General features: G+C 45.3%; 1 protein-coding gene and 1 non-coding gene across 2 annotated transcripts; one reads left to right on the forward strand and one right to left on the reverse strand.

The window, feature by feature from the left end:
- Positions 1-22,961: 22,961 nt before the first annotated feature.
- AMN (amnion associated transmembrane protein) lies at positions 22,962-101,573 on the reverse strand. The gene is made up of 12 exons (XM_056850684.1): positions 101,531-101,573; positions 96,313-96,431; positions 96,185-96,229; positions 47,265-47,352; positions 43,631-43,866; positions 42,933-43,070; positions 42,688-42,796; positions 36,440-36,522; positions 33,745-33,931; positions 30,431-30,605; positions 24,051-24,171; positions 22,962-23,072 (listed from the first exon to the last, which is right to left on the reverse strand). The coding sequence occupies exons 1-12, from the start codon at positions 101,571-101,573 to the stop codon at positions 22,962-22,964; spliced, it is 1,455 nt and encodes a 484-aa protein (XP_056706662.1).
- TRNAG-GCC (transfer RNA glycine (anticodon GCC)) lies at positions 70,165-70,236 on the forward strand. The gene has a single exon. It is a non-coding gene; the product is annotated as a tRNA-Gly (tRNA).
- Positions 101,574-139,238: the final 37,665 nt, after the last annotated feature.

A 139,238-nucleotide genomic window follows, 5' to 3' on the forward strand; every position in this document is an offset into this window, starting at 1 on the left:
GTATTTATTATTTGTTTAATTAATTTGTACCCCACCTTTCTCCCCAGTGGGGACCCAAAGCAGCTCACATTGTTCTCCTCTCCTCCATTTTACCCTTCACAACAACCCCTGTTATTTGCATCTCTCCTGAGGGAAAAATCCTGAGGTGGGGTACAAAGAAAAAGGACCTTGAGCATTCCCGTCACTCTTGAGTTATGTTTTAGGACAACCTAATCTCCCCAGAACAACTCCTGTGAGGTAAGTTATTTGCATCTCTCCTGAGGCTGAGGGAAAAGTCCTCCAAAGAAAAAGGATGCTGAGTCACTCCCATCACTCTTGAGTTATATTTTAGGACAACCTAATCTCCTCAGAGCAAGGCTACCCAGAATTCCCACTCCACACGTGCAATTTCCACACCACTCTCATTTCTCATAGCGGGGAGGGGCCATGGTTCAATGGTAGAGCATTTTTATTTTAATTTACGTTATTCATAGTCCACCTTGCTCGCTTGAGACCCAAGGCAGATTATGCACAGTGAGTTGATACAATCAACAGGATGGGGCATATAGTAAACAAGTCAACCGGATTTGGATCGTAGAAACCAGGAGCCAGCCAGCCAGCAATCTGAAGACAAAGCTGAAGCAATGCTAAGTATTAACATGATATGTCAAACAATGAAAAAATTATATAGTAGGCTCCTATTAACAGCAACAGGTGTGTGTAAGTCGCTTTCAACTGATGCCGACCCTATGAATCAATGTCCTCCAAAACGTCCTATCCTTAATAGCCTTGCTCAGGTCTTGCAAATTGAGGGCCGTGGCTTCCTTTGTAGAGTCAACCCATCTCTTGTTGGGTCTTCCTCTTTTCCTGCTGCCTTCCACTTTTCCTAGCATTATTGTCTTTTCCAATGACTCTTGTCTTCTCATAATGTGACCAAAGTACGATAGTTTAGTCATTACAGCAACAGATAGTCCAAGCTATATACAGTTGTATAGAGTACAGTCCCTAATCATTTGCCCAAGAATTTTATGAACCGTTTTGTTCAGTGCAACCCTATTACCTGAATAGAAAATCCCTCCTGAATAATTCAGTTTTGCATAGTCTGAGGACAGCCAGGACAGTGGGAGCCTTCCTGACCTTGTCCAGCAGGCCATTCCACAAAATGGGGGGGGGGGGCACAACAGAGAAGGCACGTGTATGGACAGCTGTTTCACCCATTTCACCCATTTGCAGGCTGGCAGCTGCAGAAGGCCCTGCTCAGATGAGCTAAGCTGTCATGGCAGAATATAGGGAGGGGGGGGGAGAGAGAGACGGTCCTGTACGTATGAAGGACCAAGGTCATTAGGTAAGTCTATATGCCCAATCTCCAGATCTTTGCAAGGCAGCTCACATGAGAAAAAAAAAAACAATTTTAAAAATTATACCAATGAGAATAAATAAAAACAAGATCAATAAACTCAATGCCAATAAAAATAATCAATAAAAGCGAGCCTGAGTATAAAAGTGCTTAGAACAGGTGAAAAAGGTAAAGGTAGACCTGTGCAGGCACCAGGTCATTACTGACCCATGGGGTGACGTCACATCCCAACGTTTCTTAGGCAGACTGTTTTGTGGGGTGGTTTGCCATTGCCTTCCCCAGTCGTCTACACTTTACCCCCAGCAAGCTGGGTACTCATTTTACCAACCTCAGAAGGATGGAAGGCTGAGTCAACTTTGAGCCGGCTACCTGAAACCGACTTCCGTCAGGATCGAACTCAGTTCGTGAGCAGAGCTTGGACTGCAGTACTGGAGCTTACCACTCTGCCCCACAGAGCCATCTGAAATTATGTTGATGAAGCAGTCTGCTGCCTTTGGAGTGTGTCTCCTTTGCGAGCAGAAAGGCCTGGGTTCAGTCCCTGCTATCTAAACATGAAAGGATCAGGTTAGACCTTGACTATTTCTAGTTGGTTTTATTTGGATGTAGGAGCCAAGTGTAAGTGGTAGGAAATCCCAGGATAGTCTGATCTCGGAAGCTAAGCAGGGTCAGCCCTGGTCAGTATTTGGATGGGAGGCCACCAAAGAATACTAGGGTCATGACACAGAGGCAGGCAATGGCAAACCACCTCAGCATGTCTCTTGCCTTGAAAACCCTACGGGGTTGCCATACGTCAGCTGTGACTTGACAGCAAGAAGAAAAAGAAAAAAAGGAGCCAGGCTAATTTTTCAGCCTTTGACATTTTTTATTTTAATGAGTACATTTTCCAGTTAATGCTCCCATGAGCCAGCGTGGTGTAGTGGTTAAGAGCAGTGGTTTGGAGTGGTGGACTCTGATCTGGTAAACTGGGTTTAATTCCCCACTCCTCCACATGAAGCCAACTGAGTGACCTTGGGCTAGTCACAGCTTTCTTAGAGTTCTCTCAGCCCCACATATCTCCCAAGGTCTCTGTTGTGAGGAGGGGAAGGGAAGGTGATTGTAAGCCGGTTTGATTCTTCCTTAAGTGGTAGAGAAAGTCGGCATATAAAAACCAACCTTCTTCTCCTCCTCCTCTTTTCATAGTTTCTTGTAATGTTATTCATGCTATGACAACACTGTAGTATATGAATAAATATAGGGGTGACCCAGGCTGGAGTTGTTACTCGCAGGTTAGGAGGCCCAGGTTCAAATCCCCCTTTTCCCCCATGGAAGCTCAAGGGGTGACCCTGGGCCCCACACACACTCTCAGCCAGACCTACCTCACATAGTGGTTAGGAAATACTAGGTGCCACAATGAAATTTCTAGGCGCCACATTGATCTGGCCCCTAAGATTCATTGAGTTCTGGATCAGGTGACGTGAAAGACCTTTACCTGAAACCCTGGAGAGCTGCTACCAGTCAGAGTAGACAATATTGACCTTGACAGACTAGTGGCTTCAGAGTAGTGGTATAAAGCAGCTGCATGTGTGTTCCTGGTCAGGAAGACTGGAGGAGGAAGCCATTAGGGGGCTGAGGACGGGGAGTTAAAAGATTCCTCCTGAGGTTTGTCTCCTTCGATCCAGGATTAAAGGCTGCCAGAAAAGGGACAGGTGTTGCTGAGCTTCCTCTCCATCTTAACGTGGCATGAAGCCAAGGGCCATTTTAGGAATCGAGAGCAGATCTGTATGGGGTCATCAGATCTGGTTGTGTCCCTGTTATAAAAGAGGCAGTCTGTATTGGGAATAACGAGCAGGTTAAAGAGTCTTCTCTTTATTATCCTCTGACCTTTTATCCCTTTATTATCCTCTGCCAAATGGCAGGTGGCTTTTAAGTATGGGGCACTGGCAGTGTTTTTACACCAAATGCATGTGGAGAAATTCCTTGCGGAGTTCGTATGGCTTGCTCTCACCGTCCACGAGGATGGACAGCGAGTGATTAAAATGTTTAATTCTTTTAAATTATTTTAGTTTTTAAAAAATGTTATTTTGGTGGAATTTTTAAATAATGTATTTTGGTGGAATTTCCACCTTATTCAGCATTGTTGCTATTTTTTGCTAATGCAATAAAGACTTGATGATGATGATTGTGATGATGATGATGATGATGATAACCAATGACAATCAGGGTTGTTGTTTTTTCTGTCATGGGAATTCCATACTTCCTTTCCAGCATGGTGTAGTGGTTAGGAGTGGTGGACTCCAATCTGGAGAGCCGAATTTGATTCCCCCCCTTCTCTACATGAGCGGCGGACTCTAATCCGATGAACCGGGTTGGTTCCCCACTCCTGCACATGAAGCCAGCTGGGTAAACTTCGGCTACTCAAAGTTCTCTCCAAACGCTCTCAGCCCCACCCACCTCACAACTGTCTATCATGGGGAGAGGAAGGGAAGGAGATTGTAAACCAGTTTGATTCTCCTTAAAAGGTAGAGGAAGTCAGCATATAAAAATCAACTCTCCTTCCTTCAATGGTATAGCTCCTAGCTAATTGGCTGTGAGCTAACCACACTAAACTGCTAAGGAGAATTAAAAAAAATATTTTATGTTATATATTTTATTTGATCATATGTATGTTCTTTAAATTCTTCTCGTCTCTTAAATTCAAATAAATCCAAAATAAATTTCACTACTGGAACTGTGATAGCTGGATCACAACCACCAAGCAGAAATGGTAGCTTATTAGCTACAGGCATATCTATATTAGGAATCCATGGATTATTCAGCTGTGTTCTTAATTGTTTGTATCATCTACAATAAAATAGGACATGCTCCATGGTTTCGATAGAACCAGTTCCACATCCGGATAGACTCTCGGAGTAAAGCTTTTTAGAATAGCGCTTATTCCGTACTTGCTAGTATCTGCTCTATAATCCTATGTAATGGCTTTCTGCTTGGAAATCCCCATTACTCTCCTGTTCGTTCATGCTCTGTAAAGGTTTCTAGAGCAGGTATTTGTTAACCACCCTAAATAGTTTTGGCAGTAATGGCCCACCAAGCTGTTAGATCTCAACTTCTGATCCATTAATTCAAAGACAGTCTCCAGCAGGGAAAATGCATACTGTCAGGAAAGGCAGAGAATGCCACTCTCCATGTTTAATTGAATCTTCACTCCAGAAGGCAATTGACTTCCATGAGAATATACTACCAGTGGAAGATAATAGCAGCCCTCCCACTTGCCCAGATAGTAGAGTGTATTAGGAAATGCCTCTTATGTAAAATCTGAGTGTTTTTGGTGTGGAGATATATTAGCCTGATTATATTAATATGGTTGGATTCTAGGCCAGGCAAGCTTGGCTCCCCCAAGATTAACTGCTTCCAGAAATAAATCTTGAAATAGCAAGAACTTTACAGATTTTCATGCACAGATTTCATTTACTTCATTTATATCCCTGCTTTTTCTCTGCAACAGAGATCCAAAGCAGCTTACATAGTTCGCCTCTCCTCCATTTTATCCTCACAGTCCTGTGAGGTAGGGGAGACTGAGAGTGTGTGATTGGCCCAAGGTCACTCAGCGAGCTTCTGCATCAGAGCGAGGATCCAGCATGTAGTGGTTAAGAGCAGTGGTTTGGAGCGGAGGAGTCTGATCTGAAACCTCCATGCAAACCTGACTTTACCATTCTCCCCAAAGAGACAAATAAAACAGTTGCTGAGTTTTTATTTCATTAAGCCTCTCTTGTGCCATATTCTAACTTATATATGAAGAAAGAGTTATCGGTGGAGCCCACATCCATCTTACGTGTGGGACAAGAAAAAACAACAAGGCAATTCATAAGCCTCTGGGGGGATAGTGGTGATTGGTAAAGAAAAAATAATAATTAAAACAAAAGGAGTTCCATCATGTTTTAAATTTTACATTTCTCCCTTCTTTGGTTGCTAACGATGGCATTGTTAAAGCTGTCGTGGATCTACACTGGTGATTTTAATCAGAAATTTAGTATCAGTGCAGTGTTAAACCTAACAAACCAATGCCCTTTCTGATCTAGGCTGCAACTAAATGGGGTAATTATTTGCTAGGACTTCCAATATCTGTGATAAGTCACCTAAGGAAGAAATTGCGGTTCTTGCTCAAAGTTCAGCTGTTACTTGTTCCCAAACAGGATTTTTTCAGCTGAACACTATTGCTAAGTAGAATAGGGAAGGACAGAGCTTAAACTTCCTGTTTCTTCACATATTCTTCACAGTCACCTTGCCTTCCTCTCTGTGCACTGCATTCTTGTAAATTCCTTCTGTGCTTGCATTATAGGTAAAGGGTAAAGGTAGTCCCCTGTGCAAGCACCGGGTCATTCCTGACCCATGGGGTGACGTCACATCCCTACGTTTACTAGGCAGACTTTGTTTATGGGGTGGTTTGCCATTGCCTTCCCCAGTCGTCTTCCCTTTACCCCCAGCAAGCTGGGTACTCATTTTACCGACCTATAACCCAAACAATAATTTGGAATAATTTGTTAAATGTGGTAAACAGCTGCAAGTCAGACCCATGCCCTCCTGGCTAATTTTTCAGGGCTGATTTAAAAAATATGCTGCATCAAAATTGTAAGAACTTAAGAAGATCCCTGCTGGATCACACCCTTGGTCCATCTAGTCCAGCATCCTGTCTCAGACAGTGGCCAACCAGTTACTATTTTGGTCCAACTACAGAGCATAGAGGCCAAGGCCTTTCCTCCTGGTCCTGGGATTCAGAAGCTGACTGCCTCTGAAAGTGGAAGCTCCCTTTAGTCACCATGGTTAGTAACCTCTCATAGACCTGTCCTCCATGAATTTGTCTAATTCCGTTTTAAAGCTGTGTATGCCTGTGGCCATCACTGCATCCTCTGGCAGCAAATTCCATATTTTCCAGAGAGTATTAAAATACATATACAAATCCATGGGGTGTGTGTGTGTGTGTGTGTGTGTGTGTGTGTGTGTGTGTGTGTGTGTGTGTGAAGTGCTGTCAAGTCGCTTCCGACTCATGGCGACCCTATGAATCAGTCCTCCAAAATGTCCTATATTTGATAGCCTTGCTCAGATCTTGCAAATTGAGGGCTGTGTCTTCCTTTATTAAGTCAATCCATCTCTTGTTGGGTCTTCCTCTTTTCCTGCTGCCCTCAACTTTTCCTAGCATGATTGTCTTTTCTAGTGACTCTTGCCTTCTCATAATGTGACCAAAATACGATAGCCTCAGTTTAGTCATTTTAGCCTCTAAGGTCAGTTCAGGCCTGATTTGATGTATAACCCAGGGATTTGTTTTTCTGGCAGTCCACGGCATCCGTAACACTCTCCTCCAACACCACATTTCAAAGGAATCTACTTTCTTCCTATCAACTTTCTTCAATGTCCAATATAGATATGAAGGAAAGAAAGACCATACAAAAACAAATAAAAGATGACAAATGACCCAGAGTGGAGCAGTCACAGGTCAAACATACTATGGTCAGCATGCCCCATTATCTTTTTATCCTTCATGATGGTGGCAGCAAATCTTGACATTTGGAAAGTGATGAATTTGTCTCTAACTTTCAGTAATATGACTAATTTCTTCTGATCTGACCTTCTTGGGAAGCGGGTTATTACAGTCCACAAAAATCTATTACATTCAACCTCATATCTTGGACATCGAAATGTAACGTTGGATAAATCCTCAGTAGACTTTTGATCACAGGAACAGACTCGTTTCCTATATGGGATCCCATAAAAACGGCCTTCCAAGACTGCGAGTGGTAAAATATCAAAGCGTGCCCTGGTGAAAGCCTTTCTGTACTTGCAGTTCTTCAAACTGGTAAGGTACGCTGAAAGAGTCAGGGGGGAGGAAGATAGCTGTCTATAAAGTATATCACTGGTTATCAGCTAAATGAGCCATCAGCTTACAGGGAAAGCCTTAAAGGTTCTGTGTGCGTGGGACTTTGATGAAGAGAAACACCCACACACAATCGTAGGTTCTAGAAAAGAGCAAGAGTCCAGTAGCACCTTAAAGACTAACAAAATTTCTGGCAGGGTATGAACTTTCGTGAGCCACAGCTCACTTCTTCAGATACAGCTAGAGCATACAGCTAGAATTCTAGCTGTATCTGAAGAAGTGAGCTGTGGCTCATAAAAGCTCATACCCTGACAGAAATGTTGTTAGTCTGAAGAAGAATTCTAGCTGTTATCTGAAAAAGCGAGCTTGTGGCTAACAAAAGCTCATACCCCACCAGAAAATGTTCTTAGTCTTTAAGGTGCTACTGGACTCTTGCTCTTTTCTAGTGCTACAGACAAACTAACACAGCTACCCATCGTGATCAGTCTTAGGGAAGAGTTCAGTTTCTACCAAAGGGTGAGTAGAGATGCAAATTATAAATTATATCTGATATAGCATTTCACTATAATTTAGGAAAGTTTTGGGGAGGGGGAGGGCCTTGGCCTCTATGCCCTGTTGTTGGCCCTCCAGGATTACTCAGCAGCCGTTTTCTCCAGGTGAAGTGATCTCTATCGGCTGGAGATCAGTTGTAATAGCAGGAGATCTCCAGCTAGTACCTGGAGGTTGGCAACCTTACCTATGCTAGGTTGGGCTTTTCTTTGGAAAACTGAAGGCTTGGTGTGACCAATGCCAGGCTATCCCAGCAAAGCATGTTGGTTTCCATTATCATTGTCCCTTTCATTAAAATGTGCAGAGGATAAGACCCTTTTCTTGGCAACTCCAATAGCATAAAGATGTTTGCTTAAAGAATTCTGAAATTTTTGTTTGTAAGAGAGAACATTTAACTCCTAACAAATAGTTTATTAACAGCCAGCCAACCGAGCTGGTATCAACTCTTAAATATTTAAGTATTCTCTTCTGGAGGTGTTTTTCCTTGAAGAAGCATCTTAACAGGTGTGAATCCTAAGTTGTCTTCTATGAACATAAAGGCACTTCAATTGCACGATTGGATTTCCACCAGTTCCTCTACTGCACCCCCCATGTAGTACCAACGCTGTTCCTAAGGGGGGTTAACTGACCCCCACTCCAGAGATACATTTTGGGGAGCACAGGAGACTGATGCAGGAAAAGACAGGAGGGAAAGATCTGTTTTGTTTCTGCTAGGTATAGGATCCTACCCAATCACATCTCAAACGATGTATGCCATCCCACATTTTTCGTGGGATAAAAAGGTGGGTACTTGATTTCCCAGTGAGCCCTGTGGCGCAGAGTGGTAAGCTGCAGTACTGCAGTCCAAGCTCTGCTCATGACCTGAGTTTGATCCCAACGGAAGTTGGTTTCAGGTAGCCGGCTCAAGGTTGACTCAGCCTTCCATCCTTCTGAGGTCAGTAAAATGAGTACCCAGCTTGCTGGGGGTAAAGGGAAGATGACTGGGGAAAGCACTGGCAAACCACCCCCAAAGTCTGCCTAGTAAATGTCGGGATGTGACATCACCCCATGGGTCAGGAATGACTCGGTGCTTGCACAGGGGACCTTTACCCTTACCCCTTTACTTGATTTCCCAGCCATCAACATTTGGGGAGGGGGGAGGCTGTTGCCCAAATTATACACTGTGCTGAAGTGTGAGGTTCAGGGAAAAACCTGAATGATCTGGAGGCAATCCAAATCAATTTCTCAGCACTCTCTTAAGTCTCTGCTAAGAACCACTGCTGCTTTTAGTCAGAGCTGAGGCTGGGTTCCTTTCCGCTGCCAAACAAAGAAGGTTACCCTCATGTACCGGATAAAGCTTCATCAAATGCCAGTAAAAAGCCTTCCAAAAGAACATATGCTTGAGTGTACTGTGTCTAATAAGTGGACTAGGTAAAGTGAAAAAGTGTTCTCATTTTTTTAATGAGATAGAGACAATGTTTACTGTATGGATGCTCATACTGATTTGCACACTGTTCCGAATTCCAACTTCTGTATAGGTGGCCTGTTTATTAAGAGTAATCATGTTCAACAAATGTATCTGCACAGTAGATGAGTCTACTCCTCCTGAAAAGCTTTTATGAGACCATGCTTTCAGCTTATACTCTAAAAATCCAGCCAAACCGCATACGTATATCTGTGGCAAATGGAAAACTGAAGAAGCCGGTTGGATCATACAGTTCCATTTGGTTAATGGTGGAGCTTTCTGCCGGCGGAACATGTCTCCTTTGTTGGCAGAAGGATCTGCTATTAAGGAAATGGAATCACAGGAGCCAGCTTGCAGCATATTATACTTTACATAATGCTACCTTTACCCAGATGGCCCTGAGTAGCCTGGTCTTGTCAGATCTCAGAAGCTAAGCAGGGTCGGCCCTGGTTAGTACTTGGATGGGAGACCACCAAGAATGACCAGGGTTGCTACGCAGAGGCAGGCAATGGCAAACCACCTCTGAATGTCTCTTGCTTTGAAAACCCTCCAGGATTGTTATGAATCAGCCGTGACTTGACAGTATTTTTCACCACCATCCGTTTTTGAAAGTTAACCTTGATAGTTGCTTTGAACGGAGCGATGCAAATACAATTTATCTTTTACTCCAGATAACTATTACTTATAGAGAATCTTTGTCCTTGGTAGCCTATAAAATTCATTGGCTGCTCATGCACAGGTTGTTTCTGTAACGATCAAACCCCACCCCAACTACTTTGGGGCTTTGTTTGCATTAAGCACGTCTTTCCTGACCCTCAGAAGCCAGAAGGTCGGACCAGAACCAACGGGTTGAACTTAAATCAAAAGAGTTTCTGTCTAGACATTAGGAAGAATTTTGTAACAGTTAGAGCGGTTCCTCAGTGGAATAGGCTTCCTTGGGAGGTGGTGAGCTCTCCTTCCCTGGAGGTTTTTAAGGAGAGGTTGGTGGCCATCTGTCAGCAATGCTGATTCTATCACCTTAGCAGATGATGAGAGGGAGGGGCATCTTCTGGGCATGTAGTGGGGGTCACTGGGGGTGGAGGTAGTTGTGAATTTCCTGCATGGTGCAGAGGGTTGGACTAGATGACCATGGGGACTAGATGACCATGAGGAACATGGGGAGAAAGTGAAATAACTTCTGAAGGTGGGGAAAGACATGCATAATGAAAATGAAGCCCTGAAGTAGTCGGGGGTGGGGAGGGGGTGATCGCCACAGAAACAACCTGTGCATAAAAGGCCATTGTTGACTTGCCCACACACTTGCTGTTGTTCCCTGGAACGGTGACCATTTCATACCATTTTTGCTGTGGACGAATCCCATGTGCAACTGAATCTGAACGTGGTCCCATTTGTGCTCACCCTGTCAGAATGCTGCTTGTCTGTTTCCAAATAAAGGTGTTTTCGGAGGATGACCTTGGTTCAAAAAATGACGGAGCGGAGTAAGGCGGGAGACATTTGTATGTGGATGTCTTGAAAGCATCCAGGTTATAACCTTCTCTCAAAAGACTGCTTGATTAAATCAGAGGCTCAGAGAATTAATTAGAACAGCATTGTCTGAAATTACACCATTGACATGCATCAAAGTATTGCAGCAATCCTTCTGGGGAAGGACAAGGTCAGGAACGGCAAGTGTTCGTGGAAGTTGTGAGCCCACTTAAACTACATGGATACGGCTGATCTACATATCTGAACTCCCACACGGAAGCATGAATGAGGCAGGCAGTACCCTTCTGTTTCTGCAGACGGTTCAGATGGTGTATCTGCCTTAGGGTTGCCAGGTTCCTCTTTGCCACCAGCAGGATATTTGGGGGGGGCAGAGCCTGAGGAGGGCGGGGTTTGGGGAGAGGAGGGGCTTCAATGCCATAGAGTCCCATTGCCAAAGCGGCCATTTTCTCCAGGTGAACTGATCTCTATCAGCTGGAGATCAGTGGTAATAGCAGGAGATCTCCAGCTATTACCTGGAGGTTGGCAACCCTTATCTGCCTAATGTGTTAAAAGGCACTGCTGATCGCTGTAGTGGGGCATAGTGGTTACAGAATCAGACCGAGACCTGGAACAATGGGTTCAAATCTCAACTCTGCCATGGAAGCTTGGTGGGTGGCCCTGGGGCCCCTCAGAATCTTCCAGCCTAACTCAAAAGGTTGTTGTTTGTTTTACGTATTTAAAACATTAACCATTTCAGACATTTCAACCATTAAAACAGTTCAAACACACATTTAAACTGTTTAAATTACAGATATATATTAGGGATGCCTGCTTTCAGGTGGGACCTGGGGATGGCCCTGGAATTACATCTCATCTCCAGTCTACAGAGATGAGTTCCCCTGGAGAAAATGGATGCTTTGAAGGGTGGACTCCATGGCATTGTGCCCCGCTGAGGTCCCTGTCCTTTCCCAGCTCCATCCCTCCGGGATATTTGGGGAGGGGACCCCTCCTCATTTTCTCCAGGTGAACTGATCTCCATTGGCTGGAGATCAGTTGTAATAGCAGGAGCTCTCCAGCTAGTACCTGCAGGTTGGCAACCCATGCAGAAGTAATCTTGGACACCTTGGTGCATGACTGTGATCTGGGTGGGGGAGACCAATTGCATCCCTTTGGGGAGAGGGTTACTCTCTACAGGATGTCACACTGCTATTTAGAGCCTTTTTCGAAGTCACAATGTGTCTTAAGACTAGAGAAAGAAAACAGACAGCTCGTTGGGGCATCCTGATTCCCCCCAGCTCGGCCCTCTCTCTCTTTGAATCGGTCCCAAGTCCTTGCAGTGACGTTTCTTCTTGGGTGATGGAACGTGTCTCCCCCCTACACCCAGAAGAGAACAGAATGTGCTTTGTTAGCAGGCTGACAGAACTGATCACCGCTTTAATTAAAATCTTTTCAGTAAGTGACCTTAAGCTCTCTCGCTGCCATGGCTAATGCATTTCGAATTAATCCTCGCTTGCTGAGGAAATCCTGACTCCCAAATACCAAGGCGCTAACCTGGCCCTGATTTATGCCGACTGAGAGTGTCTTCCCGTTGTCAGGCTTCGCATTTTGCTGTGTTTTCCCTGACGCCCTGTCTCCCTCGATCAAAACGTCTTCCTGGGACTCAGACTGGATTTTGCTCTCACACATCTGTATGAGGATTCCCCCCCCCCTCAGTGAAGCTAGCTGAGAAATGGTGTTCTTGCTGCTGAGCCAGGCAACTATCCCTATAATGACTGTTGGCCCGTGGTGAAGTTCTTCTTCAGTACACAATAAATATTTTTTGCAGTGACAACAGAAGCCACAAGGAAGAAGGCAGCTGATGTAGAAATAGGGTTGCCAACCTCCAGGTGGTAACAACCTCAGTAAATAAAACTTGTGCTGTGTTTTCTCATCAGTTCAGTAGAGGACAGTTTGTTTTTTGCAGTACATTGAAGTCTCTGGACTGTTAAAGACTGTTGCTTTGCGTGGATCGCTTGATGGACTGTCACTTATTGTATACTGATATGTTGTATGTATGGAATACTTTTGTCGTTGCATATAATAGTTATGTTGTTTTTTGTCTTAACAGTATTCTAATAGATTTCATGTACATTGAGCCTTCGTGTAGGGCTGTCAATTCGGTTCGGCCCGAACTGAAAATCAGCCGAATTTCCCTTGATTCGGCGGTTTTTAGTTCGGGAGGAACCGAACTCAAAACTGGCGGGCAACCGGGGGGGCCGAATTCAGCGAGTTTGGGAGTTCGCGAATAAATTCGGCCAATTCGGGGCCGTCAGTAAGCAGCATAACCTTCAGTAAGCAGCATTCTCCTCCCCCGGCCAATCGGTGGCCAAGCTGGGTCTTCCGGCCAGTCAGTCAGGATTGAGTACTGGAGGAATCAGCTGATGTGCGGACGGCCGGGGAAAGAGAGAGAGAGAGGGAAATCCTCATGTGTGTGTGAGGGGGTGCTTGTGCACATTCGCTCCTTTCCGTGGCTGCAGGGGGCGCATTTTTTGGGGTACAGACCCCAAACTTTCAGGGGATATTCAGACAGGTTTTCTTAAGAGACCACCCAAGTTTTGTAAACATTGGGTCAGGGGGTCCCGAGATATGGGCTCCCCCCCTTTTCTTTCCATGGCTGCAGAGGGCGCATTTTTGGGTGTGCCGACCCCAAACTTTCAGCGGAGCATCAGACAAGGCTTCTTAAGATACCCCCCAAGTTTTGTAAACATTGGGTCAGGGGGTTCCGAGATATGGGCTCCACCCCCTTTTTCCTCTCCCCCCTTTTCCATTTTCGTGGCTGCAGGGGGCGCTTTTTGGGGGGTTCAGCCCCCAAACTTTTATCATAGCTTCAGAGAATCCCTCTTAAGAGACCACCCAAGTTTTGTAAAGATGGGTTCAGTGGGGGCTGAAATATCGGCTCCCCCCCCCTTTTCTCTTTCCGTGGCTGCAGGGGACGCATTTTTGGGTGTGCCGACCCCAGACTTTCAGCGGAGCTTCAGTCAAGGCTTTTTAAGAGACCACCCAAGTTTTGTAAACATTGGGTCAGGGCCCCCCGAGATATGGGCTTTCCCCTTTTCCCTATTGGGATGAATGGATCACCCTCGAGAGATGCATACATATGGATCTTATATTGGATACAAATGGAATCATATTGGATTACCCAGCCTCCCAGCCCCTCCTGCTGGAACAGAAGACAGCCACAGTAAGACCCCTTTGGGGGCTTTAATCTATAATTTTTCTTTTCTGTGTGTGTGTGTGTGGGGGGAAAGCAGAGTCTGTGTGTGTGTGTGGGGGGAGGGAGCAGTTTCTGTGGGTGGGGGGGGGGAGCCAAAGGGGGCTTTTGCCGGTTCTGCCTGGGGTGTGTGTTCCCCCTCCAGTCTCTCTCTCCCTGGTTTGAGAGGGGGCTTCATTTTTATTCTTCAGGTTTTTCCTCATTCATAAGATCAGTTAGGTTATTTTGATGCTTGCTCAAAACTGGTTTTCAAATGGTGACTTAAAGAATGCATCTGCCTGGTCCCAAGTCCAATGCAAAAGGAGAAATTCCACCCCCTCCTGCTCATTATGCATAGCTAGCTGCCTCTGTCCCTTTCCATGGTTTGCAAACTCCCAGGTGTCAGGTGTTGCTTTGCACTGTTGCAAAGGTCTTGCATTGCGTGCTTGTGTTGCTTTGCAGTTGTATTGTTTTGCAAAATTCTTCACACCTGCCCGCCCTTTGCATGTTTGCAAAGGTGTTGCTTTTCAGTTGTGTTGCTTTGCAAAGTTCTTAGCACCTGCCCTGCCCTTGCTCTCATCAGCTGTTTGTCGGGGCCGGGAGCTTTGTGCGTGGGCGGCAAGCTCTGCTGAGAGATACACATTAAGGGTGGGGGGGACCCCTTTCAGGGCCCATATCTCAGCCCCCCCTGACCCAATCTTTACAAAACTCGGGGAGTCTTTCAATATACGTCCTTTGAAACTCTGCTGAAAGTTTGGGACCTCTAAGCCCAAAAATGCCGCCCCCAGAGCCGCGGAAAGGCGCGGTTGTGTTTTTAATGGCTTTATTCGGCCGAATTTTTTTTCCCGAACTTTGAATTCCCGCCGAATTGAACGGATCCGAAGTTGGGGAGTTCGGACTTCGGCACGTACCGAACCCACAAGGGCCAAATTCGGCCGAATCTGAACTGTACCGAATTTTTTTTTTTGACAGCCCTACCTTCGTGCTGTTCTTTCTATTTAGCAGCAACCTCCAGGTGGTGGCAAGAGATCTCCTGCTCTTACAACTAATCTCCAGCCGACAGAGATCAGTTCACCTGGAGAAAATGGCTGCTTTGGCAATTGGAGTCCATGGCATTGAAGTCCCTCCCCTCTCCAAACCCCACCCTCCTCAGGCTCCCCCCAAAAACCTCCCACCGGTGGCAAACACTATGCAGAATAAAAATGCGGAAGGGAAGAGAAGGGGGAAACACTGAAAGGGCTTTTGGGGACAGTAAGTGCAGTTACTAGAAAAGACCATCATGCTAGGAAAAGTTGAGGGCAGAAGGAAAAGAGGAAGACCCAACAAGAGATGGATTGACTCAACCAAGGAAGCCACGGCCCTCAATTTGCAAGACCTGAGCAAGCCTGTCAAAGATGGGACATTTTGCAGAGCTGGTTATAGAATCATGGAATCATAGAGTTGGAAGGGACCACCAGGGCCATCAAGTCCAACCCCCTGCACAATGCAGGAAATTCACACCTACCTCCCCCCTCCACACCCCTAGTGACCAGAAGATGGCCAAGATGCCCTCCCTCTCATCATCTGCCTAAAGTCACAGAATCAGCATTGCTGACAGATGGCCATCTAACCTCTTCTTAAAAACCTCCAGGGAAGGAGAGCTTAACACCTCCCGAGGAAGCCTGTTCCACTGAGGAACCGCTCTAACTGTTAGAAAATTCTTCCTAATGCCTAGACGGAAACTCTTTTGATTTAATTTCAACTCGTTGGTTTTGGTCCGACCTTCTTGAGCAACAGAAAACAACTCAGCACCCTCCTCTATATGACAGCCCTTCAAGTACTTGAACATGGTTATCATATCCCCTCTCAGTCTTCTCCTCTTCAGGCTAAACATACCGAGCTCCTTCAACCTTTCCTCATAGGACTTGGTCTCCAGACCCCTCACCATCTTTGTTGCCCTCCTCGGGACACGTTCCAGCTTGTCTACATCTTTCTTAAATTGTGGTGCCCAAAACTGAACACAGTACTCTAGTTGAGGTCTGACCAGAGCAGAGTAAAGTGATACCATCACTTCGCATGATCTGGACACTATACTTCTGTTGGATTCATAGGGTCGCCATGAGTCGGAAGCGACTTGACTTAACACACACACAAGTGCAGTCTGGGCTCTGATATGGATGGCTCAGGCTAGCCTGATCTTGTGAACTAAGCAGGGTCAGCCCTGGTTAGTACTTGGATGGGAGACCTCTAAGGAAGTTCAAGGTTGCTACACAGAAGCAGACAATGTCAAACCACCTTTGTTCGTCTCTTGCCTTGAAAACCCCGTGAGGGTCGGCTGCAGGCGGATCGTCTCTTGCCTTGACCTGGATGACCCAGGCTAGCCCAATCTCATCAGATCTCAGAAGCTCTGGTTAGTACTTGGATGGGAGACCACCAAGGAAGTCCAGAGTTGCTACACAGAGGAAGGCAATGGCAAAACTCCTCTGTTCGTCTCTTGCCTTGAAAACCCCATGAGGGTCGGCTGCAGGCGGATGGTACTTCACACACACATGCAATACAACCTGGTCAAATAGGGGTGCCAACTTAAAAAAAAAAGCTGTCTCTGTTCCTGTGCTTTTAGTTGTAACATGCTATCCAGAAATTAAGCAGGTGAAGCTTTTCCTGGCATGCAAATAAAATTGGAAGGGTGAGGGATGCACCTGCCACTTAATTTCAGGCTTGTATCAAAGGCGCAGGAGCAGGGCCAAGGATTTATCTGGCAACCCTCCAGTCGCATGGCATGAAAAAGCCCCACAGCTGATCCCATAAAACACTTTTTGAACATCACATAAAACAGTGGGTGGTGAAAGCTGTTGAAAAGAAAGCTTTAAAAAGCACAGACCAGTGTACCAGATCTCCCCATCCCACCTGGCTAGGGTTGCCAGCTCCGGGTTGGGAAATACCTGGAGATTTTTGGGGCAGAGCCTGAGGAGGGTGGGGTTTAGGGATGGGGGGGATTTCAATGTCATAGAGTCCAATTGCCAAAGCAGCCATTTTCTCCAGGTGAACTGATCTCTATCGGCTGGAGATCGGTTGCAATAGCAGGAGATCTCCAGCTACTACCTGGAGGCTGGCACCCCTACACATGGCCTTTTCAAAGGTTGCCCCCTTAGTCACAAAACTGCTCTTTCTTAGGGTTGCCAGCTTCCAGGTGCGGCGTGGAGATCTCTCACTTTTACAACTGATCTCCAGACTACAGAGATCAGTTCCTATGGAGAAAATGGCTGCTTTGGAAGGTGGATTCTATGGTACCACATCCCTCCTGAGCTCCCTCCCTTCTCCAAACCCCATCCCCCAGGCTTCCCGCCAAAAAAAATCTCCACGAGTTGGCTACCTGGGTGGTGGTGGTTCCCTCCAGTCATTGATTGGAACTGGATTGGGGTGTATATGGGGGAAATTGTTCTCCCTGTGATGGGTGGGGTTGCCAGCTGTGGGTTAGGAAATTCTGGGAGATTCACACATAGGCCAACCAGTTGCACTGAAGGGACCAACAAGCAAGGCATAGGGTTGCCAACCTCCAGGTTGTGGCTGGAGATCTCCTGCAATTACATCTGATCTCCAGGTGACAGGGATCAATTCACCTGGAGAAAATGGCCACTTTGGAAGGTGGAGTCTATGGCATTATACTCCACTGAAGTCCCTCCCCTCCCCAATCCCTGCCCTCCTCAGGCTCCACCCCCAAAATTTCCATGTATTTCCCAACCAGGAGCTGGCAACCCTAATTAGAGTTCAAGGCCTTCCCTGATGTTGCCTCTTGGTATGGGTGCTTGTGTGTTTGTGTGTTATATGCTGTCAAGTCACTTCCGACTCATGTCGACCCTATGAATCAATGTCCTACAAAATGTCCTATCCTTAACAGCCTTGCTCAGATCTTGCAAATTGAGGGCCGTGGCTTCCTTCATTGAGTCAATCCATCTCATGTTGGGTCTTCCTCTTTTTCTGCTGCCTTCAACTTTTCCTAGCCTTATTTTCCAGTGACTCTTGTCTTCTCATAACTTGGCACTGGTATTCAGAGGTTTGCAGCTTCTAAAAGGGGAGGTTCCCATTAATCACCATGACTAGTAGACTTTCATGGACCTCTCCTCCATGAATCTGTCCAATCCCCTTTTGTAGCTATCTATGCTTGTGACCATCGCTACCTCCACTAACAGTGAAGGTCCACAAAAGGACATACCTTTTGCCCATCTTGTACCTATAGGGTTGCCAACCTCCAGATACTAGCTGGAGATCTCCTGCTATTACAACTGATCTCCAGCCGATAGAGATCAGTTCACCTGGAGAAAATGGCCGCTTTGGCAATTGGATTCTATGGCATTGAAGATAGACATCAGTTTTCTTTCCTCACCACCTGGAGACTGGCAACCCTAACTGCTCAGCTGCTCTCGAGTTCTAGGCCCTCAGACGGAGGACACTGCCAAGATGATCTTTGTTGTTTTTCCCAACTTGCATTTATGCCAATAAATCAGCCTGTGCAGAAACTCATGGGGGAGGGAGGTACATCTGATTGAGGCAGGAAACACATTGGAAGACAAATTCAATTTTTGCCTGAACATCTCCAGTGAGCCATTATCCCAGAGACAGGTGTGTAATGCTTTTAAATGCTGTAGAGTAGCTGTCACACTTTGGCAGAGCTCATGATATATGTCAAAATGAGTTCCAAAGTCATGGGAAAATGAAGAGGGCTTCTAGCTGCTATCACAAACACAAACCAATGTGCCCAGCACTAAGGTGTACACATCAGTTGCATACAGAGAGAATTCAGTGGCTGGCCTTTTATACATTCGCCTTCTGCTGAAAGACCCAGTGAGAGAAAAGAGCTATTCGTGTTTTTGGGAGAGACAAGATGCTGTTATCAACCCAAATCCTGCTGACAATCAGTATGCTCTTTTTGTTTCCCTTTCCTGTTGCTGCCTTTATAAAAAAAGAACTCCAGTGGCATCTTAAACATTAAGGCCATTTATGCAGGGTTGATTCTGCTCCTCGCTCAGTGCTGATTTTTAAAATCCGACCTTTAAAATGACTATTCATGGTCCGATGCAAGATGAGAAAGTCAAACAAATTCCACTCCCTCCCCATTCGCCTGCTCCTTTGTTCCTTCGTTTGCATAGTCATTAGCAATAGTCCTTTGCATAGCTAAGCCGCAGCTGTGATTCTGCATGCTTCCTTCAGTGAATGCTTCAATGCCGGGGTGGAGCAAATACAAAAGGTCATGTTAAAGGGGCTCTTAAGCAGTGCGAAGCAGGTATGCCCTGGCAGTTGAAGAAGTCAAAAAAATATGCAGGGCGCTTCAGCCTGGAACGAGCTGCTAATTACCAACGGCCTAACAAACTTCGTCCTAGCATCAGCTTTCGTGAGTCAGAGCTCCCCTCATCAAATGCACTGGAGTGTACCACTGTAGTTCAGCATGACCCTGCCCATTACGGATGTTAATGAGTTCTGCTTATCACCGTTCACATTGCACATTCTTAGATTAGATGCTACTTGTCTCCTACTTTGGATGTCTTCTACACTTCAGAGTAGTCCTCATTCCATTCCGTATGGATTGAGTTCCCTTTGATTGGCTATTGTTTCAAACAGGCTTCTCTTTGGAACATCTCTTCCTACCTGCCCATTTAGTGCTGACTGACATGGTTGTACACCAGCATGCCTAGTGTTTAGAGTACCATCCTCTGATCTAGGAGACCCAGGTCCGAATCTCCACTCTGCCATGGAAGCTTGGTAGGTGACCTTGGGCTAGTCACTAGGGTTGCCACCCTCCAGTCACAACCTCCTTTACAATGCTTCTCTATGGAGAAGTTGGGGCGACCCCTTTGGGACCCCATAAAATTAGACCCCCTGACCCAATCTTCACCAAACTTTGGGGTTTGGCACTCTATGGCATTCTACCACTAAGGTCCCTTCTCTCCCCAAACCCCGCCCTCCCCAAGGCTCCACCCCTAATTCTCCAGGAATGTCCCAATCCAAAGTTGTCAGTAGGGTTGCCAGGTCCCTCTTTGCCACTGGCAGGAGGTTTTTGGGGTGGAGCCTGAGGAGGGTGGAGTTTGGGGAGGGGAGGGACTTCAATTCCATAGAGTCCAATTGCCAAAGCAGCCATTTTCTCCAGGTGAACTGATCTCTGTCAGCGGACGATCAGTTGTAATAGCAGGAGATCTCCAGGTAGTACCTGGAGGTGGGCAACCCTAGTTGGCGGCCCTACAACAATACCTACTTCTGGTTCTTCCCAGACTTCCCAGTCGAATGGCCTCTGCTCCAAACATTAATGCTTTATTAATGGGATATTCCTTTTGTATACTCTTAACCACAGCTGCAAGAGTGAAAATTGCTCGTCAAGATAGAGAGGTGTCCGTGTGTCTGTGGCACTTGAGCCCAGCGATCCACCAAGCTCCTTCCCCAGACAAACGACGGTTTGTTGTAACATATGAGCCATGCTCTTGTTACCTTTCCCTCTTCTTGTTGCTTGTTTTTTTTTTTTTTTTTTTGCACAGTACTAACACGTTTATTTGCTGGCATCAGGAAACCACTTGGGGAATCAATCCCAAAAGAAAGCTACAAAAGCAAATGTCAGACTCCAGTAATATGAAATGAGAAATCGGAGAGTTCCAGCCACTTTAAGTAAAAGATTGAGGGAGAGGAACAGTCACTGAGAAGTCTGCCTGGAGAATCCAGATAATCTCTATAAGAGGAGCCGGCGGAACAGCAAATGACTTTGAAATGTATCTGCGGATGTGCAAGGGCTATTTCTCAAGGCACACAAATCACTGCCTGTCTTCGTATACAGCCCTCGGCTCCTGAGCCAAGCATAACAAGGGGGGGAAAGTGAGTTTTTCAAAGCTTTCGGGGAGAAAAGGGCACCTGCAGCTTTGTGGACTGGATCTTTCGGGGTGCCTTGATGTAGGAGTGTATTTTGATGGCAAGGGACCACTTACTGGGCAATTCCCCAAGAATTTTGATGTGGCTACCAGCCGCTTTGCTGGAACATGCTATCAGATTCCATATGAATTCCAAGTGGCCAGATATGAAGGAGGAGGAGGAGTTGGTTTTGGAAGTTGGAAGAATCAAACCAGCTTATAATTACCTTCCCTTCCCCACAGCAGACACCCTGTGAGGTTGGTGGGGCCGAGAGAGTGTGACTAGCCCAAGGTTACCCAGCTGGCTTCATGTGTAGGAGTGGGGAAACAAATCCAGTTCACCAGATTAGCCTCTGCCGTTCATGTGGAGGAGGGGGGAATCAAACCCACTCCTCCACATGAACGGCGGAGGCTAATCCAAGCCACTGCTCTTATTCACTACGCCACACTGGTATATGGAAAATAAGGTTATAGCTTGGATCAATTAAATCAAGTGTACCAGGACCAAAACCCATAGAATTTCTGGTGAATTATAGCATGGCACATTTGGAGCCCTGTGGCGCAGAGTGGTAAGCTGCAATACAGCAGTCCAAGCTCTGCTCATGACCTGAGATCGATCCCAACGGAAGTTGGTTTCAGGTAGCCGGCTCAAGGTTGACTCAGCCTTCCATCCTTCCGAGGTCAGTGAAATGAGTACCCAGCTTGCTGGGAGTAAAGGGAAGATGACTGGGGAAGGCAATGGCAAACCACCCCGTAAACAAAGTCTGCCTAGTAAACGTCGGGATGTGACATCACCCAATGGATCAGGAATGACCTGGTGCTTGCACACGGGACCTTTACCTTTACATTTGGTGCAGTGATGTCACTTTCGGGTATTCTTTGTAAGTGACATCATGCCGTTGGAGTAATACTGAATTTTCAGGTGTTTTCCCCCCACCTGCCAGCCAAGTGGAGTTGGCAGAAAAGTGAGAGAACTGGTCTCTCTACATGACTCCCAGAAACAGCATTTTGGAGGCGTTTTGGCCAGTAGATGGAAGAAGAAAATTTATCTCCATGGACTGAAATCCTTCCCTCCATGTGGATCCAAGTGAATCCTAGAGCATCATGTTCAGCATAGTGATGTTGCTTCTGGGTATTTTCCGGAAGTGATGTTACGCCATTGGCGCAACATCATCTGTGCCTCCTCCTTCTCTTGTGTGGTGTAGTGGTTAAGAGCGGTGGTTTGGAGCGGTGGACTCTGATCTGGAGAACTGGGTTTGATTCCCCACTCCTCCACATGAAGCCATGTGTAACTCTGTAACTCTGCCTTTCTAAAAGTGCCAAATGCCTCCCTATGTCTCTCCCCTACCCCTTGTAACACTGTCAGCATTTCTTAGGATGCCAAATGCCTCCTTTGCCCATAGTCAGGGTGCCAAATGTCTGCTTCTGTTCACACTGCAATGAGAATTTTAATTGTCCTTATCTGAAATTTGCCTGCTATTGAGCAATTGGGCGAAGAGCATGGTCCCAGGAAATTTCATCCAAACTGGATGGACGACAAGTTACAGCCAGACATGGGTTTCTCCTTAAAACCAATGGAAAATAGAAACAAATCAAAGCAAAAACGGAGGAAATGTTTTGGGCCTCTATTCCACTGAACGTAAGCGCATCTTAAAATTTCAACTACTAAAATATAAGCTCCCCATTGAAATAAAAGGGATTAAAAGATCTTGGATCATAAAGACCTTTTTAAAAAAATTTAAAACATTTATATGCTACCTTTCCACCCAAATAGGGTCCCCAAGGTGACAAAATCAAGGCATCAAAATATTTAAAACATTAAAACAGTGCCCACTCTTATCTTTTGAGGGTCGAGAGTATTGGGAACAAACAGCTGTGCACCTGTGATGCAAAACAAATCTTTTATTGTGACAAGAATTCCTGCTGGATTGGGGTGAATTCCAGAAATGATAACAAAGGGACTTGCAACCTGTTTCATTCCTGAGCGCTGCACGAGAACTGATTTTAGTCTTCCCTTAATAAGATTACCAAATATTTTGAGAAAGGCAAATGGCAAACTGATATCAAGCACAATCCATTAGGGAGTTCTTCTGCTCAAGGCCACTTAAATGAATGGGATATTCTTACAGTCTTCCTGGTGGATGGGACCTCCCTATTGAGATAAAATTGCAAGTGAGGAGAGGCAGAGGAGCAATTTGCTGGTTTGTCTTCATTGGACGGCTTTGCTTTTAAGCTCTAAGTTCCGTTTCATCATATAAAGGATTGATGTAATAAACCTGGGTGTTTTTGCTCCCCATCTCCTTCAGCGTCTCCTCCCTGGAACACGCACTATCCAAAGCCTAGAAGAGAGAGACCAAAGAGTTTAATGCAAGGAGAGAGGCCTTAAATGTTTGAAGATACAACTGATCTTAACAGGCTCAGATGATTCCATGCTGTTGATGCACAGTATGTATGTCACATTCCATAAACCTGTTCTCCAAGCTGCTCATACAAAGTGAAGAAGAAGAAGAAGAAGAAGAAGAAGAAGAAGAAGAAGAAGAAGAAGAAGAAGTGTTGGTTTTTTATACGCCGACTTTCTCTACCACTTAAGGGAGACTCAAACCGGCTTACAATCACCTTCCCTCCCCCTCCCCACAACAGACACCCTGTGAGGTAGGTGAGGTTGAGAGAGTGTGACTAGTCCAAGGTCACCGAGCTGGCTTCATGTGGGGAAACAAACCCAGTTCACAAGATTAGCGTCTGCAGCTCTTGTGGAGGAGTGGGGAATCAAACCTGGTTCTCCAGATCAGACTGCACCGCTCCAAACTACTGCTGTTAACCACTACACCAAAACAGTGATATCCCATTTTTTCATTAAGGAAACCTGAAATCTGTACTCTAAATGTATTTTGCATATCCATGATATGCATGCAAATTAACTAATGCTCCATTAACTGTTGTCCAATTTTAGTTTTTCTCCAAAACTGTGTGTGTGTGTGTGTGTGTGTGTGTGAGTTTAGAATTCTCTAGCTGAGCCAGGACCATGTGATGTAAGAACGGGAAATATGTATTCATCATGTTAATTTGAATGTAGGGTTGCCTTGCCAACTCCAGCTTGGGAAATTCCTGGAGATTGGGTGGGGATGATTGGGAAGGATGGAGCTCAAAGGGGATGGGCTTCTAAAATGGCATTGGCGGCCAAGGTTTAGCTCTCAGCTGGTTTATATGGCAGTGCTCTTTCTCTCTCTCTCTCCCTCTCTCTGAGAGAAAACACACTATGTGGAAGCAAGCCACTGTTGAGTCCGGATGAAAAAAGATACAGAAAACAAAGCATTTACCGCAAGGCTAGATGGCGTGTCGAACATGGGATTATCAAAGCCTTTGTCCATGGCTTCTCCCAACGAATCCAGGTCATTCATCCGTTTCCACCGGGACAGCAAATGCACACAGGGGAAAGATCTAAGAGAAGAGACCCATTAAATTAGCCTAGTGATAGGAAATGTGCAAGAGCGCTTGCAATGCTGTTCCTGCAAGCGGGTTCATTCATTCCCCCAGTGGGTCTTGAATTAAAAAATAGGCTTGCCAGATCCAGGTTGGGAAACGCTTGGAGGGGCCGTGGCTCAGTGGTAGAGCATCTGCTTTGCATGCAGAAGGTTCAATCCCCGGCTTCTCCAGTTCAAGGGACTAGGCAAGCAGGTGATGTGAAAGACCTCTACCTGAGACCGCTGGTCTGAGTAGACCATACTGACTTCAATGGACCAAGGGTCTGATTCAGTATAAGGCAGCTTCATGTGTTCATGAGATCTGGGGATGGAGCCTGGGGAGGACAGGCACCTCAGTGGGGTACAATGCCACAGAGTCTGCCCTCCAAAGCATCCATTTTCTCCAGGGGAACTGGTCTCTGTAGTCTGGAGATGAGCTGTAATTCCAGGGGATCCCCAGGTCCCACCTGGTGGCTGGCATCCCTAATCGAAAGGTCTGTAAAAGGGTGTGGCTAACATAATGTACTGGGACTAAGAGCCTCTCTCCACATGGAGAAAGATGCAGGTGGGAAGATGGTGTGTATGCACACAACCTAGGAAATGCAGATCTGAATGAATCTGAGTACATCTGAATGCAGATCTTCTGCACTGCAATACTGTCAAAGGGACATGCATTTGCTTGGATTACCCAAATTATGGTTTGGTTGGTTTGGAAACTAGTCTGATGCACCCATCTTCCCCGCTCCATGAAGCTGCCTTCTGTTGAGTAAGACCAATGGGACAGACCATTGACCATTGGACTTGTCTACTCTGACTGGCAGCAGCTTTTCAGGGAGGTAAATCACCTGCTCCCTGATCCTTTGAGCAGGAGAAGCCGGGGACTGAACTGGGGACTTACTGCATGCAAAGCGGATGCCCTGTCACTGAGCCACAACCTCTTTCCCTTGCAAGCTTTTCTGCAACATGTGCAACACAAAAAAATGGCCAGAAAGTAGTGGTGGGATGATGGAAATATATGCCCCATGTTTTCCCCACCCCCATTTTAAGTCAGCATTAGCTTTAGCCACTATGGCTTCCCCCAAAGAATCTTGGGAAGTGTAGTTTGGTAACACCACTGAGAATCCCTATCGCAGAACTACAGTCCCCAAAGGAGCTTGTTGTTTTTAATGGACAGTATACCCTGTGTTTGCCCAAGGAATCTTGAAACCCACAGATTATGCCTCAGCCATGATCAGTTACCATGGGAAGAGCAATGGATGAAGCCTGAAATCTTGCTAGAGGGCTTGCTGGCTGCTTTCTCACTCTCTCTGCCACCACTTAGCCAGTAAACAAATCGATGAAGTAAGCTGAGTTCAGTGATCACCACCCCAGGATGGCTGATCAGGTAACCCTGCCCCAGGTACCAGGTTTGGTTCTGAGTTTTGGTGATCTCTCTGTAATCTGCTTTCATAAGAACATAAGAAAGGCCATGCTGGATCAGACCCAAGCCCATCAAGTCCAGCAGTCTGTTCCCACAGCGGCCAACCAGGTGCCTCTCGGGAGCCCACAAACAAGACGACTACAGCATCATTGTCCTGCCTGTAATGGGCATGCTCCTCTGATACTGGAGACAACAGGTATGCATCATAACTAGTATCCATTTTTACTGTGTGTGTGTGTGTATAAAGTGCCGTCAAGTCGCAGCCGACTTATGGCGACCCCTTTTGGGGTTTTCATGGCAAGAGACTAACAGAGATGGTTTGCCAGTGCCTTCCTCTGCACAGCAACCCTGGTATGCCTTGGTGGTCTCCCATCCAAATACTAACCAGGGCTCACCCTGCTTAGCTTCTGAGATCTGACAAGATTAGGCTAGCCTGGGCCATCCAGGTCAGGGCCCCATCCATTTTTACTAGTAGCCATGAATACCACTCTCCTCCAGGAACATGTCCGCTCCCCTAATAAAGCCTTCCAATTTGGCAGCCATCACCACATCCTTTGTCTCAAAGGCATGGCCAGTTTGCAAAGCCACCCATCCCCGCTGAGGAAGAACACTGTATTATCGGCCAATGGATTTTTGTCGTTTTATTTAGAAATTAAACAATGCTACTCTTTTATTGCTAGGAAACGCTAGTCATCCCGACACCGGCAAGGAATACAAGCCAAGCCCAAGAGTTTTGCTGCCTGGTGGAAAAAGACTAGCGCTTAATGAACGGGAACAGCCCGAGCACAGGGAGCACGGAGCGTCGGCTCGCCAGCTGGTGGAACACACCGAGAGAGCGTAGATTACCCTGGGGAGCGCGCAGGAGGAGTGTCGGGGGCTGCGCCTGGAAGCTCGCCAGAGGCACGCATAGCCACAAACAGGATTACGCCTACGCAAGATCTGCAGCATGTGTTGATGTGGTCCTCCGAGACTGCAGATCAGGGACCAGCGACAGGTCAGTATGGGGCTGATTCAGCAAGCTCCCACCATCTCGCCCCCTCACCCCTCCCACTGTCACAGAGAGGTGCTGAAAGATGCGAGGGAGCGCTTGCTTTCCACACCAAGGCAATCCCCCATTTTGCTCTCCTCACTGCTGCAAATGGAAAGGCATTCATGGAGGCAACAGAACGTCCGCACAAATTCTCTGCGTGCTTTCCCCTTGCGCCAAATACTTCCCTCTCCCCTTGCCTCTGGCAGGCTTTTTACCTTTCTGTGTATAAATACTGAAAATATAATTTATTAGAAGGGCTAAAGGTTAAAATTATTTAAAAGCATTAAAATAGCACAATGGCATTTCCTGAAGTTGATAACTGTAACCACATACCAAACGCGTTTCAGCCTATAGGGCCTTCATCAGTGGTTAATTAAAGCCCTTGTTAAGACTGCACACATTTACAGAAATAAATTAATAAATACATATACAAACAGTTCAAACCCAACCAGGTACGTGCATAGTTTGTAAAATCTATTCCCAATTACTCAAACATCTGGTCAGATAGGTTCTAGTTGTAATACTGGTTAGTATATGTCTCTCATATACTATGTGTGCAGGTATCAAGCTAGTAAAGCAGTGTATAAATTAATATAATAAATTATAATTTCAATATTTATACACACACACACACACACACACACACATATATATATTTCCTTTCCACCCAACCTTAGGTACCCAGCTTCTGTTTTTAGGTTGGGTTTTATTCCCCTCTTCTTTCTTCCAGGCTTTTTACCTTTTCCAAAAATATCAGTAGTAGGAATAGCACTATCGTGTCTTAACACTATGCTAGAGCATCTGCTTTGCATGCAGAAGGTCCCAGGTTCAAGCCCCGGCATCTCCACTTCAACGGACTAGGCAAGTAGGTGATGTGAAAGACCTCTACCTGAGACCTTGGAGAGCTGCTGCCAGTCTGAGTATACAATACTGACTGATGGACCAAGGGTCTGATTCAGTATAAGGCAGCTCCATGTGTGTTCATGCGTACTCCTTGCAATCTAGTTTTCAGGAAGCATCCCATTATCCATATATTATAAAGCTGATGCTCCAAGTCTTCAAGAGTAGTAACTTGCTTCTTTGGACAATGTAGGTGCGGATTCCCAGGATGCTGAAATCTGGGCCTAGGCTTGAAATCAAACAGCACCCTGCCTAAAAGGCTTCTGTGGATGTATGGACATAGTGAACCAACTGGTGGATCTCTGTGATTTGGTCCACTAGCCAGTGGCGGACATACATTTTTGGAAACCTTGAGCTTGGGCTGTTAAGGGGCCCCCTTCGCAACCAGCAACAATAGGGCAACATCCAACACGGTCTAAAGGACCTTGCTGCCCTTGCAAGGACCTCAAGAACCAAATGGCGGAGAACAGGGTGGTGGGGTGGAGCCCGGAAAATGGGCCATACAGTGAGCCCCTTCCCACCAGCAACGAGGTCTAGATAACCACTGTTATCTTTTTCAGTGGGGCTGTTGTATGGCAGATGTATTGGTTCATTCTCTAATAGAGAGGAAGAAGGTCATCAGAGGTGCTCGTTAGGATAGAGAGGTGAAAATCTGATTTTTGATGTTAAAACACACAAGCAAGATGAGTGCAGCCTGAATTGAGAATTCATATGTCTTGTTATGGTTCCAATTGGCTCTAGCCTAAGGGCTGAGCTACAGAACTATTAAGCCATGCGCCAACGAAGGATTCGAGGATCCAGCTGCCAAAATGAAGGCTATGAATAGATTCTGGAGAGCTCAGCAAACCCATACAGCTGGGGGTTCAAGCGCTGCAAGCCATATGAAATGGGTATTCGAGCATATTCTAAGGTCAATATTAAGTACTTCAACCCATTGGCTTATGATTCTATCACTAAAATAGCCTTATTTTAATAAAAAACACTTTAAAAACGCCATCGATTTTGTTGAAAAATCCACTCATTAAAAAAAAAGTTGCTTCAGGGCCCCTCCAGGATTAGGGGACCTGAAACTTAAGCTTCATTAGTTTCATAGTAGATCCGCCACTGTCACCAGCCAATGGTTGCCATCCATCATTACAGAACAAAGTCAGTGCTGTGTGTCCGAACTGGACGGCAGTCCTGAGTGTGTGCGTGTTAAGTGCCGTTGACTTGCTTCCAACTTATGATGACACAATAAATTAACAGCCCCCCCCCCCAAGACATCCTACCATTAACAGCCTTGTTCAGGTCTTGCAAACTGATTGCCGAGGCTTCCTTGATGGAGTCTATCCATCTCATGTCGAGTCTTCCTCTTTCCCTGATGCTTTAAACGTTTCTTAGCATTATTGTCTTTTCCAGTGACTCTGGTCTTTCTCATAATGTGACCAAAGTACAATAATCATTTTAGCTTCTAGGGAGCGTTCAGGCTTGATTTGATCTAGAACTCACTGATTTGTCTTTTTGGCAGTCCATGATATCTGTAAAACTCTCCTCCAACACCACATTTCAAAGGAATCAACCTTCTTCCTGTCAGCTTTCTTCATTGTCCAACTTTCACACCAATACATAGTAATGGGGAACACTGCGTTTTGAATTAACATGATCTTGGTTGCCAGTGACACATCCTTACACTGAAGAATCTTTTCTAGCTCCTTCATGGCTGACTATTGACTGAGTGACTATTAAGGAATCCAGTTTTAGCAGAAAAAGTCAGGGTGAGGGGAATTGTGGTTTTAGCCCTTCTGAATCTCAAGATGAGCTCTAGTACAGCCTTGGAGGCGTTTTGCTACATCAACGTTTACAAAAATGTGGACTACCATTTAGGCAGTTTTTCTCCAACCTCATAAGAAGTACTTACTGTAGATATACTGAACCCAAAGAGGAGAATCACAGGTTCAGTGAGTGCCAGACAACACTCAGCGTTGCTCGGGGTGTGTGAAGAATAAATAATAATTTGCGCTGTCATAACCGACTCACCGAGAGCGCAGGACCATGGGGTTTTCAAGGCAAGAGATGAGCAGAAGTGGTTTGCCGTTGCCTGCCTCAGAATAGCAACCCCGGACTTCCTTGGTGGCCCCCCATCCAAGTTCTAACTGTTGCCTGGTTAGCTTCCAAGCTCTGATGAGATCTGGCTAGGCTGGGCTGTTAGGCTGCTTTGTGTGAAGAACCCATGGAAAATTAGTCTGCTTTCACCTGGTGTGCTAGGTTTTTTTTTATGGGCAGGGAGTATTTTTGACATGGAGGGTGTCCTGACGTGGTTTTCCCATGTGCAGTCAGAAATGGTAGGAGAAGGACGAGGTCGAGGAGGAGGAGGAGGAAGGAGGAGGAGGAGTTGGTTTTTATATGCCGACTTTCTCTACCACTTAAGGAAGAATCAAGCCAGCTTACAATCACCTTCCCCTCCCCACAACAGACACCCTGGGAGGTAAGTGGGGCTGAGAGAGTGTGACTAGCCCAAGGTCACCCAGCTGGCTTCATGTGTAGGAGTGGGGAAACAAAAATCCAGTTCACCAGATTTGTGTTCGCCGCTCATGTGGAAGATTGGGGAATCAAACCTAGTTCTCCAGATCACAGTCTACCACTCCAAACCACTGCTCTTAACTGCTACACCATGCTGGCAGTACTGCATGACTTCCCTTAATTTATAGATCGTCTTGCCCTGACTTGGATAGCCCAATCTCGTCATATCTGAGAATCTAACCAGGGCCAACCATGGTTAGTATTTTGATGGGAGAACACCAATGAAGTCCAGGGTTGCCACGCAGAGGCAGGCTATGGCAAACCACCTCTGCTCAATCTCTTGCCTTGAAAACCCTATGGGTTTTGACCACAGGTATTCTCTCTTACCTTAATATCCCTTTCCTGTAGAGGAGCAGGACAGTTCCTGACAGCAGGAGGATAAGGAACAAGCCGATGACCATGCCAGCCGTAGAAGCACCAATATGGCGTTCCACTCCTTGAGCGCTCCAGTTATTGCCCGTGGCGGTTTGCAAGGAGCTTCTCAGGATGCCGAAGGACTCTCCTGCAAAGTGGTCGAAACATCACCGCTCCCATCAGCTACTCCGTTTGTTTGCCGGGAGTAAATAAACCTTCGATAGCACAGGGCTCTCTGTCACTCCTCTTCTCTCCTACTGCTTTGCTCTTCCCCAGGGTAATTGCTATTGCTAGAGAGTGGCAATTATCCCCGAGGGAAAGAGCAGCCGCTGACCTTCCCCAGCCCCGCTCCCCATTCATCGCTGCCACTTCAACACTCTTTCGATGAATGAGAAAGAACACGGATGGGACTGCCCTATATTTATGTGCTCATTCATTTGTCCCCTTTCTGTCTTGCCCTGTGCTTTAAAAAAAAAAAAAGTATCAAGGCAGCTAACGGCATTTTCTTAAAAAACAACCCACAAAAACCAATCGATACAATAACAACACTTACAAATCCATAATAGCAGCAAGTTCAAATGAATTCTCAGGCCTGGAATAACATTTGCCTTCCACTGAACGCTCATCGGAAAAATACTCTTGACTGAGGAGATCTGCCGAACCTCTCTAGCGCTGTGAGAGGGCTGGAAAATCCACCACCACCCCTTGGAAAAGCCACACAGCCCCTTGCGGAAGCAGCAGTGAGTAAATTCATATCAAGGGCAACACCCTCGAGCTGGTCTTGTGCCTCCCTACCAACCTCAGACATTGCTCACCTTTGGAAGAGGGGCCCAGCTTTTGACTTACGCCTCCAAGGAGCTTGTCAGGTTCTCAGCTGAACGCAAGATCCAGTCAGCCTCTTGACATGAGTTCAGGCCAAGTTCTGGCCACAAGTCAAGTCTTTGGTTCCCAGGGTTTGGAAGCTCCTGTGTATACTTTCGTTTGTGCCGATTCTCACAGCCCCACTCATGAGAACCACTTATCTCGCTGTTGCCTAGCAATGTTTATCTTATTCTCCTGTACTAGTGTTTTTAAGCAAATAACCTCTTAGGGGTCTCTATTGCTAACCTTGCCTGCCTGTGTGCAGTCAGTTCTTTTATTTGCCTTTTAGTTCCTAATGGAGTATTATTGCTTCAGATCTACCTGTCTGGATGAGTTTGCTTAAGGGACACTAGAGGCAGATGCCTGAGACTGACAGAGCTTCATAGTGGAGGAAGTTTTTCTCTGAGATGCCCTGGACCTAGGGTTGCCAATACGAGTGTGCACCATTTTTTTCGGTATTTTTCAGATTCGAGTTTAATACATCTGAAATTTTCCAGAAAATCCAAAAAAAAGCCAAATCCACCTACCAATATGGGCTTTCCCCAGCTTTTTTCGAATATCTGAAATTTTGGGGGTTTATTAAACCCTATAGGAAATCTTTGGGGGGCTCTGGGGGCAGTTTTTTTAAGGTAGAGCCACCAAATTTACCACGCAGCTTCAGGTGACTCTCCTTAGAGCCAGCGTGGTGAAGTGGTTAAGAGCGATGGTTTGGAGCGGTGGACTCTAATCTGGAGAACCGGGTTTGATTCCACACTCCTCCACATGAGCAGCAGAGGCTAATCTGGTAAACCGTGTTGGTTTCCCCACCCTTACACATGAAGCCAGCTGGGTGACCTTGGGCTAGTCACAGCTCTCTTAGAGCTCTTTCAGCCCCACCTACCTCACAGGGTGTCCGTTGTGGGGAGGGGAAGGGAAGGTGATTGTAAGCCAGTTTGATTCTTCCTTAAGTGGTAGAGAAAGTCGGCATATAAAAACCAACTCTTCTTCTTCTTAGAAGAACTGCCAAGTTTGGTAAAGATTTGGGTCAAGGGGTCCAATTTTATGCACCCCCAAAGAGGGTGCCCCATCCATTCTCCATTGTTTCCAATGTAGAAAAATGGGCCTCCATAAAAAGGGAGTTCTTGTAAGGAGAGTCACCAGTAGCTATGCTGCAAATTTGCTGCCTCTACCTCAACAACCCATCCCCACCCCAAGAGCCCGGCAAAGATTTCCCAATAGTTTCCTTATGCTTGGAAAATTTTCTCTCCATGATTCTCAGCTCTGACATAGCTCGATATTATGTCAACAGGGGCTGTTTTTTGGGGTAAAAGCACCAAATTTGCCACATGATGGCTGGTGACTCTCCTTACATGAACCCCCAAGTTGTTTTTTGGGGTAAAAGCACCAAATTTGCCACATGATGGCTGGTGACTCTCCTTACATGAACCCCCAAGTTTGGTGAAAGTCAGGTCAGGGGGTGCAATTTCATGGGCCCCCAAATGGAGAAAAAATGCATGTTCAAAATGCAATCATTAACTGTTCGTTCTCAGTACCCACATTGCCAGGAGCTTTCTCCAGCATCCTCTGAGTGCCTTTCAGTGAGGCTTGACCCAGCGAGACAAGAGCAGCCAAGTTAGTCCAAGCCGTGCTTAAATGAGAAGTCAGGAAGGGCAGAACTTAAAAGTGATGCTTAACGCACCCGTCAGTGGAACGACGTGCAAAACGGCACATTGTAACAACACTGAAATGCTTTCTGTACTGCTCCCAGCACGTCCTGATTTGCAGCGGCGCACCAAACCAAGTACATGGAAATGCTCCTGTACACACACGGCTGTTTTTCCTGTATCTCTTTCTCTCTGTGTCTGATCATGAAAGAGGCATGCATGCTCCAAGCATGCCAAGTTGTGCAAGGTCAGATGAATGAATACCTGCACATTTCATCAAGGCAGGCCAAGGCTTCCAAGGCCCTGGTTGGGGCAGGCAATCCTCGCACCCCCAGTTCCTGCTGTGCACCACCACTTTGAGCAGGGTGTGGGGAAATAATGCCAGCTGTAGCATCACAATACAAAACCAGAAGTGACATAGGGTAGCTCTAGCTATCGCCAGAAATTCTATGATAAAATAATAGAGTTTCCAGAAATTCCTAGAGCTATCAATTTCATTTTTTTTTTTTTTTTACCAGAAGCAACATTATGCTGCAGCCAAGGTAATCTAGTAGGTGAGGCCTAAGCATATCTGGGCCTGGTTACCGCCTGCATGGGAGAACTCCAGCAAACACTACCTCAACTAACTTGAGGAAGGATGAAGGGCTATAAATCTAATAAATAATAGGCAGGGCAAAAAAAAAAGCAAATAAAAAGTGCATCCCCATAGTTCTACAGATTTAGCATGAGTCCTATTGGTGAACTGACAAAGATCTGCAACAGCAGGAGAGTAGAAAGAGTTACCGTATTTTGCGATATCATTCATGATGCCCTCAGCCAGCTGTTCAGCATGACTGCCACTCTGGGATCCGGTCCTGTTATCCATTAGCACAATCTGGATGAGGGATGCAGAGCTACGTGCTAAGAGTCCCAGGAAAGTGTGAGGTCCGTGCACCTTTGATATAGCCATCTGAACACCTGCATTCCTGGGCTTTCAAAACATACAAACCACACATAGAATCATAGAGTTGGAAGGAACCTCCAGGGTCATCTAGTCCAACCCCCTGCATAATGCACAATTCACAACTACCTCCCCCACACACACACACCAGTGACCCCTACTCCATGCCCAGAAGATGCCCAAGATGCCCTCCCTCTCATCATCTCCCTAAGGTCATAGGATCAGCATTGATGACAGATGGCCATCTAGCCTCCCTTAAAAACCTCCATGGAAGGAGAGCTTAATAGCTCCCGAGGAAGTCCTCTAACTGTTAGAAAACTCTTCCTAATGTCTAGATGGAAACATAAATGTCACTCACTCTGGGAAGGCAGAGATTAGACTAGACCTGTCTTCTTTGACTGGGAGCAGGTCTCGAAGGCAGTAAATGGAAGCCTTCTAGGGTTGCCCGGTCCCTCTTTGCCACCGGTGGGAGGTTTTTGGGGCGGGGCTTGAAGAGGGCAGGGTATGGGGAGGGAAGGGACTTCAATGCCATAGAGTCCAATTGCCAAAGCGGCCATTTTCTCCAGGTGAACTGATCTCTATCATCTGGAGATCAGTTGTAATAGCAGGAGATCTCCAGCCACTACCTGGAGGTTGGCAACCCTAAAACCTTCTCCAGCTCCCAGAAGCATTTAACTACAGATGGCAGGAACTCATCCTGGATCTTTTGGCAAGAATGTTTTATCACTAGGCTATATTCAGTTCCCATTTATATACACTGAGGAATAATGTCTGCCAAAATAAGTTCTAAATATAATTTTTAAAGTGGTAATGGCCTTTTATGCATGGCTTTTCCCCTTGCGGTCACCCCCCTGCTTTAGGGCTTTGCTTTAAGTATGTGTGCCTTTCCGACCATCAGAGGTCGTCTCGCTCTCCCTGCGCGTTTCTGCGATTTCCCCCCATGTTTTCTGGATGCTGGCTAAACATGAATCCAGAAAACGCTGGTAGAGAGATAGCTAGATTTGAGTCGACTAGCACCTTAGATGTGTCACTGGCCACCAAGATTAGATTAATTCATGCCATCGCATTCCCTATTACTATGTATGGGTGTGAAAGCTGGACATTGAAGAAAGCTGATAGGAAGAAAATAGATTCCTTTGAAATGCAGTGTTGGAGGAGAGTGTTACGGATACCGTGGACTGCCAAAAAAAAAAAAAAAAAAAAACAAATCAGTGGGTTATAGATCAAATCAAGCCTGAACTGACCCTAGAAGCTAAAATGACTAAATTGGGGCTATCGTATTTTGGTCACATCATGAGATGACAAGAGTCACTGGAAAAGACAGTCATGCTGGGAAACGTTGAGGGCAGCAGGAAAAGAGAAAGACCCAACAAGAGACGGATTGACTCAATAAAGGAAGCCACAACCCTCAATTTGCAAGATCTGAGCAAGGCTGTCAAAGATAGGACGTTCGGAGGACTTTCATTCATAGGGTTGCTATGAGTCGGAAGCAACTTGACGGCATTTAACACACACACACAGCACCTTAGAGACCAACAAGATTTTTGGGGTATAAGCTTTCAAGATTCAAATATCCCTTTGTCAGATACTTTGACTCTTGAAAGCTTATACCCTGAAAATACCGTTGGTCTCTAAGGTGCTACTGGACGTGAATCCAGCTATTCTACTGCAGACCGACATGGCTACCCTCTGAAACTCTCTTCAGTGGGAGAGAAAAGGATACATTTGTAGTGGCCAAACCACATACCCACCAGTTTCTACTACTGTTGTGTGTAAAGTGCCTTCAAGTCGCTTCCGACCTATGGCAACCCGGTAGGGTTTTCAAGGCAAGAGATGAACAGAGGTGGTTTTGCCACTGCCTTTCTCTGCATAGTGACCCTGGGCTTCCTTGGTGGCCTCCCATCCAAGTACTAACCAGCGCCAACCCAGCTTAGCTTCCAAGATCCGACAAGATCAGGTTTTCCTGGGACATCACGGTCAGGGTTCCTCTTGTCAACAACAGGGTTCCTCTTGTCAACAACAAATTGTCGCTGTTTTTTTGTGTTGAATATATGCTATATGGTAATTTATGGACCTAATAGGTATCTAAAGCCATTTGCACATATTTTATCAAAGTAATTGTTGAACTGAAATACAATTAAGAAGTATATTAATAGTGAAATAATGGTTAAGCTCTAACTTAAAATGATTTTTTATTCATAATTTTTTTGGGGGGGGGGCCAAGAGAGTGGGGCCCTAAGCTATAGCTTGTTTAGCTTATACGTAAATCCGGCACTGATTGTTACCTAACTTAATGCTACTAAAAGAAGACGAGCAGTTTCTGGAAACTTTGATATGGTAGCCGGCTGCCATACAGCCATCATGATCACACAACGAGACGTTTCTGTCTCCTGAGTTTAAAAAATTGACATGTATTTCATTGTGAGTTCTGAGCACAAATGACAATCGCTGAATTTTGGTTCTGTCCCGCAAAGGAATTATTTCCGATTGGTTGAGGGGCTCATCCTTGCGTAATGATAGGAAATAGGTCTAACATACCAAACTCAGAAAAGTATGAAGTATTCTGTTCCGATACTGTTCTATGTCAAAACCAGTGGAGTATTCCAGGGAAATGATGGCTCCTGCAGTTGAAACAGAGAAAGACAAGAAGAAATATGACAGCCTGGGGTATGTAGTGGGTAGAACGCCAGACTAGACTCTGAGAGACATGGGTTCGAATCCCCACTCTCTGCCATGCAAGCTCGTGGGGTGACCTAGGGCCACTCACATACTCCTAGCCAAAGTTATCTCACAGGATTGTTAGGAAGATAACATGGAGGAGAAGAGAACGATGCAAGCCATTTTGGGTCCCCACTGGGGACAAATGTGGGGTATAATTGAGGTAAATAAATACATACATAAATACCCAGGGTAATTTATTTAGCAATTGCAGACAAGCCAACGTGGCATAGTGGTTCACAGTGGAGGACTCTTATCTGGAGAACCAGGTTTGATTCCCCGCTCCTCCCACATGAGCAGGGGACTCTAATCTGCTGGACCAGGTTGGTTTCCCCACTCCTCCACACGAAGCCTGCTGGGTGACCTTGGGCCAGACACAATTCTCTCTGAACTCTCTCAGCCCCACCTACCTCACAAGGTGTCTGTTGAGGGGAGAGGAAGGGAAGGTGATTGTTAGCCGGCTTGAGTCTCCTTAAAGGTAGAGAAAATTGGGGTGGCCAGCTCCAGGTTGGGAAATAACTGAAGATTTTGGGGGTGGAGCCTGAGGAGGGAGGGGTTTGGGGAGGGGAGGGACTTCAGTGGGGTACAATGCCATAGAGTCAACCTTCCAAAGCAGCAATTTTCTCCAGGTGGACTGATCTCTGTTGCCTACAGATCAACCGTAATCCCAAGAGATCTCCAGCCACCACCTGGTCCCTCTTCGCCACCAGCAGGAGGTTTTGGGGGTGGGAGGGACTTCAATGCCATAGAGTCCAATTGCCGAAGCAGCCATTTTCTCCAGGTGAACTGATCTCTATCGGCTGGAGAACAGTTGTAATAGCAGGATATCTCCAGCTTGTACCTGGAGGTTGGCAACCCTACTTAGATTACCCCCAGGTTCCTTGAAGGAGAGATCTGCAAGTAGTGAAGAAACCCTGACCGGCAAACTCTTTTGGGTAGACTAAATTTAATTTATGTATTTAACTCTTAAAGATTTCTACACCCACACTATTTGGAGTCCGAAAAAGTAGGCTAGAAACCCTTTTCGTAAATAACAAATAAAAGCAATAAAGCCAAAGAACGTACGCCTTCCTTTTTCCCCTATAACCGTCACAATCAGAATCTACATTTAATTGAGACGTAAAATGAAAATGTGTCCGATGGGCTAGTGTCACTTCTTTCCTCTCCATATGGGCTGCTCATCTGTTAATTTACCTGGGAGGCAAAGATAAGAGATTTTCTGGACTGAGTTCCCAATTCTTAATTACCATCTGAAAACCAAACACTTTATAGGGGTGTCAACATATGTTGCTGAGGAAGCCTTTGAAAGCAATTAAAATAATGTTTTCCAGAAGGCTTGTGAGGTGGTTTTCCTTCCTTCAGGGAAAAATCAATCAACTCACATTGCTGACAGATGGACATCTGTGTGTGTGTGTGTGTGTTAAGTGCCGTCAAGTCGCTTCCGACTCATGGCGACCCTATGAATGAAAGTCCTCCAAAATGTCCTATCTTTGACAGCCTTGCTCAGATCTTGCAAATTGAAGGCTGTGGCTTCCTTTATTGAGTCAATCCATCTCTTGTTGGGTCTTCCTCTTTTCCTGCTGTCCTCAACTTTTCCCAGCCTCTGCTTAAAAACCTCCAGGGAAGGAGTGCTTATCACCTCCCGAGGAAGCCTAGTCCACTGAGGAACCGCTCTAACTGTTAGAAATTTCTTCCTAATGTCTAGATGGAAACTCTTTTGATTTAATTTCAACCCATTGGTTCTGGTCCGACCTTCTGGGGCAACAGAAAACAACTCGGCACCCTCCTCTATATGACAGCCCTTCAAGTATTTGAAGATGGTTATCACGTCCCCTCTCAGTCTTCTCCTCTTCAGGCTAAACATGCCCAGCTCCTTCAACCTTTCCTCATAGGACTTGGTCTCCAGACCCCTCACCATCTTTGTTGCCCTCCCCTGGACCCATTCCAGCTTGTCTACATCTTTCTGAAATTGTGGTACCCAAAATGAACCAGGTTTACCCAGATCTTAGTCCAGCACCTTAACCACTATGCCACGCTGGCTCTCATTAAAAACACAGTAACAATTAAAAACACAATACTCTTAAGGGGTATATCAGGCTCTTGATTACCCAGCATATTTAGTTAACCAGTAACTCCCAGTGGAAAAGGTCTCCCCCCTGCTAGGGTTGCCGCTGATCTCTAGACTACAGTGATCAGTTCCCCTGGACGAAAGGGCAGCTTTGGTGGGTGGACTCTATGGCATTATACCCTACTGAAGTCTTCCCTCCCCAAACCCCACCCTCCCTAGGCTCCACCCTCCCCAAATAGCCAGGAATTTCTCAACCCAGAGTTGGCAAACATATCCCCCTGCCAACCTCCAGGTACTTAGCAAAACCAAAACAAAAGCACCTCCGTGCCTATACCTTGGTGGTTTGGAAATTAGCACGGGTAAATGGTACACAAATGCTCAGAGCCAGTTAGCAAAATACAAATATTATTAGGTGCTAGACAAAAAAGACAAGCTGTGTGAAGCAAATATTCTTAACAACTGTGACTAAACAATATACATTATATACATGGAATAATTCATTTTATGGGCAAAAAAGTCCTCTTTTTAAATATTTCAAAGATAATCCGTTCCAATGGTATAAGTTATTCATAGTTGGCAACCATATCCCCCTGCCAACCTCCAGGTACTAGCTGGAGATCTCCTGTTATTACAACTGATCTCCAGCTAGGGTTGCCAACCTCCAGGTAGAGATCAGTTCATCTGGAGAAAATGGCCACTTTGGCAATTAGACTCCATGGCATTGAAGTCCCTCCCCTCCCCAAGCCCCTCCCTCCTCAGGCTCCACCCCAAAAACTTCCCACCAGTAGCGAACAGGGAGCTGGCAGCCCTATCTCCAGTCAATAGAGATCAGTTCACCTGGAGAAAATGGTTGCTTTGGCAATTGGACTGTATGGCATGGAGGTCCCTCCCCTCCTCAACCCCCGCCCTCCTCAGGCTCTGCCCCCAAAACCTCCCACTGGTGGTGAAGAGGGACCTGGCAACCCCTACCCCCACGCCTTCAAAGGCCCATGCTCCATTCTGGCCTCTCCAGCAAGCCAAGCCCCTGGCCTTCTTTTCCGACTGCTGTATGGGTAGGGTTGTCAGCCTTCAGGTGGGGCCTGGAGATCTCCCACCATTACAGCTGATCTCCAGACAACAGAGACCAGTTTCCCTGCAGAAAATGGCTTGCTTTGGAGGGTGGACTCTAGGGTATTGTACCCTGCTGAGGCCCCTCCCTCCCCAAACCCTGCACTCCCCAGGATCCACTCCCAAAATCTCCAAGTATTTTCCATCTCAGAGCTGGCAACCCTATGCATGGGAATGTAAGGGGGAGGATCCCACCAGGCGTGAAGACTGTTGCTGCGGCATTCTGAACAGGGTGGGGTTGGGGTGGTGGATTCCTCTGGGGAGGAGGTTGAAGAAGAAGAGTTGGTTTTTATACCTTGCTTTTCTCTACCTTAAGGAGTCTCAAAGCGGCTTACAATCACCTTCCCTTCCCCTCACAACAAAAGACACCTTGTGAGGTAGGTGGGGCTGAGAAAGTTCAGAGAGAACTGTGACTAGACCAAGATCACCCAACAGGCTTCATGTAAAGGAGTGGGGAAACAAACCTGGTTTACCATATTAGAGTCCACTGCTCTTAACCACTATACCATGCTGGCTCTCCATGCTGACTCCATGACTCCAGGTTGGGAAATACCTGGAAATTTTGTGAATGGAGTCTGATGAGGGCAGGGTTTGGTGAGGGGAGGGACCTCACTGGGGTATGCCATAGAGTCCACCTTCCAAAAAGGCCATTTTCTCTAGGGGAACTGATCTCTGTCGCCTGGAGATCAGTTGTAATAGCTGATCTCCAGCCACCACCTGGAGGTTGGCAACCCTAGGTGGAGCCTGTGGAGGACGGGGTTTGGGAAGGGGAGGAATTGTAATCTGGAGACCAGCTGTAATTCCAAGAGAACTCCAGGCCCACCTAGAGGGTTGGAATTACAACCTGGAGGGTTGGCAAGCCTAGGTGAGACAGAGCAGTAAATTTCAGTACATTTGATTAACCAACAATCCCCATGCCCAATAAATGCTGGATCATAAAGCTTTTATAGTAATAAAAAAGAAAATTGCTTGCAAAAAGTCCCAATACATATTCAATTTGAATCCAGAAAAGGCTTTTTATAAACATTCAGTACCAGCCGCAGCAATACCAGCCATCAGGGGCATGTTCTTTTGGGGGGGGGGGGAAGAAGAAGAAGGAGGAGGAGGTTTTTATATGCCGACTTTCTCCACCACTGAAGGAAGAATCAAACCAGCTTACAATCACCTTCCCTTCCCCCCCCCCACAACAGACACCCTGTGAGGTAGGTGAGGCTGAGAGAGCTGTGACTAGCCCACAGTCACCCAGCTGGCTTCATGTGTAGGAGGGGGAAACAAATCCAGTTCACCAGATTAGCCTACGCCGCTCATGTGGAGAGGTGGGGAATCAAACCAGGTCCTCCAGATCAGACTCCACCGCTCCAAACCACCGCTCATAACCACTACACCACGCCGGCTCTCAAAGGTAGTAGTGGGAGGGGGGGCAAACTCTTCCATAATGTTGGTGTGACCATGACCAGAAATGCCAGCTGTCTAGCCATGGATGGGACAAGGTGAGCTAGCAAAACTCTCCCTAATTGGCTGTAAGTTGAGAAGGAGGGAGTCCAGCATCCAAGAGGGGTGCATTCTGGACAAAGAAGAGGCATTTTGGAGGCACTTAGTTATCTCACTGATTGGCTTTTCTGCAGGAAAGTCAAACCAGCTCAAATTAGATCAGCCTGCACTAAGAAGCTCTCAGAAGAAAATGCTAATGTGAACATAGGTCTTTGTTGGCAGGACTGTTAATGCAGCCGGATCCTCCGTGTCTAAGTGTACCTTGATTAATCGCTTAAGAGGTCCTGATTAACAGTCTGATTGCCCAACACTCGGCAGTTTTTTGGCCTCTCTCTCTCTGGAAATTTCTGGTTCCTCAGTAAACGCTGATGGGGGGCTCCCTCACGCCATCCTTTACGGTAGACATGGCCAAAAACTCTTGACCACAGATGTGTTAGGGTTGCCAGCTCTGGGTTCGGAAATACCTGGAGATTTGAGGGTGGAGCCTGGGTGAGTGGGGTGTAGGGAGGGGAGGGACTTTGATAGAACATAATGCCATGCAGTCCACTTTCCAAAGCAACCATTTTCTCAGACGTGGGATTAATGTGTTGAATGAATGAATGAATGAATGAATGAATGAATGAATGAATGAATGAATGAATGGTGATTTATGTAGTCTGGAGATCAGTTGTAATTCTGGGAGACCTCCAGCCTCCACCTGGACGTTAACCAACAAAGACTCACTCACACTGTTAATTAAACAATTGTAGGAAAAAAACAGTGCAGGCTCAATAGTATCAAATAGTATATTCAAGGTATTAGAAGCAAGTGCAAAACAGAAACGTTACAAGTGAATACAAACATACATATGTACAACTATTGTGCTTGATGTGATCAACGCTTGTCCTATTAGTGACAGCTGTTGAATATAGTTGTACATATGTATGTTTGTATTCACTTGTAACGTTTCTGTTTTGCACTTGCTTGTAATACCTTGAATATACTATTTGATACTATTGACCCTGCACTGTTTTTTTCTTCCACCTGGACGTTGCCATGGCCTATCTGCCATGGTTAGTATTTGGCTAGGAGACCACCGAGGAAGACCAGGGTTGCTATGCACAGGAAGGCAATGGCAAATCACCTCTGCTCATCTCTTGCTTTGAACACCCCATGAGGGGTTGCCATAATTTGGCTGCTACGTGATGGCACTTATTTATTACATTCTATGGTATACCATAGAGTTTGCCCTCTGAAGCTGCCATTTCCTCCACGGGAATCAATCTCTGTGGACTGAAATTCCACAGGCCCCACCTGGGGGTTTGCAGCTCTCATAATGTCTCCTTTTTTATATATATAATTTCTTTATTGCTTTTTATAATTAATGTCTCCTATACAAATAAAACAGCCCGTCTTCACGTACCACAAATTTCACAGCAGTGGCCAACTGGCTTCAGGGGGTTCTTGCATGTGGGCACCGGACACTGGTCTTCAGAATTCTCCAGCAAGGCAGCGCAGATCCTATGATGGTCCTTTAATCAGAGGAGTTGGATCACTCGTTGAAGAGAAAGATCTACACAGATGACCTGACTTTCTGCGGTCACCCACCCATCATTTGACACAGGCAGAAAGCGTGTGTTTTTAAAGATGTGATCAGATGAAACTTACAGCTGCGTTTCCACATTCACAGCCAGATTTGTCTGGGCATCTGGCGTTTGACAGCCCGAGTGCCCCTTGCCCGTGGAACTGCAGCTTGGCGGAACGGCTCTGCAAATATTCTGCCAGCGTGTCATCGTCGGTGAACTTCTAATTTACAGTTCAGAAAACAAACACAGATCAATATTAGTAGCTAGCGGTAAGACAGTTTTCTCCCAACACCCCCCCACACCTCAAATCACAATCGGAACGGTTTAATTAACAGTGGTGCTGTTTCCTGGAATACCAAACACATGCCGTTGAGGAAGCTGCCTCAGAGATATGGGTTGCCATGTCCCTCTTTGCTACAAGCAGGAGGTTTTGGGAACGGGGTTTGGGAAGGAGAGGGACTTCAATGCCGTAGAGTCCAATGGCCAAAACGGCCATTTTCTCCGCTGAACTGATCTCTATCAGCTGGAGATCAGTTGTAATAGCAGGAGATCTCCAGCTAGTACCTGGAGGTTGGCAGCCCTTTGAAAAAGGTTGGGGACCCCTGCTGTAAACCAATGACGTGGTTATGCAGCCAGAGAAATCTGGCAGCACGGGCAAGCCATTTTTCTTTAACCCAGATGCTTCTATTCACATCACCACGCTTCTTGTTCTTTTAAAACTCCCAAATAGAAGGTGGCGAAGCAGCATGTCTATTTCAGCTCGCCAGTGTTCCATTTTACCTGACCCATTAGAGAAATGCTCCGGAGACGTATCATTTGCTCGGATGACTCGATGTTCACCCGGAAGGATGTTTCGGGCTGAAAGAGGACATCGTCGTATTGGCACGGGACGTGCTCTTCATCCACCGAGAACATATACTTGCCCCTCTCCAGATCTTCCAAGGAGACAGCAGCGTGCCACAGTGTGGGGTCATACCACTGGTAACTCCCTGAACTGGCAAATTTGATTTCTGATGCTAACGAAAGAAAGATAACAATGAGTAGTACATGAAAGCCATCTTGCTTCGGTGAATGTTTTCTTTTTATTCATTCATAACTCTGGGTGGTGTTAATGCCGAGACTATTTCCTTTGGCGTCTGCCATGGGTTGGGGGAGAGTGTTCGATCCATGTAGCAGGCTGGGTCGTGCAAACAGTGCTGTAGATTACTGCCAGAGGCAGCAAGTGTGCTCCTGTTGCACATAATAAAGGGCAATTCAGAGCATGGAGTCAAGGGATCTTTCTGCACAACGTCCCGTCAGTCACAGAATACGTGGTTGAATTCTCCCCAGTTCCTAAAGCTTGGTACGTGTGTCAAGTGCCATCAAGTCACAGCTGACTTATGACGATCCCATAGGGTTTTCAACACAAGGATGTTCAAAGGTGGTTTGCCATTGCCTGCTTCTTCATAGCAACCCTGGACTTCCTTGGAGGTCTCCTATCCAAGTACTAACCAGGGCCGACCCTGCTTAGCTTCTGAGATTGGATGAGATTGGGCTAGCCTGGGCCATCCAGGTCAGGGCACAGGGACACAGATTACTAGATTGGAGCAATTCAGTATTTTTGAAAGCAAGCAAACTCCTCACAGTGATGAGGCACAAACATTACCACAATACCTGGCTTACTACTCTAGACATATGATGAAAATGCTACACTGCACTTTTAGAAGTCTCCCACAAATATTCCATGCGAATACGGTAGGCCTCAAGTGGGAAGCCGTGGATGACAATAAACGTGACGACTTTATTAGCAATGTAATAGCCATTGGTGTGCGTGTGTGAGTGTAAGTCACTGCTCTTTGTTAGTGCGATTGTAAACATGCCATCCACGAAACTGCCTCTCATCATTCCTCAGCTAGGGAATTTAATATGAAATAAACAATACACAGGGGCTGCTGAACACAGTGTATTGCCGAAATTCATATTTAATTCATTAACAATCTTCTTCCTGTTTAATATTAATGAAGCTGTCATGGATTTGCACATAAGCCAGCATGTTTGTATGAACCAAGAACCTTAAGAACCTGCAGAGAGGTAGGCCAGGCTTAGCAACTAGCAGGAGACTGGGAAGGCGGGGACTAGGGTTGCCAGGTCCCTCTTCGCCACCGGCGGGAGGCTTTGTGGGCAGAGCCTGAGGAGGGCAGGGTTTGGAGAGGGGAGGGACTTCAATGCCATAGAGTCTAATTGCCAAAGCGGCCATTTTCTCCAGGTGAACTGATCTCTATGGGCTGGAGATGAGTTGTAATAGCAGGAGATCTCCAGCTAGTATCTGGAGGTTGGCAACCCTAGCAGGGACATGGAGGTGCGGCTCCATGTCCCTTCCAGGGAATGACGTCCCTTCCAGGGCATGATGTCCCTTCCAGGGCATGATGTCCCTTTCATGGAAAACCTGGAAGTGACATCTCACCTCTCTAAGAATAGCTAGAAAGTCTATGGAAAAACCATAGAGTTACCTGTGATTCCTAGAGAGGACTGACATCACTTCTGTGTTTTCTGAAGAAGTGACATCATGCCATTGGCCCAAGAGTCTTCCACCCCCACATTTCCCCCGCTCCCGCCACTGCACAGAGCAGCAGTGGGGAATGAGCTCCAGAGGTGGGGGTATCCCCTGCCCACAGTGGGGACTTGGCAGCTCTAATGCAGAATTTAGGTCTAACTCATGGGGAACTTAGATTGCATGGGACCAGGGGATTCCCCCCCCCCATAAAACAGCCATATCACTATCATCTAGGGCAGGGTCCCCCAATCTTGTTGAGCCAGTGGTTCGCTTTTGCAGCTTTGAGCATGGGGAGCGGGTGACACTGCAAAATTGGCTGCTCTGGGTCAGCTGACCTCAAAAGTTTTAAGAGGTTGCAAGTGAAGCATCCTCCTCTATTGGAGGCAGCTGTTTCTGAATGGGTGATCCCTGCAGACATTAAGGTGACATCTCCAAACTCAAGGGCAACCTATGAAGCTGGTGGGAAGTAGATTGAGCATGGACAAAAGAAAACACTTCTTTACACAGCAATTAATTAAAATGTAGAATTCGCTGCCAGAGGATGTAGTGATGGCCACAGGCATAGATAGTTTTAAAAGGGGATTGGACTGATTCTTGGAGGATGGGTCTATCAGTGGCTACTAGCCACGGTGACTGAAGGGAACCTCCATGTTCAGAGGCAGTAAACCTCTGAATACCAGTGCCAGGAGGCAAAATCAGGGGAAGGCCTTCTGTTTAGCTTGACCGGATGCTAACCCCTCTATGGTTATGCAGGGCAGGATTTTGAACATAGCATACCCAGACAGGACTGTCCTTGCTCTTCTGGCTCTATCGATTCATTAGCTCCTGCCCTCTTGGAATGCCGCTTTTATGAGGAACTTCGATCACATTATATCTCTCCCCTTTTAATATATAAATCTAATGCCTCTGTGTCTGACATAACACTTTTTAAAAAAAAAAAATGACAGGGATCCCAAGGCTACATTGTCAGTGGCAAGATTTATTTCAGTCCTTATATCCCTCAAACATTAGATTTATGCTGCTCAAGATCAATGGATCAAGGAGCTTCTACGGGATAAAGGAAATCAGGGGAAGACCTCGGCCTCTATGCGCTGTTGTCGGGCCCTCCAGACAAACTGGTTGGCCACTGTGTGAGATAAGATGCTGGACTAGATGGTCTGATCCAGCAGGGCTTCCACTGAATCCAAATTGTGCTGAACCCACTGAAATCAATATTCTTAAGCATGCTTGTGAGCCTTGCATGCAAGATCTGCAAGCCCTTGTACTGTTGACATGACTCTGCTTATTTTTTTTAACTGGAATTTGCAGTAGTTTTGTTATACTAAATTTAAAAAGCCCTCCTGTTCACTTAACTTACACTGTCAAATCTGGGCCCAAAAGAACCTGCAGGACCCGTTTGTTCACAGAGGTCCCAAGTTTCAGCCTCCAATTAAATTAAGCCCTGGGCACAACATTCCTATCCTCCTCTGCAGCTAGGAGCCTGTGAACTTCCATTTCAGTACATTTGTCCTCAAAACAATGAAAAGTACAAACAATAAGGATTATTCCACCGGAAACGTCCCCCGTGCAAACCGCCCGGAAATGAATTCATGTTTGGCAAGAACACAGCACAATTCATTTTAATGGCGTTCCCAAAGGAGATGTTCCTGGTGGAATGTATGGAACCAATGTTTATCATCTCCTTTCCTCCTTCCTCTTCCCACTCTCACCCCCCCTTTTTTTTTTTAAAGGAAAGCTCCAGCTATAATTTCAAAACTTTGAGGGGCTCCAGGGAAAAGTTAATTACGAGTTTGCAAATGACTCAGGCGAACAGCGTAACGGAGGTTTATTCTCAATGAGCTTCATTTGCATGACTAATGAATAGGAGATTGTGCACAATACCTGTCTCACATCCTGGTTCGTAATTACCGTCAAAAGCTGCAAACCCAGCACCAGGGGCCATAATGAATTCTCCATTCAGTGGAAGGTACTAAGCAGTAAAACAAAACAAAGGGAAGCAGCGTTCGGAGGCCTTTTGAGGCTTGACATTCCACCATCAACAACATTCCTACACGGCTAGTATTTTACCACCTACAATGAACTTCAGTAGCATCCATCTATGAATCCAAAATTACTATCCAGAATTAGACTTACCAGTAGCTTACCTGCTTCCGCATTCCATTCCCCTTGCTGGATCAATGGAGCAGCAGGAGGGAAAAATGGGGTTGGACACCACGACGTCACATCCAGGTGACGCACATCCAGGTGAGCACCCGGAAGTGACATCACAGCTTCCATGATACTCTAGGACAGAGGTTCCCAAACTTCTCTCCTGAAAAGTGGTCACGGAGCACTAATTTTCACCTAGCACCTATATACGAAACTGAATGACAGTAGTATTTTTCTTTCCCATCTCTTCACGGAGCACTAGGAGATGCTTCACAGAGCACCAAGTGTTCCTTGGGGCACAGTTTGGGAACCTCTGCTCTAGGAATTCCCCCAGTCTCTATGGTAAAGAGAGTGGAGAGATTCCTAGAGTGCCATGGACACTGGCACATCACTTCCAGTTGTTCACCTGGATGCGATGTCATGGCATCCGTGGTGCTCACTCTTTCCAGGCTCCGCCCCCGAAACGTCTCTGGGGTCCCTAGTGATGAGCTGGCAACCCTATTCACAATAGTACAAAGACTAGGATAGTAGCAGACATTTGGTTAAAAAAAATAGGGTTAATTTTGTGGTACAGATGTCTAAGTAAAGTGGGGGATTTGATGTACCGAGGGCCAAACTACATGTTACGTATTGCATGAGTTGCCACTGGGTAGGGCAGCCATATTGCAGATGCCAGTCCCTGGAAGCAACTCCTTTGTAAAAGCTCTGCAAGACCTGATTCAGACTGGAATCATAGTGGGGAAAGGTGCTCCTGCCTCCCCTGCATGTTAATACGTTCCCCTGTATAAAAACCAAAGAATGTGCATATGGAAAGTGAGCAGGTCAGCAAGAAGGGTTCTAGCACAGGGTCTTCTCTGCCTGTGCAGCATGATGCTCCTTCAAGCTAATGTTATTGTTCAAGGGGGGGGGCATTAAAATGCCAAAAAAAAAAAAAACCCCACTGATTTCTAAAGGAGAGTCATGCAGCATAATTTTTCAGAATCTGTAACTCAGCTCTAGGACAGCTCTGAACAGGAGTGGAGGCGGGTCATGAATGCTGTTCCACTACTTCTGATCTTCACGGTTCAAACATCTGTATCAAGAGAGAAATCCTGATTGCGACAGCTTCTCAACCACAGTTCAACCCTGGAATCCTGCAAGAATCAATTCGGAAGTATTGGAGAGTGCCTGAACTAACACATGAAGCTGCCCTTATACCAAACCAGACCCTTGGTCCATTAGGGTCAGTGTTGTCTACTCTGACTGGCAGCAGCTCTCCAAGTCTCAGGAGGAGGTCTTTCACATCACCTACAAAGTCCATGACACCCTATGCAATGTTGCTTACCTTTACCCCTCCTGAGAGCCAGTGTGGTGTAGTGGTTAAGAGCAGTGGTTTGGAGCGGTGGACTCTAATTTAGAGAACCAGGTTTGATTCCCCACTCCTACACATAAGGCAAGTTGGGTGACCTTGGTTATTCATAGCTCTCTCAGCCCCACCGACCTCACAGGGTGTCTGTTGTGGGGAGGGGAAGGGAAGGTGATTGTAAGCCAGTTTGATTCTCCCTTAAGAGTGGAGAAAGTCAGCATGGAAAAAAACCAACTCTTCTGTTCTTCTCAATCCCTTGGCTAAAACTCTAGCTCAGTTTCTACTAGGACTGCGGCAACTTTTCCTTCCTCCAGCCTTAACACAGCCCTCTACCCAGATCTTTGTGCTGGACTCCTTCACCTGACCCTGTCCTTCAGACTGTGTGATGCCCCTACACACAGACACACACAGAGACACAGACCCACATACTTGTTTTTGCCTCATCCTCCTCTTCTGCATGTTTATTGATCCACAGTGCTCCAACCTTTTCTCAGTCTTCTGAAGATCCTGGCACACAGAACACCTTGGTGGGGTTGTTTAAAATCTCTTCTGAAAACCACCCTTTCCCACCAAGCCCTTGACCTTAGTCTGCATCCCTAGCTGAAACCAGGCTAACGGAAACCTAGCTGCATTTGCTCACAATTATTGTCCTGGATCCGACCCTGAAGTATCCCTGTGCCTGGAAAATCCTATAAGCAGGAGCCTACAATCCCCGGAGTTGTCCTGGGTATCCCTTGGCTCGCCTCTCACGGCCTTTCTCATTTCCACCACTTTTAAAATTTGCACTGCAACTTCCTCAGGGCAGAGACCTCCACGGTTTTTATTTTGCTTATGCTCCTCTCCATGCTACCCTGCATCTGGTAGTTCTGTCCTTTTATACTTGTGCACCAAACTCTGTCTCTCTCTCTCTGTGTGTGTGTGTGTGTGTGTGTGGCAGGGTATTTTCGCTGATGCTGAATGGACTTTGTTATGACCTGAATCAATCATCTTGCATCAATTGTTCTGCATGGAAATGGTGCACGTGCAGAATTTAAAATCCCTCTGTTGCTGCATTGAAAACCTTAACCTGCAGTTAAGAATGCTGTTACCCTGCACTTTATGTGTTAAAAAATATCCCTAAGAAAGCACTTCCATTTCCCAGCATGTGTATGACCACCAGTCCCCTTCTATGCATGTGTTGGGGGCTACAGGCATCTCTTCTCATTAGGGTTGCCAACCTCCAGGTACTAGCTGGAGATCTCCTACTATTACAACTGATCTCTGGCCGATAGAGATCAGTTCACCTGGAGAAAATGGTTGCTTTAGCAATTGGAGTCATAGAATCATAGAGTTGGAAGGGACCACCAGGGTCATCTAGTCCAACCCCCTGCCCAATGCAGGAAATTAACAACTACCTCCCCCCACATCCCCAGTGACCCCAACCCTCTTCCCACCATGCAGGATCCCACAATCAAAGCACTCCCGACAGATGGCCATCCAGCCTCTGCTTAAAGATCTCCAAAGACGGGGACTCCACCACCCTCCGAGGCAGTGCATTCCACCATCGAACAGCCCTCACCGTCAGGAAGTTCTTCCTAATGTTTAGGCGGAATCGCTTTTCTCTTTGTTTAAATCCATTACTCCGTGTCCTAGTCTCTGGAGCAACAGAGAACAAGCTAGTCTATGGCATCGAAGTCGCTCCCCTCTCCAAAACCTGCCCTCCTGAGGCTCTGCCCCAAAAACCTCCCGCCAGCAGCAAAGGGGGACCCGGCAACCCTCGTTCTCATTCACAGTTGGCCTCCCTAAGGTCTTCAGTAATGTGTGTGTGTAAAGTGCTGTCCAGTCACAGCTGACTTATGGTGACTCCATAGAAGTTTCAAGACAAGAGACATTGCGAGGAGGTTTTCCATTGTACGCCTCCACAAGGGCTGAGAGAGTTCGGGGAGAACTGTGACTGGCCCAAGGTCACCCAGCAGGCTTCGTGTGGAGGAGTGGGGAATCAAACCCCATTCTCCAGAGTAGAGTCCTGCTGTTCTTAACTACTACACCCTGCTGGCTCAGGTATTCAACAACAAATGATATGCAGTGATACTACAACATTTATTTATTTAAATAATTGTACCCCACTTTTCTCCCCAAATAAGGAGCTAACGGGGCCAACGACACCATTCTCCCCTGCTCCATTTTATCCTCACAACAACCCTGTGAGGTAGGTTAGGCTGAAAGTGTGTGAGCTTCCATGCCAGAGTGGGGATTGGAACCTGGATCTCCCAGATCCTAGGCCGACACTCTAACCACTAGACCACCCTGGCTCTCAAAGGTCAAGCATAATCAAGATTGTAACAGGTGATTTATTATTGCATTTACCACATGTGCCTCCTATCCAGATGAACACATTAACACATGAAGCTGCCTTATACTGAATCAGGCCCTTGGTCCATCAAAGTCAGTATTGTCTACTCAGACCGGCAGCGGCTCTCCAGGGTCTCAGGCAGAGGTCTTTCACATCACCTACTTGCCTGGTCCCGTTCACTGGAGATGCCGGGGATTGAACCTGGGACCTTCTGCATGCCAAGCAGAGGCTCTACCACTGAGCCACAGCCCCACCGCCAAGAAGCTCTGGGAATCATAATGTGGGGGAAGGAGATCCCATTTTGTCCTCATGACAACCCTGTCAGGCAGGCTGATCTAAGAGACGGTATGGCAACCCAGGTCTCTCCCCGTACCCTAAGAACAGCCTCTCCCCGTACCCTAAGATCAACCGCAAACTCTAACATTCTCTTCCCCGCAGTGGCCAATCAGTTGCTTCCAGGAAACCCCCAAGCAGGGCATGAAATCAACAACCCTCCCCAGCTGTTGCCCCCTCCCAAACAGCTGGAATTTCCAGCAGCAGGCTGTCTCTCCTCCCGGAGGTTCTCTTTTGCTATCGGGCCCGAGAGCCGCTGATAGGCCTCCCTGAACGCTTGTCTCTAATCCGCTTTTAAAGCCTTCTAAGCCAGTGCGCCTCCATCGCTCTTATCCACTGCGCCGGCTCTCAGAGAAGGAATCTGATAAGGAGGGAGAGAGGAATTAAACATTCTCAAAGGCAGAGAGGGTCTTTATTAAAGGTAGCCAGCTATGCAGGCATTTGCCTTTCCGAGCCAGAGGAACCTTTGGGGGTTTTTTTATCCCCCACTTTGCTGTGCCTGAAGCGTGCCGGAGCTCCCCGGCCGCCATGTCACTGGCTGCACCAGAGAGCATGACGTTCAGCGGTGTGGAAGCACCGGTGACTGCCTGCGCAGAGGGCTCTCGCTGGCAATCAAGCTGTGTGACGACAGCGATTGGCCATGGCGTTGAGCTCTCCTGCCTTTCCCTTGGCCATAAAATGATGCTGAGTGCCTTTTAGCGAGCCTGGCGCTGATGGGAGGGGAGGGGGGGACACTGTGAACGGAAATGCGGGGCTTTTAATACCGAAAGTTTCCTGCAAGGTTCTTTAAACGAAGCCGCATCTGGGATTAGAGACGGAAAGGGGAGGCAGGCAGGCAGATTCCACTGTCATCCCGTTAATTGCTTTCCATCTATTTATTTTTTAATCTCTCTTGATATGCATTTGCCAGCTCTGGCCTGCAGGCGGCAGTGGTTTTCTAGCACTCTCAGCATAGAGAAACAGATGGTGAGAATTCCTTCTTCTTTTTTTCTCAACTAGGGATGAATGGTGGGGGGTGTTTAAGGACGAGGGTTTGCCAATATCCGCTGGCTACAAAATCCGGTTGCAGAAAACACACAGGCTTTTTTCATACGAAAGGGAAAGTTGGACCTGATCGAATGACTTTCAGGAGGATGGAAACCGGCACAGGAGCCCATAAATCCTTAAGGGAAGATGCTTGTCACCCAAGCAATCGCACAGAGAATGTGAAGAACTGCGGCTCAGAGCCAGAGCACATGCCTTGCATTCAAAAGGACGCAGGTTCAATCTGTGCCTTCTCCACTTTTTTTTTTTAAGTGTCTCAAATAGAGTTGCTGACAACCTGGAGCAAAAATGTGCTTCCCCTTTAACAGGTGATGTTTAACCAGCTGGTGCTATTTACCTCTGTGGCATGACAAGCTGCAGCGGCCCATTTCCATCTATTAAGCTACTGTTGAAAGTATTGGTAATTAGGGTTCCCATTTGCCCAGTTATGGAAGAAGAAGAAGAGTTGGTTTTTATATGCTGACTTTCTCCACCACTTAAGGAAGAATCAAACTGGTTTACAATCACCTTCCATTCCCATCCCCAAAGCAGACACCCCGTGAGGTAGGTGGGGTGGAGAGAGCTCTAATAGAGCTGTGACTAGCCCAAGGTCACCCAGCTGGCTTCATGTGTAGGAGTGGGGAATCAAATCTAGTTCACCAGATTAGCCTCCGCCGCTCATGTGGAGGAGTGGGGAATCAAACCCGGTTCTCCAGATCAGAGTCCACCACTCCTAACCACTGCTCTTAACCACTATGCCACGCTGGCTCCCAATTGCCTGCCAATTAACCGGGCTGCCTGCTGCCCCTCAACTGGTCAGCGGACAGAAGCAGGCCAGGTGAAGGGGGGAAGCGATCTGCGCGTGGGGTGTGATGATGTCACTTCCGGGTTTGATGGGGATGCTCTAGCATTCTCTTCCCCAAAACTCTATAGTTTCCATGGAGTTTTTTGGAGGGCAGTGCTAGAGAGTTCCATGTGATGCCAGCACTTGTGGAGTAAACGCGGAAGTTACATCATCGCGCCATGAGTGTGGATCGCCACCCCTAGCCTTGCCTTCACCAAGCTCCCATATAACCTTTCAAGAGTCAGTGTATTTATTTACTTAGAATCATAGAGTTGGAAGGGACCACCAGGGTCATCTAGTCAAACCCCCTGCACAATGCAGGAAATTCACAATTACCTCCCCCCCACAACCCCAGTGACCCCTACTCAATGCCCAGAAGATGGGAGGGAAATCCCTCCAGGATCTCTGGCCAATTTGGCCTGGAGGAAAAGTGCTTCTTGACCCCAAAGTGGCAATCGGCATTACCCTGAGCATGTAAGAAAGGGCCATGAGAGCCAAATATTGACGCAACCCTTCCTGCCCTCCGTCTCATGTTCTGCCTAAGTTCACAGAATCAGCATTGCTGACAGATGGCCATCTATCCTCTGATTTAAAACCTCCAAAGAAGGAGAGCCCACTACTTCCCGAGGAAGCCTGTTCCATTGAGAAACCGCTCTGTCAGGAAGTTCTTCCTGATGTTCAGCCGAAAACTCTTTTGATTTAATCTCACCCCGTAGGTTCTGGTCCGACTTTCTGGGGCAACAGAAAACAACTTGGCTCCATCCTCTATATGACAGCCTTTCAAACACTTGAAGATGGTTATCATATCACCTCTCAGTCGTCTCCTCTCCAAGCTAAACATACCCAGCTCCTTCAACCTTTTCTCCCCAGACCCCTCACCATCTTTGTTGCCCTCCTCTGGACATGGTCCAGCTTGTGTACATCCTTCTTGAATTGTGGTGCCCAAAACTGAACACAATACTCTAGGTGAGGTCAAACCAGAGCAGAGTACTTACTTCATTTCTACCTTGCCTTTCACCCCAGAGGGCACCCAGAGCAACTTACATCGTTCTCCTCTCCTCCATTTTATCCTCACAACAACCCTGTCAGGTAGGTTAGGCTGAGAGTGTGTGACTGGCCCAAGGTCACCCAGTGAGCTTCCATAGAAGAGTGCGGTTTTCCCCCCAAACCTCAGCCTCCCAGATCCTAGTCCAACACTCTCACCACTGCACCGCACTGCCTCTAGTGCATCTGACCAAGGGAGCTTTGACTGTTGAAAGCTTACACCCAGGAAATCTCATTGCTCATTGTAAAGAGTCTGCAGGTAGCAGATGAAAGAAGTGCTACATTTGCAAGTGACTCCAATCTTTTTTTTTAAGATTTACAATATTTGCATGTGTTAAATCCCAACATCAAATACAGATGGCTTGCAAAAAGATTATATGCATACCTGTCATTTTAATGAGGAAAAATGATATTGACACAGGGTGTTGAGGGAAAGAAGCTCTGAAATGAATATTCAGCCCCTGGGTCTCTCACAGTGCAATCCTAAATTGTGTTATACCTTTCCAAGTCCATTGACCTCGACTGTCTGTAAAGGGTGTAGCTCTTTTTAGGGTTGCCTGGTCAGAGTCTTAAAACAGACCCAGGCACAGACCTGGGGTTGCCAGCACCAGGTTGGAAAATACCTGGAAATTGTGGGGGTGAAGCCTGATGAGGGCTGGGTTTGGGGAGAGGAGGGGCTTCAAAGGGGCTTAATGCCATAGAGTCCACCTTTCAAAGCGGCCATTTTCTACAGGTGGAATGATCGCTGTTGCCTGGAGATCAGCTGTAATCCCAGGAGATCTCCAGCCACCACCTGGAGGTTGGCAACCCTATGCAGATGACATCCAGTCCTCATGCCAGAATTCAATCCTGATCCTAACAATGCAGTATTAGAAGGGAATCTACGCGCACCTCTCGGCTTCAACTAGCTGCTCCATCTTACCGTACTCTGTTTATCCTTACCCTTTTCACACCACCACGCTGGCTTGCTAATATTAACACAGCGATACATCTTTCTGTTCCCTCCTGAGAAGTCTTAAGATACACTCAGCTGTCAGCCTCCTTCTGCGGCTGTCCGTAGCTGCTGCCATGGCAGTGCTCATAAATCTCCGTGCAGGGCACCGTGACACCGACCCAGCATTTCAGGAAGAATCTGCCTTCTTGTGATTTATAGCGGGAGCTTCAGGGAGCAGGAGAGGAGGAGAGACTTTCTAGGATCCCTTCTCACTCCCACCACCCACCCTGCCAACAGAAGGCAGGAAGCCTTGTTTTTGCACAGCATGCATGTGTCAAGCGCCGTCTGGTCGCAGCTGACTTTCTGTGACCCCCTCAAGGGGTTTCCAAGGCAGGACCCAAACAGAGGTGGTTTGCCGTTGTCTTCCTTCTGTGCAGCCACTCTGGACTTCCTCGGTGGTCTCCCATCCAAATACTAACCAGGGCCAACCCTGCTTCGCTTCTGAGGTCTGACAAACACTTTGTGGGGCCCAAAACTGGACACTGTATTCTGCATTGGGTCAGACCTCACTTGGAATACTGTGTCCAGTTTTGGGCTCCACAATTTCAGAAGGATGTTGACAAGTTGGAGCGTGTCCAGAGGAGGGCGACCAGAATGGTCAAAGGTCTGGAATCTATGCCCTATGAGGAGAGACTTAGGGAGTTGGGTTTGTTTAGTCTGGAGAAGAGACGGTTAAGGGATGACATGATAGCCATGTTTAAATATTTGAAGGGATGCCATGCTAATGAGAGAACTAGCTTGCTTCAGAGACTAGGACACAAAGTAATGGATTTAAACTAAGAGAAAAGCGATTCCACCTAAACATTAGGAAGAACTTTCTGACGGCTGTTCGACGGTGGAATGCGCTGCCTGGGAGGTGGGTGGCATCCCCGTCTTTGGAGGTCTTTAAGCAGAGGCTGGATGGCCATCTGTCGGGAGCGCTTTGATTGTGGGATCCTGCATGGCAGGGGGTTGGATTGGATGGCCCTTGTGGTATCTTCCAGCCTTGTGTGCTTTTGTGATTTTTGTGACAAGATCAGGCTATCCTGGGCCATCCAGGTCACAAGTAATACAGCTCAACGATGCCTTAGGAAGCAGTACAGTCCAAAGTAACCCAGGTTCAAATTCCAGTACAGGCAGTGGCGGACTGGCCAGGGTGTCAGCTTGCCCGATGGCAAGTGGGCCCTGTGGGCCCCTGATGAAATGGGGCCCCTTAGACATTAGACAATATGTTAAAAATGTTAATGACCTTTTAGTAGCTTGAAAATATAATAGAAGTTCCAATACTATTACTGTATGCAACTAAAATTTTAATTGTACCTTTTTTCCACTTGTGCATTTTTTGAAATTTTTATTTATTTCTTATAAAAATTAAATGATAGCCTTATAGTTGTGGGTGGGCCCCCTTTGTCTCCTGGCAACCAATATTTTTAGACCCAGTCCGCCACTGGGTACAGGTTATGTGTAGAGATGCTGAGAATTTTCATAGAATCATAGAGTTGGAAGGTGCCACACAGGCCATCTAGTCCAACCCCCAGCTTAATGCAGGATCAGCCTAGAGCATCCCTGACAAGTGCCTGTCCAGCCTCTGCTTAAAGACTGCCAGTGAGGGGGAGCTCACCACCTCCCTAGGTAGCTGATTCCACTGTTGAACTACTCTTACTGTAAAAATTTTTTCCTAATATCCAGCCGGTACCTTTCCTCCCGCAATTTAAACCCATTATTGCGAGTCCTATCCTCTGCTACCAACAGGAACAGTTCCCTGCCCTCGTCTTAAGTGACAGCCCTTCAAATACTTAAAGAGAGCAACCATGTCCCTCCTCAACCTCCTCTTCTCCAGACTAAACATTCCCAACTCCCTCAGCCTTTCCTCAGAGACCTTGGTCTCCAGGCCCCTGGTCATCCTCATCACTCTCCTCTGCACCCGCTCTATTCTGTCCACATCCTTTTTGAAGTGAATTTTGCCATAAACTTGCTTGACAGTTGACCTCAGTGTATTCAAGGTGTTGAATGGACCACGAGCCAATCGCCCAGCCTGTTCAATTTATGCCAAACAGTCACGGATACTTGTCGAACAGGTTCGCATTGCGTTTTAGCAAAAATGCTACCCATTCAAACTGATCAGTGGCCATTAGCATCACTAGGAGCTACTTAAGCCAAGACTAAAGGGCAAGATTTTACTGAAACAAGGCATTTATTTATGACTGATTCATATGATTTGTGACTGACTCAATCGTTTATTTAAACAATTGCCTCCTGAGTGGAACACTTATACAGCAAGGGAAGGAGATAGTAAAACTCGATTGGGCTGTGTAAGAACGTGCATGTGCCAAAAGTCAATTGCATTGTAAGGCATGGTAAGGCATGAAGATGGTGAAGCAGCATGCTGAACTCCCATGAATGGGTTGATGAACACATGAACTGATTGTCAAAAAAAATCAGTCCCCCCCCCCTGTTTGCAACTGGTCCTATGTCCCAGCAATGTTTGCGCTGTTCTGGTCAGGCAACCTTGTGATGGGGTATTCTAGGATGCCAGGAAGACTAACCAGGGATCAGAATCTGATAAAATTGCATTTTGAAACACTCCTTTAGCTGTTTTTAGTTAATAGGAGTTGAAAGGAGAGAAGCCTAATCTAAAGAATACTGTTCCCTATAGCAAATGGCCAGCTACCCCGGCATCATGTGTGTGCAAGTAACAGGACATAGCTTCTACAGAAGAGACCTGTAAATGCGTCCTGCTTCTTGAAGAGCTACAAGAAGTGTCAGACAAAGGGCACAGGAAGAGAGGAGGGGTCCGAAAGAAGCTCCCAGGCTAACAAAAAGGCCATTTATGCATGTCTTTTTCCTCGAGGTCACCTTGCCAAATACTTCGGAGCTTTGCCTTGATTATGCATGCATTTTCTGACCATCAGAGGTCACCTCACTCTCCCCATGCTTTTCTGCGCATATTGCCCAGGTTTTATGGATGCCAGCTAAACACTAGGGTTGCCAGGTCCCTCTTCGCCACTGGCAGAAGGTTTTTGGGGGTGGAGCCTGAGGAGGGTGTGGTTTGGGGAGGGGACTTCAATGCCATAGAGTCTCATTGCCAAAGTGGCCATTTGCTCCAAGTGAACTGCTCTCTATTGGTGGAGATCAGTTGTAAAGCAGGAGATCTCCACCTAGTACCTGGGGGTTGGCAACCCTACTGAACATGAATCCAGAAAGCACAGGCAAAATGCGCGGAAACTTGAGGGGAGAGTGAGGCAACCTTTGATGGCTGGAAAATGCGTGCATAATTAAGGTAAAGCCCCGAAGCAGTTGGTGGGGTGACCTCAAGGAAAAAGCAGTGCATAAATGGCCAAAGAGGTGCATCCCATTCATGAAGGAGGAAACATGTATAAATATCTAGAGCAATGTAGCACCCAACAATGCTGAGTCACCCTACTCCCACAGTTTTCACAGCTTATTCCACCTTCCCCCGACTGTACCCACAAAGTAGAGAGGAACTGATCAAACACCTGGTTTTCCCTCCGAACAACTTAAAGTCTTCAGAGGTTAACTGAGGCCCATTATCTGTAACTACTGTGTCAGGGATGCTGAATCTCTCAAAGTGAGGTCTCAAATTTACTAATAGTTTCCTTGCTCTTTGTGTCTGATAGAGCATCAGCCTCCCAGAAACTGAAATTATAACCAACTGTGACCAGATACGGCTTTTTTCCTTGAAGAAAAATAAGCAACATTTCCCCCATGATCTGATAGGGCAACACATGTGGTAGAAGAGTCTCCATCAATTGTAGATGCAAATATCATTAGCTGGTGTCTCACCTTCCTATCGGAGACAAGTTATGAATTCATCCCTGGCCAATAAACATTCTCTAGCCCTCCTAAGGGAGCTGCAGATGCCAGGAATTATACATTAATTTTGTGCACAACTTCCTTATGTAAAGAAATTGGAACTGCTTGCTACTCTAAAAATACTGTTCCACCCTGCACAGGGAGTTCATCGCTAATTAGAAATATGATTATGCTCCCAAATGTACCCGACTCTTATCCTCAGGACACCCTTTCAGTTTTATTTCGTTGACTACCTGAAGCTGGATAGGTCCAGATTCACTGCCATTGGATGTAGATGTTTCGCTAACACTATTAATCGATCTGGCTGTATTTAATCTCCACATTATAGTGCTGTAGGCATGTTAGCATGCATGATAATCTCTTTAGAGCATTCAGAAGGGGTTTTAATATTATTTTCTTGCAAAGCTATGGTCTGATAACACGTTGGCTCTATGACCATAGGTGTATTAATTGAATAAGTCTACTCCCACTGCCAGAAGTTCTTTCTCTATCCGGGTGTGCGTTGGAACAGTCTCTGTTAGAGCTTTGCTTGCTCATAAAGGCAAAGAGTGATGATGTCAAGTCACAGCTGACTCATGGCAGCCCCATGAGGTTCTACCTCATGGAGTTATCAAGGCAAGAGATGAGCAGAGGTGGCTTGCCATTATCTTCCTCTGCACAGCAATCCCAGTCTTCCTCAGTGGTCTCCCACTGAAGTACTGGCCACAATCAACCCTACACCAGCGTGGTGTAGTTGTTAAGAGAGGTGGTTTGGAGCGGTGGACTCCGATCTGGAGAACCGGGTTTGATTCCCTGTTCCTCCATATGAGTGGCAGAGGCTAATCTGGTGAACCGAGTTTGTTGCCCCTCCTACACATGAAGCCAGCTGAGTGACCTTGGGCTAATCACACTCTCTCAGCCCCACCTACCTCACAGCGTGTCTGTTGTGGGGAGGGGAAGGGAAGGGGATTGTAAGCCGGTTTGATTCTTCCTTAAGTGGTAGAGAAAGTCAGCATATAAAAACCAACTCTTTTTCTTCTACTACTACTTACCTTCCAAACTCTTATACAATCCAGTAAAAGGACCACAAGTATGTGCTTCTCGAGCCTTTTATGCATGGGTGTTTCCCTCATGGTCACCCCTCTGATGATTTTGGGTCTTTGTTTTGATTATGCATGGCCGTTTCTGACTGTCGGAGGTCGCCTCGCTCTCCCCCTGTGTCTCCCTGCATTTTGCCCACATTTTCAAATTTGAGATTTGGGGAATATATAGATGACCCAGACTAGCCCAATCTTATCAGATCTGGGAAGCTGAGCAGATTTGGCCCTGGTTTATTTGTTTATTAAAACATTTATATCTTGCCTTTCCTATTGGTTCAAGACAAGTTTACTATTTATGAGTTTACCCGTGACTACCATTGACTCATGCCCTTTGTAGGGGGGGGGGAGAAAGTGTTTTCCCTGTCTTGATTTGGCTAGAATTCAGATCTTAACAGTAGCAAGGGGCAGATTAAAAATAAAGTGTCTTATTCCACAGTGAGATTCTGCAGATGCATCACTATTTAATCAAGAATTGCAGTCTTCACAGAACACTAATGAATATTATTAATTGGAGTTAATTGCAATGCAATAGATATGAATAGATATAATTACTGTTTATAAATATTTTATGTATTTAAGTTTATATACATGTATAACTTTATAATCTATGTGTGGATAAATGTGTTATGTTTAAAGATGTTTATATTTTTACAAATATCAAGGCAGTTGCAAATTTTCCATAGCAAATTCATAGGGTTTCTGCCGTTCAGGGGGAACTGACCATATAGCAGAGGCTGGGAAATCACTCCTTCATGACGCCATCCTTTGCAGCAATAAGGTAAAGGTAGTCCCCTGTGCAAGCACCGGGTCATTACTGACTCATGAGGTGATGTCACATCACGACATTTACTAGGCAGGCTATGTTTACGGGATGGTTTACCATTGCCTTCCCCAGTCGTCTACACTTTACCCCCAGCAAACTGGGTACTCACAGCAGCAACCCAAAGCCGTTTACACGTGCCGCCTTACGAACATTTTGTAACTGAGGAAAAGGATTATATCTCAAAAGCAAGCAGTCTCTCCAGATCCATCAGAGAGGCATTGTGGGTCCCCTCAGTTTCAAGAATGGGCCTTTCACGGCAACTCCATGAATTAATGTCCTCCAAAATGTCCTGTTAATAACCGCCTTGCTCAGTTCTTGCAAACTGAAGACCATGGCTTCTTTGACTGACTCAATTCATCTCATGTTGGGCCTTTTCCTACTGCCTTCAACTTTTCCTAGCATCAAGGGGTAACTCTAGGGTTGCCAGGCTCCTCTTCGCCACCGGCGGGAGGTTTTTGGGGTGGAGCCTGAGGAGGGCAGGGTTTGGAGAGGGGAGGGACTTCAATGCCATAGAGTCCAATGGCCAAAGCGGCCATTTTCCCCAGGTGAGCTGATCTCTATCGGCTGGAGATCAGTTGTAATAGCAGGCGATCTCCAGCTACCACCTTGGCAACCCAAGGTAACTCTGTTTAGGGTGGCACTGTGAACAGAATTACTGTCTGCATAGGGATCAGATCTGACTGAGCCCACCTTGATGAGCTTTATTAACAATGAGTATCAGACATCTTTTGTCATCAAAACCTCACATTACCCACCATTTTCTCCCTGCCTTCCTCTTCCACACAACCACTTCTGGGACAGAAAAGCCACCCGAAAGTGAGCAAGGTTTTTGAAAAAGTATCTTAATTCCAACTTCACACGAATTGAATATTACTTCTTTTCAGGGTGTGGTAGCTTCTCCCCTTCCTGGAGAACATTCACAACAATCCCTTTTAACACATAAAAATGGAGCAGAAACACCACTTTCCTCTTCATATAGGGTTGCCAACCTCCAGGCAATAGCTGAAGATCTCCTGCTATTTCAAATGGTCTCCAGCCGATAGGGATGAGACATCTTTTTCCTGTGGCTCTGTTCCAATATTGAACACATTAATAGACTCTGATATTGACTTATTTATTGCTTGAAGATCTGTGATATCCCGTGGAGAATAATAATATTTATTGGATTGCATTGTGTAAAATTTTGTATCTTGTTGTACTCCTATTTTGTACATATTTTGTATATATATATATTTTTTTCACTATTGCACCTTATAAAATTCACTTTAATTTGCTTGAATATTGTTATAGTGCTGTTTTGGGTTTGCTCAATTATCCTTACAGCACTGAGCCTTCTTGTCTTGTGGTTAACCTCCAGGCAATAGCTGGAGATCTCCTGCTATTTCAAATGATCTCCAGCCGATAGGGATGAGTTCACCTGGAGGAAATGGCCACTTTGGCAATTGAAGTCCCTCCTCTCCCCAAACCCCGCCGTCTTCAGGCTCCATCCCCAAAACCTCCCACTGGTGGCGAAGAGGGACCTGGCATACCCTGTCTTCATAAACATGAATGAGCCCTCTAGGGCAGAGAACACAACATTCAGGACCGCGTCTCCTAGTACACCCCCCAAAGGACATTATATTCCGCAAATAATAACTTGTTAGTGGTCCGCTAGCTCTCATCTCATACATATGCAGTTGGAAAGGTTTTATTGCCGGCTTCATAAAACAGGAATGTTGCCGGTTCTAGTGAATTCTCTTTAAAGCTTGGAGTTGCCAGGTTTGCTCATCACTAGAGACGGGGCCTCACCACTCTCTCCTCTCCCAGAAATAGCGTTAAACCACTCTGCCATGCTACGAGGCAGAGCTACAAACAAAATAGAGGTCTATAAAATGATAGAGGTCTATAAAATTATGCATGGTATGGAAAGAGTGGACAGGGAGAAGCTTTTCTCCCTCCCTCATAATATTAGAACGTGGGGTCATCTGCTGAGGCTGGAGGGTGAGAGATTCACAACTGATAAAAGGAAGTATTTCTTCACACAAGGCAGAGTTAAATTGTGGAACTCCCTGCCCCGGGATGCGGTGATGGCTGCCAACTTGGAAGGCTTTAAGAGGGGAGTGGACATGTTCATGGAGGAAAGGGGTATCTATGGATATTAGTCAAAATGGATACTAGTCATGATGCATGCCTATTCTCTACAGCATCAGAGGAGCACGCCCATTGTATTAGGTGCTGTGGATCACAGGCAGGATGGTGCTGCTGCAGTCGTCTTGTTTGTGGACTTCCTAGAGGCACCTGGTTGGCCCCTGTGTGAACAGACTGCTGGACTTGATGGGCCTTGGTCTGCTCCAGCATGGCTTTTCTTATATATTTATGTTCTTAAAATTGTCTACTCCCTCACTGAATCAATTCCCCTTCCTCTGTCTGCCCCCTTCCTCAGCCAGTCCTCAACTTCCTGCACCCTGTGTTTTTTTCCTAATCTTTCTTCCCCCTCTGAAAGGTGACTGGATGCTGGAGCAGCTCTCCCATACGCTCAGGGATGAAACAGCTGAGTGGAAAGTCAGCCACTCTCGGGCAAGTCAGCCTCCTGTCTGTCACTAGAGTTGCCAACCTCCAGGTACTAGCTGGAGATCTCCTGTTATTACAACTGATCTCCAGCCGATAGAGATCAGTTCACCTGGAGGAAATGGCCACTTTAACAATTAGTCTCCATGGCATTGAAGTCCCTCCCCTCCCCAAACCCCACCCTCCTCAGGCTCTGCCCCAAAAGCCTCCCGCCAGTGACAAAGAGGGACCTGGCAACCCTATCTGTCTCTATGGTGTTCAGTCCCAAGAGATTAGGGGCATCCTTTCAGAATCTCATCAACAGTCCCCAGAACATAGAGATTAGGCCAGGTATGCTAAGGAGATAGAAATCCTTTTAATGATTAAGCTTAATGAACTTTACTGAATGAACAGAACAGACAAAAAATATCATACCCTGTAAAAATTACTGGGCATATGTTTCAAACTGTAGCTTGATAGATTATTTAAAAAATCAGCAGTGCCAGAGCAAACAAGCTGTGCTGGCATACGATCTGGAAGCAAATGAAGGGTCTCCTTCCCAAAACCAAGCAATTATGTAAAGATTTTTAAACTTCTTTGAATGGGATGCAAATAGGTTTGATTGGCTGGCTACCAGCAGGAGAGGACGGGTCAGAGAAGGGGGGACCGGATGATGCAATGCCGACGGCATAATGTCATTCCCCATGAATACCTGGAAGTGATGTCATGTTACTGACATGATGCCGACGTGACATTCTAGGATTCAGACAAATGATTAAAAACAGTGTGATACCACAGAGTTAAGGCCAAACTATAATGTTAGATGGCAGCTGCTGGGAACTAAGTGGGGGGGAGGGAGCTTCAAAGAAGTGCTCCCCCCAAAATGCACAACTGCTCAATTTGTTTCAGTTCAAACTGAACGTCTTCAGCAGCAAAGAACTGGCACAGGTTGAGAAAATAGTTGGCTCAAAATATCCTTTGGGATCAGTTGGAAATGAGGGTCATTTATTTACTAAATTTTTCTGCCCTGATAATAATATGTACCTCCCCCGAAAATCTGAACCACAAAGTGCAAGCCGTTACCGCATCAAGTTTTTACAACGCTTTCCGAAACGTTTCATTCCCGGGTGTTCGCACCATTTTCTGTCCATTTGGTGTTGGAAACATTTTGCAAACGTTTAATATGAGTGTTATCTGCAGACACTTTTATGGCAATTTATTAGAAAACTCTGTTTCATTGAAGGCTTTGCAGAGGTGCGAACGTGTTGAAGACGCTTCATTTACCCGCACCTCCTCCATTGTACACTCCCGCTTTTGCCCGTTTCCCCTTCACTCCTCCCCCTCACTTCCCTCTTCTCGAGGCAGCCATTTTTCTTCCATTTTTCTCCTTTAAATGTTTTAAATTGATCTACTGGTACTAGCGTTGGGACACTGGAGCGCTGGAACAACCATCCCTGTTGTGCTGCGCATGGTCTGTACAGCATTTCCCTAATACTACAGTAATTTTTACAGAGGATCATGTGAGTGGTTTTCCCGGCATCCAAAGAGGCACATGGACATCAGTGTTATCTTTTATCTAGCCCAAACAAAGACATTGGGGAGTTACTGAGGGGAGTGGAGCACTCACAAATTTGATCGACAGGTTCACCAGGTTTTTGAGAACCCTAAGCCCACCACTGGAAAAAGACAGTCATGCTAGGAAAAGTTGAGGGCAGCAGGAAAAGAGGAAGACCCAACAAGAGATGGATTGACTCTATAAAGGACACCACGGGCCTCAATTTGCAAGATCTGAGCAAGGCTGTTAATGGTAGGATGTTTTGGAGGACTTTGATTCATAGGGTCACCATGAGTCGGAAGCGACTTGACGGCACTTAACACACACACAAGCCCACCATACCCCCCCACAATATGCCTGTTCCCTTTTGTGATGCCTTTATTACTAGTGAAGGAGCATTGGAACTATGGACTGACCCCCCCCCCCCCATTATTTGCAGGTGCACACAAAATGGCATTCTGACACGAGAATCAGGCAAATGGCATTATCACATGAGAATTAGGTATAGGAATAAACTAATCTAATCATTCAAAACAGGTGAGGCAAGTGAATTCACAGCCAATCACATTGCTCTTTTGCACTAACGCACCAACGCTACCACACATGTGCAAACAGAAAAAAAGAGCGGGGGAAGGCAGACGTATCCATGATGCGGTGCTCCCCCGCGTTCCCCCCGCTGAACTTTTTGCTCTAATTTGGGAAGTGTGAACTGGAAATGAAGCATATTAGGAACAATTAATTCCCGGCAAAATAGCAAAGTGTGGTCAGGAAATTTGGATACGAATCCAAAACTCACAGACCAACCATGATGATGATCAGTGGTAACTACTTGGTGCGGTAACGGCCACAGTTAAAACAAGGCATATACATTATATCAGGGCTTCTGTGTCCAAAAGACTGACAAGGAATTAATGCTTTTATTTGCAAAAATAAAAAAGACTGCTAAACTTTGGGAAAAGCAAACTTAACACCTGCCATAAATACTTAGTATATGATGTGATATGGGAAATTTTAATAGCTGAAAAAAATAACTGCTTAATTTAAACCACTCAAAATGGCTTGTATATGAATAGCCACGTAGAGTAATGGATCCTCTGTTTATCATTTGTTGACACAAATAAGAGATTATTTTATTATATATATATATATAGACACATATAATAATATCACACACACACACACACATACATACATACAAAATAAGTGGCCTTTTAGTCTTCATAAAGCTTATCTAAAATGCTGTGATTGTCCAATATAAATAATACATTGCATTTTAACTTCTTTTTGTTACACCTCACTGACCTGCTGAAATCCTTAATCCCTTGCTATATTGTAATACCCTGTACTGTGATATAGAATGTAATTATTGTCAGCCTATACAAATAAATAATTTTTTAAAAAAATCAAAAGGAGAGAGCACACCAACCAGTAAATGGAGGCAGGGAAATAAACAGGATAGAATATAAAATATCCAACAAAACCCACAGGTCCCCCACAAGAAAACCAACCTGCCCAAATAGCAACACCACATCAGCAGTTGCAACTATCCAATGCAGCATCAATTAACCAAAAGCTTGTTAAGAAAAGAGGGGAAGGGGAGACCACTAACTTTGGGGCGACCAGCAAAAAGACTGCTGTATTCGGCCACTCACCATAGCTCTAAAGATGGTAGCACATGGGACAACACCAGTTGACCTAAATATACAGCTGGGCTCACATTATAGAAGGTGTTCCTGCAGGCAACACCAGCGCTTTGAAATGGTCCCAGACAGAAACTGGATGCCAGTAAAGCTGAGCCAAGATCTATGGAGTATTCATGGCTATTAGTCTTAATGGATACTAGTCATGATGCACACCTATTCTCTCCAGGATCAGAGGAGCATGCCTATTACATTAGGTGCTATGGAACACAGGCAGGATGGTGCTGCTGCAGTCATCTTGCTTGTGGGCTTCCTAGAGACACCTGGTTGGCCACTGTGTGAACAGACTGCTGGACTTGATGGGCCTTGGTCTGATCCAGCATGGCTTTTCTTATGTTCTTATGCAGTGTCATCAAACTAGTTCACTATCAGTGAAAAGAATGGGCTTAGACTGGAGTAACTCTCCTTAGGAATGCACTGTGAGATACCAGTCAGGTAGCCATGTTTTAACCAGCTGAAGTTTCTGGGGACCATTCAAAGGTTGCCCTGCATAGAGCACATTATAATATTCCTTTCTGGAAGTTAAGAGAACACATGTAGAATTGTGGCCCCTCAGGTTACCCAAGCAAGGACTGCAATTGGCATAACAGTCTAAACTGATAAAAGACACTCCCTGCTATATCCATGCAAAGAAGCAAAAATAGATCCAGAAATGCATTCAAAACGTGAACCGAAGACTTCAGAGGAGTATAATCCTATCCCAAACAGTATGGAGACCACATCCCAAGTCAACTGCCCCCTCAGCCAACAGAACCTCTGCATTAAGCTTCAGTTTGTTTGTCCTCATCCAACCGATCACTAAACACCAGATAATTATTGGTTTAATAAACTCCCTGCACCCTTAAGATCTGATGGAAAAGAGAGGCAGAACTGAGTGCCATCAGCATATGGGTGCCATCATGCAGGGCTGCCAGCAAATAGCTGGCACCTGCAGGAAGATGGGGGGGCAGGGACATGGGGGGCACCGTCACATTGACAACATGATGTAATTTCCAGGTCGAACCTGACCCAAGATCTATGCACATTCGAATGTACCCCTGCAGGTGTGGCAGCCATGTGGAAGGGAAAGTCTGGGTCTTCCCCGTCCCACCCAGATGGGTGCCATTTTCCCTGCCCCAGTCCCCAATAGCAGCCGTTTCCTCCCTGCTTTGCTCTGATGTTCCCCAAAATATCACAGCTGAGCAGATTTGGGAAAGAGTGCAAGGGTAACCTAGGAGGTTTACGGAAGCACCATGAAGCTTCGGGAAGCAGGAAAACAAACCTGCTTGCCAAATAGCACCCAAGCTGGGACAACCAACTCATGCATAAGTGCCCAAGGTGAAACAAACTCTTGACACTGGTAAAAATAAGGCTTGGTGAAGTGAGGAGCACAGGTACAAGTGCAAGGAAAGAAACAATCAAGTCTGTGGTAGAGTACAGCCTTACATGGTTTGGTACCAGGGTATTTGAAGGAGCCCTGTGGTGCAGAGTGGTAAGCTGCAGTACTGCAGTCCAAAGCTCTGCTCACGACCTGAGTTTGATCCCGACGGAAGTTGGTTTCAGGTAGCCGGCTCAAGGTTGACTCAGCCTTCCATCCTTCCGAGGTTGGTAAAATGAGCACCCAGCTTGCTGGGGGTAAAGGGAAGATGACTGGGGAAAGCACTAGCAAACCACCCCGTAAACAAAGTCTGCCTAGAAAACGTCGGGATGTGATGTCACCCCATGGGTCAGGAATGACTCGGTGCTTGCACAGGGGACCTTTACCTTACTTTTTTATCTGAAGGACTGTGTTCTCCCATATGTTCCTGCCTGAGAATTAAGATTACAGGGAGAGGCTTTCCTGATTGTCCCGCCAGTCAAAGAAGCTCATTTGGTGGCTACACAAGAGAGGGCCTTTTCTGTGGCAGCCCCATAATTATGGACAACCTCCCCAGGGAGGGGTGTCTGGCCCCCTTCGCTTTTGATCTTTAAGAGGCAGTTTAAGGTGGTTTTATTTAGGATCGTATTTGAGTAAATTGCTGGCAGCCCTAAACTGTGATTTTAAATTTGGGGTTTTATGTATTTTATTTAACATATTTGATCTATACTGTAAGCCACCTTGAACTCCATAAGGAAGTAAAGCGGCTAATAAGTGTTTTAAATATATGAAACAGATAAATAAATACAGCAGCAAACTGAGCAGAGTCATTTTTGTTGCTCAGAACAGAAAGCTGAATAGATCCAGGAAATGTGTGTTGTGATGAAAGTGTGCATGTTGGTTAACATCAACATTCCACCTCAAGGTCAGTCTTTTGCCAAGGCCATTTATTCATGGAAGGTTTTGCATTGGATTTGTCACTCTATAGATGCACATTTTCCCCATCTGAATTCTCAAAACTCTGCATGGCAGCTTATTGTTGAGTTTTGAGAATATGGATGGGGAAAAAGTGCATCTAAAGAGTGGGAAATCCAATGCAAAACCTTCCAGGAATAAATGGTTTTGGGAAATTTGCACAAACTTTGCCTGTTTTGATACCCTCTGTCAAAGGTAAACAAGCATCCAAATCATCTGATCACTGACTGGAAGAATCTGTTTTTGAACATCCGTGACATTCATCTGGAATTACTATTTATATGTGAATAACAACATTCACCAGATTTAAAAAATATGTTTTACCATATTTATATGCTGCTTTTCTTCTGGAACACACGACTCAAAGAGGCATGCAAACATCAAAGGCGTAAAAAGTCATTTAATTCATTAAAATTAAATAATTTAACATTCCAACGCAACAAAACATATCTGCTCACACCTCTGTTACCACAAAAAATTCAATGGCCTTTTTTGTACGGGTTGTTTTTGTTGGATATGCTGCTCTCTTGATACACAGCATTTGCAGTCAAATTTCCAAATCACTCTGCACAGGTGTCTGAAACTGACAGACACTCACTGTGAAACTGACCAAATAAGCAGCTTCATAGGTAATTTGTGATTATTTCATGGTTTGCATGGTTTAGCCCAGGGGTGTCAAACTCATTTGTTACAAGGGCCGGATATGATATAAATGTCACTTTGTCAGGCTGGGCCACGTGTACCATAAAGTTTAATGTCAGGTACCAGAGATACAAACTTTATAGAAAATACAGGCAAAGCCAATTAATGATATTATTTTTACTGTCTTTTTTACTTAAAATGCTAACATGCTTAACATAATTAACACTCTCATGGTATTTTCTCTTATTTAACAGTCTTTAATTTGGGGAGGGGCTGAGGCTCAGTGGTAAAGCATCTGCTTGCCATGCAGAAGGTCCCAGGTTCAATCCCTGGCATCTCCAGTTAAAGGGACTAGGCAAGTAGGTGATGTGAAAGATCTCTGCCTGAGACCCTGGAGAGCCGCTGCCGGTCTGAGTAGACAATACTGACTTTGATGGACCAGGGTCTCATTCAGTATAAGGCAGCTTCATGTCATCAATCATTGACACCCACCCCAGGTCTTTGGGAGGTGGTTGCCCGGCTGGCAAACCCACAGCAGGCTCAGCAGCCCCGATTTGGAGGGGGGTGGCTACCTCGGCTGGCTCACTGACTGAATAAGAGTTCTCAAGTGGCCGTATGTTTGACACCCCTGGTTTAGCCCATCATGATCCTCTTCCTGCATTCCTATTAACACTGGAATAAACCCTGTAATTTAAAAATGGGCAAAAGAACATAAGAACATAAAAATGGCCATGCTGGATTACAGCAAGGTCCATCAAGTCCAGCACTCTGTTCACACAGTGGCCAATCAGGTGCCTCTGGGAAGCCCACAAAAAAGACGACTGCAGCAGCATTATCCTGCCTGTGTTTCACAGCCCCTAAGATAATAGGCATGCTCCTTTGATCCTGGAGAGAAGAGGTATGCATCATGACTAGTATCCATTTTTACTAGTAGCCATGACAGGGCTCAAAGTTTTCTTCCTTCCAGGAGAAATAATAGCAGCTTGCAGAGGGTAGATTTGATGGGCAAAAATCATGCAGGTAAAAAGAATCAAACTCCCTCTCCGCTCTCTCCACTGCTCCAATTCAAGCCGGAGCCACGTGTGCCTGAAATTTGCTGTTAAAGGATACTCAGAGATCCCTGCTCTTCACCTGGTCTATTGTGAGCCGTCCTTGTCAGAGAATCACCCCTTCCACCACATTCCTTAGACCTCTATACCCTTTGCCCTCTAGACTACTACGAAGAACTGAGGATGCACTCCATGAAAAATGTCCCTCTTATCACCTGTTTGGAGCCCTTGCTAGGAGAAAAGTGGTTTATAAAAGGGTTTATAAGAAAGGGTTTATTTTTTTAAAAAAAAACCCTGACTATCATTAAAGACTGCACAAGCAGTCATCATACTCTGGTGACCTGCAGAACTTTTCAAGGACTACTTAATGTCTCTTCCCAGCAATGAACACCAACACTTTCATTAGAAAGGGTTCTTTGCCTTGTCTCAAATGCTGTATGCCTTTGAAAAAAACAATTTTTTTTGCAGTGCCACAAAAAGGATGCCTGGAAAGAGAGACCATTAGACAGCCCGAGCCGGCTTCCGGCTGTCGTTTATTCTTACACAACCTGATGGAGCGATCTTCCAAATGTTGGGCTACTGCCAATAGTGCAATAGATGTTCATTTTGCTAGGAGCACTGCTGCTAAATGACGTATCGATCAAGTTCAGGGAAGGTAGGGTTCACAGCAAAAAAAAAAAAAGAGTGATATTTATATGCCCACCATTTTTTTAAAAATTTTTTATTTTTATTTTTTTGCTGCTGCTCAGGGAAAAATAAACTTCTTCCCTTCACATATGCAAGCATACTACCTATAATGACAGAGTGGGGAAAGAGCTCCTAGCCTTTACTAAACACTGTGCAGTATTCTGAACAGACACTGCTTCCGCATGGGGTTTTCCCCAGGCATGGACAGCAAGAAGCCCCTGAAATGAAGCTTGTGTCCAATCTGGGCAGGGCTTTTCTGGCTCCTCTTTCCCCACCCACCCCCTTTCCTCCTGAGAAAATATAAACCTCATTTTCTCCAAAGTAAAAAAGGAAAGCGTTCTGAGCTGCAGGTACAGCATTCATCTGGATGCTCCCCCATAGCTTAGATCTGCATCGCCCCACAATCCAGCCTTTCCAAAGGTCTTGTGTTTCATTACTGACCAGTACTGCAGCAATGCTGGGAAAAGAATAAAAACCCTCCTAGCTGGATTGGGAAGCCCCGTGGCACAGAGTGATGAGCTGCAGTACTGCATTCAAAAGCTCTGCTCGTGACCTGAGTTCGATCCCGACGGAAGTTGGTTTCAGGTAGCCGGCTCAAGGTGGACTCAGCCTTCCATCCTTCCAAGGCCAGTAAAATGAACACCCAGCTTGCTGGGGGCAGAGTGCAGATGACTGGGGAAGGCAATGGCAAACCACCCTGTAAACATAGTCTGCCTAATAAACGTCGGGATGTGACATCACCCCATGGGTCAATAATGACCCCATGTGTGGACAGGGGACTACCTTTACCTTTTTACCCAGCTGGATTGGGGGTTTGTGCCCAGAAGGTAAGATCGTTGTATTCTTTCCCAAGCCCAAAAGAGTTTGCTCATTTTATTTAAATTCACTCTCCTATCTTTCTACCATACTACGTACTCCCAAGTTTCCACCCCAAAATGTCTCTGTTTTTATACCCTTTATGCAGCCCTGCTCCTTGACACAAGATTGCTAGTTTCACGTGATGTACTGATAGGTCAGCAGACTATACGATTACGTCACACAATGCTCACGATGCTCGTTGCTCACGATGCTCTTCCCCCTACTCACTCCAAATTCACTTGACTCATCTTCACACCATCTCCAAATGGTCAGGGGGAGCCATCCCTGAACACTTGGGTTGCCAGCTCCGGGTTGGGAAAGACCTGGAGATTTGGGGGGTGGGGGGGTGAAGCCTTAGTAGGGCAGGGTTTGGAGAGGGAGGGACATCAATGCCATAGAGTCCAATTGCCAAAGCGGCCGTTTTCTCCAGGGGAACTGATCTCTATTGCCTGGAGATCAGTTGTAATAGTGGGAGAATCTCCAGCCACCACCTGGATGTTGGCGACCCTACTGAACACCCCAGTTCCCATAATCACACTGCATTTGGGTAGCCTTGACCATTGGTCCAGGTTGTCATTCTGCAGCATACTATCGTGCCTTAATGACAACGCGACCATAAAATCCATCTCCGAACCGCTCGATGTGAAATCATTATCTTCCTTGCCTGTGATTCCAACCAGCATCCTGCTATTTTAGATGAAAAGGAGGAAGCGGAGAAGCATCCAGCCCTTAGGGCTAGCAGGGAACATTTCGATTGGTTAAGGACAGAGTCTCTGGAGAGCAGCTGACATTTCAAGATCAACCTCTCTGCCTGCTATAAGGATCCTGAAGCAAAGTTGAGCACATTCTTCTCCTACCAATTAGGAGCCTGGCAATAAACCGCTGGGACTACAAAGCCTTGTTAGACATTGTCACCCTTTGGCTTTTCCCCAGTAGCAATCATTTTCATATGCTTTCCTCACTCCACCAGCCTGCATAGCAATGATGAAGTGCAGGATAGACCAAATTCGGAAGGTGCTTGTAACGGGCCTTTTGGCTCTGAAGGGGGCGGGACAGACGCCAGAGAGAAACTCTGCATTCCCAGCTTCACGTCAGCAGCTCAGCACCATTTTTAGGAGAACGATCCCTCTTCCTCTAGGACTGTCTCTTGGGCCAGAGGGATCGAAAGAGGAGCCTCTCAGCAGGAAACAATCCCTTGTTCTTCAGAAGCGAGGACTGAAGCTGCACATATCGCTGCCCTTTATGCATTATTGAAACGATGGACGTAAGCAGCCAGTATGGATTCAAAGCAAAGGCTAAGAACTGTGACTGGCCAACATCGGGAATTGCTACAGCCGCTTCTCACGTTTCATCTGCAGTGCGAAAAGAGAGGCAGCCCCGTATATTTAGGGTTGCCAGGTCCCTCTTTGCCACTGGCAGGAGGTTTTTGGAGTGGAGCCTGGGGAGGGCAGGATTTGGGGAGGGGTCCAATTGCCAAAGCGGCCATTCTCTCCAGGTGAACTGATCTCTATTGGCTGGAAATCAGTTGTAATAGCAGGAGATCTCCAGCCACAATCTGGAGGTTCAATATAAACAAAACAAAAGCACTCCCGTGCCTATACCATATGGTTTGGAAATTAGCACGGGTGAAAGGTACACAAATGCACAGAGCCAAGTAGCAAAAATGCAAATGTTAATAAGTGCAAAACATCAAAGACAGCAGTGTGAGACAAATAGACCTAACAGCAGTGACTACACAATGTACACTAACAGCAGTGACTACACAATGTACAATATATACATGGATTATAGAATAACCAGGCAAAAAAGTCCTCTTTTGGATTTATATTCACTGGATTCATACCAGATGAACATATTATACAATTGGAACCAACCAACTTTGATAGACTTAAGAAGAGGACTTTTTTGCCTGGTTATTCTATAATCCATGTATATATTGTACATTGTGTAGTCATTGCTGTTAGTGTACATTGTGTAGTCACTGCTGTTAGGTCTATTTGTCTCACACTGCTGTCTTTGATGTTTTGCACTTATTAACATTTGCATTTTTACAACCTGGAGGTTGGCAACCCTATGTATATTACTAATTGCCATGTGAATAAATACACTGCCCCGCTCTTCGTGTTTACATCTGCAGATGGAGAAAATTGTAGCTTTGGCTATTGGAGTCTATGGCATTGAAGTCCCTCCCCTCCCCAAACTCCTCCCTCCGAAGGCTCCACCCCAAAAACCTCCCACCAGTGGTGAAGAGAGACCTGGCAACCCTACTGAAAACATGGGCAAAATGAAAGAAAATGCAGGGGGATAGCAAGGCGAACTCTGACGAATGGAAACGGCATGCATACCCAAAACAAAGAACCAAAGTCGTCAGAGGGGTGACGGCGAGTGAAACAGCCAAGCATAAAAGACCATTGTCTACTCAGATGGCAGTAGCAGGGTCTAAGGCAGAGGTCTTTCTCTTCACCTCCTCTCTGATCCTTTTAACTGGAGATGCTGGGGATTGAACCTGGGACTTTCTATGTGCACAGCAGATGCTGTGCTACAGAGGCAGAGCCTCACTGTATTCAACAGTCGTATGGTGCTTGGTTTCTGGGACTGACTTTGTCAGATTTAACTGACTTCTGGGGGAAATGGAGATGAAGTAATTACTCCATCGAAGGATATTTGAGCTCATGAAAATAGAATAGTCCCAGTCGAGGGCTCAGATTAGCTATGGGGCCACAGCTCAGTGGCAGAGGAGATGCTTTGCAGGCAGAATGTTCTAGGTTCAAACCATGGTATCTCTCTACTTAAAGGAACAGGTAGCAGGTGACATGGGAGAGTTGTGCCCAAGATCCTGGGGGCACCACCCATCTCAAATAGGTACAGTAAAGATCATGCATCACAGTCTGTCTATAAAATGCAAGCTGCAGGCTCAGGCAGGCTCGCATTAAAGGAAAAATACACTTCTAAAACGTTCATTTTCCCCTTTTAAAAGGCAAACGACAAAGCAGAGAACCCTGTTTTGTTCCGTGAAACGGAGTGGATGTTGAATAACTAAACCCTTTCCCCCTTCTTTATATTGCCCTGAGGCAAATTGAGGCTGCCCAGATCTGAAATTTACATGTTATAGACTAACGTCTCATCTGTTTTTGCCCTCTTAGTAGATAATACTGGACTAGATGAACCAACGATCTGATTTAGTAAAGGGCAGGGGGTGTTTTTTGCCTTCATGGCAATGACAAATGTCCTTGCATCAGGTCCACACCAGTTACTAGTCACATTTCCACTAAGGGGGAATTCAGATATGCACTAAAGTACCCCATAATGGTGCATTCCCAAGGGGCAGCCCTATTAGTTTGCTGCACTCACTATAACAAGAGTCTTGTGGCACAATTGATTACAACATAAACCCAGGGGGCTCACAAAAGCTTATGTCCCAATACATCTATTAATCTTTAATTTAGTTATTATTTAGCTTGCTTTGGTCTTTCAACCAAAAGGTCCCTAAGGTGGATTGCAAAATGTTCAGCAAAATCAAAGCAAAATCACAAACTAAAACATCATATGTAGAAGACAATTTCACAGCAGTGCCCATATTCAATTCCCCTCCCCTATAACACCATCTAATTAATTGATATGATTCAAAGGCACTCCAGAAAAGGATGGTCTTCAGCACCATCTCAAAGGCCTTCAGATGCGCTCCAGTTTTCTCAGCTTCTGAGGGAGATAATTGTATAGCTAGGGTAGATGGCTGAGAAGACCCTCCCCCTGATACTAGCTGTATCTGAAGAAGTGAGCCGTAGCTCGCGAAAGCTCATACCCTGCCAGAAATGTTGTTAGTCTTTAAGGCGCTCCTGGACTCTTGCTCTTTTCTACTGCTATTGACAGGCTAACACGGCTACCCATTGTGATCTACCCCCTGATACCATGAGACTCTTTAGTCGTTTATACATGCGTACATTCACTCATGTTTGCCCCCAGTCTGCCTCGGTTGTTCCTTGGAGTTATGCATGAGTTTTCCCTTAGAGATGACCTCACAAATCCTGGGGCTTCCCATTCCTCGGTTAACCCGATTCCCCGGAGCTCAGCCAGCTTGAAATCCCCATGCATAAGGCAAAGAGTAGGATATCCAATCTGGGTTTCTATCACAGAAAGCATGGCACCAATTACAAAGCAGCGTGTAAAGAGGTGGAGATTCAAATGCTTCCTGCTTCCTCGGAGCTCTTTCTGAGCAGAAGAAAAGCTTTTTAAAAATAAGGATTGGATTGCTCCCCCCTTTCAGATTGCTCCATTTTTTGTTTTTTCGTCTTAAATTTTTTTTTTTTTTTAAATTTGGTAATTGTGTTTTGGGTGGAGGTCTTTTCTCTCACAGTAAGCAATACAAAGTAAGCCAATTACAAAGCAGCATTTAAAGGGACGGACACTTGATTTGAGCTTGGAGACTGCTGGTGCATAGATTCCCAACAGGAAGGTGTGGGTCCAGCAAGCAATGAACCTCAGCTAAAACTCTTATGCATAAATAGGGTTGCCAGGTCCCTCTTTGCCACCGGCAGGAGGTTTTGGTGGCGAAGCCTGAGGAGGGCGAGGTTTGGAGGAGGGACTTCAATGTCATAGAATCCAATTGCCAAAGTGGCCATTTTCTCCAGGTGAACTGGAGATTAGTTGTAATAGCAAGAGATCTCCAGCTATTACCTGGAGGTTGGCAACCCTATGCATAAATGACCTTTGTGTAAGTACACCAGTTATGGTAGCTTTTTGGAGGGGGGTTATCTACCATTTCTACCTAAACCTCATTTTCTCCAAAGTAAAAAAGAAAGTGTACTGTAGCGGCAGGTAGAACATTCATCTGGATGCTCCCCCGCCGCCGGGGAAGTGTATTTATTCATAGAGCATATAAATGGGAATGTGAGAAAGACAGCAGGGTGTCATGACCGGTTGCAGTTCCCTGTGGCGATTACAGTCAGTTAGGGTTGCCTGCTTCATGTTGGGAAATACCTAGAGATTTTGGGGGTGGAAGAAGAAGAAGAGTTGGTTTTTATATGCCGACTTTCTCTACCACTTAAGGAAGAATCAAACCAGCTTGCAATCACCTTCCCTTCCCCTCTCCATAACAGACACCCTGTGAGGTAGGTGGGGCTGAGAGAGCTTGAAGAGAACTGTGACTAGCCCAAGGTCAGCCAGCTGGCTTCATATGGAGGAGTGGGGAAACCAACCCAGTTTTCCAGATTAGAGTCCACAGCTCCAAACCACCGCTCTTAACCACTACACCACGCTGGGCTTTGGGGAGAGGTGGGCCATAGAGAAAGAAAGAAAGAAAGAAAGAAAGAAAGAAAGAAAGAAAGAAAGAAAGAAAGAAAGAAAGAAAGAAAGAAAGAAAGTCCTAATCTTGCTAGATGCTTCTTTCTATTCATGTTGCCCAGTTATAATCCCTCATACCAGTTTCCAGAAAGTATTTCTGTCGGGGAGCTAGCAGGGATTGATTCTTAGCCCTTTTGCATTAGGCGCTTCAAGAAAACCCTGGAGGAGAGGAAAGCATTTCCAGGGCTGCTTAAATATTTCATGCCATGACTCCTTGCTGAAAATGCGAGGGTCGAGCTTGTCAGCTGCAAAGCAAAGTACACCAGCCTGTTCCTTCCCCTTCAGTTCCTATTAGATTGCCACTTGCAGCTGGTTTATGGGCCCCGTTAAAAAACTGGATAACGTGGGGCGGGTATGGAAGCGTGAGGGTTGTGTGGACATGCCGAGATTTTTAAAAGGGATTCGAAGGAGACTCGGCAGCACTGAGGAGACTTCCAAATAGCACAGGGACAGAGCTGTGGTTCCCCCCCCCCCTTTACCCTGGTAAAACAGGACAAATTCCTGTTTTTCAGGATTGTCGCCTGAATAATGCAAGCATCTGTTCTCCTTGCTGATGACACCTAAATGCCATTGAAGGAGTGACTGCAAACTTTGGTTTCACCATATTGTCGAAGGCTTTCACGGTCAGAGTTCATTGGTTCTTGTAGGTTATCCGGCTGTGTAACCGTAGTCTTGGTATTTTCTTTCCTGACGTTTCGCCAGCAGCTGTGGCCGGCATCTTCAGAGGAGTAACACTGAAGGACAGTGTCTCTCAGTGTCAAGTGTGTAGGAAGAGTAATATATACTCAGAAAGGGGTTGGGTTGAGCTGAATCATTGTCCTGCAAAAAGTATCAAAGGTAATGTGCTAACCATTGTCCTGTAAGTATCAAGATAATGTGCTAATGAGGGTGTGGTATGTTAAAATGGAACCATTGTATCCTGAAGTGATCTGTTAATGTGTGAAATCCAAAGCTAATCTGCATGGCTATTGTGGACTGTAGTCTTTGTTAGTCTGGAGGTTTTTTAGAACAGGAAGCCAAGCCTTATTCATTCTTAAACTCTCCTCTTTTCTGTTAAAGTTGTACTGATGTTTATGAATGTCAATGGCTTCTCTGTGCAATCTGACAAAATAGTTGGTAGAATTGTCCAGTCTTTCAGTGTCTTGGAATAAGACCCTGTGTCCTGTTTGTGTCAGTCCATGTTCAGCCACTGCTGATTTCTCAGGTTGGCCAAGTCTGCAGTATCTTTCATGTTCTTTTATCCTTGTTTGTATGCTGGGAATGAGGTCATCTCTAATGGAGGGAAAACTCATGCATAACTCCAAGGAACAACCAACTCAGACTGGGGGCGAACGTGAAAGAAAATACCCATGCATAAACGACCTTACAGAGGAAAATAACCCTTGATTTGTTCCTCACTACAGGATACCTGCTGCTGCTTAGTTTGTGCTTCCACTGTCCTACTGTGTTCCTGTCCTTGGTGCTGGTGAGGTCATACCTCATAAGAAGAGCTGGCTGGATCAGACCGTGGTCCTTCTAGTCCACCAGGACCAAACAACAAACAGGGCCGAGAGGCCGAGGACCTCTCTTGATGCTACTTCCAAGCAGTCGTGTTGAGAGGTTTACTTCATTCCCCATGGCTAGTCGCCGTTGATGGACCTCTCCCCCCATGAATCTGTCTCACCCTCCTTTTTAAGCTCAGTCCCCTCCATGTCACGTGACTATGATGTCAGGGGATGTCCTCTCACATGCTTGCAGCTTACTGAGTCCTATGCTCAGTGGGCGCCTTTCTGAAAAGATTAAAGACCAGTGTGTTATACCCCACTGGCAGGATTGCCAACCTCCAGGTGGTGGCTGGAGATCTGCTATTACAACTGATCACCAGGCGACAGAGATCAGTTTCCCTGAAGGAAATGGCCACTTTGGCAATTGGACTCTATGGCATTGAAGTCCCTCCCCTCACCAAACCCTGCCCTCCTCAGGCTCCGCCCCCTAAAATCTCCGGGTATTTCCCAACCTGGAGCTGGCAGCCCTACCGCTGGCTACCTGTCTGTCATGCTGCCTCTTCTGTAGGCTTTATCCCAATTACCTTTTAATAAAATTATAGAAATAAATCAGGAGTTGGCAAAGGCTTATTCTCCCTCTCCCAGAATACTGGAACTGAAGGGCATCCAATTAAGTTGATGGGCAGGAGATTCAGGAGGGACAAAAGGCAATCCTTCTTTACTCAACGAGTGATTAAAATGTGGGATTCTCTGCCAGAGGATATAGTGGGGGCCACAGGCTTTAAAGGGGATGAGACAGATTCATGGAGGATGGTCTACTAGCCATGGTGACTCAAAAGAACCTCCATATTCAGAGGCAGTAAACCTCTGAATGCCAGTGCCAGGAGGCAACATCAGGAGAAGGTCTTGGCCTCTATGCCCTGCTGTTGGCCCTTCACAGGAAGTGATTGGCCACTGTGTGAGACAGGATGCTGGACTAGATGGGCCGCTGCTCTGATCCAGCAAGGCTCTTCTTACGTTCTTATGTCTGAACACACTTTTGGTTTCGATTTTGATTTAACAATGCCAGAACTTGTAAACCTGATCTCACCACTGACTACACCCAGGTCAGAATTTTTAAATCAGATGTTGACTAGAGCCTAGCAACCTTTGTCACTCCTTTTATACCTCTGGGTTGCACCGAGTCCCCAAAAATAAGCACAAAGTTCAATGAGAGAATTCTAGGCACGCATGCGAGTACTCCCTATTTTTCATGATTAATTCTTTTCTTTTTTACACCAGGGAACTCTGAGGCCAGCAGAGACGCCCCAAGTTCATCCGTGGCAACACATTCTGAATACAGACACAAATATTTTTTCAGTGTAAGGGAGAAAAATGGCCTTGTTCTCTTCTTTCCTGGCAACTGGTCAGGAAGAAGAAGAAAAACCCTGGACAGGCCATTTATTTTTCCCTAGGTGGTTGCCAATCCTATCTTGGGAGGATAATATACATTATTAAGCCCAACATGAAAACCATATACAGTGGCTTAGTTCATAGAATCATAGAATCATAGAGTCGGAAGGTACCACTAGGGTCATCTAGTCCAACCCCCTGCACAATGCAGGAAATTCACAACTACCTCCCCACCCACACCGCCAGTGACCCCTACTCCATGCCCAGAAGATGGCCAAGATGCCCTCCCTCTCATGAACTGCTTTTCTTTAAAACCATGGACAATGACACTGTCTCTCTCCCCATCCATCATGTCAGTCAATGGTACAGAGAAATGCACAACACAGATTCAGGTTACCAATCTTATGTGGTGCATTACTATGCACAGATGCCTTATGAATGGGGGAAAAATCCCCCAAGGATGGGCCATTTTAAACAGAGAGGTTGGATTAGATTTAAATAGCACACAAAAGCTGTGTTCACTTGGTGATTTGGAGAGCTTTAGGAGGCTGCAGCAGCCCAGGCAGATGCAAAAGCAATGCATCCAATCTACCCTGGCTGCCTCAGGGAGGTAATGCATCTCCACATCTGACTAGGAAGCAGAGGATTCCAACACACTAGATACACAAGCCAAGTTGTTTTGAAAATGGAGCACAAGCCATGATTTATTCATGTCCTCTATGGTGCCAGATAGGGCAGAAATGATGCCTTGTGTGGGCGTCAGCATGATATCGAATTCTGAACTTGGAATCAGAGTGCGGATCAAAAAATTCACACAATAACACAGTGGGACTATGTACAGAAAGGGGGGATTCTCTACAAAGCTGGATGAGCTTTTTAAAAACAAAAAAAGAGGAGGGGAGAAAATAAACACAAAATAATGTAAGTGCTAAGATCTCACAAGACAACCTCATAGTATTTTGGCAGCCATTTTGTATTTTCCAGGCAACAGCAGACAAAACACTGTTGAGATCTCTGGTTGCCTAGCTAACCTAAAACGGCAGACGGGATATCATGAATGAGTCTCATGACATTTTGATAATAATTTATTCCACTACAAAACTGAAAGATGGTCAGTGGAGGGTAGAGGAGTAGGCAGGCATGAAGATTGGTGAGGGCAAAGAGTGGGAGAAAGGAAATGAAGCCAAAGGGTAAGAAAGAAAGACCAGAATTGGGGGAAGAAATGCCCCTCCTTTGCTAATTTTGCCAGTCTCTCATTTATTACAACTTACCAAAAATATGCATTCCTTTCAAAGTGAATTCTCCTGAAAAGGAGGCAGTTTAGCTTTAAAATTCAGTCAACATTCATATTTACAAAAAAAAAATTACTTGTACATCTCCTTCCTCCTGCTAAAATTCAGTGCATTTGAATCTTATACACACAGATGCACAGAATTCCTCATGCGGACATTTATAGACCAGTTAAACTCAGCATGTTGTCTTATTAAAACATCCAAGTAATTAGCAGTTTAAGTAGCGTGAATAAATTATGGCACGTAAATTTATGGTGGCAATCTGAACAGACACATTTGTGCTCCTTCGCACATTAACAAAAAGAGCACAACATTAGGAAGCGGGCCAAAAGAGACTCCAAGCTGTGCTAGCTGAAGAACGGCTGACCCTCTTCCCCTGACCCATTTTCTTTCATCCTTCCCTGAACCACACAGCTCAGTCCCTTGTGCTGCTGGAGAGGAGGAAAAGATCTAGACATGATGCAGACTTGCAAAGTACTTTAAAAAAATGTGTAATGGAAATCCTTTACGTTTATCCAAGGCAATGTTGGGAGATTCCTAGGGTTGCCAGCTCCGGTTGGGAAATACCTGGAGATTTTTGGGGTGGAGCCTGAGGAGGCCAGGGTTTGGGGAGGGGAGAGACTTTAATGCCATTGAGTCCAAAATTTCCAAAGTGGCCATTTTCTCCAGGTGAACTCATCTCCATTGGCTGGAGATCAATTGTAATAGCAGGAGATCTCCAGCGACCACCTGGAGGTTGGCAACCCTAAGAATTCCCATTTTCCTATCAGAAAGTTGACAGGAAGAAAGTAGATCCCTTTGAAATGTGGTGTTACGGATACCACGGACCGCCCAAAAAACAAATCAGCGGGTTCTAGATCAAATCAAGCCTGAATTGACATTAGAAGCTAAAATGACTAAGCTGAAGCTATTGTACTTTGGTCACATTATGAGAAGAGTCACTGGAAAAAACAATCATGCTAGGAAAAGTTGAAGGCAGCAGGAAAAGAGGAATACCCAACAGGAGATGGATTGACTCTATGAAGGAAGCCACGGCCCTCAATTTGCAAGACCTGAGCAAGGCTGTTAAGGATACACCATTTTGGAGGACATTGATTCATAGGATCGCCATAAGTCGGAAGCAACTTGATGGCACTTAACACACACAACACACAATGTTGGAGGATACCTAAGCACAGAATCTGGGCTCTGCCTTGCTTGCAAAAGGTCCCAGGTTCAATCCATGGTATCGTCTATTAATAGGGTTACTAGCTCCTGGTTGGGAAATACCTGGAGATTTTAGGGGCAGAGCCTGAGGAGGGAAGGGTTTGGGAGGGAAGGGACTTCAATGAGGTATAATGCCATACAGTCCACCTTCCAAAGCTGCCATTTTCTCCAGGTGAACCGATCTCTGTCGCCTGGAGATCAGTTATAATCCCAGGAGATCTCCAGCCACCACCTGGAGGTTGTCAACCCTAGATCAGAAGCAATTCCAGCAAAACTCCTAAAGGTTGGCAACCCTAGATGCTTTAACTGTCCCAGTACAAGCAAGGAGCTCTCAAAGGGTTTAAAGATAATCTAGAAATTATACTAACAACGGGCATCTGTTTCTTCCTGCCACTGCCACTGCATAATTCCCCATGTAAATCCTGTCCAGCAGACACTGAATTCTCCCATGATCCCCCAATGGTTGCCATAACTGTTAACTGGGGCTAGGGTTACCAGATCTCTCTTCGCCACCGGTGGGAGGTTTTTGGGGCGGAGCCTGAGGAGGGAAGGGACTTCAATGCCATAGAGTCCAATTGCCAAAGCGGCTATTTTCTCCAGGTGAACTGATCTCTATTGGCTGGAGATCAGTTGTAATAGCAGGAGATCTCCAGCTAGTACCTGGAGGTTGGCAACCCTAACTGGGACATGGCAATTCTCTGTTGGGCTATCAACCAGACCAGTGCTCAGAGTGGAGTGGCTCAAGGGTGGTGCATCTGTTTTGCTTGCAGAAGGTCCCAGGTTCAATCTCTGTCATCTCCAGATAATAGATGATGTGAAAGACCTCTGCCTGAGACCTAGTGAGTGGCTGCCAGTCAGAAGAGACAAGATAAAACTTGATAGACCAATGACATGTGACTCAGTGGAGAGCCAGCGTGGTGTAGTGGTGAAGAGCAGTGGTTTGGAGCGGTGGAGTCTGATCTGGGTTTGATTCCCCACTCCTCCGCATAAGCAGCGGGCGCTAATCTGGTGAACTGGATTTGTTTCCCCACTCCTACACACAAAGCCAGCTGGGTGACCTTGGGTAAGGAACACTCTCTCAGCCCCACCTACCTCACAGAGTGTCTGTTGTGGGGAGGGGAAGGGAAGGTGATTGTAAGCTGGTTTGAGCCTCCCTTAAGTGGTAGAGAAAGTTGGCATATAAAAACCAACTCCTCTTCTTCTTCAATATGAGGTAACTTCAGGTGTCCATGTGGGCTGTGTCCTTAGGAGCCATTGCATACTTCCCAAAAGCTCGCAAAAGCAAACAGCTATGCTTAGCACCATGTACATGGGAGAATGACAGTCAGCAAGCTTGGAGATGTGCTTAAATGCAAAAATGTATGCACTGGACAACTAAGCAGATACATTTCTCATTTAGATCTCATCAGCGCACGGTCTTGTCACACAATATTACATCACCATCGATAAGGGTTTTTTTTTTTTAAAAAAAAATTGTCAGAGTTGGTTACCCACAAGTCAAGCTGCGAGATCCATGAATCCCGAGGCAAGCCCACTTGTTCATTAAAATAAAAGTAGTTGACAGGCAGGTGCTGTTTCACAGAAACACCCAAAACGTAGTCAGGGCAGGTGATGCTTTATGCCAAAAATAAAAGCAACACACCCACCAGTGGCAGACCTACATTTTTGGGGCCCTGAAGCTTGAACTGTTATGGGGGCCCCTTCGCAACCAGCAACAATAGGGCAATGTCCAACACGGTCCAAAGGGCCTTGCTGTCCTTGCAAGGACCTCGAGGCCTAAATGGCGGAGAACAGGGTCCTGGGGTGGAGTCCTGGAAAATGGACCATACAGTGAGCCCCTTCCCACCAGCAACAAGGTCTGGGTAACCACTGTTATCTTCTTCAGTGGGGCTGTTGTATGGCAATGTATTGGTTCATTCTCGAATCGAGAGGTAGAAGGTCATCAGAGGGGGCTCGATAGGATAAAGAGGTGAACATCTGATTTTTGGTGTTTAAATGCACAAGCGAGACTAGTGCAGCCTGAATTGAGAATTCAGATGTCTTTTTATGATTTCGATTAGCTCTAGCCTAAGGGCTGAGCTATAGAACTATTAAGCTGTGCGCCAACAAAGGATTCGAGGATCCAGCTGCCAAAATGTAGGCTATGAATAGATTCTGGCAAGCTCAGCAAGCCCACACAGCTAAATTGGGGGTTCGGGCACTGCAAGCCCCCGAGAAAATTTTGAAATTTGACCAATTACAGGGACATTTAGAGACCATGTGAAATAGGTATTAGAGCAAATTTTAAGGTCCATATTAAGTACTTCAACCTATTGGCTTATGATTCTATCACTAAAATATCCTAATTTTAATAACAAACACTTTTAAAAACTCCATCAATTCTGTTGAAAAATTCACTCATTAAAAAAAAAAGTTGCTTCACGGCCTGTCTGGGATCAGGGGCCTTGAAGCTTAAGCTTCATTAGTTTCATAGTAGATCCACCACTCTCACACACAAATTCCACTAAAGAAACTAGAAATATACGTTTAGATTAGGGTTGCCAGGTCCCTCTTCACCACCAGCGGGAGGTTTTTGGGGCGGAGCCTGAGGAGGGCGGGGTTTGGGGAGGGACTTCAATTCCATAGAGTCCAATTGCCAACGTGGCCATTTTCTCCAGGTGAACTGATCTCTATCGGCTGGCGATCAGTTGTAATAGCAGGAGATCTCCAGGTAGTACCTGGAGGTTGGGAACCCTGGTTTGGATAGTAACTAATCAAAACCAGCCCCAAATCCATTTATTAATTACAGTAGCCCTCTGCATGTGACTCCTCCACATGTTGACCAAACACACAGGGAGGGGCAGCAGACAGAAGAGCACTAGCTTCCCCCCTGCCTCCACATGATCACTCATTCGTCTGCACTGTGTGACCACCTGAAAGAAGAACAGTCTACGCATATGCTCCCTCCCCATTAGGGCTTCCAACCTCCAGGTAGTGGCTGGAGATCTCCCACTATTACCAATGATCTCTGGGCAACAGACATCAATTCACCTGGAGAAAATGGCTGCTTTGGAAGGTGGACTTGATGGGATTATACATCACTGAAGTCCCTCCCCTCCCCAAACCCCACCCTCCTCAGGCTCCTCCCCAAAAATCTCCCAGTATTTCCCTTCCAGGAGCTGGCAACCCTCCTCCCCATGACTATGTTGCTTTCCATATGTTGTCTGCCACAGGGAGGGAGCATACATACAGATGCATCCTCCATACGTGGGTTCTGTGTTCACGAGCCAGCAATTTAACACACACAACACACAATGTTGGAGGATTCCTAAGCACAGAATCGGGGGGGGGGGGGCTGTGGCTCTGCTTTGCTTGCAAAAGGTCCAAGGTTCAATCCATGGTATCATCTATTAATAGGGTTACCAGCTCCTGGTTGGGAAATACCTGGAGATTTTAGGGGCGGAACCTGAGGAGGGCAGGGTTTGGGAGGGAAGGGACTTCAATGAGGTATAATGCCATACAGTCCACCTTCCAAAGCTGCTATTTTCTCCAGGTGAACCGATCTCTGTCGCCTGGAGATCAGTTATAATCCCAGGAGATCTCCAGCCACCACCTGGAGGTTGTCAACCCTAGATCAGAAGCAATTCCAGCAAAACTCCTAAAGGTTGTGCCCACTCTCTGTTAATCCATGGAGCGGTCACGTATTCGGGGCTTGTAAATAATCCACAGAGAATACGGCTTTTATTCTAGCATCTGGCAGTCTGGAGAGCAGAGGGAGGACAGAAAGAATGACTCAGCAGATACGTGACAGGGACATGCCCTTCAGCAGAGTGACACAAATTTTACCACCGAAGAGGCCAATGCTGATAGATCTGTCTTTCCAAAGCCTTTGCATGAATCACATGGCAGACTCGTTTGCTTGGGAAGGGCATTATTTTTACATAAAATGTGGCTTCCTGCTTACCCAGGCAATACTCAGGTAATTGGTGATGTGTCTGCTAGGAACAGGGCAAATGTTTTGTTGAATTACCTGGTGCATAGGTAATTCTGGAGAGTTTGGGAGTGGAGCCTGAGGAGGGCGGGGTTTGGGGAGGGACTTCAATGAGGTATAATGCCATAGAGTCCACCTTCCAAAAATCCATTTCATCCAAATGAACTGATCTCTGTTGCCTGGAGACCAGTTTTAATCCCAGTAGATCTCCAGCCACCACCTGGAGGTTGGCAACTAGGGTTGCCAGGTCACTCTTCACCACCAGTGGGAGGTTTTGGGAGCAAAGCCTGAGGAAGGTGGGGTTTGGGGAGGGGAGGGACTTCAATGCCATACAGGCCAATTGCCAAAGGTGAACTGATCTCTGTCAGGTGGAGATCAGTTGTAATAGCAGGAGATCGCCAGCTAGTACCCAGAGGTTGGCAACCCTAGTGACCGATAATAAAACTGCTGTCAAAAAATGCTGGTAGGTTTCACACAATGTTGTGAAATTCCAAACTAAGCCTCTCTCTATAGTAGAGGCAGCTGTTTTGAAAAGGTGCTCCCTGCAGACACAAAGCTGATGCATCCTCCTCTAAAGGACCTCCTGCTCCAGTGAAGTAGGGAAAAGTCAGGACTGGCTCTTTTCTTTGAGGAAGATACACTTGGGGGAAGAAGTAAGTGGGAGCCAGGTAGGGTTGCCAACCTCCAGGTAACTCCTGGAGATCTCCCGCTATTATAATAGGTGTCCAGATGACCAAGGTAAGTTCCCCTAGAGAAAATGACTGCTTTGGAGGGTGGATTCTATGGCAAGCAAAATGGTGCTCATGCACTATGGTTGCCAACTTCCAGTTGCCGCCTGGAGACCGTCCAGAATTAAGACTGACCTCCAGACTCCAGCAATCAGCTCCTCTGAAGAAAATGGCTGTTTTGGAGGGAGGATGCTATGGCATTATACCGGCGAAGATCCCTTCCATCCCCAGGGTCCTCCCTCAAATCTCCAGGAACCTCTGAACTAGGGTTGCCAGCTCTGTGTAGGGAAATAGCTGGAGATTTTGATGGTGGAGCCTGAGGAGGGCTTAGGGACAGGAGGGACTTCAGTGGAATATAATGCTATAGGGTTGCCAGCTCCGGGTTGGGAAATACCTGGAGATTTTTGGGGCGGAACCAACAAAGAAAACAAAAGAAGAATAGACTGCAAGTTGATAAGCAAGATTGTTACTGTATAAGCATGGTTCTTTCTTTGGAGGAGGGTTTCCCCCCTCCTCCACATGAGCGGTGGACTCTAATCTGGTGAACCAGGTTGGTTTCCCCACTCCTACACATGAAGCCAGCTGGGTGACCTAGGGCTAGTCACAGCTCTCTCTGAACTTTCTCAGCCTCACCTCACCTACCTCAAAAGGCGTGGGGAGAGGAAGGAGATTGTAAGCCAGTTTGATTCTCCTTAAAATGTAGAGAAAATTGGCATATAAAAACCCACTCTTCTTCTTCTTCTCCTTTTGAGCTAATCTCTCACTCAGGCAGAAAACCCATGTCTGGCTTGTACCACTGGTGACAACCATAGGGCTTCACTAGGGTTGCCAAGTCCCTCTTCGCCACCGGCGGGAGGTTTTTGGGATGGAGCCTGAGGTGAGCGGGGTTTGGGGAGGGGAGGGACTTGAATGCCATAGAGTCCAATTGCCAACTATTGGGGGATCGGGGCCCCAGTTCCTGTAAAGGGAACCCCGATCTTTAATTTATCTGCTACCAAATCAGAGGGAATGGATCGTTCCTCTTGAACTATGAGAATTGAGATCACACACACGCACAAAAGAGGCAAGACGCATTTGTCTTGAAGTAAAACAATCTTTACTCTAACTCAGGGTAGGGAAAAAGTCACTGGGATACAAAACAAATAATATCTGTCTACATTCTATGTTTCCTATACTTGCCAAAAGCCTTTGGCAAGGCACTAAGCTTACTTACGAGTAGGCACCCTTAGCAAAAGGAGAGCCTCTCTCCATCCTGCCTGTTCAGCAGTCAAGCAAGCAGAAAAGTGATCAACTACTTTCTCTTCTAACAAAGAAATCGAAAGCAGTTGAACATGCAAAGTAGTTGTATACGTGACCCTCGGGGCACGACTGCAATGGCCACTACACTGACCAAATGGTCAGTTACAATATTAACCCTTTAACTGTCTGACATGTAACAAAGCTCGCTCTCTAATACCCAACAATCCCCTTTTCGAGGTTTAGTTACATTCAGACATATAAACACAATGCATCACGTAAGTATTCAAACTGTTGTCTAGGCAGTGGCTTCGTCAGGATGTCGGCCACCATCTCTTTACTTTCACAGTACTTCACTACTACGAGACCTCTTTCTTGTTTGTCCTTTACTGAGTCCATTTTGAGTCGAAGAAGTCTCTTCCCTTTCTTAGAGTTCTCGCCATTCAGTAGTGCTATACACGATTGATTGTCCTCAAACATTGTAGCAGGTGTCAGTTCATCTAATCCAAAGTCGCGTAGCAGTTCAATTATCTCTTCCAGCTCCGTACATGCACACTTGGCTGCTATGCATTCTGCTTCAGTTGAAGATGTTGACACAACTTGCTGTTTCTGGCTGGTCCAGGAGATCAGGTTTTCTCCAAAGTAGAACAGATATCCACTTGTAGATTTGCTGTCTGTTCTAGTACCACCCAGACTAGCGTCCATGTATCCTATCAGTTTCAGCTCAGTATTTGGAGTTATCTTCAACTTCAAATCAATAGTTTTCTTTAAGTATTGTGTGAGGTGTTTGATTGCATTCCAATCATGTTCTGCAGGTGTGCTGGTCCTTCTACTTAGGATTCCAACTGCTGCACTTATATCCGGTCTACTAACGTTGCTCAAGTATAGAAGTTTTCCAATAGCTTCTCTGTATTTGTGATTGTTAGGCAATAGTTCACCTCCGTCTAGATCCATGTATGAAGGGTCAAGTGGAGTGTTCTTGGTCTTGCACTCCTTCATATTCATGAATTGTAGAAATTCCAGTATCTTGCTCCTTTGATTGATTGAAAATCCATTGTCTTGGTTTCTTTCAATCTCCATTCCAAGATAGTTCTTTACTTCTCCAAGTAGTTTCACTTCTACTGATTCATTCAGTTTGTTTGCAATTTCTTTTGCAGCTTCTTCAGTGTCAGAACAAATCAGAAGATCGTCTGCAAAGGCCAAAACAAAGTCCCATCCATCATCCTTCTTCCTTCTGAATAAGCATTTCTCTATATTTCCTTGTTCAAAGCCTTGAGCTTTCAATAATGAGGTTAGTTTGTGGTTCCATGCTCTAGCTGACTGTTTGAGCCCATACAAAGTCTTTTCAAGTTTACAAACTTGATTTTTAGTATCACAGTCCTTTAATCCTGGTGGAAGTTCCATGTATATTTCTTCTGATAAGTCTCCATTCAGGAAAGCTGTTTTGACGTCGAGTTGCAGTACCACTTTATTCCTGGAGGCGGCTATGCTCAGCAAAGTCCTTATAGCCGTGTGACTAATCACAGGTGCGTAGGTTTCTGTGTAGTCAGTTCCATACTTCTGGGTAAATCCTTTTGCAACTAGTCTTGCTTTGTATTTGTCAACAGTTCCATCAGAATTTTTCTTGACCTTGAACACCCATCTACATCCCACAGTCCTTTTGTTTGGTGGGAGTTTGGTTAGTTTCCAGGTATTATTCTTCTGCAGTGAGTCTAATTCTTCTTGAATTGCCTTCAGCCATCTCGACCGCTCCCCATCGGACAACTTTTGCAGTTCGTCCCAACTTGAGGGTTCCACGTGGCTGTCAATTCTAGTGAAAAGACTCAGTTTCTCTGCTGGTATTCCTTTTGTAGTCCTTGTAGATCTCCTTAAGGTCTGAGAGGGTTCCGCTGTTCCATCAGCACCGGGATCAACCCCTTTTGAATCTGCAGTCTCTTGCTGTTCCGCAGGAGCAGGTGGATTGCAATCCCATGCTGTAAATGGAATCTCTATGGTTTCCTCTTCACAAACCTCTGGATCATCAAAGTTATTAATTTGTTGATTATTAATAACATTTCTTTCATCTATATATACTGCATTCAATATTTGTAAATTGTAAGTCTTAATGTCCATTATCCTGTATCCTTTTGAGAAAGGATGGTATCCCACAAGAATTCCAAGTTCTGTAGTAGGATCCATTTTTCCCCTTTTCTCCTTTGGAATGTATGCAAACACACGAGATCCAAATGCTTTCAAGTGTTTCAGACTAGGCTTCCTGCCATTCCATCTTTCATATGGAGTCATGTTGATAGCACTTGAAATTGTCCTGTTGTAAAGGTAAGCTGCTGTATTTACACATTCTCCCCAGCAGGGGTAAGGCAAGCCTGCCTGTAGCATTAAACATCTTGCACTTTCCATCAGAGTTCTGTTAAACCTTTCTGACAACCCATTGTTCCTAGGGGTATATGCAACTGAGGTTGCATGCTCTATTCCTTCAGATTCAAGAATTTCTTTCATTTCTTTATTAAGGTACTCACTTCCATTGTCAGTGAACAATAACTGTATACCTCTGTCATGTTTATTCTTCATCAGGGCAACATAAGCTTTAAACTTTTCAGCTACTTCAGTCTTTGATTTCAACAAATACACATATGCAAATCTTGAGGCGCTGTCTATGAAATGCAGAACATATTTTGCCCCTCCTGCTGAAGCCTTGAGTGGGCCAATCAAGTCTGAGTGCACTTCTTCCAAAATCTCTGCCTTAACACTGCTTGGCCTCTGCACGTGCTTAGGCGCTGTTCCCTTTCCTCTGAGACACACTTCACAACGTTCTTTGTCCTTAAAGCATTCCTTAACTGGCATTCCACAATCAATCAGCAGTTGCTTCACTGACTTAAAGTTTTTATGAGCTAGTTTCACGTGCCATTGGTACAAACAGTCCTTGTGGTTACAATCTGCAGCCTTCTGCTCTGCCAATCCTTTATTAAAAGCAACTAGGCATTTTGATTCTTCCTCAACATTATCTTCATTTCCATCAAAATCACTTTCATCAGAATCAACATTGCTCTCAAAATCACTACAAGCATATTCCTCCAATTGACTTGCAACATTCTCCAGGCAATAGTGTGAGCCTACTAATAGCACTGGGTATTCTCTCCCTTTAGAATCAAATAAGCGACATTTGTCTTTTGTTATAGACACTTCAAAGTCTGCATCCACTAATTTATTCACGGACAATAAATTTTCATCTGAATTAGGCATTAGGAATACGTCTTGTAAGGTCAAATGCATTACATTTCCACAATAGCTTTGAATTGCAATAGAAACTTCTCCTTTCTGAGTGCATAGAAATCTTTCTCCACAAGCCATAACTAATGTTTCATCACAAGGCTCTAGAAAGTCAAAAGCTGATCTCAAGCCAGACACATGTACATCTGCACCACTGTCCAGAACAAATGTATTTACACGCTTTAAATAATCTTTGGTTGAAGCTGTATTCGAGACTAGATAAGCCTTTGGGTGACTGTGCCATCTGGGCTTCCTTTGGCTTGTACTTGGGCTCCCTCTTGTGGACGATTGGGGCTGTTGCCTCCCATTTCCATCCCTCTCCCTTTGTGAGGATTTGGCGGGCTTTTCTTCCCGGCGAGAGGGGGGGGGAATTTCTCCCTTTGTTTCACGTCTCTCACATTGAAACGATCGGTGACCATGCCTTCCACACAAGAAGCATCTGATTGTGAATTTGTCATTTACACGCAGTACAGACACTCCACGAGACAATTCCCTCTCTTGGCTCCTGTCTGCTTCAAACTGTTTAAGTGCAGTCACCAGCTTAGTAAGGGTTAAGTCCTCTCTACCCAAAAGATTCCTTTTTTCAGCGTTATATTTAAAATGCAAACTTCCCAGAAATAGTACAAGAAACTCTTCTTCACCGATTTCCCCTCCTACAGCCTTCAACTCTGATTCCATATCTTGCATTTTCTTAAGGTGTTGCAAGAGGGTCATATCTCCAGACATTTTATTTGCATACAGTCTAGTTTTTAAAATCATTTTCTGGGTTTTTGACACAGTTCCAAATTTCTCATTGAGTGCATTCAGCATTTTTCTGCTGGTATTATTATTCAAAATTATTGCAGTTTCTTCCGGATTAATCGCATTGGCAATCAAATTCATTGCCTGGGCATCTGCAATCTTAAATTTCTTTAGGGCTTCTCTATCTGTGTCAGCTGGCGGGTCTTCATTCAAAACGTGATTCACCCCAATTGCTGTTAAAGCATTTTCCACCATTCTCTTCCATACTGGAAAGGAGGCTTGGGTGATATGGGGGACAGAAACGGATTGGGGTTGTTTTGAATTCATACTTCCCTTGTCGTTGTTCATTCCAGCGGCTCAGGGCTGCTTTCTTCCTTACAGGATCCAAGCGCGGCGCGCGGGGTTAAGTTTCCTGCCGTCCTTTGCAGACCAGGCTGCAGGCTCCGTCACAGGAAAATTCCCTCTGGGCGTTTGTAAATCCTTTCGTCTCCAGTGAAGATCCCAAAAGCAAAAAAAAAGGAGTGCGGTGTGATCCTATCTCAATAGCCAAAATAAAAACCAAGCGTACTCAGCTACCACTTATTGGGGGATCGGGGCCCCAGTTCCTGTAAAGGGAACCCCGATCTTTAATTTATCTGCTACCAAATCAGAGGGAATGGATCGTTCCTCTTGAACTATGAGAATTGAGATCACACACACGCACAAAAGAGGCAAGACGCATTTGTCTTGAAGTAAAACAATCTTTACTCTAACTCAGGGTAGGGAAAAAGTCACTGGGATACAAAACAAATAATATCTGTCTACATTCTATGTTTCCTATACTTGCCAAAAGCCTTTGGCAAGGCACTAAGCTTACTTACGAGTAGGCACCCTTAGCAAAAGGAGAGCCTCTCTCCATCCTGCCTGTTCAGCAGTCAAGCAAGCAGAAAAGTGATCAACTACTTTCTCTTCTAACAAAGAAATCGAAAGCAGTTGAACATGCAAAGTAGTTGTATACGTGACCCTCGGGGCACGACTGCAATGGCCACTACACTGACCAAATGGTCAGTTACAATATTAACCCTTTAACTGTCTGACATGTAACAAAGCTCGCTCTCTAATACCCAACACCAACACGGCCATTTTCTCCAGGTGAACTGATCTCAGTCGCCTGGAGATCAGTTGTAATCCAAGGAAATAGCCAGCCACCTCCTGGAGGTTGGCAACCCTATTCTGAACCCAGAGTTGGCAACCCTACCATTCATGCCATATTGGGGAATCACTGTAGACACTTGTTTTGCAAAATTGGAAAGAGAAACTTTAAATTGTCAGCATGTGGTATTCTGCCTTGGCTCTGTGTGCAATGCAGATACAGAATATAAACAGTTTTGAATACAGCTATTTAATGGTTGGTAACTCAATGGCTGAGAAATCAAATCACCGTGGCAACCTCGGCTGCCGTTTCCCAGAATGAATGTGGTTTGCAGAGGAAGGGGGAGAGAAACACATCAAAAGACTGATATTTTGACAAGATCATTGTTTGCGACAACACCATTTGCTTCCAAAAAAAAAAAGCTTTGTTCCATCTGAGTATCCTAGCTACAGTATTAAATGCCCTAAGAAAACCCGAGCATGAGAGCTGAAATTGATGCTATTGAATGGGCAGGGTCATCTCGGAGCACAAACCCATCCTTACGAGATGCTCTCTGCTCAGGCACTTGGGTGTAGCAGAACTGCATTGACTAGAAAACAGAGCTGAAGCGGGAAGCTGATGCGGGTGGGGGGGGGGAACCCACACAGTCACGTAGCCCGGCTGTTTCGAGAGTATAAAATTGCTCCCCACAGAACACAGGAGAGAGCTCTGCTCAGCCAGTTAGCGCGTGGAGGCTGGACGCCTCGAGTTTCTTAACAGAGGCTGCAGATTGGAATCAGAGGCAAGAAAAGGTGGCAATAGGGATACTGTCAGACTCGCGCATTTATTCAGATGACCGGGGGGGGGGGGCATTTAAAAAAATGGTTTAAATATCTTTGTTGCTGAGGGTCATTCTTTTCCCACTGATTTTTTCCCCCCTTAAAACAAGGAAGCGCCTACTGAGGCAGTGATTTTAAGAGGGAGACCGACACAGTGGGGGCTATTTAACGCTTTCCCTTTGTGTTGTTTTTCTACTCATAAGAACATAAGAAACTGAGGCCATGCTGGATCAGACCAAGGTCCATCAAGTCCAGCAGTCTGTTCACATAGTGGCCAACCAGGTGCCTCTAGGAAGCCCACAAACAAGACGACTTCAGCAGCACCGTCCTGCCTGTGCTCCACAGCACCTAATATAATGGGTGTGCTCCTCTGATCCTGGAGAGAAGAGGTACGCATCATGACTAGTATCCATTTTGACTAGTAGCCATGGATAGCCCACTCCTCCATGAACATGTCCACTCCCTTCTTAAAGCCTTCCAAGTTGGCAGCCATCACCACATCATGGGGCAGGGAGTTCCACAATTGAACTATGTGTTGTGTGAAGAAATACCTTTATCAGCTCTGAATCACTCACCCTCCAGGTTCAGCAGATGACCCCACGTTCTAGTATTATGAGAGAGGGAGAAAACCTTCTCCCTGTCCACTCTCTCCATGCCATGCATAACAGACCTTAACAGACCGACAAATGTTGGAAACCCTTGAGAGACAGAAGTTTTCAATAAACTTCCTTAGAATTTAATCGTGCCTCTTGAATTGCTTACAAATTGTAAAAATGTCTCTCCCAGCTTAGAACTGCAGCTTGGTCTAGCCAGTCATGTTATATAGGGTACATGTTCACAAGTACTCTTTCCATGACGGTCCTCCTTCGAAGAACAAATTTCAAGACTATTCGTCTCTAAGGTTGGGGATCTCATTTTGCTTTGCTTTGATTTCTGTACAAAACCCACCACAAGAACACCCTGCAGTATACACAAAAGAATTAGGAACAAGAAGATGGATCTCTAGAACTATGGCAGCACAGTCAAAATCAATTTAATACAACCCTTTACTGTATCTCTTACAGCTCTGGCAATGTTGCATCTGCTTACCATGTCTGTCAAGGAGTGGGGTGACTGAACGAAGACTGAAACCACCTGAAAAAACCAAAGAGCACATTCTACCAGGGGCTAAAAAGAATGACTGCAGGAAATGTGTTGTCCACCCCCAAGTTAAATACCTCGCTGCTCCCAAAAACAACCACATCGTTGGTACAAGGGACTCGGCCTTGATCCCAGTTGGAAGCGTTTTCAAAATTAGTGTTTGGGATCCATTGTTTATACACAGCTCCTGAAGGCCCTACCAAAAAGACAAAGAAATACAGAATATAATGTCAATAATTTAGGATGATCTAACTCTCAGCAAAACACTGTGCCAGATTCTCAGTGATAGACATTCAAATCCAGTAGCACCGTAAAGATCAACAAGATTTTTGGGGGGGGGGGTATAAGATTTCAAGAGTCAAAGCTCACTTCGTCAGAGCTTTGACTCTCAGAGGCTCATCCTCCCCAATATCTTGTTGGTTTCTAAGGTGCTACTGGACTCAAATCTAGCTTGTCTACTGAAGACTAACACAGCTACCCCCCAAAACTATCTCCAGTTACTGAATTATGTTAAGGCAGCCTCTCCAACAGACTGGACTAGCCCACTCAAAAAAATCTAGCAGTCTATTTTCTCCCTCTCCCATAATACTAGAACATGGGGTCATCTGCTAAAGCTGGAGGGTGAGAGATTCAAAACAGATAAAAGGAAGTATTTTTTCACACAACGCATAGTTAAATTGTGGAACTCCCTGCCCCAGGATGTGGTGATGGCTGCCAGCTTGGAGGGCTTTAAGAGGGGAGTGGACATATTCATGGAGGAGAGGGGTATTCATGGCTGTTAGTTAGAATGGATACTAGTCATGCTGCATACCTATTCTCTCTGGTATCAGAGGAGCATGCCTATTATTTTGGGTGCGGTGGAACACAGGCAGGATGGTGCTGCTGCAGTCGTCTTGTTAGTGGCTTCCTAGAGACACCTGGTTGGCCACTGTGTGAACAGACTGCTGGACTTGATGGGCCTTGATCTGATCCAGCACGGCCTTTCTTATGTTCTTATACATTCCAGGTATTGTCACATGTTCCCAAAAATGCTACTTCAAGGACTATATTGTCTACTCAGACTAGCAACGGTTCTCCAGAGTCTCAGGAGGAGGTCTTTCACATCACCTACTGCTTGGCCCTTTTTAACTGGAGGTGCCGGGGATTCAAACTGGGTCATTCTGCATGCAAAACAGAAGCTCTTCCATTGAGCTGCAGCCCCACACTTTCCACCACCATCTGGCAAACATGAAAATGAAGTTTTCAAGGAATGGGGCAGGGACTCTCCACCTTGGGGAAATAAGACAGATTTGATTTCTGCCACTTCAAAAGACAGCTGTCACCATGGTCAGTCACCAGGTTTGCAGATCACCTCTGCCCATTAGCCATGAAACGTGCTGCTTGGTTGCTGGAAACCAACAACTCAGCCCCAGGAACCTTAATGGTTTGACAGTCATGGGTCTTTTATGCATGGCTGTTTCACTCGCAGTCACTCCTCTGATGTCTTTGGGTCTTTGTTTTGAGTATGTTTTGAGAGTTTCCGACTGTCAGAGGTCACCTCACTCTCGCCCTGCATTTCCCCCGCGTTTTCAGGGACCTATTTTATCTCGAATTTGAAAACGTGGGCAAAACGCAGGGAAACTTAGGGGGCTAGCGAGGGGACCTCTGATGGTCAGAAATGGCATGTATAATCAAAACAAAGACCCGAAGGCGTCTGAGAGGTGACCATGAGGGAAACAGCCATGTGTAAAAGGCCATAGTGGCTTTTGGTAAAGATTTCAGCAGAGAGAGCAAGAAAGAGATGCCACTCCGCATCCATAGACAGCAAATAGAAGTTTTTGACCAAAAACAGAAAATTCAGTTTTTTGATGGTATTCTGCTCTCTCTCTCTCTCTCTCTCTCTCTCTCTCTCTCTCTCTCTCTCTCTCTCTCTCTCTCTCTCTCTCTCTCTCTCTCTCTCTCTCTCTCTCTCTCTCTCTCTCCCTCTCTCCAATTACTGCATGGAGCTTTAAAAAAATTCCAGGCCCCTTCCTAACCTTGTTCATCTCACAGCAAAGTATCCTCTATTACTATTTATTTGCAGAAATTGCTGAACACCTCTGCCAGGGAACATTCCAAACGAAAAAGAATAGGGTTCCTTCCAAAACCCACAAACTACTTTCAAACCTCCTACCAGCCTACAAGGTGACTATTTGAATGGCTGATCTAATCTGCCCCATGACTGTATATTCCATAGCACCCACTGCCAGTGATTGACAGTGAGATCCTAAGCAGAGTTACATCATTCTACGTCTGTTGAAGTCAATGGGCTTAGAGGGTGTAACTCTTACTCTACTTGGGGCTGCATTGCAAGTCGCCACAAAGCTGAAGGGTGGTTTTGAATAACATAGCATGGTTTTTAATAAGACCGTTCTCTGGTGGCACAATGCCCTGGGCCAGCCATAGTAGATATTTAATTGGCTTCATTCCTACCTCTGGGCTTTAGGCAATTTGTGTGTATCCAATATAAAGAGAATCTATTGCACAGTGTAAATTCTGTAAAATCAAAGCAATTCTTAGAGAATAATTTTATTCCCTCCCCACCCTCAACAGTTTTAAGTATAGTTTTCGACAAGGAAGGCTTGTGTATGTTTTTCGTTAATTAAGAAATTTTTGCCATTTGCTCATTAGAGAAGATAGTGGTTAAGAGGGGATATCTTCAGTTTCATGATATGCAATTAGCTGTGTGCAAGGAATCCCTGGAGAACAGAGATTGGTGCTGAGCACTGACATACTACACAATCAAGGTAAACAACAAAGAAAGAAGAACAGACTGTTAGTTGATAAGCAAGATAGTTGTAAACCTGGCTCTTTCTTTGGAGGAGGGTTTCCCCAGTCCTCCACGTGAGCGGGGGACTCTAATCTGGTGAACCGGGTTGGTTTCCCCACTCCAACACATGAAGCCAGCTGGGTGACCACGGGCTAGACACAGGTCTCTCTTAGAGCTCTCTCAGCCTCACCTACCTCACAAGGTGTCTGTTGTGGGGAGAGGAAGGGAAGGAGATTGTAAGCCAGTTTGATTCTCCTTAAAAGATACAGAAAATTGGCATGTAAAAACCCACTCTTCTTCTTCTCCTTCTTCTCCTTTTGAGCTTATCTCTCACCACTGTTGACAACCATGGGGCTTCACTAGGATTCCCAAATCCCTCTTCACCTCCAGCGGGAGGTTTTTGGAGTGGAGCCTGAGGAGGGTGGGGTTTGGGGAGGGACTTCAATGCCATAGAGTCCAATTGCCAAAGCGGCCATTTTCTTCAGGGGAACTGATCTCTATCGGCTGGAGATAAGTTATAATAGCAGGAGATCTCCAGCTAGTACCTGGAGGTTGGGAACTCTAGGCTTCACCTAATGGGATGTTCCTCCATACCAAAAATATATTGTTTAAAAAATTGTGTCAGGGAGAAGACTTGAGGAGAACCCTTTTACCTGACATCTAGTTTTCCATGTTAGGGAGCTAGGGATGGGCTATTTTTCTTTGGAGGAGTATTTAGTCATGCACACCACCTACTGCCATTTCAAATGACATAGTTTGGCCACCTCAGTACAAACAGGGCAGCCTCAGGTTGCCAACTCCAGGTTGTGAAATTCCTGGAGATTTGGAGGTGGAACCAGGGGAGTGTGGAGTTTGGGGAAGTGAAGGAGCTCAGCAGGCATGTGATGCCAAAGAGCCCACCAATTTTTTCCAGGGCAACTGATCTCTGTAGTCTGGGGATTGGGTATAATTCTGGAGGTTGGCAGTCCTAGCAACTGAAAAGCAGGAACAACCAAAGTGGTAACTGACTACTTCCCTGGAATTCCTCATTAGGTGATACCTGGAGTAAGATCCACCCTACTTAATGATAATAGGTAGGGTTGCCAGCCTCCAGGTAACAGCTGGAGATCTCCTGCTATTACAACTGATCTCCAGCCGATAAAGATCAGTTCACCTGGGGGAAATGGCCGCTTTGGCCACTGGACTCTATGGCATTGAACTCCCTCCCCAAACCCCGCCCTCCTCAGACACCACCCCAAAAACCTCCCGCCGGTGGCAAAGAGGGACCTGGCAACCCTAGTAATAGGGCTGTTATATATACCTCTCAACATAACGGAAGAACAAGTTATGAGTCTTGCCTCTTCCACCCAAGATATTCAGACTGGGCACAGGTGTTTCAATTGCAGTCTGGAAAGTGTGTGACATAAGGGTTTTCTGAATGCAATCCTAAGAACACTTTCCTGGGAATATGACCTGCTGAATAAAACAGTACTTGCTTCTGAATAGAACTGCTTAGGCTCACTTCCATTATTCCCTTAGATGTCCATTACAAATTCCCAAAACATTAAGACAATGAAAAGTGCAGGCAGTTCAGTGTAAAAGCTGGAATTATGAGCCACCCAGGAAGTTCTGGGTTCAAATCACAGCTTATACACAGACTCATGAAGGGGTGTTAGACAAGCCACTATTCTCTCAGTCCTCCAACACCAAAATGGGAATAATCATGCTGATCCGGCTTATAAGGCTGTTATAAAGAAAAGAGGCATAACAGAACACTGTGTGTGGGGTGTGTGAGTGTATAAATGCGTTATATATTAATAATTATTAATAATAATATATTCTGCCAGGAAAATATGTATTTCATTTGATTGCACTGTATTCCTTCTTGTGGCAAAGTTACCATTCTATTTTATAGAACGGAACCAAAATTGCATATTGCAATATAATATTGCCGCGTCCTCTGCTGGAGTGGTTTTAACTTATATGAGGCTCTTTCTTTGCCTGCAGCTTAATTTTAACCTGTTATGAACCTTAAGTGTTACTTTTTATTATGTCATCTTTTTTCATCATCATCATTATTATATTTGCAGGTTTCAAGAGGGCAGCCGTAGCACTGCTGCCTTAATGCAGCTTATACATTTCTATAAATATCCCCCATTCTGCTTTAATCAGTCCTCCCACTACGGAATCATGGTCTTTGAATGTTAAATAGTCATGCATATTCAACAGAAGTCGGCTCTGAGTGCATAGCTTCAGGCTTTACATTGTGGCGGGGGTGAGGAAAGGGGGGAACGGGAAAGGAAGGACACGAGAAGGAACCGAAAAGAAAATCCAAGCTGCAGAGGAACGGCACACGGTATATCCATACCATCGCTCCATTGTCTTCTCTTTGTCCATCTGGAAATGAGTTTTCTTTCCTGCATTTTAAATAAGTCATGAACGCCCGAGTCCATAGCTCTATTGAATATTATTCGCGATGAAAGGGACAAATAATTGCCCCAGATATGCCTCAATGCGATTTTACTTACCAAGGAGATGTAAGAAAAAGAAGAGGAGAAGCGGAGTCTTCATTTTGCAGCCTACAGATATTGCACTTTGCCTTTCCTTGGTCTCCCGATGAACTTTGGACTGTGCAGTATCGCATGACACTTGGGAATTTGCAGGGGACTGTGCAAAGCAACAAAGTTCATTGCAAGGCAGTTTAATAAGGCTGGGACACCAAGCGCTGGCTCTTGAGGGAGGCAATGACAGGAATATGCCGGGGCAGAGGGTCTTACACTACCCAAGACTGGCAGAGGGTCTTACACTACCCCCGCAGTGTAACCGTTTTCCCTTTACATGGGATACCCAAGAAAGTTGGGGTCAAAGAATTCTCAATAGTTAAAGGTAAAGGTAGTCCCCTGTGCAAGCACTGGGTCATTACTGACCCATGGGGTGACGTCACATCACAACGTTTCCTAGGTAGACTATGTTTACAGGGTGGTTTGCCATTGCCTTCCCCAGTCATCTACACTTTACCCCCAGCAAGCCGGGTACTCATTTCGCTGACCTCGGAAGGATGGAAGGCTGAGTCAACCTTGAGCCGGCTACCTGCAACCGACTTCCGTCGGGATCGAACTCAGGTCGTGAGCAGGGCTTTTGACTGCAGTACTGCAGCTTACCACTCTGCGCCACGGGGCTCTCTTCTCAATAGTTATATCATACAGATTTCCAGATTAAGGAGATTATTAAGTGCAATTTGATGGCACCAGCAACAAACGGCAACAGTCTTGACTGGAATGGGTTTAAGGAACATTACCATTCCAGTCTTGTTCCATCTACACTGGCTCCCAGTTTGTTTCTGGCCTCAATTCAAGGTGCTGGTATTAACTTTAAAGCCCTATATTGCTTGGAGCCAGCATAGTTTAAGGACCACCTTCTTCAGCGTGGTGTAGTGGTTAAGAGCAGTAGTTAGGACTGGTGGACTCTGATCTGGAGAACCGGGCTGGTTTCCCCACTCCTACACATGAAGCCAGCTGGGTGACCCTGGGCTAGTCACAGCTCCCTTAGAGCTCTCTCGGCCCCACCTACCTCACAGGGTGTCTGTTGTGGGGAGGGGAAGGAAAGGTGATTGAAAGCTGATTTGATTCTTCCTTAAGTGGTGGATAAAGTCAGCAAATAAAAACCAACTCTTCTTCTTCCCATATGAACCTACCTGTCCACCCAGGTAATCTTCAGAGGCCCTGCTTTGGGTGCCCTCACCATCTAAAGCTAGATGAGTGGCAATGCAAGAAAGGGTCTTCTTGGTCATGGCACCCAATCTTTGGAACTCCACCCCCAAGCAGATTTGTCTGTCTCCCTTTATTACTGTTTCCCGCCAGCAGGTGGAGACTTTTTTTGTTTTTGTATACCCCCAGCAATTGTTATTGGGCCTCCTTCCTGGTTTGGGTGTTGTGTGTTCATGTGTTTTTATTGAATTATTTTATATATTATTTTAAATGCTGTTTTAATGTTCAAATGTTTTAATGTTTTGATGCCCGCTGCCCTGGGGACTTTATTTAGGTGGGAAGGCAGCATAGAAATGTTTTAAATAAAATAACTAAACATTGGACCAATCCTAGTTTTTTGTGCTCTGATTGGCAGCCTCTACCGAAATTCTCAAGCAAGAGGTCTTTTCCAGCCTGCTACATAAGATCATTTTAACTGGAAGTAGCCATGATTGGGCAAACCAAAAAGGCTGAGAGCACAAAAAAGCAAACAAAAAGCCAGAAAAAAATAGCATGATGCAAAAGTAGTATGAGCCCGGCTTTGCTGGGGGGGGGGGGGGGAGGATATATGATTAACAAACAAATAAATAAATGTGTACATGAACAAATTCCATTAGGTGCACAAAACAGAACACCAGTAATTTAATATATAAACACATCATAAACAGGAATCGATTGTGCACATAACAACAAGATAACACACACTGCCAAATACAATAAAACAGAATGCCAAACATGTTTCTGCACAAAGCCTTCTTCAGTGGGTTAGAACCATAATTAGCACAATCATATCTAACTCACACCGTAAAAGACATAACAAATTGAAAGAACCAGCAAGATAACCGAATCAGTTACTTGGAGTGAATTATATACTCATTATATAAAACAAAGCTTCAAATATTTCCACATCTGGGTACCTCTGGGCCAATTAACAGCATCAGTATACATGTGTGAGTATCTTGCCATGCTAATATCAAATAACCTGGATAGCCCAGGCTAGCCTGATCTTGTCAGAACTTGGAATCTAAGGTCAGCCCTGGTTAGTACTTGGATGGGAGACCACCAAATCCAGGGTTGCCATGCAGAGGTAAGCAATGGCAAACCACCTCTGACATCTCTTGTCTTGACAACCCTATAGGGTTGCCATAAGTTGGTTTCAACTTAATGGCACTTTCCACCAACATCTGGGATTGAACCTGAGAATCTACACATGCATAGTATGCACTATGCTAGAGAGTTATTGGCAAACACCAATCAGGACCTGATAGTAGACACCTAAGACCAGATGGTGATTGGCAAGTAGATAACATGCAGCAACTGCCATGAGCCCTATAATTGTATGAATCAGTTCCAAGAGTGTGGGAAGGTGTGGAGAGTGAAGGATTTGAGGTCAGTGATGCGGTTCTACTGCTGATGCTAAGAAGGTTGGGTGACCACCCAGGAACCATATAGAAGCCTCTCTGAGCTCTTCAGAGGAAGTATGGTAGAGAAATAAACCTATCTCTGCCACCTTGGTGTTCTACTGCCATTACAGGATCTAATCTTGACATAGTCCACAGATAAACCACTTGACACTAGCCATACACTGGTGGGAAGCAGATGTGTAACACAGAAGAAGAGTTGGTTTTTATATGCCGACTTTCACTACCACTTAAGGAAGAATCAAACCAGTTTACAATCAATCAATCAATCAATCAATTAACCTTTATTGGCATGTACTCGGAAACATGACATAAGCAGTACACAAAATTCACTGCCCATACATTTTCGATTTAAATATGGTTTAGACTTTAGTCCTTATATTGACAACTTCCATCAAAAATTCAGCCACCTTTAAAGTGACTTCAGGAATAGTATCATTCAACAAAAACAGACATACAGAGAATTCTTGGCTAGATTTCATTTTATCAGTCAAGGGTAGAATTGTTTTTTTATGAAAACCGTCGTGGGTTTACAATCACCTTCCCTTCCCCTCCCCACAACAGACACCCTGTGAGGTAGGTGGGACTGAGAGAGCTCTAAGAGAGCTGTGACTAGCCCAAGGTCACCCAGCTGGCTTCATGTGTAGGAGTGGGGAAACCAACCCTGTTCACTAGATTAGAGTCCACCGCTCATGTGAAGGAGTGGGGAATCAAACCCGGTTCTCCAGATTAGAGACCACCGCTCTTAACCACCGCTCTTAACCACTACACCACGCTGGCTCTCTCTCAACTCAAAGGTCTTATGTTGATACATTTTCACATCCCTGCAAAAAATGCTCCTGTGTCACAACTAATAAAGAGAGTGGAGTAAAAAGCCCAGGGGACCTGTACTGCTGTGATCACTTCAAAGGCCCTAAGGAAAAGAAATATCACAGGGCAGAATACTTAAAGATGTGGAAGAAAATGAATAGAAAATTAATGCTAGACTAAGCAGTACTCTCCTCCTCCTAACATGCAAAGACCTGCCAACAAGTCCTAGAATCCAGGTGCTTGGCGGCAAGTCACAATTCATTTACTCCAGAGTAGTTCCATTAAAATTAATGGGGCTGCTCCAATGGAAGTGGGTTGTAGATTAGGGCTATCAGATCCTTAGTCTGAAATTGGTTTGGGAGATATCGTTAAACCTTAATTGAATTTCATTCATTGTTTGTAAAATGGTAACATTCTGTAGAACTGTGAAGCATTATCCTTTTATGCTCATTCCCTCTCTGAAATGCCTGTTATCTTATAATTACTAATAATGGTGTCAAATGAGGTTTTCTTGTCTCCCCCCCACACACATACACACAGTTAATGCTCTCAAACAATAGCGAACAGAAAACCTTGCACGTTGTACTTCGGACACTGAATGATTTTTATTATTACCTGACGAACTCAGTCGCGGCTCCGTTTCCGTCCCAGCGAAGACAACGGCAAGGCTAGAAAAGAGTCAAAAGGTGATCACAGGTTGTAATGTGAACGGGTGGTGGTGGAGAAGGAGGTGGTACGTGCGTTCTCATAATGTTCTCGATCTGAAGGGGAAAAACGAGGACACGTTCTCGGAGGAGACATTTGTAACACCTTCCCTGGTAGCGCAACAGGTGAGCAATAAGAGTTTCCCCATACTGCCAATTTTCTGCATCAGGAGGACACGTACCCCTGTGGAGCTGCTGCTTATCCAAAATAAGAGATTTTTGTGAAAGGCAAAGAACAGACTTAAAGGACTGAGGGAAGAGTATTGGTTCATAAAGTGCTGGGTCCTGTAGGCCCAGTCTGCTAATGGTGACATGGCCCCTGGCACACTTTGAAAGCGCTTCTGTCCAGGCTGGACTGGCATCAGCATACCTTGAGGTAGGGCAGCTGCCAGGCCCAAGGAGGGTTGCCAACCTCCAGGTACTAGCTGGAGATCTCCTGCTATTACAACTGATCTCCAGCCGATAGAGATCAGTTCACCTGGAGAAAATGGCCCCTTTGGCAGTTGAACTCTATGGCATTGAAGTCCCTCCCCTCCCCAAATCCTGCCCTCCCTAAAAACCTCCCGCCAGTAGCGAAGAGGGACCTGGCAACCCTAGGCCTACGGTTGCCAACCTCCAAGTACTAGCTATTGTGGGAGGGGAAGGGAATAGGGTTGCCAGGTCCCTCTTTGCCACCGACGGGAGGGATTTGGGGAAGGGAGGGACTTCAATGCCATAGAGTCCACTTGCCAAAGCGGCCATTTTCTCCAGGTGAACTGATCTTTATCGGCTGGAGATCAGTTGTAATGGCAGGAGATCTCCAGCTAGTACCTGGAGATTGGCAACCCTAGAAGGGAAGGTGATTGTAAGCTGGTTTGATTCTTCCATATAAAAACCAACTCTTCTTCTTCTTCTTCTTCTTCTTGTTTCTAGAATGTGTAGCTCCATCCAGATAATGAAGCTGTAGGATCCAATCCAAGCTTATTTATTAATTTTGTTTATGTTATTTATCGTCTGCCTTTTTCACTGGAACTCAAGGAGGATTATACACAGTAAGTAGATACAATCAACAGGATGGGACATCCAATAACCAATGCAATAGGATTTACATTGTGGAACTCTGGAACCAACCAGAAATCTCAAACAGCAGAAAGCAAAGCATAAGTATTAACAGGATGCATTAAATGATGCAGAAATAACATAGTAAGATCCTACTTACAGCTAGGATTACCAGGTCCCTCTTCGCCACAGGTGGGAGGTTTTGGGGGTGGAGCCTGAGGAGGGTGGGGTTTGGGAAGGGGAGGGACTTCAATGCCATAGAATCCAATTTCAAAGCGGCCATTTTCTCCAGGGGAACTGATCTCTATCGGCTGGAGATCAGTTGTAATGGCAGGAGATCTCCAGCTATCACCTGGAGGTTGGCATCCCTACTTACTGCAGCAGTTAGTATGAACTATACACAGTGGTATAGTCCACAGTCCTTATCCCTTCACCAAAGCATCGTTGTGAAACATTTTGTCACAGTACTGCCCTATTTCCTGTGTTAAAAGCCCTCTTGAATAATTCAGTTTTGTACAGTTTGTGAAAGGCCAGGATGGTTGAAGCCTTTCTGATCTCATCAGGCAGGTCATTCCATAAGATGGGGGCCCCAACTGAAAAATGCATATGTACAGGCAATTGTTGATTTTGCCCATTTTCAGGGTGTCACCCGCATAAGGCCCTGCTCAGATAGACAAAACTGTCACAGTAGAGCATACAGGGAGAGGCAGTCCGCAGATACGAGAGACCAAAGCCATGAAGCACTTTGTATGTGATAACAGATACATAAATTGAGCCTGGTAACTGATGGGGAGCCAATGGAGTGAATACAGAATGGGATTAATATGTATGCTCCATCTTGTGCCTGTGGCATTGTGTGCCAACTAGAGACTGTGTTGGCTTCGAGGGGACACCACTGCTCGTGTGGAAGAGTGGAAATCAAACCCAGTTCTCCAGATCGGAAGACCTGTCAAGACCTGGGCTATTCAGGCTGCTACAGGGTGGTTTTTACATGTGACCAAATAGCTTGACTTGAATGTGGCCTGATTGCTCCCCAGGGATGTGGTCCCATGGAGAATAGGTAGTGTGCATCGGGACTTCCACAACAAGAGCCACAGGTCCTTGATGTCATGAGTGTTGCTTTATGAGCTGCAGATAAGCCTGCAGAAGGGTGCCAAGCCCTGCCTCCTGGAAGGATTCTAGTTCAGTAGCACAGCGGATGATGGATAATTCTCTAATACCATTTCCCATGCAAGGACTGGGGACAATGGACTCAGAAAGATGACAGGCTGTCCTTCTGATGGGCCATGACAAGGATGGCTTTCTGGGGTGCTTAAATCAGTGTCGTAGCTATATCATTTCGGTCTGAAATAGTGAAATGTCTAACGGTTGGAATGGGGTTGGATATTCCATGTAAACCCGAGATATTCTTGTTAAATCTGGTACCTAATCTAGCTAAAGATCAACTTTGTATGGTGTTACATATGATAACTGTGGCTAGAACGACCTTTGCCAGTCACTGGAAACAAAAATCAACTCCAAAGATAGAGGAATGGCTGGTTAAAGTTAAAGAAATATATGTTTTAATTAAGCTAACAGCATATCAGAAAAATAGAGATACAATAAGATTGGATGCGGTATGGTCACATACAATAAGTAAAATAGAGGATTTAATAAATAAGGGCGGGAAAGAGGAATGTGTTGCGCTCTGTCAGGACTTAATGATGAATATGAAGACATAGAAATAAGCTGTAGCATGGGAGACTTTATCTTATTTTATTATGTGTGTGTGTGTGTGTGTGTGTGTGTATATTTATTTATTTATTTATTGTATCTTAAATTATGAAGACTGTCAGTAATTCTGCTTTTTTTAGTTGTTATTGTCATTGGTTTTTTCCCAATAAAATTAAAAAAAATCAGTGTTGAATTCCAGGGAAATCACCCGCATGACGGTTTTCCCATGCCCGTAGAAATTGGCGGGTTGTGAAGGAAAGGGATGCATGCTCGTAAAAGCTTCAGGAAAGAAGGATGGCTTCATACCGAGGCAAGAATAACGGCACGGCAGCGGAGCGTGAAACGATGACCCGTTGCGCCATTCGGTAATGCATCCAGTGCGCAGCTGGGCATCCTCTTAGAAACTCCCCCTAAATCTCCAGAAATACCCATAAAGAAAAGCAAGTGGTGATGCTTTGCATACACTGGAGAACCAGCTGGGTGAGCGGAACACAAACCAAAGGGAAAATTTCTGCAGGCAGAGGATTGGAAAGAAAAAACAAAACAGCTGCTCTCAAGGCACCAAGGCAGCACCATTCCTCCTGGTCGAAAAAATAAACAAATAAAATCCAAACGGCACCCACTCCCACCACTGAGTATCTAAGAATCAATTAAAATAGTCAATCCACCACATTTTGATGGTGCTCAAAACCTGTTACTTGAAGTGGCTTCTTTACTCTACCTGAGTGCCAGGAGTAGGGTTGCTATGTCCCCCTTCGCCACCGGCGGGAGGTTTCTGGGGTGGAGCCTGAGGAAGGCAGGGTTTGCGGAGGGGAGGGACTTCAATGCCATGGAGGCTGGAGCCCAATTGCCAAAGCAGCCATTTTCTCCAGGGGAACTGATCTCCATCAGCTGGAGATCAGTTGTAATAGCAGGAGATCTCCAGCTAGTACCTGGAGGTTGGTCAGGTAAATTTACGTATGTGTGTGTGTGTTAAGTCAAGTCGCTTTCGACCCATGGCGACCCTATGAATGAAAGTCCCCCAAAATGTCCTATCTTTGACTGCCTTGCTCAGATCTTGCAAATTGAAGGCTGTGGCTTCCTTTATTGAGTCAGTCCATCTCTTGTTGGGTCTTTTCCTGCTGCCCTCAACTTTTCCTAGCACGACTGACTTTTCCAGTGACTCTTGTCGTCTCATGATGTGACCAAAATACGATAGCCTCTGTTTAGTCATTTTAGCTTCTAGGGTCAGTTCAGGCTTGATTTGATCTATAACCCACTGATTTGTTTTTTTGGCAGTCCAAGGTATCCATAACACTTGATAAAGCTAGAATTTTATAGAAAAACCAATGATACTAACCCAGACCAGTTGTCTGAATTATTTAAGGTTAGGAAACGTATTACCAGAAATGAATTGCATGCATCCTTTTTGGCGGATTACATTAAAGAGGGCGTTATCCCACGGGGTCTTAGGATCCAGAAAGCTCCCACCCTATTTAGACAGAACCAAGCCCTCTGTTTGCAAGGGGAACTAACTCTGGTTAACCTACACTCTTGCATTTGTACATCACAGATATGTGAGTTAGTATTTAACTATTGTTCTTGGTGTGAAATGGGGAGGGGAAGGGGTAAGTCATGCACATAAGCCAGACAAGGTGAGTTCATATACATATTTTTCCTAACCACAGTGGTACACGTTGTCTGAATGCAGTCAGTGAGTGTTCAGGATAAGGAGAATTCAGGTACCCTAGGCTAGATACCAAAATGGGCCATATCCCTTAAGGCTAATTGTATTTATTCTACCTGTTAGCTTGGGAGAACCCTCATTAATTCCCCCATACTATGGAAGATCAGATAATACACTTCAGCAAGGTATTCTGGGATGCAGTGATCTATCATAGAACACTTGAGTTTCTCGGCCACAATCTTCAGCGATCGTAGCTGCAAATCCACCATGTTTTTGTTTGAATAACATTTTTCTTTCTTCAGTTTAATATGGGTTGAATTTGTGAAGCGTAGGCAATGGAGTAGGCTAATTTGAGTGGTTTTTCATCATGAAGCATTTGGGCACTGAACACCTTGTCTCAGGGGAGAGATTTTGTGTTTTGCCTTCCAGAGAACCCACCCGACACTTTTCTCTGAACTTCCCTTTGGGTCCATGAAAATGCAACACTCCACCACAAGTGATTGTTTAATTTAGAGCAGTTTGTGAATGTGCTTCTGGGCATAATTTAGGGGGAGAGGAGACGCAGTGAGTATTCTTGGAAAGGAGCCAACTGGAAGGTGAGCTTTTGTGTTTGTTCACGTGATGGGATTATGGAATGCAGGATCCAAATTTTATCTGAAGAAATGAGTTGTGGCTCACGAAAGCTCATACCCTGCCAGAAATATTGTTAGTCTTTAAGGTGCTACTGGACTCTTGTTCTTTTTAACTGGTACAGAAGACTAACATGGCTACCCATCGTGATCGCTCTCCAAATTTTATGGTACTCAGCCATCCAAGGATGCTTATCATTAGAAATAGTCGATGTTGCTATAGATACAGCAACTGTTGCATACACACAAGATAATAAGTGTTATGCACCATGAAGCAGCTCTTGCCAAGAGCTTACCAACATTGCCAAAAGGATTTGTTTGGGCTGTTATCATTCTTCCATCCCTAAGCTGTACCTTAAAAAACCTTCTTTCCAATGTACTCCTAGCTCAGTTAAAATATCTTACCGTTCTTTGATCTTTAAAGTAAACCACACTTCCTTTCCTTTCTGAATGAAAAGGCATGTTTCCCGTAAAGGTATGCAGCCCCAGCAATGCTGTCTTAGTCACATCTGATTGAAGGGTCTAGGTCAGATTAATCAGTTTCCAGGTTTGTCCACTCTCATTGTCCAGGGTGAATATTTTGAAGTAATCAGGAAAATGTGCTAATACCCTATGATTAGTAATATTATCACTAGATGCTGATCCCGATACCAATACAAAGGTTGCAGACCATGCAAAATCATTATTTGAGTCAGCCTTATTAAAACAAAACAATCCAAGCAAGGGTGCTCGCTCTTTGGTAATTTGATAGTGGCCACCATCCTTTGAAAAACACGGTTCCATCCCTTCCTGTATAGTTGAAGCTTTGGCCAAACAAGCGCATCATGAAGTGCAGGAAAGGTTTAATCCAATTGTAAATCAATCTCCTTTCATGGCACTCAATTGAATCAGAAACCTGGTCGTAGTGCGAGCATAACTGCCTTTCTGTACATCAGGTGAAGAGTTGCTGAAAAGTGCTTTAATTGGCATGTGTGACTTCAATCTTTGTCCTGCCAAACACTCACTCACTCAGACATAAGTCTTTCGCTGCTTCCTGACTCCAAGGGTCATAAATTCAGGAGAAGGCACAGCAAGACTACCCGTAGGACCTTGATTTTGTAGACATCATCCATTCCTTTTATCTACCTTTCAGATGCCATGAGAGATTTTTCTTGGCATGTGTCTGCGGTAACATCAATCCTTTGATAACCCATCCAGTATTTCATGAAAAATGTGCAGAGCAAGTTCAGTTCCAGGCAAGGTGACAATTCCTCTAATAGCAGCTATGAGGTCTAGAATATACACGTTTACAGATGAAACTGGAGTTGTGAAAGCACTTTCTTGGGGCTGAATGTTTCTTACTGTCAGCATAAACAGACTGACCTCCAAGGCATCGGACATTGCATTCCCTGTATCACTAGTTCTGCTTATTAGTTCTCCAGAGCACCTCAAGACCCAAGGCAGGTAACAATAGTATAAGAAACAATATGAAACAATTGGATAAAAAACAAACATTAAGACCATATTAAAAATCAGTCTAAAAATATGCCCCACTAGGAAGATATTCCCTCTTTGCCTAGGATCAGGTGATATGGAATAACTCTGTCTTGCAGCGTTGATGGAAAAGCCAGGTGGGTAGGAACACCCTGATCTCATCCAGGAGTAGGCTTTCCATTTTCCCAGGATTCTCCTACTGGCATTCTATGGGAAGTGGGGTGGGTGGGGGCGGAGGGGTGAAACAGCAACTGTTGACACTGTGACGTCACTTCTGGCTGTGCAACCAGAAATGATGTCAACCGTATCATGGGACACTCTAAGACACACCTAAAACTCTTATTTTTTTTCTGTAGAGTTTCAGATGAATCCTAGAGTGTCTTGTGATCCACTGATGTCATTTCTGAGTGTACAGCCGCAAGTGACATTGTGACAGCAACAGATGCCCCTTTTGTCAGTCCTGCCTCCTCCTCCCCCCCACCCGCCCCCGGTCTCTGAGAGGTTGTTCCACAGACGTAGAGTAGCTCCTGAAAAAGCTTGAGCTCAAACCGCAGAAGAATGTTTCTATGATTCTGACACCAGGAGAGATAGGCTGTCTTACTATATTTGCATTTCATTATCATTCACTGTTGCAATTGCATTTTTTTCCTTTGTTCAACTTTATTAACAATTTAGAAGAGAAGAACAAAAAAGCCATTGTTGATCAAATGTGCTGATGAAGCACAGGTGAGCAGGGTGTTAAATAAACAAAACACTTTTCCTAGGGACCTGGTGCCAGATCATTCTTTTAAAAATGCATTAAGGAAGAGTGTTGATTTCTGTATAAGGGTCTTCAGATTGAACTCATCCAGTCTTTCCTTTCCAACTCTCCACACTAGATGTAATTTTTTTTTTTTGCCGTCAAGTCACAGATGACTTATGGCAACCCCTGGTGGGGTTTTCAAGGCAAGAGGCGTTGGGAGGTGGTTTGCCATTGCCTGCCTCTGTGTCACCACACTGGTATTTCTTGGAGGTCTCCCATCCAAATACTTGCCAGGATCGAGGCTGAGAGTGTGTGAGTGGATGTAATACTATATATTAATGTCTCATACAGAATAATCACACTATAAACGTTCTATCAGTGACTACCGGCTGCGCTGACTGAATACAACCTCCATATTAATAAGCAGTATGATTACCAGTTGCTGAGTAACAGCTGAATATGGTAACTACCAGTTGCTGAGGGGACAACGGGACAAGAGGCTTATGATCTTCTTGCTCAGCTTGTAAGTTGTGTGGGCTCATCTTGTTGGACACTATAGAGGGCTGAACTAAATGAGCTTTTAGTCTGATCCTTCAAAGCGCCCCTATGGAACTATTGGCTCTCCAGTCCCCACAAAACACCTCAGCTGCTATTGGATGCACAGTAGGGCTGTTGAATTTAAAAAAATCCGGTATAGTTCGGATTCGGCCGGATTCAGCCCGTTTAGATTCGGGATATGCCGAAGTCTGAACTCCCCCACTTCGGATCCGTTCAATTCGGCGGGAATTCAAAGTTCGGAAACAAATTCGGCCGAATAAAGCCATTAAAAACACAATCGCGCCTTTCCGCGGCTCTGGGGGGGGCATTTTTGGGGTTAGAGGTCCCAAACTTTCAGCAGAGCTTCAAATGACGTTTATTGAAAGACTCCCCAAGTTTTGTAAAGATTGGGTCAGGGGGGGCTGAGATATGGGCCCTGAAAGGGGTCCCCCCACCCTTAATGTGCATCTCTCAGCAGAGCTTGCCGGCCACGCACAAAGCTCCCAGCCCCGACAACAGCTGAGACGTTTGCAAAGCAACTGCAAAACAACTGCAAAACAACACAACCTTGTTAAACAACACCTTTGCAACACACAACTGAAACCTCCCCCCTCAAACCAGGGAGCGAGAGACTCGAGAAGGAACACACACCCCAGGCAGAACCGACGAAAGCCCCCTTTGGCTTCCCCCCCACCCACAGAAACTGCTCCCTCCCCACACACACACAGACTCTGCTTTCCCCACACACACACACACATACACAGGAGAAAAAAAGTAAGACCCAAAGGGGTCTTACTGTGGCTGTCTTCTGTTCCATCAAGAGGGGCTGAAGAGGACTTGTAATCCAAGATGATTCCAATTAGGCACGGGAGGTTTTGCTCTGGAGAAGATGCACACACAGGATCGGCTGATCCATTCATCCCAATAGGGAAAAGGGGAAAGGGGAAAGGGGAAAGCCCATATCTCGGGACCCCCTGACCCAATGTTCACAAAACTTGGGGGGTATATTAAGAACACTGGTCTGAAACTCCACTCAAAGTTTGGGATCTGCACCCCCAAAAATGCGCCCCCTGCAGCCATGGAAAGAGAAAAGGGGGGGAGGCGATATTTCTGCCCCCACTGAACCCATCTTTACAAAACTTGGGTAGTATCTTAAGAATAAGAGTCTGAAGCTATGCTAAACGTTTGGGGGCTATATCCCCAAAAAAGCGCCCCCTGCAGCCACATAAATGGAAAAAGGGGGAGAGGGAAAAGGGGGAGAGCCCATATCTCGAGACCCCCTGACCCAATGTTTACAAAACTTGGGGGGTATCTTAAGAACACTGGTCTGAAACTCCGCTCAAAGTTTGGGGTCTGTACCCCCAAAAATGCGCCCCCTGCAGCCATGGAAAGAAAAGGGGGGAGCCCATATCTCGGGACCCCCTGACCCAATGTTTACAAAACTTGGGGGGTATCTTAAGAAGCTTCATCTGAAGCTCCAGGGAAAGTTTTGTGTCTGTACCCCAAAAAATATGCCCCCTGCAGCCACAGAAAGGAGCGAATGTGCACAAGCACCCCACACACACACACGAGGATTTCGCTCTCTCTCTCTCTCTCCCTGGCCGGGCCAGGGATTCCTCCAGTACTCAATCCTGACTGATTGGCCAGAAGAAGACCCAGCTTGGCCACCGATTGGCCGGGGGAGGAGAATGCTGCTTACTGACGGTTATGCTGCTTACTGATGGCCGAATTTGCCGAATTTATTCGCGAACTCCCGAACTCGCTGAATTCGGCCCCCCCGGTTGCCCGCCAGTATTGAGTTCGGTTCCTCCCGAACTAAAAACCACCGAATCAGGGGAAATTCGGCTGATTTTCAGTTCGGGCCGAACCGAATCAACAGCCCTAATGCACAGTGAATCCTAAAAACCAAATGTGCGTAATTTAATCACAGTGTACGAGTGATTAAAGAGTGGCTGCTTCCACTTGGGGATGTGCTTGTGGGGTGACTTGGGGGGGCAGACCTAAACACTTGCCTTTTATGCAGAGACTTTTCCCCGCAGTCACCCCCACTGACTACTTCAGGGCTTCCTTTTGATTATGCATGCCTTTCCCGCCCGTCAGAGGTCGCCTCACTCTCCCCGTGCGTTTTCCCCGTGTTTTCAAGATGCTATTTTAGCCAGAATCTGGAAAATGTGGGCAAAGCGCGCGGGGAGAGCGAGGCGACCTCTGACGGGCGGGAAAGGCATGCCTAATCAAAAGGAAGCCCCCAAGATGTCAGCAGGGGTGACTGCGAGGAAACATCCCTGCAAAAAAGTATGTTGCTTTCAAAATTGCAAAGCTAAGCTTGGCATTTCCTCTTCCCCCTTTTAGCCATTTAACGGGCTTTTCCCCACAGCTAAACAATGGTATACGCTTTACATCACAGCTCAGCTGGGAAAGGGTGATTGTTGGGCCACGGAGAGAGCAGAAGGGGGACGGGACAGCAAGTAATGCACGCCTAGGGTGTGTGAAATTATTTCCAACCTTCCTGTTCTGCTGTGGGTGCACCTTTCCCCACCTCTGTATATATATATATATATGTGTGTGTGTGTGTATGTGTGTGTGTGTGTGTGAAAATCAGGCACAATAATGCCGTAACCAGTGGTGTATATATAGCAATTGCGTTTGCTGTATAACCCATGAAGCTTCCCTCTGTGTGCCTGAAAAGATTTCTAGGAACCCAGACTGGAAGGCCCATATTAGCCCAAAGTGAGCTCCCAGCACAATCACAGATGTTCTGGCAACAGATGAAAGACAAATGACTTGCTGTAGGGGCGCTGTGACAATTTCCTTCAAAGGAGGGAGCATTGGTAGTCATCACAACCTGTTTGCTATAGAACACAGAAAAAACTGTTGCCCGGTGAATAACTATGTGCAGGCAACCTCTGTGTTTAACATGAGATGGACCACTTCACCTCATTTTATTTAAACTTTCTTGACTTAAAAAAAACACACACACCCCAAAAAAACCTGCTCAAAGTACCATTATTTCTCAGATAGACAACCATGAATAGGGAAAGCAAATAAAGTAAAGGCAGGGAAGGTATCCTTTGCAGAAATTATACCAACTATCCTAAGGAACACATTTTATTTATAAGCTTTTATTAGAAACATATATTATTTATAATATTACATTAAAACACAATTTTCTCCAGGTGAACTGATCTCTATCGGCTGGAGATCAGTTGTAACAGCAGGAGATCTCCTGCTAGTACCTCTCCCGGCTTCTCCCACCAGTCCTGCAAGGTAGGACAGTCTTGTGCAGATGCTTTTCTGAGTTGCGGTTGAAGCATCTCTGTGCACTCTCCTCCCATTTTCAGACCCCCACCCCCCAAAACATGTGCTCTGAGGTCTTCAGCTAACCTGGATGCTAAGCCTTGGGGCTCCAGCCCACCAAATCTGCACTCTCCAATCAAGAGGTGTTAACGCATCAGAGGGCTGGTGTGTTGTCCCTCCCAGCCCACCTACCTGGAAAGGATGCTCTGTATCAGGCGAAGAGCATCTTTCCCCCTTCTTCCTAGCCATGAAGACACCTGGACTGGACCGCTTTCCATCACCATAACTATCAGGGCATCTCCTTTCCCTTCCACCTCTCATCTCACCACCAATAGCTACAATAGAAGATCAGGAGGACTGGTAAGCACCCAGGCTTTCCTTAGTGTGTGGTTCCATTCCTCCTTCAGGCCTGATAGTCAATTGCCACAAGCCTCTTTTGCAAAGCGGAGAGGGAGCTTTGCTCTAAGGATGTTCCATGAGGAAAGACTGAATGTACATGAGCAGATGCCTTCCCATTCCTACAGATGGTGTAGTGGTTAAGAGCGGTGGTTTGCAGAGGTGGAGTCTGATCTGGAGAACCAGGTTTGAGTCCCCACTCCTCCACATGAGCGGCGGAGGCTAATCTGGTGAACGGGATTTGTTTCCCCACTCCTCCACATGAAGCCAGCTGGGTGACCTTGGGCGAGTCACACTCTCTCAGCCTCACCTACTTCACAGGGTGTCTGTGGTGTTGAGGGGAAGGGAAGGCGATTGATTGTCCCTTAAGTGGCAGAGAAAGTCGGCATATACAAACTGACTCTTCTTCTTCTGGTTTGCTGTCCTCCCAGTGGCTGCACCCTGCTTCCAACCAAAGTACAGATAATACAAACCTTGGCAGACTAATGGCTGGACTCTGAATGTGGCAGCTTTGTGTGTTTAGCGTGGTTGCCAGGCAATTTTTTTGCAAAACTAGGAAGAACCTATTCTGTTTGGCTCCACCTCTGCAGCCATCCTTTGGGGTTTGGTTCTACCTTCTGTGGCAGCCATTTTGGGGTGATACTAATCACCTCCTCTTAAAATGCCAAAGAAGATGCCCACAGGCTCACAGAAATTGGGGACCCTTGGTCTATACCATCTGAGAAAATAACCAAGGAGAACAGGGAGATTGCTTTTTTTTTTTTTTTTTTTTTTGGTATCATTCTTTGTTGTACAATGTGTTTAAAAGATGTCAATTCCAGAATCAGGGTGTCTGAAGAACTAAGTCAGACAGGAATGACATGAGATGTAGTTATAGGGCTAATTGACAAAGAATGAAAAGTAAGAAGTCATCAGGTCCGGCGGTCACGCACCAATAAGCTCAGAAATGTGAAACTGATAATTTCCCAACAAAAATATGCAACTAGTCATGAAAATTGGCCCGGGGATTGGAACGTCTTGCCTGGATGATTCACATCAACCTTGGTCATTTGAAGCGGTATTGTAATCATATTGTTAATGTGATACATCCTTTAAATGGGCTGGTTCCTCTGAGAATTTGGCCAGCCAGAAAATTAATGGCTGGTTCAGAAGCACAAAATTATCTTTCAGATATTCATTTTACCCTCCAACAAAGCAATAGACATAAAAGCCCATTAAGTTCTTTGGGCAAAGCGCAGATTCTGACGAACTATTTAGAATGCGAAGAAAGTGCAGAGTTTCACAGAATCCTATCCTGCCTTGCCCATGGAAAGATGGAGAAAGAAAGAAAAGAAAGCTGGTTTGTGCTGGACTTTCACATCTATGGATATACTCCTCTATATTGCCTGAATCGTGGCAGGCCAGCCGTGGGGTGGTAACGTAACCAAAACTCACCTGGATTTGGCACCAGTAAACTCCCACAATAAAAAGCTCAAAATAGCTTTATTATAGAAAATTAGCAACAAGGTATACAGTTCAGAGATGAAAGGATGCATAAAAAATAACAAAGCTAACTTGCTGACTACTTACGGAAGTCCTAACACAGCATCGTTGGTTCTTGAGGCATAAAGTTTCCAGAGCTTAATACAAGTGTCTTTTCTGGCAGCGAGGAGAGGAAGGGGGAAAAGGGAAGAGAGACTGTTCTTCTCACTAGCTACTCTTATGGATAAAGCTGGCCCTAATATGCTGATCCCCTTTAACCAATCATAGGGCTGCAGCCCAGGGCTCAGCTACCCATCCCCTACAATCATGGAGCAAGCAGGGGAAAGAAAGCTAAGCTAAGCCCTGGACGGCAGCCCGGCAGTTTGTTGTTGCTGCTTTGTTTTCTGGTGGCACTTGGGTTGTAATATAGCCACTCACCAGGGGCAGAGGGGAGCTGGCGGGGTGGTGGTGGTGGTACTGGTGACGTTTTTCTAACAATAATCACTGCAGCCAATTACAAAGCACCATTTTCAAGTGGCAGGGACTTAGACAATTCCAGATTTCTTCTGATGATTCTGCAGTGCTCCTGATAACTCCAGGAATTTCTTTGGGGTAAAAACTACCATGCATAGGATTTTGAGAATTCGGATCAGAAAAGAGTGGGTCAAGAGAGCGTCAAGGCCAAGGTTAAATTCCCATGCATAAAAGACCTAAAAAAGCAAGAAAACACAGGACAGCTATACATTATGAAATGCAAAAGATACTAAATCTCAAGTTTGCGATGGATCTGAAAAGTATGATACTAAATATCTTACCAAGTAATATCCCAAAAATATAGAGCGAACTATTCAAGTACATGGTGCTGGTGGTAAGAGTAACATATGTAGCAAAATGGAAGCCAGAGAAATATTCAGAGTTGAATGGATGGATGAATAAGTTAACTGAATATGCGACTATGGCAAAATTAACATCTTTTATACATAGACCAATTTCAGAATTTCAGAATGTCTTTTTCAAATATGGTGTTGAAAATCAAGAATAAAATCAGATGAAAGTAGAAGAAAGATTTGGGTAATACATGTTTTACAATAACTATATTATTAAATATGAAGATATATTGAGAATACAGAGTAATGTAACTCAAAAGAAATGAATTATTAAAATGTAAATTTAAAAAGTAAGCTCTACATAAATTGTATTAATATGATACTACACTTGATCTTGCCAAGTATGTATTGAAATAAAACTTTTAAGATCCCATAGAACAGCTCTACATATGTGTAGGAGGGGGGATTTTCACTGATTCCTCCTTCCTGAGCTAGGCTTCTAACTCCCCTGCCCCTTTCTGCTCTTCGGGCCCCCTTCCCCTAGTAGCAGCCTTTTGGCCAGCAGAATAGCCAAACAAAAACCATGAACTTCAGGAACATTGATTTTAACAAATGTAGATAAATTCTAGATAGGATTACATAGTTAAATTGTCTGAGAAAATGTTCACGATGGGAATTCCTAAAAAAGGTTAAAGATTCAATTGTGAACAATATCAGTAACAAAGGAAAAAAGGAGACATCTAAAGGAACCTATCTGACTAGGGACACCTACAGACAAGTAGCCCTGCTCTGTAGGTACGGGATCACCAAATTCAAAGCTCAACATTAGCTGAGTCTAGCAAGGGAGAACAACAGAAAAATGGTTTTTTTCAGGTGTATTTGAAGTAAAAGAGGAAGGAAATGGCAGGCCTGCTCCTCAGAGAGAGTGCGGGAATTTTAAGGGGTGAGAAAAAGAAGGCAGAACTGTTCAACTCCTATTTTGCCTCAGCCTTCTTGCAAAAGGGAAGTTGAGTACAACCTAGCGAAAATAGCTTGAGAATGATGGGGCAGAATTGAAGCTCAAGAATGCTATAAGAGTTAAGCAGGGAATACCCAGCTATCTTGAGTTAAGCAGGGAATACCCAGCTATCTTAAACGAGTTCAAGGCTTCTGAGTTTGGTTGAATTGCACCCTTGGGTACTAAATAAATAAATAAAGGAACTCGCTGATATATTCTCAGAGCCTCTTTCTATCGTTTTTGAGAAACCCCAGAGGAGCAGTTAAGTGCCACAAGACTGGAGGTGGGTGGATATTATCACAAACTTCAGGAAAGGGGGGGACAGGATCTGGAAAACTACAAATGTGTCAGTCTCACTTAAATACTAGGGAAAAAATAGAATAGATTGTAAAGCAGTAAGCATCTCGAAAACAATGTAGTGGTTAGTAGAAGCCCTCATAGATTTGTCAGGAACAAATCCTGCCAGAATAACCTGATTCATTTTTTTTGGTGGAGTTACTAGCTTGAAGGATTGTGGGAATGCTGTGGACCTAATATACCTTGATTTCAGCAACGCACTTGAGGAAGTCCCCCATTATATCTTTATTAGAAAATTGGTTAAATGCAGGCTAGATGGCCCAGGCTAGCCTGATCTCGTCAGATCTCAGCAGGGTCAGCCCTGGTAAGTATTTGGATGGGAGACCACCGAGGAATGCCAGGGTTGCTGTGCAGAGGAAGGCACTGAAAAACCACCTCTGTTAGTCTCTTGCCTTGAAAACCCCAAAAAGGGGTCGCCATAAGTCGGCTGCAACTTGAAGGCACTTTACACACACAGCGATGATAGTACTCACGGTTGGAGAGTCTTGCTCAAAGTACTTATCAATGGCAAGTCATCAATCTGGAGGAGTTAGCAGAGCTGGGAAAATAAACCGGTCCCACATATGCAATTTCTAAAGTGCATTCCACACATCTCTGGCTGGATATTTTTTCCATGTATGAATCAGCATATATCTTCTTCTGCTAGCAGGTTTATTATTGCCTTTGCTTGCCTGTTTACCTATCACATTGTCCTGGATCATCAGCTGGTATACCACAGTTTTAAAATCCCTGGGGTAATTATTGGATAGCAGCACTTCCACTTTGAATTCCTCAACTGGTAAATACCCTTTATTCAGTTTGGTCACAGCAAACTTAAATTTTGCACTGCTTGCTATTCTCCTGTGGATATTTGGGTGTTCTTTACCTCTCTTATTGACTGGAATCTATTTCTTGCAGTCTATTTGGGGACCTGGGCCCATAACCTGTTAGCTGAGTTGGTGAAATAAAGCAGTCCCACACAGAGTTGCATTCTGTAAAGTGTACTGCAGCAACAGGATTGCAAAAGCATTAGCTAACTACAGGCCAGCCCAGTAGCAGGAATCAGGATGCATTACTTACATGCAAAGAAACACAGCAAGAGAAACATTCAACAAGTTCTGAACAGTAGAAATGATAAGTTATAGCTCCCGCCAGAGCTGGAATAGAGCAAACACATCCTGTATCAATCAAATGACACACTTGCCATGGGGAGGGAAGTCTCCAATAGGAAGCTGCAGGGCTTTGTCCTGGGCCCCATAATCTTTGACTATTTTAACAATGATTGTGATGAAGGGGCGGAGGGAATCCTTATATTTGCAGAAGACACAGAACTAGAGTTGCCAACTCTGGGTTGGAAAACTGGAGATTTAGGGGTGGAGTGGTTTGGGGGGGTCAGCTGGGAGGTGGAGCCAGCCACAAAATGGATGCTGCAGCTGATGTTCAATCATCTTGTGCTGTGGTGTCAGCTGCTGCCAAAGCAATGTTTTTAAAAATCCACACAACCAACCTAATGGCCAGTTAGAAGTCTTGCTGGGCAAAAGCCCCACTTGGCCCTGACCACTTTCTAAAAACACTCGGTGGGCATCAGTAAAAGTGTGGCAGGTGCCATGGGGCCCACGGACACCATGTTGGGAACCCTTGATATAAATAATGTAGTAAGCAGGCCTCTAGGTTACACAGAAACAAGGAAATCTTCAAATATGAAGGTCCCAAGTCACAAAGGGCTTTATAAGTAAAAGCCAGCTTCTTGAATTGAGCTCAGAAACAAACAGGAAGTCAATTAAGTTTTCGTATGAAAACGAGGTTTGGCTCGTATGAACAAACTCCATCCATGCTAGATAGGAAGTGTGGTCCACAGCAGAAACGCTTCCAATAAAACTTCTGTTTGTGCAAGATCAGTGGTTTTCAGCAGGCCCTTGCACAAATGGAAGTTTCATTGGAAGAGGAAGTGTGCTTTGCGACAGGCTACTAGGCATGGGACTCATTCATGTAAGCCAATCTAAGCCAATGTGCTTGCAGCAATCAGTATTTGTCCACAGAGTTTTGTACTAGTTTAAATTTCCAAGTTACCTTCAAGGGCAGCCCCGCATAGAATGTATTAAAGTACTCCAACCTAGATGCATGGATAAGTGCGGCAAGGTTAAGTACAAGGAAAGCTTCCTTATTAATTATGAAAGCACCTCTAGAAACTTTACCTGCTTGCATGTGAAAACTCAAGGAGGGGTCCAGAAGCACACCTGAACTTTTCACTTGATCTGTAAGAGTTTCACTGTAGGCAGATCAAAGCGTTTGAATACGCTTACGTCAGAGAGCTGGGATTTGCTGAGACTATGTGTTTGCCCACATTTTTGCTCACATTTTTGCTGTGTAATGTGTAAAACATCAGATTCTTTAGAGGACAGAAGGGGTGTGCATTCGGCTAAAGCCGAACTGCAAAAATCCCAAATAGACCTTATTGGCATTTTTATTTTTATTTTTTATCGAGTGGAAAATGGCGGCAATTAAAGGGAGCAAAAAAGCAGACCCTGAGTAATGCTGATTTTTTTTTTGCATTATTTGGGCCTGCTTTGGCCCGCCGCCATTTTTTCCCTCTCCCCCTCCCCCTCACTTATCTGCTGGCTGAGTCCTCGCCACCACAGCCTCCCAAGTCCACACGGACATCAGAGATGGCAAATGGTGCAGAACTGAACGCTGGGCTCAACTTAGCCCAGCGTTCAGCTCTGCGCTGCATATTTTTCAGGTTCAAGTTTAATAAACCCCCAAAATTTCAAATATCTGGGGAAAGCTGATACAATAATTCGGCTTTTTCGGCTTTTTTGAACATTGCCAGGTTTATTAAACCTGAACCCGAAAAATACTGTGTGTGGGGGGTGGGGGTGGGAATGGTGCACAGCCCTACAGGACAACGACAGGCGTAGTCATATCCATGCTAGTGCCTGCTTTCCCCAGTGTTTTATGAACTGCACAGCCTAGCACGCAAACACAGCCTTGTCTTGATAAGGGGGGCCAAAAGAAATGAGAGGCTGGAGATCTGTGACTGGATACATCTCTTTAAATTCCTACCCACAGTAGGCCTGATAAGGGAGGCGGGATTGGATTGGGAGAGTAGCATTGCTGTAAGAAGCGGTGGACGCTGATCTGGAGAACCAGGTTTGATTCCCCACTCCTCCACATGAGCAGTGGAGGCTAATCTGGTGAACTGGGTTGGTTTCCCCTACTCCTCCACTTGCAGCCTATTGGGTGACCTTGGGCAAGTTACAGCTCTGTTAGAGCTCTCTCAGCCCAACCTACCTCACAGGGTGTCTGTTGTGGGGAGGGGAAGGGAAGGTGATTGTAAGCCGGTTTGAGTCTCCTTTAAGTGGTAAAGAAAGTCGGCATATAAAAACCAACTCTTCTTCTTCCAAGAAGCATCTATGTATGTTTTCCCTGTTGGGGTAAATATCTCAGAGGGGGGAATCTGTGGGAGGAAAACGGCATGAAAATACCGTTTGAGCTCCTGAAGCCACAGAACCAGCTACTATTAATAGGAATGGAAATGGGAGTTATGTTTACAGATCTCTAACAACTTGCCTGGACGTGTCCTGCTTTTCTGTTTGCATAACTGTGGCTTTCAAAATCCCTTCTACACACACACACACAAATCACGATCTTGCATCTGTCATTGGGGAGCATAACCTCAAAAAAATGTTGATCACAGTCTACACTTTGGAACCAGAGAGGTTAGTGCAATGTTGCCAAAGGAAGGGAACACCAGTAATCAGCATGAACGGCACTGAGGATAGATAGCCGAGTGACTGAATTAATGTATTTGGCCTCTAATGACTCCTGTTGGAACTCATCTCAGGGCTGTGATAAAGTCATCTCTTCTTCCTTCAGCTACCACTTCCGACACACACCATGCTATTAATTCTGCTTTGGAGGCCAGAAAGAGCTGGAGAGAACAAGGGTTGTCTACTGATTAACTGTGATGAAAAACCATGTGTGCAATTTAAAAAAAAATGATCTCTGTTACTGAACGGTCTTCTGAAATTTTAGGAGTACACCAGCTTTTGAGTTAAAGAAGAAGAAGATGAAGATGAAGAAGAAGAGTTGGCTTTTATATGCCGACTTTCTCTACCACTTAAGGGAGACTCAAACCGGCTTACAATCACCTTCCCTTCCCCTCCCCACAACAGACACCCTTGTGAGGTAGGTGAGGCTGAGAGAGCTCTAACAGAGCTGTGTGTAGCCCAAGGTCACCCAGGTGGCTTCGTGTGTAGGAGTGGGGAAACAAATCCAGTTCACCAGATTAGTCTCCACTGCTCATGTGGAGGAGTGAGGAATCAAACCCGGTTCTCCAGATCAGACTCCACCACTCCAAACCACCGCTCTTAACCACTACTAAACATAAGGCTGTTCAGTAAGTTGTTTTTTTTACAAGATATTTAATGACAAGTTTTATGTAACTCTTGGATGTCAAATGCCAAGATGTTATTAGCTTTCTTTTGTCAAAACGATTTCGCTGGGAATAATCGGGGGAATCAGATGAGCAAGAATAACCATTGGAAGAATAACCACTAAAATAATTAAAGATGACCAAGTAGGAGGAGATGGAGGTGGAGCTTTAAAATGTTATCCGTAGTGGCTGACATCAATAAAGTAGCAAGCACAATAACTCTTAGCATTGCAATTTGTTTCATGTGCATCGTCACGTACAAGAAAAACAAAATGAGAAAAGAATTGAAAAATGAGAGGGGTCAGACAACAGAATGCTACATCAACAGAGCATAATCAGATCAAAACCATTTTATTTAAGCAAAAGCCTGAGACAGGTTAGAAAGGGCAGATTTGAATCAGGCAAGCACACAGAAAAAGATCAACCACAAACCAAGCAACATTTTTTAAAGTTTCGACTGGTATCAAAATACTAACAAAGAAGGGTACCCGGCAATCTTCTTTCTCCTATTGTTCCTCCTGAAGTTTATCGCCCTATTGTTGAGGGCTAGTCTCCATAGTTCAAATGCAAAAAGGAACTGCAATGGTTAAAAGATCAAAACTCATATCACTCTGTGACTTGGGCCTTCAGAAGGATTTGGTACACAAAATCAATTTCATTGCAATGATGGCTACTGATGTTCTCTCTCAGAAGATCTGGCTTTTAGACAAACTGAATAATGCCTAATAAATCATGTCTGAATTGTTTCGCCCAACCTCTCATGTTGAGTTATATAGCTGTTTGAAGCCACTGAAATCAGAGATGCATTAAGGTATTAAAGTGGTTAGGAGGGAAGGCGATATGGTATAGCTCGATCTCGTCAGATCTCAGAAGCTATGCTGGGTCAGTACTTGGACGGGAGATCACCAAGGAAGACTCTGCAGAAGAAGGCAACAGCAAACCACCTCTGCTTAATCACTTGCCTCGAAAGCCCCTTGCTGGGGTCGCCATAAGTCAGCTGTGACTTGACAGAATTTTACACCCACACACACAAATTAAAATGGTTGTATTTCCTAAAGCTTGGCAAATTCTCTGAAGTCTTTGCAACCGGCACACTCATCTTTAAAGCCCACTTCTTCTGTCAAGACACAACTCCCTAGAGCCTCCATCCCTTACTGAAATTACTCCTAACACACACGTGAACACATGAAGCTGCCTTATACTGAATCAGACCCTTGGTCCATCAATGTCAGTATTGTCTACTTGGACCGGCAGCGGCTCTCCAGGATCTCAGGCAGAGGTCTTTCACATCACCTACTTGCCTGGTCCCTTTAACTGGAGATGCTGGGGATTGAACCTGGGACCTTCTGCATGCCAAGCAGATGCTCTGCCACTGAGCCACGGCCCCTCCCCTAACTTCCAACTATGTGTAACTGAAATTAACACATATTCCTCCTTTATTTATCCCCACCTCCATCCAGGTCTTTAGGCAGATTCCCCCCCCCACACACACACACACACTAAGCAGAGTTAGTCTTGGTTAGTACTTGGATGGGAGATAGGGTTGCCAACTTCCAGGTGGTAGCTGGAGATCTCCAGCTATTACAACTGATCTCCAGGCAGCTGAGATCAGTTCACCTGGAAAAAATGGCCACTTTGGCAATTGGACTTTATGGCATTGAAGACCTTCCCCTATTGCCAGGACCCTCTTATCCATTGGGGGTGGAGGGATCTTACCAGGCTTAAAGTAAGGCCTAGTCCGCAATGGTTCCTGCATGATGACATCACTTCCGGAAGTGATGTCATCACATCAACAACAATGTGGGAGACTCTCTGGTATTTGGGCAAAACCCTATGGTAGAAGCTGGTTTTACCATAGAGTTTTGCTCATATACCAGAGCATCTCTCCTGTTGTCACCTGTGTGATGACTTCACTTCTGAAAGTGGCATCATCACGCCGGTGCTGGCGAGGCCTTGGCCTCATTTTAAGCCTGGTAAGATCCCCACTGGCCAACTGGATGGTGTTAGGTGTAGGGGCCAAAAGCGGGGGAACACTTGCCCCTGGCGGGGGTCTGGCAACCCTATCCAAACTCCTCCCTCCTCAGACTCCACCCCCAAAATCTCCAGGTATGTCCCAAGCCAGAGCTGGCAACCCTGTTAAGCCCTTCCCCAGGAAAATGCCTACAGCTTAAACACCAGTAAAAGCCCTTGCAAAGAAAGCAGCATTACAGTGTCTCCTAAAAACGTTCAAAGATGTGACACCAAGTAGGCCGCCTTAAGCAGTGGGATGACCAGAAGGTGGTAACCAGAAAGCTGCACTTGGAAAAAAATTAAGCATTTGCAAAAGTTTTTCAAAGAACCCAATTATTAAAAAACAAACAAACTCCAAAATGATAGGGACTTGTTCTCTTTGAAGAGAGGACGAGACAGAGCAGGAAGGGACATGTAGGGAGGTGAAAAGGACACAAATGGTGTCATGACTGATGATGAGAAAGAACCTGTCTCATCAGTGAGGAGAGCAATAAAACCCCAGACTAGTTCCCCAATCCAAGTGAAAGCAGGTACTGGATTTGCTGTATGTCATTTAGCTCATCTATTTATGTGTCAGTGTAACGTTTTTTGGCTTCTTTTGAAGAGAAGCCACCTGAATTCGGGTGCGTTTGTTCCTGAATTAGGATCAGATGCTGCCAAGGGAGCTATTTACTTTCTTGTAATGATTTCCTAAAACCAACGTGTGAATTTTGAATGAAACCTCACCTAAGCGAGTTCCATTTGTGAGGCCACAGAGTCAGATTCAGCATCCCATCGTTGTCTCCTTTCATCTGTCAGAAGTATTACTACAAAGGCTTGTACGGTTATAATAGCCAGCCTGTTGGGTTTGATTCCCCCTCCCCCAAGCGCCTCTAATTAATTTCAGCTATGTTTCTGGCCTTTTGTGCTTGTTCTCCTGTGACATCCAAGCAATCGGCATATCACTGACAAAAGTTATTCACAGTAAATGATTAAGGGAACAGAACAGCTCTGCAATAAAAAGGCTGAAATGGCGGGGACTGCTTGCCTTGAAGAGAAGACAAGTCAGAGCAGGAAGTGACATTAGGGTTGCCAACCTCCAGGTGGTGGCTGGAGATATCCTGCTATTACAATTGATCTCCCGCCGATAGAGATCAGTTCATCTGGAGAAAATAGCCGCTTTGGCAATTGGACTCTATGGCATTGAAGTCCCTCTCCTCCCCAAACCTTGTCCTCCTCAGGCTCCACCCTAAAAACCTCCCACCAGTGGCGAAGAGGGACCTGGCAACCCTTAGTGACATGCAGGAAGGTGAAAAGGGTACGCACATATTGTCATGACTGATGGTGAGAGTGCAGAAACACGTCTCGTCAATGTACAAGGACAGGCAGAATATTAATATGCATCTCAGCACTCTGATAGGTGGCATGTTAAAAAAGGGGGAAATGCACCTTCCAGCTAGGGCACAAAACTTCCGGATGCCATTATTTTCATTGCACGGAGGTCTATCCCAGTACAGTTCCCTCTTGCAGTGCAAAGGTAACGCCAGAATCTGCATGGGAAAAGCCCCACAGAGCCTCTCACTGCGATATCAGTTGTCACCTTTCCTGGAAACTGTCTGGGACAGCATTTAGGGTGGCCAACCTCCATGTGCCAAAGGGTTGAAATTAAATCAAAAGAGTTTACGTCTAGATATTCCTGGCCAGGGGCTAGTAGCTAAGACCCTTCGCAAGATAAGTGTTCAGCTGGAAGCTACTTGGTTTCAGTCATTCTTTATTGGTGCAGTTTACATGCATCTAAACAGTTCACAACCTGAATAGAAGAGATCTGAAGTCCTTTTCTTGATGAGAGCCCAGTTGTAGCTATCTGTGAAAAGATAATAGATCCACGCATCTCTCTCTTCCTCTGGTCTCATTAACAATGAAATATAAAGACCCACACTTTTCCCAGGTAAGTTGGAGCTGGCCAATCAGTGGACTAATACAGAGACATGTAACTAATGGGGTTCCTAAACCACAGTAACTAGCATGCACTTTTCTTAAAGGTAAAATACTATTTTCCTTGCACATTACTAATACAATACGTGAACTGCAAACCTACACATACTAGAAAGCTCCTAATTCTGCCTGGGAGCAGCACACTAGACATTAAGAAGAACTTTCAAACAGTTAGAGCGGTTCCTTGGTGGAACAGGCTTCCTTGGGAGGTGGTGAGCTCTCCTTCCCTAAAGGTTTTTAAGCAGAAGCCAGATGGCCATCTGTCAGCAATGCTGATTCTATGACTTTAGGCAGATCATGAGAGGGAGGGCATCTTGGCCATCTTCTGGGCATGGAGTAGGGGTCACTGGGGTGTGTGGGGGGGAGGTAGTTGTGAATTTCCTGCATTGTGCAGGGGGTTGGATTAGATGACCCTGGTGGTCCCTTCCAACTCTATGATTCTATAATTCTATGAGGTAACTAGCTGGAGATTTCCTGCTATTACAACTGATCTCCAGCCAGTAGAGATCAGTTCCCCTGGAGAAAATGGCTGCTTTGGCAATTGGACTCTATGGCATTGAAGTCCCTCCCCTCCCCAAACCCTCCCCTCCTCAGGCTCTACCGAAAAACCTCCCGCTAGTGGCGAAGTGGGACCTGGCAAACCTAACAGCACTAGCCCCTTTCACAAGTTACAGTGAATGCACATATGATCTATGCACAGTAGGGTTGCCAGCTACAGGTTGGAGATTTGGGGGGGTGGAGCCTGAGGAGAGTGGGATTTCAGGAGGGGAGGGACTTCAGTGGGGTATAATGCCATGAGTACACCTTCCAAAACAGCCATTTTCTCCAGGTGAACTGATCTCTGTCGCCTGGAGATCAGTTGAAATAGTGGGAGATCTCCAGCCACCACCTGGAAGTGGTTCACAAGAGTGTTTATTGTGGAGGCTGGCAACCCTAGTGCACAGTGTACTCTTGATTGTTCTTTGTATGTGCACTGAGTAGTTCTCATGTCACAGTCAACGCATGTACGTGCAATATAAACCCGACATTTATCCAGGCACTGCTCCCCTGGTTCATTCGTAAAGGGAATGTGCATTGGCTCTTCCTTACAAACAGATGTAACACAGGCAGTATGTATGTGCGCACACTGTAATGTGTGAACAGGCTACTGAGAAAGAACCAAAGAGCCCTTTTCTGGATCTTGAGTCTGTAGATTTCATCCTCTGCTTCCCATTCCACTTCCATTTTCAAACTGTTTTTTTAAAACTATAATTAACAAATAGCGATTGATGCTCAGAAACACCTTTCGAAAAAAGAAAGCCCAGATTATCTTTTTGGTTTCTCAAACCTCATGATTTGGACCCTCCTTCAATGATTTAATTTTTTTTAAGGAAAGGAATCAAGGTTTTCGTTCAGGGCTAAACTTTCTAGGACAGAGTGGCCAGGCATGACCCAGCAACCCTAAGGTTGATAATGTAGTCTATGTGGCACTGTTTATTGCAGACATTACCTCCGTTTTTAATGTAATGTCCTTTGTAATTTCTTTATTCATTATGGTATACCCTGCCTCAGACCAGTTTTCAGGTTTTTCCCAGGGCTGTAAACTGAACCCTACAGCATTATTTATTGGAAGTCTTTGCTGACTTGTTGAATTGCTTTCCATATTTTGTAATCAACCTTGAATCTCAGCGACAAAGGCAGGCTATCAATGAAGTTAATAATAATGCATTGATTTGGGGGGTCTAGATAGATTCTCCGCCGCTACCTTTGTGTCCCCCTAAAACACAAGGTAGTTGTCTCCAAATCCTCCCCCACACCTGTCAGGCAGGCTGTCTACCTCTTTTTAACCCCTTTGAAATTATGTATTTTCAAACCCAGTATTTTTTAAATCAATTTCCCTCCCCAGCTATGAGCTTAAAACTTGTGTGTCTGACTAAAACTGGGAAAATACAATACCACAGTGGGTTTGCTGCTCAAACGGTGCAACTTCCAGGGTTGAAGTTTTGTGCAAGGCCCATGGCTCGGGCTATGCGTGTGTCTCTGCAGAAGTCTGTAAGTTAAACTGAAAGCAACTGTCGAGACAACAGACCCCACTGAGGGAACAGATTCTGAGATGCTACACGTGGAGAATCTACAGTCCTAAACTCTACATCACCAAGATCTTGGGGTACAGGTGGACCATAAGTTAAGTATGAGCAGCCACTGTGATGCAGTAACAAAAAAAGCTAATGCAATCTTGGAGTGCATCAGCAGAGGCATAACATCCAAAATGCAAGATGTCATAGTTCCTCTGTAAACTGCATTGGCCAGCACCTACCTAGAGTATTGCGTGCAGTTCTGGAGGCTTCAAAACGGATATGGACAGAATGGAGCGGGTGCAGAGGAGAGTGACGAGGATGGTCAGGGGCCTGGAGACCAAGCCCCATGAGGAAAGGCTGAAGGAATTGGGAATGTTTAGTCTGGAGAAGAGGAGGTTGAGGGGGGACATGATTGCTCTCTTTAAGTATTTGAAAGGATGTCACTTAGAGGAGGGTAGGGAGCTGCTCCTTTTGGCAGCAGAGGATAAGATTCTCAATAATGGGTTTAAACTGCAGGTGGAAAAATACCGGCTGGATATTAGGGAAAATATTTTTTACAGTAAGAGTTGATCGACAGTGGAATCAGCTACCTGGGGAGGTGGTGGGCTCCCCCTCACTGGCAGTCTTTAAGCAGAGGCTGGACATGCCCTTGCCAGGGATGCTCTAGGCTGATCCTGCATTAAGCAGGGGGTTGGACTAGATGGCCTGTACGGCCCCTTCCAACTCTATGATTCTATAAGCCTCACCAGTCAAGGCAATTTTTCGAAATGACTCACAGCAATCAGAAATCTATTTGTGTGCTCCAGCATTGTGGGAAAACATCTCTGGATGTGGGGAGTGAAAGATCGGGATTTACGTAGTTTGTCATGCTTACTATCAACACTCCGTTCTTTTTCCATTCTTCCTTCCTTTTGCATGTTGGCTTGTAATCTCTTCCTTTGGCTCCATATTTCTTTTATATGACTCCCTTCCCAATCATTACATTACTCTGGTACATTAGTGGCAGGGCACAGAAGAGTTTGCAATAGACACACTTATAGGCATGTCTCTGTTCATCATTAGTTCTAGTAAACTTGGGTCTGTTGTATTTATAGGGTAGTTATTAAAAAAAATTATGTTTCTCCATTCTATATTGTTTCTTCTGTATGCACACTCTTAAGAGCACAGTGGATCAGAAAGGTTAGTGCCCCCCATCATATATTCCTAAATTTTGGGGGTTGAATGTCATGTCCCTGAGGTGTTAAGAGCATCAGACAAGGATTAGAGAGACCCAGGTTCAAATCCCTGCTCTGCCATGGAAGCTTGCTTCTGTGACCTTGGGCCAGTCATATACTCTCACAGCTTAACCTACCTTACAGGGTTGTTGTGAGGATAAAACAGAGGAGATGAGAATAATGTAAGCCGCTTTGGGGAGAACGGTGGGGTAAAAATGAAGCAATTGAATAAATAAACGAATAAATGAAGGAATGAATAAAAGAGCCCTGTGGCACAGAGTGGTAAGCTTCAGTACTGTAGCCCAAGCTCTGCTCACAACCTGAGTTTGAGCCTGACGGAAGTCGGTTTCAGGTGGCCAGGTCAAGGTTGACTCAGCCTTCCATCCTTTCGAGGTTGGTCAAATGAGTACCCAGCTTGCTGGGGGTAAAGTGTAGATGACTGGGGAAGGCAAAGGCAAACCACCCAGTAAACATAGTCTGCCTAGTAAATGTCGGGATGTTACGTCACCCCATGGGTCAGGAAGGACCCGGTGCTTGCACAGGGGACTACCTTTACCTAAGTAAATAAATGCTGAAGCATCCATCAGGTTACGAGAATATATAAGAGCACTGGATAGGTGATGAACAGACTTCAGGGTTGGAAAAGGAGGGCAGCTACTGTAGAAATACTTTTAAACTGCTCCCAAAATATCATGCAAACGTGTAGGGTGTGGAAAGAGTCTGAACTGCACAAAGCAGATTAATTTAGGACAATCAACACAACAGGCACCTTCTTTCCCCTTCTTTGTGGTTGTGCGCATGCACACACTTTGAAAACATCCTCAGCGCAGGTCAAAATATTCAAAAGTAAATGCATTAAAAATGTATATTTTCAGCAAACTATGCCCCCTCCTTTCTAAAGGCGGGCAAATCATCTCCACTGCTTTCAGCACAAATGAACAGATGGCAGAGGGAACATACAAAATACAAGGACGGAAGGAAAGTTTTTGAGAGGTAAATTTAATATTGTCTTTACCTTTTAAACAGCAAGGACAAAAATCTTCCTGCCTGCAGTAATAAAAAAGTACCATATTGAAAGGAACAAGTAAAACAGCCTTTCAATATCCCTTGGGTAATGTAACTTCATATGGTCGGCATTGTTAAGTGTGCAGCAACAAACCCCTAAAGGTTTTATTTGTGGTTTTTTTTTTCATTTCAATCTTAAGAGAAAATACAATAAACTGGGGGAGGGGAGAAAATGGCACTAGCATCATTTTCAAGGAATTCACATTGCAATTTCTTCTCTTTCAATCTTCTCCTTGCTCAGAAAGCGAATGTCATGTACATGAGAAATAATCTTATTTCAGCCTTATCTGAAAAGCGCATTGATGTCCTTTCGATATCCGACCGAGCAATCAGTCCCTGCTAAATTCTATTCAGAATTAATCATGCAGAGGCCAAGACTCTATTAAAACACAAAGCAAGCTTCATGTTCAAAATGGAGGTCAGAATCCCAGCGCTATAGACATGCCAAGTTCAAGCGTGATGCCTGGAATTTTATTGAGGGATCATTTTCAAGACTTAACATGGATAGTCATACCTTCCTTTTCAGGGAGGCTAGGCAGACCAGGATCTTAGGAAGCCACCAAGCTACCCAGTTACCTTGGTTGGCAGAAAGGGGGAGAATCCATTAATAGGATTATTCTTCTACAGAAGAAAAAGAGGATCCAAAGTATTGTGTCCTTTTTGTGTTTCGTAATTATACAAGAATATATAAAAGAAGAGACAGCAGGTTAAGATTTAAGGAACAGGCATGGATAAAAAGCATAGCAGTCTCTTTGGCATCATTTCAGGTTCTCATGTCAGCGTGGTGCGGTGGTTAAGAGCGGTGGACTCTAATCTGGTTTCCCCACTCCTACACATGAGGAAGGGAAGGCAATTGTAAGCCGGTTTGAGTCTCCTTAAAAAGGTAGGGGGAAAAAACAGGGTATAAAAACCAACTCCCCTTCTTCTCTAGTTGATTCCACCTCCTTTTTTAAGCTAAAGGCTCCTGCAACTTTCCACAAAGCTTTGCAGAGCAACGTGCTAGGATGTTGTGACTCCACTGGCATAAACCATTTCAGCAGGCAAGGTTAGCTTGTTCAGACAGGGACAGTGTGACCGCTAGAAACTCCACAATCTGTATTTTCAGGAATGCTGACCAACGGCTCATTCCAGAACCTTGTGGCGGCCGGGGACAGCATAGCCGTGGTGCCGCCACAATGATTTCAAAGAGGATGCTTGGCTGCCTTTTTAAAAGGTAGAAAAAAAATGGGTCTCCCCCCCCCCCATTGAAAACAGCTATGCTGTTCAGGAAAAACCTGGTTCAGCAACACTGTGGTTCAAGGGGGCGTTCCTGGGCTGGAGGGGCTTTGGAGGTTGACTGCTGTCAGCTCCGCCCCCGGGAACGCCCCCCCCCATGCCGGCGCTGCATTTTTCTTCCGGGATTTAGGTCCCGGAGACTGTGGTGTTGGAGCAGTGTGCAGCTCTTATTCTGTGATAAGAGGCCACTTATGCTGGTGGCGGGGTCATGCTGCCTCCAGACCACTTTCAGTCCCCCACCTCAGGAATGGGCTGCAAGACTTGTCACTTTTAAGGCCATAAACTAGTCAGTTCTAAGGCTTCATGCTATAACTATCCACATTTCCATTCTGTTGATAACCTAGCAAAGACAGACCTTTAAACACCAAGTAAGCGCAATCGCCTACAATTACAGGTATCCAAGCCCCTTAGTTTCAACTGACTTCAGCCCGAATAACTCTGCATAGGATTGCACTGCAAGGAAGCGGGCAAAGGCTTCTTGAAGCTTCTTATGAAAATGTTGGCAGTCTATTGCATGTGCAGGATGGTGTATGAAGAAGTAGAATTGGAAGGGAGGTACATTAACTACCCGACCCATTCACTGGACCCAAACCAACCAATATTAAGATTTAACATTTCTGATACCTTACCTGGCACCACCATCTTGGAGACATCCAAGGAAGGAAATTCCACACTGCATTAGGCAGGTTAAGTCACTGCCAAAGATGTGACACTGTTTTTCCTTAATGTTTAACCTAAACCTCACACTCCTTTAGAAGTATCTGTTCTTCCTTTACTCATCTGTTCCATAAATGAAATGACGAGGACAAAGAGACTTTAGACAAATATAGTGAATACCGGAGATGTATTCTGAAACATCACATTTATTGCCACCCATTTGCAGCAAATCCAGTGAATAGTATTTGAACTAAAAATATCTCCAACCATTATGCATCAAACTTTTGCTAGTTGCTCCAAGCGTATGCTAAAGTTTTTTTAAGACAATGTATATACTTGAGGCCAGAGCTCTTGACACTGCAAGCATACAAGGAGTACCTAGATGGGTTGATCCCATTATTTTCCTCAAAAAAAGCCTGTGAGGGAAGATAGTGACTGGACCAATGTCCTAAAGCTGCTCCACAAGCCCCCAAAGCCCCTGCTGTGCTGTTTCTGATGTCCCCTGTCCTCAGGGGCAGCATTTTAGAGACCATTTGCGGTTGCAGTGAGATGAGGATAGCAATTTCTACACCACTGATGGTCAGCAGACTCCACTGGATCCAACCCACAGTAAGGCAGGACCTAAGTTTCTAAATAAATATATCTATACATAAAAGGTACCGGTAGTCCCCTGTACAAGCACCGGGTCATTCCTAACCCATGGGGTGACATCACCTCACAACGTTTACCAGGCAGACTTTGTTTACGGGGTGGTTTGCCAGTGCCTTCCCCAGTCATCTACACTTTACCCCCAGCAAGCTGGGTACTCATTTTACCGACCTCGGAAGGATGGAAGGCTGAGTCAACCTTGAGCCGGCTACCTGCAACTGACTCCCGTCGGGATCAAACTCAGGTTGTGAACAGAGCTTTGACAGCAATACTGCAGCTTACCATCCTGCATCATGGGGCTCCTTAAATCTATATGATATAATAATCAAAAGGTGTTCCTAAAACCATGTAACAGAGTAGAAAACCAGTAAGCACTTTGTAAGTGAGCACCGTACAATAAAATTAAGACAGAATTCCGTTTATTAAAAAATATGACTTCCTACTTAGGTTTATTTTTTTCCCTTTAATACAGTTCAGCATTTCAAAGTTTTGCATTCTACACACTGTCCTCGTTTATTAGCATCATAAAACACAAGACACAGCAAGACCTTCAAACACAAATAAATACCAAATAACAATACAACAAACTGAAGGACAACATAGAATAATGCTATCAGGAAATTAGGACACGTTGCTAATCTTGATTAACAACATGGGTATTGCTGAGCAATAAATTATACACTTTTAAAGTTTCCTTTCCTTAAGAAAAAAAACATACAAAAAAATCCCCATTGATTACCAGATTTCACTAACTTGTACTGTATCCTTTATAGCTATTCAATAATTAAGACAGGCAGAATATACACAATCAAATGAGTTTGGCCTTCTTTGGTCTTTGTTTCTGGATCAGAAAACTGAACACAACCAAATGTACCTTTTACCAAAGAATATGAAATAAAAAAGTTACACAAGTTTTTATACAGACTGATTTGTACACAGTTACTGATGTATTTTCAACAGATATTTCTCTTCTTGGAAAAGGATGCCTTTTTCCCCCAGCTCATTTAATTAATGGCATTTTATGGATGTTCACGGTTATCCTACTTGTCCTAAAGAAGCGTGGAATCGAGAGTCCATCACTTCCACACGGGGATGTCCCTAGCGTCCCCTTTTAACCCCTACATCACTGGAGTGTTTGGATCACAGTAAAAAAAAACAACCTTACATTTTAATCCTAGATTCTTACAAAATTCAGAAGATACACATTCTAAAGAGCTACATGGAACGTAACACTATGTGGAGGATTGAATGCAGGGCAAAGGCAGAAGCATGAATTTCCACCATTCTACAAGTACCCAAAATTCAGCTCTCTACCAGGAGAACAGGTCATCGTTGGAAAATGCATCACTTTGCTCACAAGCAACAGCACAATTTAAAGCTTGGAATACTCTCTGCAGGGAAGGATACCCTTCATGGTGGCTATGCTGGTTCATCTTAAAAACCCAGTTTTACCAAGCAGCTCTGGCGACTACCCTGGCATGGTTAAGAGGCTAGAACCCCCAAGGAACTGCAGAGTTTCATTCTGAAGGATAAGCCCCTGGGTTGATGAATCTAAATCAGCATAGTTGGGGGAAATCCATACCTTAATGTCAGACACGTTATGGTACATGTTTAGACCTGGGATTCTGATTCCAGTATCACATCCAATATAAAATGTCAGCATGAACCATAAAGCAACTAAACTCGGGGGGGGGGGGGAGATCATGTAATATAGACATTATCTGCCCAGCCCTAAGCCTTGATACACAATGCAAATCAGTGCTTGGAAAAGAGCGTACCAAATTCCTCTTCCAGCAAGTCATTAACAGTGAAATTCTGACAGAGCTGCAAAGAAATGTTTAGCATCTGGGTGTAAGAATATCTATTGTGAAGTGGAAGACAAAAAGCTACATAGTCTTGCAGGTATGCTTGCAGATCATTTAGGATTAAATAGATCTCTTTTTATCACGGTTTCAAAACAGATGCCTGCAGTCTACATCCAAACACATACACTGTTTTTCTTCCGCCTAGCACTGGTCTTAACAAAGAGGGGGTCCACTCCCAGTGTAATATTTTGCATCCGCAGGATCGCTCCTGAAAGGATACGTGGAAGCCGTTTTGGCAGAATGGCTTAAGTCACTCTCAAGCTGCTTGAAGATGATCCTGTGAGACAAGACTGAAACTTCAGACTCAGCAGTTCACATAAGGCAATTGATGACCCTTTCCTGTAAAATAGTTGTAGGGATGCCGCATGAGCATCCTTTGGGAATCATTTCAAGAACCATGCCACAGATGCAAGAATTGTGTCAGAGGTGACCCTTGGATTAAAAAGGCAGGAAGTCAAACAGTTCAGCCCTCAGTTATTTTTAAATATGTAATTAAAATGTTCACAGTGCAAAAGTTGGCAGAACCAAGATTATGTCATGCACTTAAAAATATTTTTTTAGTTCTCCTTGTCCAATAAAGCCCTTAAAAACTTAAAACCTCTAAAACAACAATCCCTCCCCCCCCCCCATAATTTTTAAATTGCTGTTATTAGAAGACCCTATAAAACTGAGACACAGGTTATCTTTATTGTTGGGTGCAGACAGGGATATGAATGTTGAATCTCCCATTAGTTTCATCAGTTCCAAAGAGGGACAACCATAATGCAGTTATCACAAAGGTGTCCCCAAACGCATTACAGTTATAGACTTGACAATCAATTAAGTTGAGTTCTCCTTCAAAGGACAATGCTTAAATGGCCTGAAAACAGAGCGAGGAAGCAACAGCCCGTGTATCCTATATGTAGCACCAACACGGACAATTGCTCCATGTAACATTCATTCTCAGTTTCCACAGAAATAAGCAATCCTGGTTTTGAGGCTTGACTGATATTTGTAAAGCGGTGCGGCCAAAAGCCGCACCAAGCACCAAGTGTTAACTGTTTTAATTTTTTTGGATAACAGTGAAAGTATTGAACAAGGTCAACTGTGGAAGCTGGTAGACATTCGTACGCTTTCTGGCAATTTATGTGTGTTCCCCCCACCCTCCATTTTCTGTTACGATCTGCCCATTCTTACATTCTCTATCTAGCCCTGAAAGACACCATCTCCTATGGCACTATAAGGATTAGTACATATGTGTGTTTCT

This window comes from Euleptes europaea, chromosome 6 (genome assembly GCF_029931775.1).
Source record: "Euleptes europaea isolate rEulEur1 chromosome 6, rEulEur1.hap1, whole genome shotgun sequence".
NCBI lineage: Eukaryota > Metazoa > Chordata > Lepidosauria > Squamata > Sphaerodactylidae > Euleptes > Euleptes europaea.

Bases quoted from the DNA above. Each gene is read 5' to 3' on its own strand.
- AMN (XM_056850684.1), bottom strand. From the start codon at position 101,573: ATGAAGACTCCGCTTCTCCTCTTCTTTTTCTTACATCTCCTTG. The intron at 43,867-47,264 runs GTATTGTGCACA...TTCTTTCGTTAG, and splicing joins CGAACCAGGATGTGAGACAG to CATCAGAAATCAAATTTGCC. The intron at 23,073-24,050 runs GTAAATGCTTTG...TCTCTCTTCTAG, and splicing joins ACACGCCATCTAGCCTTGCG to GCTTTGGATAGTGCGTGTTC.